This window comes from Pithys albifrons, chromosome 6 (genome assembly GCF_047495875.1).
Source record: "Pithys albifrons albifrons isolate INPA30051 chromosome 6, PitAlb_v1, whole genome shotgun sequence".
Classification (NCBI taxonomy): domain Eukaryota; kingdom Metazoa; phylum Chordata; class Aves; order Passeriformes; family Thamnophilidae; genus Pithys; species Pithys albifrons.
In genome coordinates this window covers 16,329,342-16,473,520 of record NC_092463.1, presented here as the reverse complement: position 1 = coordinate 16,473,520, position 144,179 = coordinate 16,329,342, and the positions used below count along the sequence as shown (strand labels likewise).

Below are 144,179 nucleotides of genomic sequence, written 5' to 3'. Positions count from 1 at the left end.
GTCTGAGCTATGGTGGCTACGTGAGTCACTGCTCCCCCAAAAAATCTCTATGGAACAAAATTCCAGGACTGAAGACAAGGTTACAGCTGCTGTCACAGGAATGAGCTTGCAACTCTGCCTGAGCAGAGAACTACAGGATTTCACTCTCCAAAGACACACAGGACGGGACATTCATCCGGGAGAGGACCAGGGTCAGAGAGAGTCACCCTTGTCATGGTATCGTATTAATTCCCTATCCTTCCTACTCCAAGAAAAAACTTCAGAAAAGGTCAAAAGAGCTACATGCATATTTGTATTTCAACACTGACTTTGCAGTTTCAGCAAAACTGCAAATGAGACAGGTTGGTTTTCAAATAAGATATTTCCTGACTCACATGTCTCCAAACACACCCCCATGCCCTGTTTTGATACTGTATCACAACATCTGCAACCAGTGAGACAAATAATCCTATTGTTTAATGCAGACCTAAATTAAAGCCAGGTCTTTGTTGGCCCATAGGCACCACTGCAATAGTCATGATTTATAAAAGCCATGTCTAATTGTCATTTTGTGCAAAGACTGGCACTGTCTGCTCCAAAGAGGCAAATTGAGAGTTTTACACCCCAGCATCTTTGTGAGGGTCTTATTTTTATCCATACTGTTTCTTGAAAAGGCATTTATGAAGCTTTGTAATTCACAGAAGTATCCAGGAAGACATACACTGATGAGAGAAAGAATATCATACACAGCAATCTTAAGAAATTAACGGCCCTGTTTTCCTTCACACACTCATCTTACTCTAAGTCTCTCCACTCAGATATCTCAAAGCAACTAAAATCATATTCCACTATATGGAATATTGCCTACATTAGGAAATAGAGGCAGAATTTGCTAAGGGACTTGCCTAAAGTGCCTGCACTAACTCACAAAGTGAGGCAACTCCACACTGCAATTTCAGTCCCATTACAGCCACCAAAATCTTTGGCAGAGGTCCCACAGGGACTGGATTTTCACCCAGGACTTCCCAACTCCCAGCCTTTAGCACTGTTAGGAATCACTGCCTCATCACTACATACCTGGGAGTCAAAGGGACTGTGCAGAGCCAACTCCATGGGCCAAAGCAGTACAAGCTCAAACCTGACAGCCATTCATTACATGTTAGTTACAGATTTCTAAATTTTAGTAACGTTTTCACTCACCCAGGAGACTTCTCCAAATGCAGAGCCTGCCTACACCTCTCCTAGACCCCTGGGATTCATCATCAAAAGAAAGCAGTCAAACCAGTCAGTAAAAGACTCTCTGAGACATGAGAATTTCTTCATTGTTCTCTCCTTGACTCACCAAGAGAAAAAACAAATCTAAATGCATTTTGAGTTGTTTGGCTTACTCTGTCTAATTTTTAAGAATAAGTATTTATTTATTTAATCTGCTTAATCCACATGGTAGAAACGTTCTGTAGTTTTGTCTTTCTTCCTTGCCCCAACAGATGTGTGTTTATTCTTCCTTCCCAATGAACCTGAAAGGCCCATGCTGTACCTTACTGACCAGCCTACTGATGCAGTATAAAGCATTGTGTCAAAATCATCCCTCCCTGCACTGGAACCTCTGCTTCATTCCTGCTGGACCATGTTGCTTCTGAGCTACCAAGGCATCACACAGAAGGATATCACCTACTGAGAAGGACCAGAGGAAGGATTCTGCCTGGGATTTGTTCTTCCACAGTCCTGCTATTTCTGGGTTTGAAACTGAGATTAATGTACTTATTTGGAAGATGCCACTTTGTGTGCTTAGCACACTCTGGTATAACACTGATACTAAGAAGTACCAGAATCTTTCCAAGATTTTAACCAGCAACCCCTCACCTTGAAGCATGTGCAAAGTATCTAACACAAGCCAAACTGGGGAGGGCTGGAGGGCTTCTACAGCATTATTTCCAAAAATGCACTGAAGGCAAGGCATGCTGCCATTCTCAGGAGAATGTACACTTTACTGAGGGCCTGGCAAGCATGTAAAAATAAACTTTCTTCTCCTAGTAGTAGAGAGCCAACTCTCCAACATCTCAACAAACCTGCTTGCTTTGGAAGCTTTCCAGTCACATCTTTCTGTATATGCTATTGGATATATATTTTATAAGCTCCTTTTCTCAGTTAGAACATTGCTGTTTCAATCTTATTCCATTAATACTTCATGTGAAAATAAACCTCTCCTTATTTCAAGAAAACAACAGTTCCCTGGCAACAAACAGTGGAAACTGTTGTCATTAGTATTTAACTTTGATTGAAGAATTAAAAAGTGTGGAGGGGACCCTCAATTCTCCTTTGGAGACTTCAAGAAAACCCATGGCCCAAAGAATAGTTTTCTTCTCCAAAGAGCAAGATTTCAAATATTTCAATTTCCAGAGAATTGGGGGAGAAAAGGAAAAACAAAACAGCAGCTAAAACCATTGTAACTACTACAATCAGTTGTTCCACCTTGGCAAACATGTTGTCCTCCATATCCCATTGCTATTAAAAAGTGTGCAGTTTGAAATACAATGACTAATGCCAATTTTATAGCCAACTGACTAGAACATCTTTCTAAGAGCTTTAGTGTTCAGTCGAACCAAAAATACGCACCAAAAATAGGAAATCTTCACTATTTTAGCATTAAAAAATGTGAGCAAGAGCTCTAGGAAAGCTTGGGCATGGATCAGCTTGAAACAGCTTTGCAGTCGCGAGAAATACGAAGGCTCCAAACTTTGTCACACAAAGACTGATCTGGCAATTTGTCAGAAGCCAAAGGGCTGCAGCTAATTATTCTGGTTTTGCATAGCTTGTGAAACAAAAATAAATCCATGCCCCCATCAGAGGAACTTGTGATGATTTCCACTTCACTGCACGTGTTTTCAATCTTACATTCTTCAAACTAAGCCAAACAGATTTTTTCCTGAAAAACAAGGTAGATGGAGATGTTCCCACTCTCTCTTGCCAGCCTACAAAGTCGCATGAAACTGGATACTTCACTGGCTAAAGGAAAACTGACAATTTTCAGTCCTAAATTTGGCCCTCCACTAATTTGGGGGACAGAGAGGATGGGAATTGAGCAACAGCTTTACCTTTTGGACACTACACAAAACCATCCTTTGCTAGATTTCATTATAGAAAATAGCTTTTTAATAGCAAATGTCTCACCATGAATCCACTGCATAACTCCATAGGCAGCCTTTCTCTTGAAACAGTGATGAAAGAATTCATTAAGAAATGCTTGAATTTAAGTGTTTTCTGGCAAGTCACCCCACTGCCAGTGCAATAGCTGCTCTGCCTCAGCCTTGCCAGCTACTGCCTGCCTAGCAACTGCCTGCAGGCCGTGGCAGATGGGCTTTGGTCATGTTTGCAACCTGTTCAGAGCATCTCCACCCTTCCTCTGGCCACCAGTTCAGGCCACTCCAGCTGAACAGGCAGCTGAGAAGGATGTAAAGAGCTGGTAAGAAAGGAGAAGCTACGTATGGGCACTGGAAGTGCAAGAGCATTACATTCAGAACACTTTAAATGCAGCCAGAAGATGAACCACAGATGAACTGGTGCTGTCTTTCACTGGAATAGAGACAGCAACACGAGGTCCGATGACCACCTTCAGTTGCTCTTCCCTTCCCTTCAGGGCCACACAACTGCATGAGCTCGTGGCTCCACACCCCTTCCAAGACAGCTGGAGCTGAAATTCCTGCTGCACAGGTTTACAGCACAGCTCCCAACCGCACCAGGTCTGGTACTGCAACAGGTTCCCAAGAGGAAATGGGACACATCCTTCAGTCTTCCCTCCTGCAAAACTGGAACAAGAGTGCTTCCTTACCTTATGGGGTATGCCACAATTAGCTTTAAGAAAGTAAAATAGAAGAATTTAATCTGTCTAGGTAGAGGACCATCCTAAATCCTCACTGTAGGAAGGAAACAGAAGTCACACAGGTGCGTGTTTGAAGATTTCCAAGACTTCTTTTAGTAGAAAATCCTTTCCTGCTCCTTTGGAAAAGAGTAATCTGATGTCTGTTCACAGAAGTCAGCACATACCAGTCCATCGTGCTTTGCCCTTCAGACATCAGTAACTAAACCTTACTTTCCAACTCACTAATTATTGCTGGAACACAAGACTATATTCAGAAAGATTCAGAATTTATATAAAGAAGCAATTAGGTATACATGCTGTGTATTCTTATGTTTTGATTTACTTGCCTATTGTCAGGTCCAAGAGCTGGTTTCTCTCTAACAGCATAGGTTCTTTAAAAGAGGAGAAGGGGGAAAAAAAATCAAAGAAATGCTGCTGCTTGACACAGGAAGACAGTATTCCCTCTGTCAAATAAACTCTGTCCACCAGCTTGGCACCAGGACCACCCTCCACCTAGAAGGAGGGTTAGTGGGATGGATCAGGCCATATGACTCAAGCAAAGGTTTCTAGTAATAAGGGATGAAAAAAGAGCCCATTTTGATACATTCCCCACTGGCTGAAGTGCATGCATCAAGATCTATGAAGCAACACACAAGTGATAAGCAAGGGATGATCACACACATCCACCCAGCCTGTTCTGGTATAGCAGCAGGCACCAGGGTTCAAGGTATGCCTGCAGGGCACAAATGCCCAGTAGAGGTTAGTCTGATATCTCAACCATGCTGTGATATTTGAGATCATAAACCATTTTTACAGGGACAAAGTCTTGTCTAGTTCCGTCCAAATATTTCCCAAAACACTCTTCCAATAAAGAAATACTTTCTAACAATTTTGCATCTATCTGATGGCTAGCCATTAAGCTACACAAACATTGGACAACTAAGAGGGAACCCATGGAACAAGGCAACTTTAATCCACAAGGTAAAATGGAATTTGCCCTCTGCTCACCTAACTGGTGCATTATTGAATTTATCTCACACAAGCCCCTTCCTGCTGAAATGTAAAGTGCAGGTGCAAAGCATATATAACAAATGTAGGCATTGGACTGTAACAGACTGGGGGATCATTCAAATAATAGTGTCCCCTCAACACTGACACAAATATAGGCCAGCTTCCTCCCTGTACTCCTGGTGAAGCTGTGCTTTGCCAAGACTGGTTTGTTTTTATCAATCTGGCAATGTCATTATCACAGCTAATGAAAGACGCTGGTCCTTCACTCCGAGCAACAGGAGGCACAAGCAAGGAAGATGGTGGTGTAGTGGTGAAAGGATAAATGCAGTCAGTGAAGTATTTGCACTTTGTCCTTCTAATACCATGCAGTTCTCAGACAACCACTCATACCTGAAAGCCCAACTCTGCATTTTAACCAGCAATGAGAATTTTTAAGCCTTTTCTGAGAGTGGATTCTTTAAAATAACATGGCCTGATTTTTCAATTTATTTCTTGTTGAGTGCTTTTCTCCTGCTCCCTGCTGGTGTTGAGAAGCACCTTTCACATGGATTTAAGAGCAACCTCAATTATCAGTGGCTGATGCATCATTTTTCTCCTTTCTCCCCTGTCCTCTCTACTGAGGCAGTTTCATCTCTGCTACCAAGGACCTCACTGACCACCTTACAGTTCAAAAAGAGCATTAGGTAAGTATCAGCAAGAGTGAAAACTATGGCATACAGCTCTTCTAGGTACACAAAATAAGCCAGAAGGAAAGAGCATGCTCCCTCTTCATCCTTTAGGGCTACAGTGCTCTATGTTACAGCTGGCACAGTAACGTAATCCTTGCCCAAGCTGACACCTTCCTTTAAGTAACATCATGTGTGAAATATGACCATTCAGACCTGGGAAAGAACAAAGGTAGCCAACACCCTGAACTGATCTGTAGATGGCCTGAACTTGAAGGCACTTGAGTATCATTTCTCTGCTCACTGAATTACAAGAACATTCCTTCTGCCACAGTTTTTTTTTCAAAGGGCAGCTCCTGTTTCTGTTAAGGCTGACTGCCTGTGAATGCAATTAACAGAGTAACTCACCTAATCAACTACCAGAGCTTATTAACTGACAGACATAAGAAAAGCCTATCCCCATTCCCACATACACCAGGGCACCTCTTAAACTAGATAGCACGTGGACTTAACACATGCTTCATAAAAAGAGAATCCTCTTTTTCCAAAAACAGTTATCTGTTACAGAGAACTGAGTGGAAAAGAAAGAAAAATCATTAAGCCCAGGTCATGTTGACATCTCAATGACAGCATTTAAAAACCAGTAAATTTTCCTTACAAGAAAAAAAAAAAGGTTTAACTCACCTGTACTACTTCTACTCCTCTTTTCCTGAAAAAAAAAAAGTAAAGATTAGCGTTGGAAACACAAGGAAAAAGTAAAAACAAAGTAATAAAAAAGGGTTGCTTCATACTACAATGCAAACAACAAAAATCTGCACTAATAAATAATCTGATTCAAATTCAGAAAGCAGTTGTTCAGTTTCATTCCCTGCCTAGGAAGCACTTTGGCAACTTCTGAATTGTGATCTCAGAAGTGACCCAAGATGCATACCAAGCAGCTGGGACTGATGGGGCTGCCAGGTGAGTGCAGGTAGGAAGTGGCTGATACTGGGGAAGGAGCATCTCAGTTTCAAATAGACCTAGTCTGCTTTTTATTTCCCATTTGCCCTCAGAATGTGCAAATTGCACCACAGCCCATCCCACATGCTTGACAGATCTTTTATTTTGATCCAAATATATGCGTATAAATGTCAGGGAGAAAGAACACAGCACTTTGCAGCCATTTATCCTCTTATTTACAACCTTGTTCTACCCTCATCATCTTGATACACAGGATGGGTTTCAGTGCAAAGACCTGTAGTCAGTCTGACTCCTGCAGAAGCAGAGTTCAAACACTTGGGGTTTGTCAGAAAGGTACAAGCCTCTGGCCATATGGAGAACAGTTCCAGTGATCCTGAATCACCAGGGATAACAGACTGGAGAGGCCTATTAATTATACAACAAAATGCTGAGAACTGCGAATTTGGGCAGATCTGTAGAGTTGTCTGCTCTGCTGGTATGAGAATTGAGATACAGGTACATCAGCCAGACAATGCTCAGTCACAACCTTTGACAAGTTATCAAGCAAAACAAACCATTTCTGGACTAGTCTTAAGAGCAGAACTGAATCCCTGGCACAATGCCCAGCCATCCCAGCATGCTCTCCTCCCAATATATGCAGGCTATTTAAATATGTTAGAACATTCTCCTCACTTTGAAGACAGGAAATTTAACTTCAAAATCAAAAGCCTGAGCAAGTACAAGACAGGAATCTTTCTTCCTTGTTCCCACTAGCCCTGTATGTGAAAACCAAAGACCCTTCTGGGGAGGTCAGAGAACAGGACCACCTAACTCTGCCCTCAATGCTTCTCTATCTAAGACCGTCTGTGTTGTTGTCCACAGTCACAAATGCTGCACACTGCTGAATACACAATGGCTCCCCCAGTTTTCCTCCCAGTACAGTAGTCCTTTCTTCTGGGAGGCCATTACAAAGATGCCCAAAGGGACAGGCGATCAATCAGCATCTATGACACAAATTGCTCCCTCTTCCACTTTACCAGTCTGGAGTTTCTCTGGCCTAGAAGCAGCATTCAATGCAGAGAGACAGGAGAGAGCTTGTTGCTGCTCAGCAAGGAAATTAAAAAGAAAATGAAACCAAGCACCTCTTGCAAAGAATTTCAAAGCCCTCTTGCAGATAACAGTGGCTGTTAAGTGGTGCGTGATTAATATATTGCCATTATGGTGTGGGAAGCTTGCTGCAGATCATCACCTGAGGCTGGCCAGATGCATTCCAACTGGGTGGTGAGAAAAAAAAAAGAATCTTGTAGAGAAATACTTAATAGTGAAATTGTTGAAACCATCATTTTCACAGAGATAAGTGAGTAAAATAAAAATGAGGTGGGGAATGCTGTTTTGTAAATTAGGGCTGCAGCCTACTCAGAAGTATTCTAAGTATTGTAAGCTAAAACTTAATATAACCAAACCAGCTACATTTTTCCTGTGTCTGCCCTGGAATAAACAGAACTCAGAACTGCCATTGAAATACACCAGGCTTCAGACAGGTCTGCTTCAGAGTCCCTGGAAAAACAGCTGATGACAAAAGCTGCATTTCTTATCATGGCTGCACACACAATGAATAATCTTTATTCTACTTTGAAGCAAAAAAAAACCCTTGTGAGCTGGGTGCCAAACCCACGTGAGAGAGAGTCACTCCAAAGGATTCTGTAATCACCCCAAAATGGACTTTCTGAAACCAACTGTACTGCCCCAGCAGAAGGGAAGAAGCCAGACCAGCACACAGGCAGAGAGAGAAGGGGTGCCTGCTCTTAAGTATGATGTCACACGTGCTTTAAAAGGTACAGGAAGGAGGAAGCAATTACCAAGGCTGGCTTGGTCTTCCCCTTTTTCATAGGGGGTCAGGATGTCCTTTTGGTTACCTGAAATATGAGAACTTTTTCTATTTAAACCCAGGGGACCAGAAACCATAGCAGCATGCATATTTTGAGCATCAGTTAATTTGGGAAAAAATCCTCTACCAAAATAGCATTACTTGAAAATAAGTTATTTTAAAACCTAGAAGTATCCAAACAACCAGGATGTCAAACAACCACGCACCTCAGTTCTGGCATTAGCTGATTCTCAGCCTGGAAGATTTCCTAAACCAGCCACTCCAGGCTTTCCAGCCAGGCAGTCACAGCTGCAGGCTCAGGGCAGCAAGACATCCCTTATGCAACCAAGCATGCAACACCATCTAACCACACTAACTGCCTTACATCACCTGCAAAAGGGCTTTGGGTCAGGCACAGAAAGAAAGCTCATCCTACACACAAGAAACTCTAGGACCTTCAGAAAAAGAGTAAACAGAGAGAACAAAGCAGACTGTGGGCCACAAGCAATTATTGCCCAACAAGGCGCTGCCTGTGCAGGACATTCAATGGAGACAAGACAGTTGCTGAAACAACTGCTTTGGGAGTCTCACAGACCCACGGACCAACCACCACTTCTTCCTATTGTGCTTTAGAAAGACAGTAAGAAAAGTCATCCTACAGACCTGGTGCATGTTCTTTTGGGCTGTTTCTTTAACAGAGAACAGTCAGGGCATGGCAGACAGGACAGGATGGGATGACTGTTTCACTTGGTGTACTGACCATCTGGGCGGTCCCGTGGTGTAATGGATAGCACTCTGGACTCTGAATCCCAAGGTCCTGAGTTCGAGACTCGGGGGGACCGTCCCCTGGCAGTTCAATGCCTCCCTGCCATCCCATCCCATCTCGGATGCTCAGCAGGGTCAGCCCCGGTTAGTACCGAGGACTTCACTGTCACCATCCAAGCTCGCTCGGCCGTGGCAAATGGACCTTAGGACTTAAACGGTGGGACCAGTTCTGTGCAGATGTGCTTCACCTAAAAAATCCCCTGCGCAGGCTGGAAGGGCACACCCACGTGGGGAGAGCCCTTCTCAAATCTTCGTTCACGAAGTTTTGCCATACATACTGACCACTCATCTTGTGTCCCTCATGGTCTTGTCCATGACCCTTCCTTCTTCCCATGTAATTTGAAACTGAGCCACTGCCTACCAGGAGAAGGGCTCTCATTCCCAGCTGGCCTGGCTGCCTCCTGACATTGGCAATGGCTATACAAAAGGCAACAGACTATACAAATCTCACAGCAAATCTCTCCTTCTAAGGAGAAAAGAAAGATTGTTATTAGCTGTATTTCCAAAGAGGCAACACAGCTATGTCAAAGAGAGACTGTGTCTGCCCACTTTCATTGAACAGATATTTGAAAAATGGTCAGTTCTAAACCATATTCCCAAAGGTCACTACTTATAAAATACATTTTGTTCCAAATATCCTCTAGACTGGGGTCTTGTACTCCAATCATCAGCCCAGAAAAAATAAATATTAGCAAATGCTAGAAAATCCTTCAGAAAAATGAGAAGGAAGGAAGGGAAAAAGTGAATGGGATAAAACTAAACACCTAACTTACAGTGAAGCTTCAGTGTCTTCAAATGCCATTGTATGCCTAAAGCTATGGAAACCTATACAGGACCAGCACAAATTACTGACTGGTCCATTGTGTGTTCCCTTCTTTCAGCTCTGCTGAATCACACACTGGCAAGATTGACAGGAAATCCAGAAACAAGTAACTGCTGCATTAGCCTGCAATACCAAATAAACCTAGGATCTTGTTATGGCTTACCAGCTCTATACCTGAAACCCGTGAACAGCTCTACTGGAAAGTGCAAGCCCCACCATATGCAACAGCAAATAAAATAATTAACATGCAAGTTGACTTCATGTTTAAATTGGAATGATGTGTGCATTTAGAGAAGAATTCAATATCAAGTTACTAAAAGGACATTAATTGGTGTCTTGAAATCAATGTTTTACCACAGCCTCAAACTATGTAGAATAGCTGGTTTCCGGGCTTGGGGTTTTTTAAAATCCAAAGTAAACAGTTTGGACTAATTCCCCACAGCATTGAGGACCTGAGCATTATACTGAATGACAGTTAAAAGAGAAAATGATGAGTGAGTTATATATCATAGTCATGGTTAAATTAAGCAACTTATCTTTGCTGCCTGCTCTGAGTGACAGACTGAAAAATGCCAAATGGAATTTAAAATTTCAAAAGGCAATCTTTGTATCTGTTTTAATACTGTAAGAAGTTATTAGTGCATGCAGTGAAGTTCATTTTCTCAGACATAAGAATGTTTCACTTCAAAAATTTCCCGAGTAAAGAAGTGGCAAATAATAATAATTTATTGCTTTGATAGAAAAAGAAAAAAAGCATTTTCACAGAAAAGCAATACATGGGCATCAAAGGGAGCTTTTTATAAATATTAATGCATCAGAGCAAAACCTGCAGCCACTAAGACTTTCTACCACACTGAATTATCAGACACAGAGAAAGGCACAGGGCAAGCAATACCTGCAAAGCATGAAAACCTGCCAGTACTGGCCAGCCACAACCTTCTTTCTCCTCCTGGCACAAAGGCAGGCTCAGCTCAATTAGCTTAGCTATTCCATCAGCAGAATACTCTGTATTTCTGTTATTAAATAACTGTGACAATCCTTGCTTCTATCCATTTTAATCACTGATGAGCTCCACCTTACTGTCTAACAGAGAAGAAACCAAGCGGCAACTCCACCACTGGGGTGCTCACTGTCCCAGGCCCCGGCGCGCAGCCACAGCCACCGGTGCACAGGGAGGGGAGTTACCTCAGGGCATCTGAGGCACAGCAAGACTCAGCTGGAACAGGGGGACTTCTAGTGGGTTGGCTTTTGGCACACAGATTATTAAGCAATTATTACCAATCTGTATCCAACTATGCTTACTCGTCAGCAAGCTTTAGCCCAGTAATCAGTATTTTGAAAAGATTCCTGACTGAAATGGATCGAAAGCTGGCATTTGGGGGAGGGAGTTCTCAGTTTGTCACCTATCACAGCTCCAAAGAAGGGAAATAGACTATACCTTTACAATCCAGTAGGAACAGATAACATAGTATTGGGGAGAAAACATCTCTCTTAAAACTCTAAGAGCTGAAAAAAACCCAAGACTTTGGGCTGCCTCAGAAGACCGCTCAAGTAGGATAAAACCTCACAGAGGGTAGCCATGTTCGTGCACTTCTTCCTTGTTTTTATTAACAGGGAATGGTCCCAGCAATAGAAGCCCTCATATATCTGACACTACAACAACGTAAGTGATTTTCACACCACCACCCCATTCACATGTGACATTTAGTAGAACCATCTGCTCTTCACCTCTTCAAAGCATTATACCATCCCATTTACAGTCATTAAAAATGATGCTTAAGAGTGCTGTATCAGAACAAAGTGCCCTGAAAGTGACTAGAAAATGAGAGGATCTTGGTAGAGCAGCAGCATCATGACTCTGGTATTCACCTGCAGTGCTATGAATTCCCACTAAAACAAGCATTCACCAGCATCTCACAGCAAAAATCCAGCCAGAAACCCACTAACCCCTTATCCCACAAGAGCAACAGCAAAGTTAAGCATCTACACTCAGAGTTCAAGCAGAAGGGAGGGAAAAGCCATGAAAGAAAAAAACCAGACACTGCAAGCAGTAACTAGAGGAAACAAATTGCCTATAGTCACTAAATATTAAGACAGAGTTTCCGTAATGGTTTAATGAAATATTATGGGGCTACTAATTTCAGCATTAAACAAACAGTGCAGAAATAAAATCTGTGTATCCCAAGTTATAAAATCCATGAAGTCAGTAAATACAAGCTCAAAAGGATCTGTTTTCTTTTTAAGCTAGGCATTTAAGATGGATCAGTGCTGCTGAGCTCTGCCAGAGTCTTTTCTTGGAACTAGTGACCCCAGGTTCTGAGAGCCCGTACTTGCTGCTTTCCCAGCAGGGACACAAAACCTTTACCCACAGTCTTTTGAGAGAAAAAAAACTGAAGAATAATCAGTGGGAAGAAAGAATGATTAACAGCTGCACAGAAAAATTATTAAAGGCAGTAAGTTATTAATCCTACCAGACGTTCAGAGATGTATTTAATACCTCATGACAATTACAAGCAATTGGGCAGGGTTCAACCTTCAGCCATAGGCTTACACCACCAGACATTATCAGATCCAGTTCCCAGCTATGGCAAACAGCCACACCACGTGATCTCTTTATAGCCTTATTAAAAACCAGCTTCAAACCAAGCTGTTTTGGCACTGTATCTTCCATTACAAGACATTAATTTCCCAAAGGTCGGAGTTGTTCAAATTTGCAGGCTAAATTGTTCCAGCATCATCCTTTGGCTTCAATAAACTGCTTGTTTCCCTGCAAGAGCACACACATCCTCTCTGGTCCCTGTTCCCTTTGTCTCCCCATGATTCCAGCCACCCAATGTTATAACGACCCTCTGCAAAAAGCAAATGCATGACCCATCCCTTTCAAAAGTCCAAGGTCACAAGGCACCAGTGATGACCGAAAGAGACCTGAGAAGAGGCAGCAGAATCACAGGGCAGATCAAGATAACATCCCTTCTCTACAGATAAGGTATTTATCTTATATATATAAAATTCTCACTGTAGAAGCTACTGGAGGCTTCAAGAAACATGACCATGGTGAGATGGTTCCTATGACTGAAGAATTGGAACGGGAGGATACCAGCTCTTTATGAAGGACAGGCTGGGGAGACAAGGAGAGGGTATCACCCTCAATGGTGTCAGTGACCAGCTGGAGTGCATGGAGCTCTGCCTGGGAATGGATTAGGAACTGACTGAGAGCTTACAGGCCAAGACTAAAGGGAGGGGAGGACAGGTGACATTACAGTGGTAGTCTGACACAGGCCCCCTGGACCAGGAAGACCAAGCAATGAGGCCCTGTACAGACAAGCAGGAGCAGCCTCCCATTCACAAGTCCTATTCCTCATGGGGGACTTCCCAGCAAGATCTCCATGGGGCAGAAACTTTACTAAGATATGGAAAATATGGAGGTCATTGGTAACAGCCAGAAAATTGCATCTGAAAAATTTGGTGGCTAAAGAAAGAGTAACTGAAACCACCAACCTGGATTTGTGCAAAGCATTTGATACTGTCCCACATGACATCTTTGTATCTAAACCTGAGATGTGTCTTGATGTTCTGAGAATGAGCTTCAGCTGCTCCATCCTCACTGGATGTGCAGCATTCAAAGTGATCTCAAAGACCACCAGGTCAGCAAGACGAGGCTCTGCTGGGCCCCAGGTTGGTTCTGCAGGTCTCCTGCACACCACAAGAGAAAACCAACACACATCTCCACTCTGCTAGAACCAAGGGGTATAGAGAAAAAAACATGCCTGTCAAGCCAGCTTTCATCTAGAAATGGCTTTTAATCCACTAACCCTTAAACCAAATGCTGTACACCCACTTTAGCTTTCCAAGACTTTGGCAAACAGCCTTGAATAAACCTTTTGGGAGTTTTTATAGAGGCCAGACACCCACTGAGACATGCATGAGAAATGTGTAATACACAAAATGGTTTTTCACTTCTTGGATCTCTAAAAGAGATTGGGCATTTTTTTGGCAGAAATTAGAGACGTATTTAAGTTCAGCAACTTGCCATGCAAAAATGAGTTTATTCATCTCCAGCCAAACTTCAAGTAAGATATATAGGTGTCTGGGGCTTTTTCCTTTGTGCAAAGCTTCATTATACAAACAAGAGAAACTTAACATGTCTGGTCCCTGAAGAAACCCATTTGCAACTCTTTTTTCCCCTCTCTATAAGGGGTTGGTCCTTATGTCTTGGCACTGTACTAGTCAGACACCGAGCCTCCCTCAAGTTTCATCACCTTTGAGAACACTTGTGATTTCTTGTCTCCTACAGTCACCAAGCGACCACTCTATGCATGCACAAAGAACATATTTTCATATTCATTTATGGAACCAAACACAGATTCATGGACATAACCAACAACAGGAGTCTATGCAGGGAAGTCACTGTGCCCAGATACAGACTCTGGTACAGATAGCAATCAGGTTAAAAAGACATCCATGTAAAGGTTTAGCTTAAAATAAGACATTCCTGGAAATACTTTCCCCTCAAACTCTGCATCAGTTTACATAATTCATCCAGTCAGTTCCTGCTTTATTTGCTCCCTTTGAGACACATTTCAAACTTCAGCCTCTACAAATGTAGCTGTTACTGTAAAGAGGACTGGCTGGTTAAGACTCAAATAAAAAGCTGGTTAAAAGCGGTTCAGGATCATCTGAAGCCGGATTTCACCTTTATTGCACTATGCAGCTCCCCCCAAAGACTGTATCAATCATGTAAATGGAAAACAGAGAAGCACTTGGAATCTAAAAAGTGCAATTCTGCAGCATAGTACTCTTATTTGAGAGGGAAAATATGTTCAGTAGAAAATACACAGTACAAATTAAAGAAATGTGAATTGGATTGCTTTTCTCCATTTGAACAGATGCAGACATCGATATCAATAATGGGGATTTCCTTCCCCTGCAACCAATTCTTCTGCTGTAGTTTACATCAACATAGATCAAAGACAAATGATTTTACTTTATTTGGAAGCCTCATTAGAGAGGCCTGCAACAAAGTGAAAGCTTGACTTCCAACAAGTGATGATCATACTGTTTGAAAATATTCCATTTATTGTCATGTGGCCAACTTCCCTGAGAAGCAACAGTGCAGGGTGTTTGACAGTGCTACAGTGAATTATCTTGGTGATCTACGCAAGATCCTGGAAATTAAATAAAATGTCTGCAACATGCAATATTTGAGCATGGTCCTACTTACAAGAAAAAATATCTAAATGGAGAGAGAGCAAGTTTTTGTTTTGGTTTTTGTTACAAAGCATACAGAATAATTCTAATAGACAATATGAACATGGGGGTGGAGATGAAAAATAGTAAATTTTAAAAAAACAACACACACACCCTAGGCAAAAAAAAGGTGAGGTATGAAAACAGAGGTTTCCATTATATCTTTGGGTAGGGTTCCAGTTTGCGAAGAAAATCCAACACATGGAACAAGGTACTTCTGCCAACCTCTTAATATTAAGGCAATATAGCTCATGAAGATTCACAGAAATACACCAAAAGCTTTGGGCAGGGATTGTATTGGGCAGGCACAGGATTTGTAAGCATAGGGTCAGCCAAGGTCAGAAAACTTGAAGCTGGGACAGAGAGTAGTCAGTGAGACAAAGTCACCACCATTTACCAAAGTTTTTGCACCTAAAAAGGGCAAAACAGTATCTTCAAGAAATTTCCATCCTTGCTGGGGCAAGTTCCCCATCCTGGTGGCTGGACCACTTCAGAGAAGCACATCTATGAGTGTGTTACAAATATATCTATTTTATCTGTGTAACATTACACAGACTTACATGGCTGTTAGAGAAAAACTACAGTTCTCCCCATTTCTTCCAGCCCACTGACTTAGTAGCATTTGCACAGGTCTGCCAGAACACCCATTTTCTTATCTGCTTCAGTGGATTGTTTACAGAGAAGGAAGAGGAAAAAACCCAATTCTTTGCTAAATAATAAAATTGCTGTCTGTTTTTTATCCAAGCTGTTAGACAAAACCTACATCCCTCTGTAAGGTAAAGTGAATGACAAAGACAGAAGTTCAACACAAATCCTGTTTGCTTGCTATAAATTTAGAGCATCCCATCTCTTTGAACCAGTAATTTTTTTCTGATTAGCCTCAGACTTTCTGCAGGCATCACTTTTGCTCAAGAGGTCCCCTTTAGAGCTGTCCCTTGGCCAACACCCTTGGCCTTGATGTCTCCCACACACCCAACCTTCCATGGCACATCTTGCTACTCCTCTCACACACACAGACACAAGGGTACACACACACAGGGCCCTCCAACTAATCCCACCCTTGTTTTTTTTCTTAGCCCAGACAGCAGCTGTTACACCCATCGTTTCCATCAGTGACTGAGCACATGCGTTTTAAGATGACAACCTTCCCAAATTTGGCCAGGGCATGAAGGAGCTGATACACAACCCCCAAAATGATGTTACATTTTCTAACCAGACTACACCCTAGCCCAGGTTTGGATCTCCTGGGAGGTCTCTGCAACACTGCATAACTGAGAGATCCAGACAACTCCTTGGGCCTCCTCGGATTTTCGAGAAGTTGCCTCCATAAGCTAAATCACACCACTGTACCAGAGCTCTGCTACTCATATCCTCATCCTCCCTCTCAGAAAAAGAGCCTAAGCCCAATAGTTCAGCTGCGTCTTTTACATTTGCTTCCCTTTATGGGCTTATCTAGATTCTCTGGCACCTGCCCCTCCCCATTACAACATTGGTGTGATCGCAAGTTGCTGATGAGTTTAAAAGATAACCTAAATTCCTCTTAAAGGAAAAAAGAAAAGCTAAATTTCTAATCTACCGAATTACCATTGTCCTTATCATCACTAAGGAGGCGGACATATGAACAGCTGATGCAGCTTTTGAGCGGGAGCTGGTGAGGCAGGCACAGTACCAGGTAGTTGTTTTCCTCTGGATCATATTTGTCCAGCTCCACCCTGAAACTCACTCTTCAATCCCAATAATTGGCAGTAACTAATTAGGAAGGAAACATGAAAGGAGTTTATTAAATGTTGATTACATGTTTGATTACACATGATCACAGAACGAATATCTCTCGGACAAGAGTACTCATTTTCTCTTGTTCATTTCTTTTGTTTGCAGACATAAGAGATAAGCACTGTGGAGATGCTGCTGTACCACACACTGGGATTTCAAGCCTGTAGGTGACTGCAGAACACAAGGTAGGGAGAAGCTGATGATTCCTCTGCTGTTTGAGGCTGCCTTCCACTTTGCTCATGGGATGCACACTGCACACTCCCCAAGTTCTCTCTTTAGGGCTTTCACATTTGACAGAGGAGCAGCTCAAAGACACTGCCACAGTTACATCACAGGTTAATTCAAGATACAATCAGCATAATGGAAAGGCACCTGTTACAACTTTTAAATTGCTGCAATTCCAAAAAATTGTGCAAGAAATTGAAGAATTGTTATACATAAGAAAAAATCTGAATTAAACAACAGCTCCAAATGATGTTGAAAATTCTGAATGACTGAGATCCTTGAACTGTATCTACTGAGTAATGTGACTTTTCTTCATCCCATTTGTTGTCACTCGTCAAGTAAGTTAATGAAAATGTTATACTATTAAAATTTGCAAACATACACATTTACCTCTCAATCTCTTAATAAATAAAAAATATTTGTTCAGAATATTTGCATGAATTCTTGTTTGTGAAGGCAAAAGAAAATCCTTGAACAACTGTCTGCTTTTACACTCCACTAGCCCATCTATCTGCAATGGCAGAATTTCTTATCCCAAGAAGTCTTTTTCCCTGGCATGTTTTCACAGCTCTCTGCACATCAGATCCCCGCAGTCAGCCGTGTTTCACAGCAAAGGAGGCTGCTCCACACCCAGCTTTACGTAACCCCCTAGCACACAGTTGCTCGGCCTTGCTGACTTCACTCTTGCACTGGGTGGGTATTATCTGCCTGCAGGAACTTACAGGGTTTCATGCTCGGTCAGCACACAGTTCAAGGTGCCAAACACACAGGCACCACCTTAAGGGCAGAAGCTAACCCAATTTAGCAAAAACACTCCTCTTCAAAATCATCCCAGTTGACCATAGTAATAAAGTTGTGATGGTTATAAAATGATAATCAAAACCTTGCAAAAGTTGCACTTGAAGAGACCACAAACCATCATTTTATCTGGATTACTCTCTTACATCTCAAAGAAATACTACATCACCCCTAACTATTTTCTCTACTTCCCAGATAGAAGTAAAAAATTGTGATGTTAGTAATTATTTTGCAAGAATAATCTGAACATCCTCCATCTGAATCCCAGCACCACCATCCACATTGTGCAAAAGAAGGCTTCCCTCAGTCCAGCCTGCATGTCTCCATATCACTGCCCCAAGGCAGACACCAGCCCAAGCATCTATCCCAGAGGCAGCTCCCAGACCTGAAATGCTGCAGCCCAGCCAGCACACTGTGCTCAGCACCACTAACAGCAGCCCACCAGTGACAGTGCAACAGCATCACAGTCAGCCTTGGCTGTGCCCAGGACAGTCTCTGCAGGCCTGGCTTCAAGAGAAGACCAGTTCCACTGTAAAGTACTAAAGTGAAATTTTTTTGAAGTAACTAAATGCACTGGCCTGCATATTGGTCAGACATAATACTTACAGTTCTAATACTAATTTCTGATGGTGTTTACAACAGCAGCCAAGTGCCCCAGGGCACTTCTGAACCACAGATCCTGTTTAAAGAGACACACTACAACTTCATTTATATCCCTGTCTGACTTCAGCATGTTCAGTCAGAAGTGACACTGGAAGGGTAAGAGAGCATTTCATTATGATTTTATTCCACTGTTTTCACATTGTGGTAGTCTCCTTAGAAAAACCCAAGCAAGGTCATGCCTAGACCTTTTTCTGAAGACTTTCACTAGTGAAGATTCTTTACTCACACCAGTAGCTTAAAAAAAACCCCAACAAACAATAAAAAACCTACAGATAAACAATTACCAAAATAAAAGAAAAAATGTAAATCTGCATTTTTGGCCATTTAAGGCTATAAACTGAAAAAGATTTAATAAGTTCTCATGTGAAAACAAAAGTTTAATATTGTTAAAAGTAGGAATAGCTCTTTTTCAAGTAGTTGTCTGTAAACTATGTCACTATAACTAAGGCCCTAACCCATAAAGTCTTGCATCCTACCTTACAGTAAACTGCTTATAGATGATTCTACAGATAACTTGTGTGCTAAACTTGTCATTAAACTTCTCTCTCTGCTCATACAAGAGAACTAGAGATAACAACGTCAGAGAGCAAGTTTCTTTTAATTTCTTTCTCAAAGTTTACCACTGCCTTGGCACTAGGCTTGCTCAAGATTTATTATCTAATGTCTCTACCCACCTACAGGCATACAGTTCTTGTGCTGCAATTTAAAGGCACCAAGCCAAATATCACTGGTCTTGTAACTTTCTAGTAGTGTGAGTAGGCAGGGCATGCTTATGCTGTCGAGTACCAAACACCTCCACTGATAATGAACATGCTTAGAGAACAGAGGTGACAGAAGCTGTGGATGAAGCTTGCCATTACAGACACTTCACACACACAGCAGAAGCTTGTATTTATTCCATAAAACCAGACAAAAAGGTTTTTTAAAGAGCTAAAGTTAGAAAGCGGTTTTTCAGTGGAGAGGTTTTCCCTGAATTGGGGTTTAAAACTGCAGCCTTTGAGAAAGACATACTGAGTCCCATCAATGCCTCAGTCAGGCCACATTTCAGGGACAGGAGGACAGCACTATGACCTCTGTCTCTCATGCTGTCCCTCAGTTTTACAGCTGATGCTCTTCACCTTCTCACCCACTTCCCTGCTTTCTCCCTTGGAACACCAAGGCTTCCACTACCTGCATCACACAGGCTCAGGCTCAACAGTTATCCCAGCCTCTTCTGCATCTCACTCCAAAGGGCCATCTATCCTATACTCCTTTTGTATTGTCATAAAAAAAACATAGAGAAGTGTGAGAGAGAGAGCAGAAAAGCAGTCACCAAAAAATCAACAGCATGGAAAATCTATGCGACACTGCCAATCTGAGCACAAAATATGAACAAACATAGTAAGGATCTCCTAAACATATTGTTTGGGAAGTCAGGAGCAGTACACAAGTAATCCAGAAAGTCATGGTAAAAGTAAGTCTCTCTCACACAAGGACAACTCAATAACATGAACTTCCTGCAGAAGGAATAGGAACAGTACCCCAAGCTTAAGTACATGCACAGCTCTTGCCTTGGATCAGGAAGGGTGCTTACAACAGCTCAGAGTGTCACACATCAGGAAGCCCACTCTGATCACCATATCCATTTTCTTTCCTAAATGTAGCTCACAACTGTTCATTTGAAAAGCAATCAGGAGAGAAGGTACAGGGCCTTGTAGTCTAGAAAACTTTCATTCTGGTTTGGGCATTCTATTCTTTCCCGTGAGACCACTCCTTGAAACCTTCACATACACAGAGATTAACTGACCACACAGTTCTGCAGACATGCTGTTTTCAGTGCTGTGGATGGCACAACTCATATAAACAGAGTTCACCTTCAAATACTGAGCTTCTGCTCACAAAGTAACTGCCTGCCTTGTTTTCATGGGGGAATGTTTAGATTTTACACTGCCCCACTTTCACTGCTAGGATGTGATCTGACCGGTGTTTCGGAGCTATATCCTCGATATAAACGAAGACCAGAACACTGCTGTGTGGCTTGCTGATCACTGGGAAGATAAACCATGTTTTTAACTCAAACATCATTTCAGAAAACACATCAAATGATCCTGTATTTCAGAAAATAACTATGCAGTTCTAACATCTCCTAGGAGATCCAAGCCTCAATTAGAGGAGAAAAAATAGTTTCTAGGTACAATAGCGAACAGCAGCTTCTTTTAGAAAAGCAGCCTGCAGACCATACCTGAACTTTTAATTTTTAAATAAGCATGACAAAACCAAGCTGTTACTCACTTCTGATACAACCCTCAGCCAGCCAATCATCTGAGTCTTTCAGATATTTAATACAAGGAAAATGGGGCAGAATAAACACAAAAGAGTACAGACTTCCTGAAGAGCTGGTCCAGTAAACAATCTGCAGATGTGAAAGAAAATGAATCACTTCTGAGAATTTTTTTTCCAGATCACAGCTAGATGGGCAAGTTATACAGCACCCTCACAGATAAACTGCTATAAAAATAAAAGACTCCTGCTTTGGGGGATTCTTTTTTCCCCAAAGTTCCTGTGTTAGATAATCCTCTCCATTAGCCGGTTTAGATTCATGCTCAAATTTATTTGTAGCTTCCAGAGTTTTCATTTTCCTGTGTTTCATCAGGTTTTGTGTGCACTTGGAAAACAGCAAACACTTGCTCTATGCAGAGGGTCACAGGAGCTTTCCTGGAACTCAGGCACCCCCAAAAGAAGTAGAGAAAAATGTAAGCAAGAAAACAACCCCTATCACTATCACTGTCCCTTCTGCACTGGATTGGTACACAGCCTCCTGGCTACTTCTCTTTTCAAACCAGAGCTTCATTTTCACCACGATTTAAAATTACCAAGTTAGGAAGGCCAGTGCAAGAAGATGAAATCTTAGCTCAGCAAAAACTGAGTCATTACTTACTCTGGATATGATGAACTGAAAACATTCATTAGCTGAAGAGGTCTGAAGGAGAACAGCAGCTGAGAGAGCTCAGCAACTGGGTCTGATGAACCTTCTATTAGAGAAATGACCAATAAGAAGCAGACAAATTTTAACAACTTGAATTTTGAACCACGTGTTGGAATAGCTAAATGCAAATTAAGAGCTGCTGACAAGTAACAAGATAAAGTAATAAACACATCAGCTCTGCTTTGAGACCTATGAGCTGTGCACAGTCAGTTCAGCCACTCAACAGCACTCTCACAGGTTTGCATTATTTCAGCATCTGACAGGCAGAAAAAGTATATTGGGAAATTCACTAATTTACTTAAGTTACAGTGAAGCCCACTACTGAGCCAAAAGGCAACCCTATCTTGGCTGCCAGGCCTTTTCCTGATTCAAGGGTCTTTTCTCTATTCTCTCTTGGATAGGAGAGCATTTCTTGACTTGGAAACTCCCTGTACAACCCCCACATCAGTGAATCCATGGAAGACATCAGGATTTAAACACATTTCAACTGTTTGCAGCTCATCTATATACACCTAAGACTACACTCATATTTCAAAGCTGTCTGGATGGTGTGCTTCAAAAATTCCTCACAGTCAAATTATACTTTTACAGGACAAAAGGAAAGTCAGCCCTCGGGTTTTTTTGGGGACTGGCCTTGCAGAAATGCCTCTGAGTTCCTGTAGGCATCCAACACCAACATCAGACATTTTGAATAAATAATTAAATTTCCTGAAGTGTGGAGAGGAGGGAAAAGGCCAGGGAAGAATTTTCACTTTTAAAGACACACAGAAATGAGAAAAACTTAACCCTTTAATAGTCTTTACTTCACCAAAAGGAGGTCAAGTTTTACTAAAACAGAACCTTCATCCCTGCTCTTACAGAAGGCTCTGACAATTATCCTCTCAAAGCAAAGGGGGTGCTGAAAACAGCCACACACAGACATTACTGTTTCAAAGACCAAAAAATATTAAATCAAAAAACATTCTCCAGCACAAACCTTCCTTTACTGTAATATTAGCAGCACTGCTAAGCTGCTCCATTCTGCCTGGATCAGCCCCAAACAACTGGCAATCTACTTCAATTTAATGGGAGAGTGAACCAGGAGATTTCACACAGACCTGTATATTTTCCAGAAACAAACATTTTGTGTTTCAGGTTACACTACCAGCAGCAAGTGTGCTAAAAATCTGTTCTTACAGGGAGCTTTCTCACCCACATATCAGTTGACATTAGAAAAGGTGACAGCAGCACTAACAGGAAACTCAAATACTATGCTTGGTCCTACAAAAACAAATTTGAAATTATTCCACCAGATACTTCCCTGGGCTGAGTAGGCATTTAGAGCACTTTCAATGGCATCAGCGTTGCATATTTTAATTACTACATACCACATTTTTTATTCTTGGCCATCAATTGTTGTTATCAAGCCATGACATCTTTTAAGTGCCTGCTCTCAGTAACTATGGTACAACACGGCAAGAACAAACCAGTGAAAGAAATCCATGTGGTGATCCCACGTTTGCCACCAAATCTGTGCCACTGGGAACAAAACCAATTTCCATTCCTGTCTCCCAGGCTTTCCATTAAATAAAAAAAAATATCTGAACACCAGGTATATCCAGTTCCCAAGGAATTCAACTACAGAGATTCTCAGCAGCTTCAGAGCTGGATTAGGCAAAAATGTGCAAACACGCACAGCTCTCACCAAGGTCATGGAAACTCAGAACCTTAAAAAGCAGGAGCTTTTGAGAATCTCAGCCTAATTCATATGCAAGGTTACTATTTTAGGAATAAGCACTTGTACAAAGAGCTTGGCAGCCCCCATATCATTAGTCTGTGGAACAAGATTTAGAGATCTTGATGTTACACATCAGAAAACAGCTTTGCTCCAGAAGAAATCTGTGGTAAAGCTGTCTTAGAATAAATTACTTTGTTTCCAAAGTCTTTGCCCAAGCTCCAAATGAAGCATTTTAATTGAAGTCTTCTAATGCAGTCAGTGCAATTTGGGGTGGAGGGCAGGGAAGAAACATGATTTTCCACAGTCCACTGGTACCAAAGCTGACAAGGAAAGTGACTTTAAAAACACACATTAGCTGTAGTAAATGTTCTAGCCATATTCTGTGGTTTCAGAAACACATTTTCCTGTTTGAACAAACTCCCCTATCTTGTTCTACAGAACTTTTTAAAATGACAAACAGGAGAAACTAGAAACAAGGGGAAAATCAGAGAAGTTAATATGTTAACAGCCACAGCATGTCAGACTGAAGGTCCAACCTACTCTGCCTCTGGCTGTTCTTTCTGTTCTATAGTCAAAGACACATAAAAGCATCCCAAAATACTGTTAGTGATTCTCTTGAAATCGGAGCTACACTTTCATTGTCACTGCAAAAATAGTAGAGGAAAACCTGCAAAAAGGAATGGGATTAGGCATTACATTTTAATAGATTATTCAACACAAAGGAGAGATCAAATCACAGCACAAAAATATTGTGCTAACCCCCATCCAAACAATACCCATTGTGAGCAAAGATGTAGCGCTTTGCTGATCAGGAAACTGCTGAACACAGGAGCACAAAAATGAGAAATTACTTTTTCTAGAAAAGCTGGAAGTTGGCACAGCACACCTGAAAGTGACAGTTTGCTGTAACCACAATTTTATGCTACGCACTTGAGCTTATTCTACTTACAGAAAAAAGATAAAACTCCTCAGTGACCCTGTGCCCTTTTCATTCAACCACTTCTGACTCCCCACAGCATCACTGTGGGCTCCAATCCCAGTTGACTCAGCTGAACATTAAAACACAGCAGCTGACCAGCATTGATCAAGTAAATTCTGCTCTCCAGAGACTTCTCAAGAAGACACGATCTATATAATAAAGATCCATGTGGTTTTATTACAATACCCAGAACCAATGATTACTTGTTTACATACTTCAAGGAAAAGATAGCCAAAGGAGGCTTTAAATTACTTTTAGACCAGACAATAGTAAGATCCACTGTTTGTCCTGAAAAAAAGCAAGTTCTGATACACAAGAATGCTCTACCTTGAGGTGCAATGCTATTTGAAAACAGACAATCCATCACTAGTGAGCAACAAGTGTGATGAAGATCAATGCCCCATACCATACATAAACAAGTAAAGCTACAGTCACATTGCACTAACAGACGAGTCAGAAGGGAAACCAGCTAGAAAGTTCTTGAAACAAAGCCCCAAACAACAGCAACTTAAACTTGGGGATGCTCTTGACCAAAGATTTCTAACCCTATAGAATTGTGGGAAGAAACAAAAACCAAAACCAAACAAATGCAAACCACCAAAATTCAAACCACAAATTCTCCCAGATGCTCGGAACTGAGGGCCTAAAGTAGCATTAGAAAGAAAAAGAAAACAGAGTTTCAACTCCCCATCTAGCAGCAAGACTGTACTTTCTATTCTAAGAGTGCTGAACTCCTGGTTCTATAAAGGCAACAAAAATGTCCAAAAAGACCTAATCTTCAAAATTCTCTGCAACCTGAATAAAGCCCCTGGACTTGGATCTATTCCTTCAGACAGAAGGAAAGGTTACACCGAAATGTCAAGCCACAAAGTCAAAATTAACCCCATCTAGTGCTTTTTCACCAGCAAATAGATCTCTTTTCCTCCTATAGCCCCAGCTTCCACTTGCAATCCATGCAACCAGAACAACTAAAGGCATAGCACAAATCATTTTTCTCCACAGATTAAACGAGCTTTAAAAGGTGGCAGTTTTGAAAAGAAAAGATTCTACTGAGGGACAAAGGGTGCTGTTCAATTCTATCATCACATACTTTTTCCACAGCGTGCAGTGCTCCAACCCAATACAACAGCAACAATACTTTCTTTTTACGCTTTCCCCTTTTCTGCTGGATACAGGGTGCAGGTCATCAACTAAAAATTTGGGGTTTTTCTACACTACCAGACTTTCATCAAAATAGTAGTCTTGCTTAGTTTCTTTTCATTTTCCTCCATCTTACACACACTTTTACAAGAGTTTTCCTTCAGTGCTTGAAAACTACCAGACTGACAGCTCCAGTGAATTAAGCTCCCTCTTTGTGGGCAAAACAAGAGCAGCACCACAGGCAACCTCAGAACAAACTCCCTCTATCCTTCTCTTCCCACCCCTCCAAGTAGCAAGTGTATCTGAATGCTGAGCTTCACACACAGCTCTATCATGCCATGGTGCGCTGCACAGAGTTTCTGATAACGTGGTTTATTCAGACTATCTCAGAGGACACTTATGTTAAAACCACACATGCTGGAAACACCATGAGTTGGCACATTATTGCCACGTACCTGTGCCAGGCAGCACAGCAATTCTAAAGCCATGAGGCTGTGCTGAGCACATGCACATCTGTGCTTAAAGACTGAGTGGCAAAGAAAATCCAACAGTGTGAAAGAATGTCGAGTTGAGCAACATAAAGTCATACTCGAGACTACAGAAAGGCCATGTTAATTCAAAAATTAACAGGAAGACCAGAAAAACTCTGTGTGCTCAATACCAGTCCAAAAGGCAGGTGCAGATCTTACTCAAAAATACTTTTGGCATAAATGCTAGAGAGACAGGCCGTCTCTTACTATTGCAGTGTTAATACAATGCTTCACTTTTTGAGTGTTCCTCTGCTATGTTCCCACTTAACCTGGTCAGGCAGCAAATGTGGATCTGGACACTCCTTTCTTCACTTAGAAGGGCTTTATAGCTTCCACAAAACCCTCCACTGTTGTTTGCAAGTTACAGATGATCAGGTACTAGATGAAACCAGAAGATGGCTCCTAAACTGTACCCAGCTTTTAATTCTTTCTCCTTCATCTGTAAGCTTTTTCATTTTTATAAGGAAAGTATTTTCTTTTTGGGGAAGAACTTTTGATCTCTGAATTTCAAGACATCTTGACCGAAATGATTTTTTTTTAATTAGTCAAGAGCTAGGGTGCTTTATATAAAAATAAGTAATATCTCTTCCTTTTCAGTTTTAAAAACCAAGCAAACAAAAAACCTCACAGCACAACAGCAGCAACTTTGTGTTCGCTTAGGCTTTTACTCTCAGAAAAAAACAGAGAATTGCCAACAAGTGCCAATAGCCTTCTTATGTTCCTAGGATGTCAGAAATGAGAGCGAGTTCAGAAATGCGTTACAAGGTTTATGTGGAGCAGATCCACCTGTGGGTATTGAACATGGTACCACAGACACAACTGGTGCCACTGCAGTTTCTAAACAGTGACTGACAGAAGGTAAGAGAGCCTGCCAAGGGGAAGGTGAGCACATTTGCTCTGTGCCTCATACTTTCTCTAAGCATCTGCTCCAACCATCACTGAGGTCCCAGCTGGCTGGAATCAGGTCTGTTTGGCTGCCCTCATGCTCTTCAGCTGGCCTGTTAACCAAACACCTCTGAGGAGTTGGAGCCTCTGCTGTGGAACATGCTGATGGATGTGTATGGCAGTAACCTCACTGCTACCCTCTGCTACCCTCCCACCCTTCCAACAGCAGCAAGGAGAGCCCATTCTGCCTGCACTGGTACCAGCCTCCAGTGACAGCAGGCAGAGGGGCTGGATCCTCAGCCTGTATATTCTCCTAAACTGAGATGAGATTTTGTAATCAAAGGAACAGCATGTCCCTGAACAAAGCAGCATCTACACACAGCTGTATGTCATGCAGATAGAGCTAAAGAACAACAGTTTTCAGTATTTACAATCATTTCTGTGGTTTGTTTTTCAACTGCTAGGAAATAAACACATTTCTCCTTGAGGCACACATATCCAGTCAGTTTAAGTGGTCACTGCTGGACTCACTGAAACATACCACATTGCTGAAGCAGGCGGAGTTTCATAGCCCACCTGTACAAATGATGACACTATTCATCCTCGTATGGAAAGCAGGCTGACAAGATAAGGAATAAGCCTCATCATCACACCAATTACCATTAAAGTAATTTCAGAGTGGCAGGGAGAAAGGACTGCAGCAGTGTCGCTGCTGATGGGGCAGGCGTGGCATTCCATAAGTGAACCTTTATGGTATCATTTCCTTCCAGCACCATTAATCACCCCAGACATCACTTGTACTATCAGCTATTAACCAGTTGTCCCCACCTCAACATGCAGATAACTTTATCAAGGTTAGGCAGCAAGTCATTACTAAGCACTACAACGGGCAGTGCCAAAGGTCTTGTTTCAAGAGAATCCTCTGCATTACTTCCTCCCAGTGCAACAAAACACATCACAGTATTATGTGTACCTCTCCAACAGCATCAGGGAGAAAAGCAAAAAAAGTACAAAGAGTCACCAGCACTTTAAATCACATCATTACAAAAAAGGACACATGTTGCTTGTGGCCAAAACCTTCAACTCAAACCAGGTCTCTTAAAGCACTGATTTTTAGCCCATATGTGCTCCTTGAGGGGGTACTCCTTCAATGTGCATGAATGTTTGTGGTGTGGTCTGATGAGGCAAACATGGGGATTCAGAATGACAGCCAGGAGCATCCCAGATTTATAAGGCAATATTTAGCATTTTGTCATTTGCTACAGACTTGTCTCATTCAATTATTTTTCTTTCTTTGCCAGCGGCACCACGGAGAATTCAGTTTCACAAGGCAGTGCCTCTGGACCCAGAGTGAACATGCAGAACAAATGTGTTACAGAAGGAAAGGACTGAAGAAGATGCCTTGTTGACAAGGAGGAAGAAAAGTCTGTGAAGAGTGTGATGAACAGCAAAAATAAGTCTGTTTTTGAGGAAGAAGAACCAACTTCAGATTCCTTCAAGCAAGCAAACTTGACTCAGCAGTACATGACAAGACACGTAAGTCTTCACTAACTGAGGGGAGAAGATTAAACAGCTTAATGTGAACTGAACCTGTTTCCAAGTTCTGTGCCTGGCTCTGCAAATAACTTTCCAAAAAGTGCCGCTAGATGTGGAAACATGATTTTCTCCACTCTACAGATCAGAGCCTTGAGAGCTCTCAGAGCAACCTCTCAATGAGCACACACCCTGCTGCCTGCATATGCAATAGCCTGGCTGTGGGAAAGAGCAGACTTCTGTTTTGGTTCCCAACTCACAAGAATTACTTGACAGAATTTGTATGATTGGCAATCACATCCCAGTCAAAACAGCCCAAGCACTGCAGCTGGGAGGAAACAGAACTACAAATAAGGGCATTCCTTTCAATGAAAATCAGTCATTTTGAAAGCCGTTCATAAAGCACATGGTTTTCCTTCAAAAATAGTTTCTCTCTGCAGACAGAGAGAATACGAGGCAGCATTTTTAGTATTTGGACAGTATGGAAGTATCAGCAGTTTCCTCCGTGATCATATAAAGCACATAACTCCTTCCGAGAAGAGTTAAATTCCACCAGTACAAAACAAACCATTGTTTCAAGGACTGAACACTGAAATAAAAATTTACAAAAAGGAAGATAACCAGACAAGAGAGGGTTTGTTCCACAACACGACGGCAGAGATGTGCCCATCCCAGGTGCTGATCTATTATCACGCTTATTTTAGTGTGTTCCACATGCACTGCTTCCTTCTTTCCTTGGAACATGTTCAAGAATGTCATCTCACCAAAAAGTGTCAATTGTTGACATGAATAGCACATTATCCAGCCAGTATCAGGAGATACACTGTCGACTGGTGATGCCCAGGTGCAGCACATTAAGGCAGAAGAAACAACTTTCTGTCATCTCTGACACCCATCTCAGTCTGAGCCTATGTATTCAAAAAAGCTGCACAAATTCAGTGTGTGCCTAGACTTCCCAAGTCACGACTCTTGAATTAGTGAAGGAACTTCAAGCTACTTAATGCACACAAAGAACAGTTTCTCAGGCACCTACTACACTATTACAGATTGGATGAAACCAGGGACACCACTGACCTCAGGAGAGGTGAACATCTCTGCCTTGAAACAGGACGACAGGCCCGTATCATTCCCACCATGTTTGTCTGAATTGGTTGTAGAATTCTCAAGCAACAAGTTGCACTGCCTATCTTAGACAATCACATTATCTTTTTCACCTATTTATCATCCCTCCTTCTTGGCACAACTGAAGGCCACTACTTTGGCCACTACTTTTTCTTCTACCTACAACAGAACTGGGCAATATGCTTGGTGGGGGTGAGAATGCTTGTGTTGTGGGGTTTTTTCCCACAAGCTTTTTACAGTGTCTGAAGATCCATCTCCAGCCTCTTATGTCGAACAGCACAGTACAATACACTGTATTTACAAAATGTCCAATCCTTCTCACTGCTCTCTTTTGGGCACTTCCCAGCTGATCCGCCTAATTCCTTGAAATGCCATGCCCCAGACCACAGGCAGTAGGTGAGGCTATTGCAGCAGCAGCCTTATCAGTGCTGTGCAGAATGGGGACATTCCCTCATGCGCCTTGCAGGCTGTTCCAACTTCCACACCCCAGGATGACATTCATTTGGGGGTTTCAGGGGCTTTTTTTGGGCAACATTGTCAATCTGTATTCAGTCTGTGATCTGAAAAAAGAATGCAGATCTTTCTCTGAAGAGCTGCCACCTGACCAGGCTTGTTATTGTTCCTTGCTGCATATCAGTTCCAACAGGTTGTGGTAAAGGGATGTTCCATAAGGAGGATGCAAACTTCCTGAACCTGAGGTAAATGATTGCTAGACCACAAAACAGAGTCACTATGAAAGGGTGATTGTTACTGTCGCTCCTGTTGTCGAGCAGCTGCACTCTGTGTTCCCATGAAATGGTTCTGCCAGCACAACACCGTCAGCTTTTTGTGAGAAGAATGCCTGCCAGTAAGTGTTCCCAGAGATTAAGAAAATGCACACATATCCCGTTCTTCTGGCATGCAAAGTCTTCTCCACATACGACTGGAAGAAGGAGCAGGGACCCAGAAATACAGTGAGCTATTCCTCCATGAAATACATGGCTTTTTGCTACTATCTTCAACACCTTTTCATGGCTAAGTGTAATTTCTACCATTGGGCTAGTTTGTAAGTCTTTGTTACAGAGTTGATGTCAAAGAAACATACCCACCCATCTGGCTCCAGTTACTTCTCATGATATAGTATTTCAGACTAGCACAAGCAACAATGGGAGCTATTGATCAACACACGTACATTTTATTTTTATGGCTTTTAAGCCTGTAAAAACTAACTGGCACAAGCCAGACATTTAACAAAAGTAGTATTTAGGGCTTTTTGTGGGGAATTGGGGTTAAAGAAAATCCCTTGAGTTCTTCCTGGAAAAAATATGTAATATACTTCATGCCTGCTATATAAAGAAACATATTAATTTAATACCCTCAAACCAGCATTATTCTTAAATCTGTCTTAAAACTCATGTTTAGGTTCTTGTGCACAGGCCATGGCACCCAAGAGACAGCAAATAAAGTTTAGAAAAGAAAAAGAGAACCATGCAGATCTACAGCACTGACGACACTGTTTATCATTTTATGGTAGATTTACTAAACAGAGTAGTTTCTCATATATGCTAAAATAAGGCTTAACTATGTATCACAAATGAAATGGGCAGAAGTTGAAGAACCAATTTAACTTAAAGAAAAAAAATTAAACAAGGCCAAGTCACACAGAAATTTAAATTTTGCATACTAATATTTTGGTAGGAAAAAAAAATCATTGGTTGCTATGCTCAGTAGATTAACCTGGTAGCAACTGCACAAAGTATCAAAACAGTTTCATCATAACTCAATGAAAAAAAGCAAAAACGAAACCAACCCACCACAGCGACCTGTCATAGCTAAATGGACTCCAGCACAGGTGACAGGTGTTTCTAAGAGGCATTACATACCCAAACTGCATAAAACGAAGACCTGCTGAACTAATGCAGGTCACAATTCAAGAACATGCTTTCAAGTTTCAAAACAGTCTTCACCACTGCACAGCATGTGGGAATCCAAACTGGACCAAGATGCCTTAGTCTCCCGTGTGTCAGCTGTGAATGCTATCAGTTTGTCATGGATGGTCTCCCAAGGAAAGAAGACGACAAATTGGCTTGCCCACTAAAAATCAAGACAATTGGGCTTTACTCCATTGAGGCGTAACTCAATTAACCCCACACACTTCCACTGTCTTTTGTGGGCAGAATTTGAGTTTTCCCAGAATTTCCATAATGTTATGAGAACCTCTTTCTCCAGATGGTCACTCTGCTTTTATGAAAAAAAACCAAACTCCATAGCACAGTAAAATCCATAAATAATCTGGACATTAGGATGTACAAACACAGTTCTTCTGTCAGTCAAATGCAGGATTTATCATTACGTGAATGACATCTTCAGGCAACTCTTCAACTCCTATCCTGTTTGTTTTCTACATGCCATAAAGAAGAAATTCTGACTCATTATGAATAGAGCTATGCAGAAAAGCTACCACATTACCATGCAAACTTACATGCTGCACATGTGAATGCTTTTGCCCAAAGTAACTGAGAAACAGTTTACCATTCAGAACTGGGTGAAGCGTATTTCACTTCACAGCGTTGTAACTTATTCATGTGGCCATGCTCTTACTGCCTCTCCACAGCTCCCTGAAGAGACCATAGTAACAGCTGACAAGCAAAACAACTACCAAAGAAATGGAGGCTTTTACAGAGCAAAGAGCCATTCGTAAATGGCTGCAGTTCCCTAACTGGTGCCAAACACAACACAACTCATTTTCAGGGTAGATATATGCATTTTTCTGTACTACCACTACCACTCCTCATACGGCATGAACAGGAGTCTTTTTATTCACAATGTCCACAGAGACCTGGCAGCACATCAATGCATATTTTACAAAATGATAATGTAGGCATCCAAGAGTCTTTACCACCATCTGACATCGACACAACATCGCTCTCATCTCTATAATGGAATGTGGCATCTCCATTTCCCTAACCGTGCATTAGTGCTCGTGCACCTGCACAGTGACAGCCATTCCAAGGTCAGTGTGATGAGCAGGGAACTGATTGGATTGAGAGTCTTTGCCAACTGCATAACCACTAAACCCAGCTTGAGACAGAGGATGAGTCCAAGCAGCTAGAGAAAGGAGAAACTGCTCCTTTCAGTAGTAGCAGCACGGGCACATGAGAGCATCAGAACTACAGATTTATATCACAGGCTGCTAAATTCTCAGTTAGGAGTGCCTAGAAACCTTGCCTTACTTTTTAGCAGAGCATAGATGTTCTCTATTTTGCCAGTAGCCAGGAAACTAAAGCTCTGAAACCATGCCATCACCTCGGTGGAGCAGAACACAAAAGCTGACAGGAAAGTCTACTTGAGATGCACAAACCAGACATTTGCACACTGCAGTCCCACAAGGGCCCTACCTGGGGAAATGCAGCCCCTCAGCAGATATGCTGGAATGCAGGTAAGATAAAGCATGGTGTCCTAACAGCTTTACTCAAAAGCAAAGGACAACTTGGCAGTAGCAACTTCTTAATAATGACTAATAAATCTACTGACAATATAAGAAGCCTGCACCACACAAAAGAGCTCAACCCCACTCAAAACTCAACTAGGAATGTCTTCATATCTGCAAGGCTGAGACAGAAACACTCCTCTCTCCACTGAAACTGTACTGAGGCACAGGAAGCAACATGTTCTTGCTCCAACAACAGCTTATGAAGCAGCCTATGAAGAAAGGAGTTGCTGGGCAGAACCAAAAACCACTTTGGGAAGCAGAGACCAGAACTGAGAATGCACCTCATCCCAAAGGAATGCCCCTGCCATGGTGCTTCAAACACAGTAAGGAGGATGACTAACCTGGCACTGTGGAGGGAGTTCACATTCCTCTCTATACACAGTGGTAGGTTCAGCCAGAGGACCACAGTGAGCTTGGCGTATCTTCAGGTTCAGCCTCCCCTGGGAGACACCAGCTGCAGGCTTGAAACCAGCTTCCCACTTGCCAGGCCAAGTGCTCTATCCTCCAAGTCAACTGCTCTCAAGGTACTATTCAGGGATCACTGATCCTCTGCAACAGGCCTGGGAAAACACACTGCCTTTTTGTTCACCACCCTGCTCAGAAGCCTGAAAGAAATGTAGAAGCATTGAGGGCTGCACTCAGCTCTAATTCAACACTTGGGAACCACTGGTCTTGGCTATAAATGTGGAGGTAGATACAAGCACAGGCACTGCCTTTCATCTCATTGGCTACATCTGGAAGGCAAAGTCAAGGCTGTTACACTCTACAAAGAACATAGCTCAGGTAGGATGTATCTAGTGTGTCACCGTGAGGACCAAACATACAGATGAGCTCAAAGGCCTTTGATACAAGGAAGATTCCCTTGTGGATATAAAGCTTAGGCAAAAGTCCCATGACACTGTGTTCAGGCAGGACAGTTGCCATGCCAGTCACACAGAAAGTTTCAAGATAGATACAAACATGAGGAAAGTATTTAAGGTTCCTGCCTAGTCTCTGTGGAGCAAAAAGCTGAAGGCCGGACTGCCTGTGCCCCAAACCTGCACTTTTAATGCTGGTCCAATCACACTGGCTCATACCTCATTTCAGTTCAGACAATCTAACCTAAAAGCTGGAGCCACTCTTAAGAGTGCAGTCCAGCACTTAGTTTATCTCACAGAGGAGGGTTCAAACAGATTTGAAATGTCTGTCCATGGATGCCAGTGCTTTGCACTAAAAGTGGCTGCCCTGGCAGACAGTAAAGAAATGAAGATCCTTACCCTAACGACATCCCTGATTTAAACCCAGCATGCTTCAGGAGTTCATTAGGAGGCTTCTCTTACTTTCCTGGACTATATAATTGCTTCATTACAAACCCATATAAACAAATCTGAACTTTGCAGTCATCTAGAAAGTATATCCCTAGGCAACAGGCAAATAAATTCCAAGTAACAGTCACCATAAAGTACATAGAGTAGACAGACACAGAGTCCACTCTAACACATGAATCACTGTACAGGAATGAGTACATTTGTCTTGCTTTGTACCATACACAAGATTTCTGGTAAAATGTATGTTGAGCTAGGCACCACTTCTTCTACAGCTAAAAAAAGCTTACAAGCACACAAGTAATCAAGTAGATGCTACGCTTAAAATACACAAAATCTTTGCCTAGAAGAATACAGCATTCTTCCAGTGTCAATGGAAGCTACTGGGAAGAAAAACGGAGCATACAAGATCTTCAGCAGCACAACTTGCTCCTGTGACTGCATTGATCCTTAAACCAAATGTTTAACTCCACTTTCACAGAAATGCTAATAATGCTTTAACAGTACCAAAGCATGTATGAACATACATCTCTGTTCAATGGCTATAAATACTATTACTCAAAGTGAACTTTGCCTGTACAGGATGAGATGGACTAATTTTCACCAAGCAATTAGTAAAGTGTAGCAAGAGACACACTTTGGGGTCAATTTTCACAGCACTATGAGGATCCAAAACTATTAATAAATTTATTCAGTATACAAAGAAATTGTAGATCTATATTATGTAACCCAAGCGTTCGGAATTGCTGAAGGACAGATATGAAGCAGAGCACCTAGACAGAAACAAGGACAACGGAGGGCAAAAAGTCACTTTTGGAGATTCCTAAGCATAACAATGGACAGCACATAATACTAAAAATGGAAAATAAATTACAACAAAGTTTTTAATGGATTTTCTGAGATTCCTTAGTTTCTGGGCATGAAAACTAGCCTACACTAAACGCCAAGGCCCTAAAAATTACATTTTTCTTATGCTTATTAGAGGTCATAATGTATTTTTGAGCGTCACGAAAACTAACCTAAAATCTCTATAGCAATGTCAAAACTTCACATTATTCATCCACAAGTATTTTGTTTGAAGAATCATGTGAAATTTAAAAAGACATTAAACCTTAACTTGTGGCCTTTTCTATACTGTAAAAACTTTGATAAATTTTGGTGAAGTTTGGCAGACAGGATAAAGAATGCGAAGTACAAAAGCTGATGTGAAAGCTTCTGCCACTTTCATGAAACAGTTTTCTGTTTCTTTTGCCTTCTTCATCTTTACAGACAGAAGCAAGTGCTGCCAGCAGAAATTTCACAGGGATAGGTGTTTTTAGCATGACATGCTTTAATAAAGTGCATTTGAAGTCCCATAAAATATATTCTCTAAAGTTTGAAAAGACTTCGAAGAAACGACCACATGGGTTATGCTGCATATATTTCAATTACCAAAAGTGCTCTAATATCCTTGTTACAAACTTACCACTAGAAAGAAATAGGTAAGAAAATACTGTTATTCAGTATCAGAAGCTGTAATGCATGTGTCACAAGACCTTGGACCCATATGGAGTTTAAACTCCCAATTAAATAATAAAATTGTGTAATATACTGCATAAATTATCCTCTAAGCTATTCAGATAAAGTCTAATTACAGCTTATCAAACTAACCTTTACCTCTGAGACTGCACAAAATAGACACAGATACACCACCTTCAGATGTTTCATTCATGTCTCAGGTGAATAAAAGCTTACTCAAGGGTTTGTACACACTAATTTTATGTGTTTTCACATAACATGAAAGAAAGTTACTCTCTGTCGTTTAAATCTTCCTAATAATAATTCGATTCGCAGAGATCCGGGAATACCCGAGCCCCTCGGGAAGCAGCGGGCAGAAATTTACGCGGGCGAGCGGGCGGGCAGTGACGCGGGGCTGTGCCGGGCCCTCGCACGCCCACGGGGACGCTGCACCGCCCCGGATCGGGTTTCCCGGGAGCGATCGGCAGCGCCCAGGTGAGCGGGCGGCAGGCGCGGTGTTCGGCGGGCGCTGCGGTCCCGGTGCCGGTCCCGGCGCCGGTCCCGGCGGGCAGAGCCGGCCCCGCACCGGCACACGCACCGAGCGCGGGGCGCCCGCGGGCAGCGCAGGCCACGGCCGAGCCCCGAGCGGCCCCAGCCCCATTCCGGGGCCGCCGCCTGCCCCGGCGCTTCCCCCGGCGCGGCGAGGGCCGTCTCCTTACCGGCACAGCTCGGCGAAGGCCTGGAAATTCAGCTTCCTGATCTTCTTCTCGCTCAGCCAGTATCCCACCCGCTTCCCCTTCAGGAAGGTCTGCATGGTGCCGCCCCGCGAGCAGGGGAGCAGCCCGGGGCGGCGGGGCAGCGCGGCCGCCGCTCGCACTCGGCGCCTGCCAAGCGACGGCTGCAAGAGAGGCAGAGAAAGGAGAATCAGCGGGTTCCCCGCGGCGGCCGCTGCCCACCGCCCGCCCCGCTGAGCCGCGCCAGGCGCAGCCCCGGCGGACGAGCAGCCCCGGCAGGCCGTGCCCCGCACCGGCGGGCAGCGAGAACCCGCTCCCCGAACCAACCCCGGGGCGCCCAGCGAGGAGACACGCCGCCACCACCACCACCACCGCCGCTGCCGCCGCTGCTGCTGCTGCCGCCGCTGCCCGCCCCGCTGCCCGCCCGCAGCGCCCGCCCGCACGGACCCGCCGCTCAGCTCGCCTCCGTGCCCGCTCGCCGCCGCTTCTGCTGCTGCTGCTGCTGCTGCTGCTGCTACTGCTGCGCGGCCGCGGTGGTGCTGCTGCAGCCGCTCAGCTCCCCATTTGCCCGCTATTCGCAGCCGCCTCCACTTCCTCCTCCTCCTCCGGCCCGTCCCCTCCGCTCTGCTCCCACCTCCAGCGCGGGGCGGGCACCGGGACTCTCCCGCCCGCCGCCGCACCGAGGGCCGCGCCCGCCCGCGGGCACCGCGCCCGCCGCGCCGCCGCCTTAAAGGCACAGCGCCCCTTCCCGGGGCCGGCCCGGGGACCCCGGGGCCGAACCGTGGGTGCGCCGTGTGGTTTTGGTCCAAGGAAGAATAGTTTATGTAGCTACTTACATTTCCTACTGGAGCTACTAGAAACGATTGTTCAGTACATTTTTCACACAAAAAGTGTTTCAAGCAAATAATGAGTTTTCACTGCAAAACCAAGTATCTTCCTTCTTCCAGCATTTGGAAAGTACCGGTAGGGATTAAACAGAAGTTTCAGTAACAGCTATTTCTTATGTAACTTTCTTTTGCAGGAGGCAAAAATGGAGGCAGGCAATGAAAGCGTGTACTCGCATTCTGATTTTTGAGTTGTGCTCTCCTGAATACAGAGGCAGCTGTTCTGTGCTTCATTTCAGAGGAAGAATCTTTCAGTCTGAATTACTATAGTATCTCATAGCACATGCATAATTTCCCCATCTTTGTTCCTCCCCTTGTGAAATGAGCATCATTTTAGCCCGAACATTTTAATCCGTAGCTCTGGGAACAGAAAGCATGACCTTTGCAAAACAATGTCCCTCCCAGCGGGGTTGGCAGTACCTGCAGCCCTGATCTCAGATGGAGATGGTGCTTCCATGATGATGCTTTCTGTGAACCGGGCCCGGAGCCCTCTACAGTGGGAGCTGCGCAGCGAGTTCTGCTGACTCACAGTGCAACAACAAATGCGGTGCAATAACTTCAGCTGAGTATCAGAAAAGTGGTAGAAGCATCCATGGAAAGGGAAGAAGGGTGAAAGCCTTAAGAAATATGAAAAGGGTCATTGACTTAGGCCATTTTGCATTCCTGTCATTATTCACAGGAACAGCGAAGTCACCCTGACCCAAGGGTATATTGGAAAGCAGGCAGAGAATGGAGCCACCTGCAAAAAGCTCATACCAATGGTTTTTGAAAACATATCTCATTGTACTTTTCTCTATGTGTGGTGGCTTTGAGAAACGTATACATTTATTTTTCTTCATCATCTTTTTTGCCACTCTGTTCTAACCTTTATTTTACAGAACAGTTTTTATTTTAAGCATATTCACACCTATGTGCACGGTTCATTAATGTATTTAGAATCAGTAACTGATATCATTATTCCTGCTGCAGAATATTTCACTCATATGTAAACACTTTATGCAAGTATGGCAATTTGGGGAAAATCTGTGATTCAAAAAGGCCCAAATAGTAGACTTTATCAAACTTTATCAAAATTATGTAAGGATTCTGAAGCAATTTTACTTAGGGTTCCTGTTATGAAGTGTTTCATTTTGCCAGTATTAGTGCTTTATTTCAGCTATCATTTCGCTGGACTTACTTTAGACTTTACTAAAATTTGCATCAGTATATTAAGCTCAAAATCTGTATTTCCATCAGAACGGAATATGAATGTATTGAAACATGAGATGATTGAAGACAACTTCCTAAACTACTTTTTTCTGAATTTTTCTTTAAGAAATGCCACAGCTTCAGACCAACCTAAAACACAGCCTGCAGAGACAGAAATATTTATGAACTTATTTCCAGGTATGGGAGAGCAGGTTTTCAGGGGTGTTGAGCATTCTTGTCTCCTGTGGAAATGAAAAACAGCACCATAAAGGAGGAATTTGCTTTGCTCCAAAATAGACAAATTTGAATTACATGTATCAGGATCCAGATTCAACCTTAGGAAGGAGAAGGCTGATAAATGGGTTCATTTTAAACTGCATTTTTTGAACCTTAACCCTTGAACAACTGCAGATCTGAGAAACCTATTTCATCTGGTGTGCCACTGTAGTGCATGTTGCTAAATAAATTACAATGCTCTGTTTACATTGCAGAGCTAGTTCAGGCAATGCCAAACCTGCGACCACACTACACCCCAGGGTAATGTTTACGCAATTCTTGATTTGGAGCAAGTTGACTATTCCTGTGACTTTCTGTGGCCCAGTGCTGAGAGCTGCAACTCATGAGCTGCTTCATGCTAATTAAAGGGGTGAGGGTTGATTAAGATCTTGAGCCCTCCAGCAATCAGAACTATCTTCCTTTTCATCTTAGCTTCAGCTACAGGTCAAAGCAGGTTTCCCTTGTTTAGCTGGAACCCCTCACACCTTGTCTTCTAACCCTTTCAGCAAATACAGGGGCTCAGACAAGGCTGGACACTTGCAATGTATCACAAGTTAGTGAAACTCCATGGAAGTTAATTTTAGGAAAAGATGAGGCATCTCCACTTAATGAGTTATTTAAATATTTTTTCTCAGTGAATGATTTTTTTCAGCTCCCGGCAGAAGTCATGATAGGATCTTTTGCAATGAGTGGAAAGAAAGTGGCAATGTGATTTTCACTGTCTGCAGTTTAAGCTTTTTACAATTTTTTTTTATTTTTTATTATTACAGGACAGATGTTACTCTACTGTGGATGGGCAGGAGGAAAGGCTGAGCCTTCCATAGCAGGACAGGTCTGCTCTTTCTTCAGTCAGTCAAACCGCCAAGTGAGATCATTGCTAACATGGCACTGATGGAATGAGGCTGCAGGTGGGATGGAGCGCAAGAAAAACCCTGCACGTGTAGCTTCTTGGCTTTGAGAGAGAGACTCAAAGAATAGTCCTAGTGCTGCACAGCATCTGGAACTTGTCATCTTGAGTGAGGCAGCTCGAGAGAAGTGCATGAGAAGCATGGTGGACTACCATTTCCTCAGGTCTCCGTTCTATCTACAGCAAATTCATCACTGCAAGATTCATTAAAAGGCCAGATAGGACTTCTCTTCCAAGTGATCTCTTAGAGGATGCGTGTGAGTGAAACCGGGCTTCTACAATTTATGGTTGGTTTTCACCTAACTTCTGGCAAAACATATTGTAACCTCAGCTATTGTCTGGAAACTTTTCTGAATGTGGTCTGGGCCAGCAGCTTTTAAATGATAAATCAGTGAAGGTTAGTACTGGGGGTGAAAGCTCATTTCTGATGTCTGAGTTCAAGCATATCATGACTAACCCTGGCAAGGGCCACTGCAGGGGACCGGTCTTGGAGGCTCCCAGGAGAGAGCCCCTCTAGCACTGCTCTGAAGGACCCACTGTCCACGGAGACAGCACAGGACAGGCCTTTTCAGCTGAAAATCCGACTGTCGTTGTACAGTCAGCTCAAGGAGCTGTCGCTGTTTAGAAATGCTGTTCCTCCAAAAACTGCCACTTGTTCTCACCTTCTGCCGCACCTTCCTTCACAACAGCCCAGGTGGCTGCATGTCAGCAGGATGGGGAGCCAGGAACTGAGCTAGACTAAAACAAAGTTGACAACAGTATTTTAGTCTTAACCCGAACAAATTCCTTAGTCTACATCACCATCCTTCTTCCTAACCCTTTATAGTGGCACAAGGCAGTGAAGAGACTGGAAGAAGGAAGCCAGGTAGAGAAAGCACCAAGCTGCCTCTTTTGGTGGCAAACCCACTTCACAGCAGCAGCAGGGATGGAGAAGGCATGGTTCACCCATGGGACTACTCCCTCACTCACCTGACAAGCTGTATAATTTATGCTTCAGTATTTTGATTTTATAAAGAAAAGAAAAATTAGTGAGCACTGGCTGATTCATCAGTATTTCTGAGATCTTTTAGAGAACAGGAGAAAGAATTCAGCCAGAGGGGTTCAAAAACCTTCCAAAAGAAGGTAACAATAATGTCTCATAGATGACCAGCCCTGTGTGGACCAATGCAGGACTGTTCAAGGATTCCTGAGCTCTCACCAGCCCCAGTGGGAAACTGTTTAGATTGCTGCCTGTTACACTGGGAGCACAGCAAGCTCTTCTGTTCCAGTCATGAAAATGGATAACTATGGGGTTTTTGAAACTGCAAGGAAACCACCTTTATGAGAAGGTACATCTTTCTGTACAGCTCAAAATTTTGGCTATCCTGAGCTTTGATGAACATACGTCCTGCAGGATAGTAAGAAAGGGTCTGACTGCCAAGTTTGCTTGCCTGTCATGTAGCACTTTGGGGACAGACTCCATATCAGCTCATAAGCCAAGGAAAGCATTTCATCAGTGAACAAAGAATTTAAAGCCACAAAAAACCCATGTGACCAAGATGCAAAAGATGGCAAAGTCCTGTACTGGTACAATTATGTCAGTAGGAGCAGATTTTTTACACTGAATTACTTTTGCTAGTCAAAACCCAAGTGTGGACACAGACAGCACTACATCTCTGTAGCTCTCTTCCCTTCTACTATGGCAGTAAGCTACATCAAAATAATGCTCCCACAAGCTCATTACAGACACATACACATAGAGAGCTTTAGTTCAGTGATTGCTTCAGTGCAGTTAAAATGATTCAAACTTTGTGTGCAAGGAAATCCTGAAAGATTGCTCTGGGAAGAACTTGGGGGACCTCACATTTCATTAGGTTTGGATTGAGACTTGGATAAGGATTAGGCTGCACTGAGGTTTGCTCTACCTACAGTTTCATGCTAACAGTTACTCTGGTTATAGAGGTTTGGGGCTTTCTAATCAGGTAGTTTGAAGTACCTATAATAATTCTGGGAGCTTCCAGCAAAATGAGCCATCTTTCCACAAAAAAAAAAAAGGCATATATTTTGCATTGCTATATTTTTTAACGTTGTAACTAGTTTTAAAATTATGAATGTAAATAAGACCAACATGGACATAAAACTCTTACATATAAAGTTCTATAAAGTGACCTGGACATATACGAATCTTATGACTACTAACCCATATTTTGCTGACTTACATCTATTTGATGTCTTACATCTAAGAACATATTGTTCCAGATGACCTAAAGAACACATCCTCATCCCAGTGGTCCTCCACATCCATGAGTTGTTTATGGCTACAGTGAACCTTTTAAACTGCTAAAACTGAGAAAACAGGAAAGATAGAAGTCCGGTGTGGGACACACCATCACTTGCACTTTCTTCTCATGCTTATGGCTCCAACCTTTTCCTGTTTTGTTTGAATGCTTCCTTAAGAGTTCCCTAACAGTTCACAGGCCATTGTGCTTGCTGATTCTGCATGGTCCCATTAGGAGACACTGGCTTTTTTGCTGTCTGTGAAGAGCAGCTTTTCAAAAGCTACCACAACTTATACACTTAGAAGTACAAAAAGAATAGATGCAGAAAAGCATTTCCAAAGTTCATGCCAGCACTATTCCAAAGCAGATTAACTGTAGCGTATTAAAGAAAACCAAACCAAACCAAACCAAACCCAAAACAAACAGATAAACCAAACCAAACCAACAAACCCAACCCCAAATCCATCTGACAGTCTCTCCAGCATATGAACATGTTGTAGAAGGACATATTTTTGCCTGTAATGCACTCACAGAGCAAACTCAAGCTTCATCAACAAGGTGTAGAAAAAGGTTTTGAAACAACCTTAATCCTAACCAAAATGCGCTTCCCCTGGACAGCCAAGAGATCCTTTGGACATGCCACAGCTATCCTAAAGTTAACTAAAGATGCTGCCAGGTGGGAAAGCCCTGCTATGAGTTTGGTGCTGTTCCTTTTGTGCTCAGAAACCTTTCAGACTTAGGCATCACTTGACTCCTACTTACTACTATTCCTTCCCGGAGGCAGGAATATAACCTGTCTTGCTCCACCTGTCATCCCTATCCTTGGCTCTTTCCCACTCTGGGTGCATTTCAAAACATTATCTGATCTCAGTACTCAATAACCAAAAGAGGCTTTTTTTTCCTTCTACCTCAGATGCCAATTTCATATCCAAAGATTAATTATACTGTACATCTCCTCCATGTTACCAACAGTCTCTATCCTGTAACATCCCATTTCTGCTTCCTACTACACGCAGCAGGAAGAAGGTCATGTAGAGAAGAATTGGAAATTCAGGAGACAAGTTACAGAAAACAGGAGATAGTCAGCTGTAGGGGAAAAGGGAAAAGGGGAAAAAAACAACTAAACCACCATCAGCAAAAAAGCTGGAATAATAAAATGAGCCCACAATTTGGTTATAGCTCTGAGCATTTACAAGATGTTCAGGCTTGTAAAGGGAGATAGACAGCTCATTCAGAATCACAAATTTTCAGACATTTCAAATTGCCTAGATCCTATAAGATACTTGCAGTTGAATGGATGATAAATTCCATTAATACTTGTAGTATCACTGTGCTATTAAACTTATTATCTCACATACTCAGTGCCTGTCAGTCTGAAAATAAAGGCTGAGCAATGGGGACCTCTGAATGCGGGACATGTTATAATCCCATAGAGTCATTATCGAGCTGCCTGGACAGGTCTTGCTTCCCAATCAAAGGGACACTTCCATAGTCAGGATCACTGCAAATATTTCTAGTGGTTCTGCGTGTCTCTGAACAGGCCACTTCTGTGCCTCATGCTAACATACCTCATACACAAGAGCAGTCTTCAGAGTTGAACATACAATGCCAATGCTTTGGGATTTTCCCTTCCCGCAGAGCTTCCAATGGGGAGAGGGACTGTTAGTGACTGAACCAATGAAAACTGCCTGCCTTGAGTCTCAGTTTTCTGGTGTGACCTCTAAAGAAAGCTTTTCATGTGGGTGAAAAGTTTGTCATAACCTGTGCCTATGAAGATTCCCATCGTTTGACAAGGGGAGAGCCCATATTGCACCTTTTCCCTTCACTGGGAGACAATTGCCATTACTCGAGTGCCAACATATATAGAGTTCAGTGTCTTAAAGAGGTCTATCCATCTATGTAATTTTTTTGAAATTGTGCAACAAATGCAGGTACATATACATATACATATACATATACATATACATATACATATACATATACATTTATTTATTTATTTATTTATTTATTTATTTATTTATTTATAAAACTATCTCAATAAATCAGATGGAGTGCAGGTTAGAAGAATGCCCTTTTTGAACCCTTAGCACTTTGTGTAGTGGTTGCTACTGCTCCACTTGTACAAAATCTCTGAAGTAGGACTCTTGTTCAACATGGGGGCCTGGCAGGAGAAATCAGAGAGGAACACCCTAAAACAGAGGAAAGAACCTGTGCCACCATTTAGACAGAGGAGGCCTCGGGACCAGCCAAGGAGCTGCCATAAAAGTGATTCAAGCAGTAGGCAAAGAAGAGGCCCTGTGGCAAAGGGCACTAGATATGGTGCTGAGGCAGACAAGCTCTCCAAAGAACACAGCTCCCTTGTGTTCACATTCAATGCTTGAGCAAAGCCTTCCTTGTACTGTCTTTTGATATTGTCAGATCAATAATAGCTTTGTATTGCCTGAAAGTTGCACTTTTGAAAGAAATTCAGTTGGGCACACAAGTCTCCCTAGTAGTACAATAGTCGTAATAATATACATTCTTAAATATATATGTCTTGTATGTCATGGGGCTTATATAAATTCTCTTTGTTCACTGTTCCTGTCCCACAATCCTGCTCTGCAACCCTGAATCCCTGATGAACAGGAAATTTTAGTACAGGCAGGCATGTTGTCTTTCAGAAAAGGTCAAAATAACTTGAAAGCCTTTCCTGTCTCTGTTCTTCAGCCTTCAGTAAAATGCTTTCCCTTATTTTCACATACAAAATGCAAAGCACACCAGCATTTCTAACACGTGGAAATCTTCAGAAATCTCCACCTTTATAATAATACCTCTGCAATTTTTTAAATCTCAAGCACATATACTGAAGTTATTCTGTATCTTCTTGAACTATAGAGTTCTCTACAGAATATTTTCATAAACCAGAAAAGTACAAGTTAGCCCAGGTGTCTTGAGGGTAAAGTTTTTAGGTGAGATTTTGGCAACTCTGCAATAACCCAAGAAGATGCCAAAGGGGACATATTGGACATATTCTGAAAAGGATGAGGCCTGGATTGGGGTGGGGGAGAATGAGATATAATAGGCATGGGGGATTTTGTCAAAAGATCTCACCTACTCAACTTTGAGAGAATTCAAACCCGAACTCTTCTTTGTTAATCATCTCCACTTGATATCAATGACAATAGCCCCAAAAGACTGGTTTCCCATCACTCCACACAGCTGAGGAAAGGAGAGCTTTCACTTTTCTACAGCAACAAAACTGTTGCTGACTAACACTGATGCTTTTTGGGGAGTCACATTTGTGCAGATTTCCAGAGAAGGGGCATCTACACCTTATTTTCTGCTGACTGACCAAGACTCTATGCGTTTTCACTGTGTGAAGCCACTCCAGAAAAGTGTCAGGCTGCCTGATTTTACTTTCATCCTCCACTTCCACAGTGCTTATCAAGCTAAAGATTTTCCACTGCTTCAGAGGCTGTTATGCCAGAGCACTTACAACTAGCACTCTAGAAATGTGCAACAACCCGAGAATTAACACTGTCTAGCTAGTGAAAAAAAGTGTCATAATGGAAGATGAAAAAAAATATAAAATATATATATAAATAAAATATATACATGAATTACATCATATTCTGGTTTTAATTGTCTCTCTTTTGTGTAATATAAGAAGATTGTTCTTTCGGGTTTGGGGCTTTTTTTTCCCTCTCTCCTCTTCTTGGTGGGGGGGGTGTGGATTCTCTCTCTGTGTTGGGCAGTTGGCATTTTGCCAGCTCAGCCTAACACACAGAGCATGATGTAGGCATTACTGCTTGAAATTTCATTTCATATAGGCAAGATAAGAGCAGCAGCTTACAAACTCTGCACAGTAAGGAACAAATATGTAATGACTTTCGTTTTAAAAATTTGCAAATCCTGCTTAATGTGCTTTTGTTAAATTAAATGCAAATACTCTCTAATAAATTATGTAAATTCTCTTTTTGAGAATAACCACCAATTGCTGTTAATGTCTCTGTTCAATTGCTTGAGTTATTGTGGGTCTCTGTGCTGATTTCTGGTACAGATTTTTATCATGGGCTTCAGGAAAAGGCAAATTCAAGTACAGGGCTAAGTGAGTTCTTAAAAGCTTCACAACCAGAGTGAGATGGCTTTTATCTTTCACTAAACAACAGGGCAATAACCGGAGCCCTCCACAGAGAAGAGAATGAAGATTTGCTTTCAGCTGATGAAATTTATATGAAAGCTGACCCTTCATGTTGGCCTCAGTTGGGCTGACAGCTCTTTGTGTGCCCCTGAATGAGTTAACGAGGTGCTCTCCAAGTCTGGCACTTGGATTACCGGTGAGGTACTTCTGTCATTCTGCCTTCCTCTGACAGTGATTTCCCATTGCCTCAGACAAGTCTGTTAATCATCCAAGCCTTGATTTTCCTTCTTTAGGGACCATGAAGGAATATTGAAGATACGAAAAAATGGGAGAACTGTATGGGGTTCTTGCTGTATCAGGCAGGCAGCTCCACAGGGAACTGAACCATCTAGTTGTATTACTAGAAGACCATAAGCTATCAGCTTTGGTTAGATAAAATAAATACCACAAGTAAATGGGACTGTGTAACAGTTCGAGGCACCAGTCACTCTCAAGTGCCCAGCACAATCCTTTCCATTATTTACATTAAAAACCTAAAGTGTGGGTTTCAAGGATAGGCAAAAGACAGGTAGAACAAGTCTGATAATAAAACCACATAAGATTATAGTTGAGGGGCAAATCAATGGTTTGTGTACAATTTCTTCAAATAATAAAATACTATGAAGTGATTAAACACTAGGTGATTGAAGCACTCTAGAGAATAGAAAATAATAAAGCTTTTGAGAACAGAATGAATTTATGTGATAGAAAAAAGAAGATATTGATACTTCCGTAGAAAAGTGAGGGTTCTGCTTTTTTATAATGTATGCAAACATTTCAGTGACTAAGAACCTATCAACCCTCCCACTGTATGGATGGATGTCTTATACAAATCCCTCTGACAGTACATTTTGGATGTGTTTGTTGGTCCCTGGGATACACTGAAGGGTCCCTTGAGCCTGAGCGGAGTCCCTGAATTGTGTCTGAGGGTCCCTTGGCCCAGCAGGGGATCCCTGGGAAGTGTTCGGGGATATATATAGTTTTACATAATTTATAAATTTTATTGTTTATTTTTATTTTATAGTTAATATATAAATAAAAATTTATATAAAATTATATAAAACTCTTCTTTTGTGGTGTCAGAGTGGGGGGTAGTTCAGTGCAGGGGGTGTGGCCTGGGTTGGGGGCTGAGGGGATATTGGAGTCTCAGGGGCTTATGGGCTGGTGAAGCCGTGAGGGGCTCTGAAGGGATTGTGTTGTGTCAGGGTCTGGGGGGATCATGGAGGGTCTGGGGGTGCTTTGCGGGGCTGGAGGGACTGGGGTGTGTCTTGGGGGATATTGGGGTCTGGGGGGCTTATGGGAGCCTGGGGGTACACAGGGATCTGAGGTCCCTGGATGGCTGGCTGGGGGATCTCTGGGATCTGTTTGGGGGTGCTAAGCTCTAACAGGACACAGGGAAGAGGTTCCTTAAAAAGACACACACATGCACACTTTTTTAAATGAAAGCTTAAATTCTGCACATCTTAAACAATATCCTGTTTACCTCCCTCTTGGTCCACGCAAAAAAGTTGGGATCCTTTGAATTTGGGAACAGGCCTAATCTGAATTGTGTTCTTTCAGTGTTTCTTTAGTAAAAGAAAGTTATGCTTCAGGAAGGTTTAAACATAGATATTCCCTGCTGCACACCCTCCACAGTCTAAAGCAAGATAGATACAGCCTGGAAACTGGGAATCTCAGAAGGGATAATAACTAAATCGCTGTAAAACCATTCTATGGTATTACTGACTTGCTCCACAGAAGGAGAGTTAATTAATGGGAATTAAAAAAGAAAAAAAGTGTGTCATCACAACCTCCTCTTGTGTCCACGAAGCTATCACTCCCTCAGGTGGTCAGATGTTTCTCTTGGAATATGTATATGGACAGAAGGAGGGACAGTGTGTATCTCTAATGAGCGACCCTCAGAGAGCATTTTTTTAAACTATTTTTTTCTGCTGATTGTCGAAAAGTAACTTTTTTAGGATAACTGACCAAGCCCAGCATTTTTGGCCTGCAGACCCCAGCTGTGAATCTGTTTTTCTTTTTAACACGCGTGATTTTCCAGTTAACTTGTTTACATGACCAAACATGTTGGCAGCTGCAAACTCAGCATGAAAATTCAGTAAGTGTTCCTTTCTGTCAGTATGAGAAGACTTTAGCTGAAATCATGGAAAAGCAGAATTCTCTTAGGAGTTTAATGGCAGCTTTGGAAGTGGATTGCATATAGGTATTTTTTGTGGATATTTAGTTAAAAACAAGAAACTGTAATGAATAATGGTTTTGCTGAAACGCAATCTGTAACTGAAAACTGCTTTGCCCAAAATTCTGCAGGACAGCTGTCTTTCCTTCAGGGTCAGTACAACGCTGGGTCCTGTTGCTGGAGCTGTGAGATCAATATCTGCATTGCTTCTGCATAAATTGTATTTGTCCTCTATTTAAATAAATGCCACAGAGAGAAATAGTCAGTCTTCTCTGCCCGTATTTTTTCAGTGTGTTTTGTCAGTTCCTGCTCAACTTTGAAGCCACTTCGTAATTGGCTGGAAACAGAAGGTAAAAGCAAAGATTTTGTCTCTTTCCTGATGGAATTGTTTTATCACAGACAATGAAGACATGAGGATTATAGTCAGTGGTAACTAATGAACAAAGAGAACCTGTGTAAGGAAGACTAAGAGTTCAGTCTAAAATGTCAAGGCCCTTCTTCATAAAAGACTCAGTTCTTTATAGGCACTTTGACAAAGGGTAGTAGTGTGTAAGTCTTTCTTTGGCAGATGTTTACTGTGGATGTTTGGGAGAATGAGAGCTATTTCGTTTGTAAACACGAAAAAGTTTGTTGGAAAGATGGTAAATATTTCTAGAACCAAGACCAAAGTATGGCTGGTATTCAGAGAACCTGGCTTACATGATTGCCTGAAGCTGAGCCCAGATGTGGCTGCTGCTAACAAAGGGTAGAAGAATTTCAGGAACTGAGAATTAAAGATTAAGGTAATTTAAGTTCCCAACATTTCAAAGTATGCAAATTAAGTCAAAGGAGAAAAAGATCACCATGGATTATACACAGCTCACTGAATATCTCTTCTTCTTGTGTTCAGTGTAGCCAAACGAAGCAAATACACTATTTCAATTCAGAAGGAGAAGAAATATAAAAATGGCAACAAATAGAAAAATATATGTTTCCAAATAAATGTGCTACACTCTATAAGAAAACAGTTGTTTCCAACAAAGAAGTTCAAAGAAAGACAACAGTACAAGCAAAATAATCACCCGAGAAAAAAAGGGAATCAGAAGATAGTAGCCTTACTTTCAGAAGAAACAAAAAATCTAAACGACAAAATAAGGATTCATGAAACATGAAATAAAACATATGAATTGAAGGAAATGATTGTTTTTGACTCACAGCAAATGATAAGAAACTGATCAAACCCACTTATTACACCACAACAGGATACTATGAAATTCACTGCAACCACATCTAACAAACAAAACAGCTACAAACTGCAAAAATACTGGGAATTCATGCACTCACTGATAAAAATTCATGAGTACTATAAACAATGTTCTGAGAAAACAAAAAAAAAAGGGCATTTTCTTTTCCCAATATGCCTCCTCAGCTTTTCAGATGTGTTACTTCAGATACACAGAAAAACCTTTCCCTTCTGTGTTTCTTTAAGAACACAGCACTAACTCTTCTTGCAACACAAAGGGGAATTTGCCCAGCTGGAGCTGAGCGCAGATGTCATGTGAGGCTTGGGCTTCCATGTATGTTTTCTTTCTCCGATCAAAGCAGTGGTTCTTCAGTTTGCTCTTCTGTGTCCCACCTTCCAAGCATGAGGGAGAGATGGGCCTTTACCAAGCCCTGGGCCTTTAGTCCATGCCTGACCTATGTGTTAGGAGTGAGGGTCTCCAGCTCAGCCATGATTGTGCCAAGCCACACTCACCTGCACCTGCAGTTACAGACTGACTTCACAGCTTGACCTCAGCCCTTTGCTGTCAGTATGGACCTACGTGGCAATCATTTGGTTATGTCTGACCCAAGTTCTGCTCATTGGACCTGACCTTAACCTGGGGACTGCCTTCCCAGCTTGACCTTGGACCTGCCTTGTTGCTTGCCTGATAATTTGTACTTCTGGCTGAACCTGGCATGCCCTGCTTGTTTTGCTCAGGTCCTGCCCTACCAGCTGTTGTTACCGTGCTTGGCTCCTGCCCTCTGTAGAGCAGCTCCCAGTGCTCTTCTGTCTTACCCACTATTTCTATAAAAATACACTGCCTGTCAAGGGAAACACCTTTTTTTAATGCTACAAAATCCCATTATTAATTCTCTGATCCTATTAATTATTATTTCCTTTGGATTCAACAAAGTTCTGCCTTCTCTGGTTTGCAAGCTGAATGTTACCCTTTTGAGTCTTACCAGGTACATGTTCTCATTTCTATATGCAGAGTGTGAGTTCTTTCCCACTAGTACTAGTCCTCATGAATTCTTTCCCCTTATTATTACCAGCCCTCATGACTGGACTTTAGCTTGAAACCCTCCTAAAGCTGAGAACAGCTGCTTCTTGTTTTACTGATTTTAGTATTATTCACTTCCCTCTCAAAGTGCTGCTGCTAAAACTAACCAATTAAACCCTCAGCTGAGTTATTTGCTATGCCCCTTCCTATACTATGCCAGAGGTTAAGCATAACACTGAATTTATGCAGATTGAGATCTAGCCCAAAGATATCACAAATCCCTTTGGCTGGTGTTATGTCTTAGCTTTCAAAGGCAGTTTGTTATAACAACTCCTCAATTTTTTTAGATGCTTCTCTTCATAACCATAATTTCAGGTCCATGCTTAACACAGAACAGAAGACCCATAGCTGGGTCTTTTAACCTATTCAGTTTGAAAGCAGGTTAATTTCTAAACCCTCATCCCTTTCTACATCCAATCTTTCAGAGAAAAGACAGGTTTCCTAAGTAGAAATAAGTCCCCCATTCCACTCCTTTTTCCTCAGAATATTAAGTGCAAATGCAGGCTTTACACAGCACACATATCCACTGCCAAGCCATATATTCACACAGTCACATATTGATTTGTACTGAAACCCTTCTCTTCAATATCTAGGTTGGTATTTTAAAGAAAATGGGCTCTATACAGCAACTATGTCATTTCCCATTATTACCTCTAACCTCAAGACAAGAAAATGCAATATAGCCATGCTCGAATAGTAGGTCTGTCAGCTCCACAAGAACTTTATTCCCTTCTAGGCCAACTGGGACCTCACTACCTGTAAGAATGGAAAGAATGGCATTTAGTCAAGAGAAGTGTCCCAGGGATAATTAGCTGTACATAGCTATTAATGTCTACATCTTTCAACAGAAGTACCCCAAGGAGTTATTCAAACTCCATGAAAGATAATGAAATCTTCCTTCTGCTGAACTCAAGCGCAAAACCTCTGCCCCCGGAATCGCTCAGGTCGGCTCTGCCCGTGGTGTCGGCGCCACCTTGTGTCACTTTCGGTCTTTAGGCCAACAAGCATTAAAGCACCAATGAAAAAAAAAAAAAGAGCATGGTTTAAGGTGTAGTTGCTCTGTGCCAAAGAATTTATATTTCTGCCTCTTGTGGGCTCTGGGCAGTGTCTCTTCTCCCTAAGGATACCTGCGGCTCTGTGCACCGAGTCATCAGCTGTCCTGAGTATCACCCAAAACACCAGCTCCTAACACTGTCCATCGAAACACCAAAGAGCAGGATAAGCCACCATAAATGTAACTTTGTAGCAGCCTTTACATGCTGCCCCACACGCACCTACTGCATCCCCCGCACGGCAGAACATCCTGTGTGTGTATTTATTTACACCCAAACAAACGAATGTCACTGCTTTAGCACCTTTAATTTTTTTATTGGGCATCCCTTCTTCAATTCTCTTTCATTCTTTTTTAACTACAGCTGGATGAATGTAAATTGTGGCCACTGGCTGCTTTCTCTGTGACAAACAGTGGTTATCTCATGGCTTCGGGAACACTCCGATTTAGTCACCAGTTTTAATTTCACACAACACTCTGCAGTCACCAAACTGACTGGCACAGCTCCTGAATTCAGGGAAACCCCTGCACTCACAAACTCCCGCAGCATCACTGTGGGACCGTGCACACTGAATGGCACACACCAGCCCCAATAATTTCTTTGCACAAATCAAATAACCTTTTGGCTTCATTACAGGATTTTCTGCAGTAGATCACAGAATCACAGAATGTGAAGGGGTTGGAATGAACCTTAAAGATTTCCCAGTCCCAACCTCCCTGCCGTGGGATATGTATGTATGTATGGCCAGACTTTGAGAACGCAGATTTTGGCAGGGCTCTCCCCAGTGCCCTTCCAGCCTGCGCAGGGGATTTTTTAGGTGAGGCACAGCGTGCACAGAACTGGCCTCACCGTTTAAGTCCCAAGGTCCATTTGCCACGGCCGAGCGAGCTTGGACAGTGACAGTGAAGTCCTCGGGACTGTCACAGCACCCGGTACTAACCGGGGCTGACCCTGCTGAGCATCCGAGATCTGACGGGATGGGATAGCAGGGAGGCATTGAACTGCCGGGGACGGTCCCCCCGAGCCTCGAGCTCAGGATCTTGGGATTCAGAGTCCAAAGTGCTCTCCTTTACACCACGGGACTGCCTTCGTGGGATAATAAGCGTGTAATATTTCCTAATAGGCAGTTAAATGCCACCCTGACGCCCGATCCCGTCAGATCTCAGAAGCTCAGCAGGGTCAGCCCCGGTCAGTACTTGGATGGCAGACCTGACAATACCGGGGGCTGTAGGTTCTACTCCTGAGGACTTCACTGTCACGGTCCAAGCTCGAGGAGTTAAACGGTGGGGCCAGTTCTGAGCACACTGTGCCTCACCTAAAAAATGCCTTGCGCAGGCTGGAAAGACACACCCGCGGGGGGAGAGCCCTTCCCAAATCTTTGTTTACGAAGCCGAGCCATGATTCCCTAATAATTTAACTCAATAAGCATGTCTGTGCATCAGCATACGCCGTTTCTAGGCACATGTGCGTCAGTTGTGTCACCCCGAGCCGCATTTGGCCCCTGCCCCCACGAGGGCTCCGCGCGCGCCGCCGCCATTTTGGGCGCCCCCCCTTCCGCAACCTCGGGGCGCGCGCCCGAACCAAGATGGCGGCGGGCCAAGGCGCCCGCCCCGGATGCGGCCGCGCGCGCGGGCCGGGCCGGAAGTGGCGGCGCGGCCGGCGGGGCGATGGCGGCGGGCGGGCAGCGGGGCGGGCCCGAACCACCCGCCGCCTCCCGGCCCCGCGCCGCGGGCTGAGGGGAGCGGGCCGCCCAACGCCGCCCTCCCGCTCCCTCCTTCTCCGCCGGAGGAAGGTAAGGGGCTGCCGGGGCGCGACCCGTGGCCGCGAGGCGCGGATTCGGCGGGAGGAGAGCGCCAGTACGGGTGAACGGAGCGATATCCTGGCGGGTGTCCCCCAAATCTTTGAGTTACAGCGGGGTCTGGACACAGGATACGAATGAGGGAGCTCCGGAGCGCCCCCTCCGCCTCCCTCGGTTAGCCCGGAGCTCAGTCTCCTCTTCTGGCCGCTGCTCAAGGGCAGGATCGAAACCCGCTCCTGTTTCCCTCTTAAATCTGCTGTTTCCATACTGTTTGTGCTTCCCGTATGCACATGCCTTCCGAAGATTTGTTTTCTTGGAAGGTGACAACTCGTGAGCCAGCTGGGAGTGCCGGCCCGGGGGAAGGAGCCGCTTTCGGGGGCTCTGCCCGGGCCACTCACAGCTCCTCACACACATTTTTGGGGTGTCCTACTAAACCTTGGAGTCCGTGTATCAAAGGGAAACGTGCAGCTGAGTTACGTGGAGGGATGAGCTACACAAGGAGTAGCAATCGCAGACATAACTAATGGCATTCTCGGGTGTTTACTGTTCTCTCTCAGGTGTTTGCTGTTCCTGTGTGTTTGATTCTTTTATCCACCACGAATGCAGGAGGGCGAGAGCCAGAACAATTTCTCCAGGGCTACCCTGACCAGATTCTGTCAGGTCAGGATTAAGGATATCCTTCACTTACGTAAAACCAGGAAGTCTTCCATGATTGCTAACCAAATAGTCTGTCTCAGAAGGGGTGACTTAGAAAGGTGTAGTGATTGTTTTATCACTTAGGGTAAATTCTCTCATGCTTCAATGAATCATTATTGTTCTGTATGCATAATTTATTTTTGAATGCACATTTCTGCCTAGTATTTTAAGGCCTAATATGTTCTCTTAAAACAGCACTGCATAGGTGGATTTCACCCCTCTCTTAAAAAATGTAGGACAAGTATAAGCTCAACAGTCCAAAAAAGCATGTTTGTTAGGAGAACCCTAATCAGCTGCACTGGAGCAGTGGTTTTCCCTTCCCTGTGCAAGGGCTGGTTTGAGGGAAAGAGGTGATGACTTCACTTGTGTGGAGGTACTTCAGCTGGAGTGTTTGTGACTGGTTTGAAGAGCGTTTCCAGTCACCCAGACCCCTGCTGCCAGCTGGAGATGTGAAGCAGCTAAAAATTGAGCCCAGTAGTATCTCTGGTGCTCCAGCAATTTGTGCTTTTCCTGGAAAGTGCCAGTTGAGTGGTGTCTGGTTTGTTCTGCACCAAGGCACTGAGAAGTACAGGTGTGCAGCTCCCTTCCCATGGAAGGGCTGTGCCAGTTGTTTGCACTGGGACATGCTTACAATACCTTCATGTGTGCAAATACATACCTTTAGTACATATCTTCTAATGTTCAAATTGAAAACATGCTTTTATATGGTTCATGGATGGGCACTCAGCTAGAGCTTAACACAGCTGATGTTGCTATGCTGCAAACAAGCAATGACACTCCTGTTACTGGCTGTACAGCAGCATGTTTGTCTTGCAGATGTCCAAGAACTTTCCAAACTTTACATATTTATAGAGAGTTTTGTGTTATCCCACCTGCCATCTAGAGACCCTGAAGGCAAATGGGGTAAGTAGCCTATCCAATTGATGACTTCTGTTGTGTTCACTCAGTCCTTGGCATTAGCTGGGTCCGTCCTGTGAGCCAGCAGACCCCAGAGTAGCCAGAGCCATTGCTGGGGCTTTGTGTGTTGTTACCTGTTGCTGGCAGAGCAGTGTCATTTTCTATGATGTGGAGAGAACTCGGGTCTTCAGCAATTGATGTGTGTGCTGTTTTAACTAATGTGCAATGAAAAGTTACAGAAAGTTAACACCAGAGTTCATCTGTGTGTCCTCTTTCTCCAAGTGTACTGAGTGTGATGTCACCTCTTGCTGCAGGTGCAGAGCATGGAGAATGATGAACTTCCGCCAGAGGATGGGCTGGATTGGAGTGGGGCTCTACTTGCTGGCAAGCGCTGCGGCTTTTTATTACGTCTTTGAAATCAACGAGACTTACAACAAACTGGCACTGGAGCACATTCAGCAGCACCCCAAGGAACCACAGGAAGGAACCACATGGACGCACTCCTTAAAAGTACGACTGCTATCCTTGCCTTTTTGGCTGTGGACTATAATATTTTTAATACCATACTTACAGATGTTCTTGTTTCTCTATTCCTGTACAAGAGCTGACCCCAAAACTGTTGGGTACTGCATCATTCCTATCTGCTTGGCTGTTATTTGCAATCGCCATCAAACATTTGTGAAGGCCTCTAATCAGATCAGTAGATTACAACTGATTGACACTTGAGCTCAAGTTGTAGCTTCTTTTGCTGTTTTGAAGCGATTGCATATGCCTGATCTAATCACAAGACTGAAGTTCTGAGTGAAGGCCAGAAAGAGCCTTTTCTTTCAGAGTGATGAGCAATGAAGAGAGTGACTGTTTTCTATTTAAAAAAGTAACTACAAAGTTTTTTTAATTATGGATCTATCAAGTGGCCAGAGTGGGAGAGCCCTGTGTGACATGTGATGGAAGGATTTCTTATTTTGCCTTAATGATGCAAAATTGCAACACTCCATCTGAAACATCCTGTCGGGAAACAAGTTTCTGCTCTGCAACTTTACTCCTCTGTGCAAAAAAGTCATTTCTTATGTTTTCCCTTGGAGTAAAATCAGTGAAAAGATACTTCTTTTGTGGTAAATGTCAAAAGAAAAAAATGAGAACATGATTATAAAAGCTGTACTTTACGTAATTCTTTGCTTTTTCCTTTTTTTTTCTAACTAATATCTACATCAGTGCTGGTTTTTATTGAATTTTTAAAAAATAAGTTTAGATAAAAACAGGAAGCAAAGAATAAACTTCGTGCAAACCTTTAAGGGGAAAAAGTACTGTTTTTCCTGTGGTAGCTACTGGTTTTTTTCAGTGACCTCAGCAGTACCACACTGTAGTGGGTGGGCAGTGAGGAGTGGCATAGGCCTGGGGCTTGGTGCTTTAAACTATTTCCCTATAATGTCAAAAGCAGCTTATGCTGGAATTGGCCCGTAGTCTGCACAAAAATTCGTGTGTGTGTCCTTTTATCATCTCATTTGATATAATTACAAGTTTTTGAAATTTATGGCCATTCTGATTTCACTGCAGACATGATGCAAAACCATGCTCTGGGACCACTGATATATTAGGAAGAGCTTTGATTCTGGGAAAATTAACTGGTACCAGGTTGAGGGGTGCTATGAACAGGTTATAAGACAGATAAACATGTTTCTTCTAGAAATTCAAAAGAAGTAAGATACCTTCTCATTGTTTCAATGAATGCAAATTTCTTCAGTCACATTGAAATTCCACTGGGATTTCTTGCCGTAGTTTCCACCTCTATTTTCAGTGCTATTTTGGCACAGCATTTAAGTCTGACTGCTGTATTGTGTGCTTTAAGACTGAATGTGTTCTTTCCTCTTGTCCCTTTTTGTTTATTCTTAGAATAACTAAGTTTTTGACCTGGCCATGAGAGAAGTAACTTCAGAAATATGAAAACAGTGTAAAGTACACTCTCCAGAAGCAGTAGGCCCCAAAGAATTACCAGCTAAACTCCTCAATTATAATTCCAACTGTATGTGATTGTCCATATCTAATCATGACAAATGATGATCCATGTCTGACTGCATTAGGAAATCCTGGAGCATATCAGCTGTATCTCACTTTGGAAAGAGAACACTATTTTGAGTGTTGCTGTGTTTAAGCACAGCAGTTACAACACCCTAAACTTTCTGCTTGCATTTGGACGTATTTTGAGACACTGGTTTCAATTGTCAGCATCTGTGTTTGCACCTGAAAACAATGTAGCCTTTGCAAGAAGGTTTTGAGTTCTAAGTGCAATATGAGAAGGAAGGAGCTGCCATCTTAGTGTGCTGGGTAAATTATAAACTCTGATGAGTATCTTTGGAATCAGAACTTTTAAGTTGTGTTGTTTCCCAACTTTTAAAATCACCATGCTATTTATCTATAAAATAAAAACTTTTCAAAGTTTATAAACAGAAGTCTGTTAATGCAGATGCATTTCAATGGCTTTTCTTTTTTTGTTTTCTTTTTTTGCATATGCTTGTTGCCAGATAGCAGCACTGGCTGGCTGCTGCTGTAGCTTGCTCTCCTGTCCTTTCCTCAGGGTGTGGGTTCCCTTCAGCTTTTTTGTTGTGCTTTAATGCTCTATGCCCTTGTTTGTAGCATCAAGTTTTGGGATTTTGTTGTGCTTTTATGCTCATGCCCTTGTTTGTAGTATCAAGTTTTGGGACTGGCTGGATGAAACTGAATCCCTTTGTCGTTTCTGTACCTTTGTGCAACACGGAGATGCCTCTGGCCGGCCTGTTTTAACTTGATGCTGCAGTTTTAAACTGTCCACATGGAATTACTCACAGAGCAGCAACATATGAGGAAGCATCAAAAATAGAAAATCATAGGAAGAACTGCCTAAGTTTCTGTTGTGCAAGCATGTGACCTTTAGCAAATTCCTGGGCATGCCTGGTGGGATGAGCCAAAGCTGCCTGAATGTGGAGCATGTGCTGTGCACAGCAGGACTGACAGAATGGAGGTTTGTGTCTGTAGACTTTTCCATCAGAAGCCTGGTTTTGGATTACAGCTGTTGACAATCATAAACTTTACAACTGATTACAGAAAGACACACAATCTAATTCAAGCAGTGCTGTGTAAAGATTTGAGCTTTAAGTGGAAAGCAGCAGTGGAGAGAATTAAACTGTCAACACAGCGTATTTGGAATACTAGACAACAGGAGTAGGAAGAGAGCAAAGTTAGCTCTGCTGATGCTTCCAGTGTATTTGGCACCAGGGGAACATCAAGAAGTCTTAACCGACAGAGTAAGTAAAGGAAAGACTATAAAAATTAATGATAAATTGGTTTGTACTGTAGTCTTTTAAAAAAAGAAGTAGCGAAATCACTTTTAAGCTTCATTATTCTGAAGATTTGTAGGTACTGTCAAGGCTAAGTAGTTCTGAGTTGCAAAAGAGAACTGCTTGTAACACAAATTGACATAATCTACAAGTTTGGGTTAATCAAGCTCAAAGAAGTTTTACAACCTTTTTAAAGACTACAATACTTCTCAATTGTTCTTGATCATAAGTGGCAGATAATGGCACAAATCTGTTTCTAAGGCAGTGGCATTTATCTAGGATAAGATTAGTTTATGCTAGAACTTGCTTATACAAATCTGTTTAGTTCTTTTTACTGACTAGGCAGCAAAGATGAATTGCTGCAACCTCGACTTAGGGGTGGGAAAGCTGTTGTTACTTGTACTCTGACTCTCATACATTGACTGAAAATGAGTTACCTCCAACCTGATCTTGAAGAGCTTCCTACAGCAGGAGCTGTAATAATAGAGGCAGTAATGAAGTCCTCAGAAGATTGCTAAACTCCACCAGCTTAGTAATCATTTACAGCTTTAGCCTTCTGCCAACAAAGTGAGTACCTGTACCACAAGGGTGATTAATATTCTTCTGTGTGCCACCTACCCTGGATTTCTTTTATTACATTTGTGTCACAAGATAAAGCATCATCAGACTGCTTGAACATCACTTGGGCAGTCTCAGTTTCTTTAGGTGCTCGACCTTCACCTGACAGTGCCTTCCCAGCTCAGGAAAGTGTCTGTCACAGGTTTGTTTGTGTAAGTTCTACTGAGCCTGTTCTTCCTACCGTGGGGGAGCAGGTCTAATGAAGGGCATAACATCAGGCTGCAGCCCTTCAAACTTGGGACAGAAGTAAGTCACAATAGAATGTGTTCCTTATGACACATTTCTTCCACCAGCAAAGTAGTACTGCAAGCTTGTTTTTTAATTAAAAATATGAGTGACTTATCCTTGGAACAAAACTTCCCAGTTTGTGCAGGGTACCTATTAACTTCCCTTATTTTCTCTTGCCTGGTGTATTGTCTTCTTAAAGTAATGTGCTCTAGTTTATTATGCTGTGTCTAAAAAAATGCTGCTTTTATGTGGCAGTCTCTGAGAACCTGTTTTCTATATATGACCTAATGCATGAAAGCAGTTTAATAATCTTATTACGTAGTTAAATTTTAAGAACTGACTTATCTTGTCTCTCCTTAAAGCTGACCCTATGGTGCAGGTTTCTTCTGGGAAGAAAGAACATGCTCCAGCCATAAGAAGCATAAGAAGGTACTTCTGCTCAAGTCAGTCCTTAAAGCCCATGACCAGTCCATTTGGTAGTGGTTGTGCCCAAAACCACTGTTCAGTCGTTTATACCCCCGAGTGCTAACCTAGTAACACATATTAAGCCCCATGATGTCCTGCCAGATCACTGTGCATTCTACAGAAAATATGATATTTGTACTGGCTTGTGCATAAATGAACTTTACAATGAGTGGGAATCACACAAGGGCTGCAATGGGTGAGTTGCATTGACACCGTTTAATGAAACTGATGACAGTGGATCTTTCTCCTAGGAACAGTCTTGCACTTTTAGACAATGCCCTAATTATTGGACAAAATGGGATTGCCCCATTTCCCTCTCAGAACTATCTGAGTGCCTAATAAATCTCACACTTGTGATTTTAAACTTTTTAAATACGGAAGACTACAACTGTTAGATTCCTCAGTGAACTTAGCCTCAGAGTTGTTCAAACCAGCAAATTCAGTATTTCAAAGCAGTAACAATAGAATATGTCATATAATCTGTTTTTGTGAAGATGTATTTTGATATTTTTGCTGTTCTGTTTTGTAACTAGTAGAAGTAGTTAGAATCATAGAATCGTTGGGTTGGACAAGACCTCCAAGATCATCGAGTCCAACCCTTGGTCCAACTCCAGTCCCTTTACCAGATCATGGCACTCAGTGCCACGGCCAATCTGCGTTTAAAAATCTCCAGGGATGGTGAATCCACCCCCTCTCTGGGCAGCCCATTCCAATGCCTGATTACTCTCTCTGTAAAGAATTTTTTTCTGATATCCAACTTAAATTTCCCCTGGCAGAGCTTAAGCCCATGCCCCCTTGTCCTATTGCTGAGTGCCTAGTTGATTCTTGTCTAAATACTACCAAGAGTTAAGTATCACTTAATTTCTTAAATACAAACATACCAGCATCCTTCCCTTTTATTTTAGTAAGGAAATCCATTGAGCCCCTCCTCAGGCTAGTAAGACCAAGTTCTGTTAGTAAGACATATCAGCTGCAGCAAACAGTGCAGGTGTGAACTGAGCTTGTTCTGTGTCAGCCTGACATTCGGTTAGGTACAGAGGCACTGCATCCCTCCGAGATGAAGAGTGTGCCATCTCTCTTCCCTCAAAGTTCCCTCCCCTGCCTGCAGTGCAGGGGCCACAGTTAATTTAGGGGCTCCACAGGAGGGGTTCAAAACTCAGCTGGAGGGTAGGTCCTAAAACAGATTTGTAAGGTGGGAAACCACATCACACTGAAGCTCCCTGTGCTCCGTAACCTGTTGATTTAGGGCACTTCAGTCCAAAGCAAACTTACAGTTTAGAATTACATAAGGTCCCATGAAACTGCAGTGCCCTTTTCATCACATGAAAGATTTTGTGGCTACAATAAGGACTAGAAAAGATTTCTTTGAAGGCAGAAACTTGAGTGGTTGTTTTTGACCCACTGTTCATTGGTATCTTCTGGAGCTCAGATGCAGCATGTTCCTGTGTCCAGGCCAACAGAAAAAAGAAGTATTTCATTTTTGGAGTGTTACCTGCATTTACTGCTGTGCTAGTAAAATTAGGGTTTGTTGTGTTAGACCAGAGGTTTTCAGGCCATGACGTGCCAGTGAACTGTTTACAGTTTATATGTAAAGGCCACAAATTCTTTCCTAAGGTTAAATGAAAAGCAACATTTAACCTTTGGCAAGAATTTTTCAGCCTTCCCACAGTTTGCACCATTGCTGGAGTGTTTAGTCTGGAGGACATCAGGAACAAGATAAAAAAAGGGAAAAATGCTGCTCTCAGATGTAGCTGTACAACAAGTTTCCAAAGCTGCAGAACAGAACTTATTAATGAGGTCATCACTTTAGCACAGGTCATATCAAAGAGCCCTTCTGGTGTATTTATCAGGCTGGGGTTTTGTACTAAATGTTGCCTTTTGCATTTTGATAAGCCCCTTCCTGCAATAAATTATCTACCCTAGAACACTTGAAGCATTTTATCATTTTAAGATTTTGTGGCTTGACAAGAGATCAGAATTGGTTTGTGTAATTTTCTCTCACCCTAGGTCCTCAGCAACTAAACTTCCCTAGTCTTCTGAGTTGGTCTTTTCTTCTCAGTTATGTCAGAGTCTTATCTGCCAACAAATTTTTTAGAATAAGAGTACATAAAGATGTCAATGATACATTTCTGACTTCATTTCTGACTCTCCTCCTCCCCCCATTTCAAATGAATGAACAGTTTTGTCCTCATAAAAATGGTTCATTTATTCCCATACTTTGTCCTCCATATACAAGTCCCAAGATTTGCTCAGTTTCCATAATACATAAGCAATCCATGCCAGCAGAACACAGGAAAATAAACCCCCTAAATGCTTTTCCCACTATTAAGTCAGGCAGTTAATTTCTGCAAGTCTCTAGGGTCTGGCTAACAAGAGTTTTACACCTGTTCACTGAAGAACGCACCAAACAAAAATCAGGAATTAAAGTAACATGTGGGAAGCACTGACAACTTTCTGTGACCCTAATGACATTCTGCATGCTGCATTACTGTGAAAAAAGATCACACCACCTTAGCAGAGATTGGGTTCTGCTGGTTCATACAGCCCAGGACTGTTACACCTAATGTACTCACAGGTGTTGCTTATTTCTATTTTCTCCCCCTCTAAAATAACCCGTGTAGATCTACTACATTTCCCCTAGTTTATGTCTAGATTTGGGTTTAGAAAGCATCTCAAAAACTCACTCTGCTCTTCTTTTTTCTTATTCTTAGGTAATACTGAGAGTTCTGCATAGGCAGAATATTAAGCTATGATGTTCCTTTTACTTGACTTAGCTACCAAATAAGCTTAAAAATCAACCTGGATAAAAGGCAGTGATGGAAGAAAGTGTATAAAGATTGAATGTTCCATGAAAAAGGAGGAAGGAAAAAGCTGTTTGTAAAAAAAAGGCTTAGTACAAACAGTGGTTTTTGAATTGTGGAGTATTATCAAAGTCACACTGGCTTGTTGCTTTCCTGGCTGATACGAAACCTGAGTTTTTGAAACCAAGATTCCCAAGACTTTCAATCCACTTTGTCTAACTTCTTCCAGGAAAATACTTGATTGATGGGTGACTAAACCTTTTAGATAGGCAGAAATAATCTTCCATTGTAGGACTGTACAGGAATGGACAGTGTCCTGCACATGCTTTTTAATTTCGATACTATCATTGCCTTGCTTTCTCTACATACAAATAGAAGTCGGCTTGTGCTTTTTTAAGATCATATTTTACAAAATAAGTATTTCCAGATTTTACTGCTTTATTTTAAAAGCTTAACTCACATGAAGAAATATTGACTTGGAAGAAGTCAATAAAAAAAATGCAGCGATCCGAAGAGCTCTGAGGAAAGTTTTGTATTTGCGACTAGTTTGCTAAAACCTGTTCCCAGCGTACCAGGCACAACCGTGACCCACACGCCGCTCACGCCCCGGCGCATCCTTTCCATGAGGCTTCCGTATCAGTGTCGGGATGGGCATTCCGCTCTTAAAGGCGGAGCAGCAGCGCCGCAGGAGCCGGCGCGGCCCCGGGCCCGGGCCCCTCACAGTCGGTACGGGGTGTGCAGAGGCACCCCCAGCCCCCGCACGGTCCTCACGGCTGCTGCACCTTCGTGCGCTTCGGGGGCGGGTCATCGCCGCCCGCCGCCGTGTCCACGTTGTTTTCATCTTCGCCTTCATCCTCTTCGTCGTCCTGCTCCTCCTCCTCCTCCTCCTCGCCGTCCTCCCCGCCACTACCTGCCGGGGTGAGCGGCGGGTGAGCGGCGGGCGGTGCCCCGAGCCCGGCGGAGCGCCCCGGCCAAGCCACCCCCGCCACTCACCACGCCGGGCGCCGCCCGCCGCCTCCCGCTCCTCCTGCACCAGCGGCGCCAGCAGCTCCACCACGCGCTCCTGCAGCTCGGACAGGGCGCGCCGCAGCCCTCGCAGCTGCGCGGCCTCGCCTCGCTCCGCCGCCGGGCACGGCACCCTCACGGCCCGTGTCCGCCCGTCGCGGCCCCGCAGCTCCGCCACCAGCTCCGCCATGGCCGCGCCCGCCCCGCCGCCGGCACCGCCCCCGCCCCCGGTCACGTGCGCCGCGCGCCATTCCGCTTCCGCCGTGGCGCCCCCTGGCGCCGCCGCGGCCCCCGCGCTTCCCGCCGCCCGCTCGGCCCGCGCGGCGCCGCCATGGAGGCGGCGGCTGCGGCTGCGGAGGGCGGCGAACCGGGCGGCGGCGGCGGCGACGAGCCCGTGGTGTCCCTGGCCGAGGTGCTGGCGGAGAACGAGGAGCTGGAGAAGGAGGCGCGGGCCGTGCTGGGGGGCAGCGACCACGAGCGCTGCAGCTACGCACAGGTGGGGGCGGGGCCGCGGGCGCGGGCGCTGGGGCGGGGCCGGGGGGCAGAGGGGCGGGGACAGACGGACAGAGGAGCGGGGACAGACGGACAGAGGGGCGGGGACAGACGGACAGAGGGGCGGGGACAGAGGGGCGGGGACAGACGGACAGAGGGGCGGGGACAGAGGGGCGGGGACAGACGGACAGAGGGGCGGGGACAGATGAACAGAGGGGCGGGGACAGATGAACAGAGGGGCGGGGACAGATGAACAGAGGGGCGGGGACAGATGAACAGAGGGGCGGGGACAGACGGACAGAGGGGCGGGGATAGAGGGATAGAGAGGCGGGGCCTGGAGGGACAGAGGGGAGGGGCGGGACCAGGATAACCAGGGGGCGGGGCAAGAGGGGAGGGGCATGGATGGACGGAGAGGCGGGGCCAGGGAGGACAGAGGGGTGGGGCTAGAGGGAGAGGGGGCGGGGCAGAGGGGCGGGACCGGGAGGGGCAGAGGGGCAGAGGGGAGGGTCCGCCCCGCCCTGTTCCCCTCAGCCGCGGCCGGTCGGTGTCTCCGCAGGGCGCGGTGAAGCGCCAGGCCTTGTACGCCTGCAGCACCTGCACGCCGCCCGGTGCGGAGCCGGCGGGGATCTGCCTGGCCTGCAGCTACGAGTGCCACGGCACCCACCGCCTCTTCGAGCTCTACACCAAGAGGTACAGCCGGCCCGGGGCCCAGCGTGCTCCCTCCCCCTCAGCCCCGGCGGGCCCGCTGGTGGCACCCTCACGGCTCCAAATAACCTCCCGCGAGTTGTTAAGAACACAAAACACAAGGTGTTCGCACTTAATAAACTCCTCCGAAATGCTATGTTTTTCTTTCTAGGAATTTCCGCTGTGACTGTGGGAATAGCAAGTTCAAAAATCTGCAGTGCAAGTTACTCCCGGTAAGTTCAGGCATGTTCCAGACGTTCAGAGTTAAAATAACACTCCTAGGAGGTCAGTGCCTCAGCCGGACTGACTCACATGACGCCTCCATCCTTCCCAGCAAGATGGAAAAGGTGGGAGTGTTACAGCAGGAGATAAAATTGTTGAGGGACCAGAGGGAAATGTTGGGAGGAGAGGGAAGGTTTGGTCCTTGTCATCTATGAACGCAGCAATTCTGCATCCTGTCTCAGCACACTGCCAGCCACGGGTTGAGGTGTCTGCACTGATACATCTCCTCAGTTTTAAGCTGGTTTTTGTGCTGCCATTTTGCAGTTGCGTTAAGGAAATTTAAGGCTGAGCAGCTGCCAAAGGGACAGTTCCCTCTCCTTTATGGTGGCATTAGTGCCCTAATATTTTTTGATATGTCATCAGCAGAGCCTACTGATAGGATAGTTATTTACTGTATTAAGGTGCTTGTGCTTTCATACTTGGTGGGCATTTTGAAGTTGTCTGGTAGCTGATAAGTGAAGCAGTGATGGGATGCTGCTTGGCTTGGCTTGGCTTGGCTGCAGTGCTGCTCCCAGGATAACAACAGTCCAAATGCAGAAACAGACAGTGGGTTTGTGCATGTCCATTTTGTTCTGAGAGAATTGGGACGGATCCAGAGCTAGTCAGCCGAGCCACAGTGCAGTGATCCCCACAGAGACACGTGTGACAAGTTTAACATGTTACTGTTTCTCACCTGAGTCAGTGAAATGGATCAAGTGGTTGTTCCTTCTGCATCAGTCGATTGCAAAATCATTTGTACAGGTTAACTGAACTTCAGTATTTCTCCATTAATCTGTCCTGACACCACAGTTGCCATTTGTTACAAAGGTGTGCAGACTGTTTTTCCTCTTTGCTTTTGAACTTTAGCGTTCCTCACATGCCCTGTCTGCTGCTCACTGAATAGCACAGGTGTCTGGATAATATCTTTTCTTTTGGATAGTCAGGCTGATGAATATAATGATCAGTTTTAGCAATTAAAGTGGAACAGAAATTGGGGTTTCCAGATTGTACATATTTTCTGTCTTTTGTTTTTCACTGCATTGTCTATTGAGACATTTTTTCCTTTCCTCCTAGGAGAAGAGCAAGGTGAATTCAGGAAATAAATATAATGACAATTTCTACGGATTATACTGTACTTGTAAAAGACCTTATCCTGATCCTGAAGATGAGGTAAGAAATACAAAACAGAGTAGCAATCATATATCAATGGTAGTCATGCAAGATATTGTGTAAAGGGTGATCAGTGAACTGCTTGGTAAGGAAGGTCTCACTTTAAGGAATCGTATGTTCCATATTGGTTGTCATGTGCTGTATAAAGTAATTACTTCATCTCTTTTTTAATGGTAAAATATGTATATACTTTAAAAGCAGATGAGGAGGACAAACCATCATTTGGACAAAGTGGTGTTGCAGTTCTCTGCTTTCCCCTCTTTGGAATTGCAGAGTTCCCTTAGGGGATGGGATTCTCATCTTGAGAAATGTGTGAGTGCAGAAAAAGTGCATTGCACGTGTTACGAGAGCCCAGAACCTGCTTCCTGGTGCCTGTGACAGTGCTCTGACAAGGCTTCTGGGTGGGGAGAGTCTGTCCTGTAGCACTGGCTATGGCTTTCCTTTATGGTAGCCAGAACACTTTGTTTGAAGTACTAAACTACTTGTTTGTAGTCACAGAAGTCAGATGTTTTAAAGAATATGGAAGACACGAGTCTTTAATATACAAACAAAAGTATTTTATAAGCTCATTTCTCTGAAATCCAGAGATACCTAAACATTTCTGGAGAAATCATTAATAATTGTTTTATAACAAAGCATTTTGTACTGTGCTGCATTGTGACCAGTTAAGTTCAGATTCTGGCATTCCTATACCGTCCTGGTGATAGCCTGAGTATCAGTATCTTCTGCTGAGCTGCTGGTTTATTTATCATTTCTGTTTACAGGAAGATACCAGCACTGTATTAACTTTTATCAGCTCTTTGTGTGAGAAAGTCATGCCCTGCTGAGAAAACTGGTTTAGTATTAATAATTGGGAATTTCTACAGCCACGATAGTATGACAAATGACATGTGCTGTTGAACCTGAGGAAAGCAAAACTCACTAATGAAGCACCGACTCTTTATTAATCCCTGGGCCATGGTGAAGAGGGAAATGCAGTTCAGTCAAGCAGACTTTATATAATACTGCAGTTTGAGGCTTGTGAAAGATTCTGGAGGTTGCTGTTAATAATATGACTGTTCATCTAGATTCCAGATGAGATGATCCAATGCATAGTTTGTGAAGACTGGTTCCATGGAAGGGTAAGGAATCTATAAATAGCAGAATTGCCATTTGCACAGAAATGAGTTAGTGTTGGTTATTCTTGGTTATTCTTACTTGGGAAGTTTGCTGTAGTTCCCAGAAGAGATTATTACATGACTTGTAAGGTATTTGCCTTCATCCTATGCAAAGGAACGTTGAAAGTCTAATCTTGCACTGCTGTGTAGTTCAAAAACAATAGGAAGAGCCCTACATTTTTTAAGGTTACCACTGCGGAGTAAAGTAATAAGTTTATAATGATCTTTTTAATTGGCAAACTCAAATCAGTACAGTCAGTGAGGAAAAGATTCTTACTGAGGCACATCATTATCAATTACCTGAATAGTTCTCTGTTCAAAAGAATGCCTTTTAAACTTTTATTCATTTAAGTAGCAAGGAACAGACCGTGCTGTTCGTTCCTGATTTTGAACTTTGTAGAAATGTTTAAAAGCAATGCAAGTGAGTGCTCTACTTAATGACTAAGCAGTAGGAATTCAGCCTCTTGTGCCTTGAAGGACACGAGTGAATTTCACGTTTGAACTTGCAAGATCAAAGACTATAAAGAGATGATTTGCTTCAGTTAGTGTTCTGTAGATAAACTGTTGGATTCTTTTGTTTAAGAATGTGAATGAGGAGTGTTGTGCTGCACACTGTGAGCTCTGCAGGAATGGTTTTTAAAAGGAAGCCACTAAGTGCTTTTGATTGCACTGATATTTCTCACCAGCTTGTGGAGAGTTTTGGGACCTAATTCTCAAGTTTAGTATGTGATCAATATGAAGACTTTACAATCTCTTACATGTAAGAAAGGAATCATAAGAAGTTATTTAAGAGTTGAAAAGTGCAGCATGCAAGAGGTATGTGCTATGTTTAGGTCAGTTTAGCAGAATATTATTTAGAAATGAGATTTCTCGTTAGGTAGAAGGCATAAAAGGGTGGAGATGAACAGAATTATTTGAGTTTTTCCATGGAATTTTCAGCTCTTTTCAGTCTTCAGATTGTTCTAATAATCATTGTAGAAAGTTAGCAAGAGGATTTGCTTGTGCTGAAAATGTGATGGCAGCTAATGTTTTCCTTCCTCTAAACCTGAAGTTGAGTCTGTTAATTTGCAGCAGATGCTTCACTACTGTGTGCTTGTTTCTTTCTGGCAGCATCTTGGTGCAGTTCCCCCTGAAAGTGGAGACTTCCATGAAATGGTGTGCCAGGCCTGCATGAGTCATTGCCATTTCCTGTGGGCCTATGCATCGCAGTTAGCAGGTAAAGAAAATTAAGAGATCTGAGCCAATATTTTCTTAGCATGTTTTCTTTCCTAAATCTTAATTCTGTGGTGCTCACTTTTATTTGTTTTATTGAAAATGTGCTAGGACAGAACGAATGAAGATTGAATACTTGGCTCAAGGAACTTAATTTCTGAACTGGATCAAAGAACTGAAGAGCCATCCTAAGGGAAGCAGTGAGGAAAACAGCTCTTCCAGAGGCTCTTAGTTTAGCAAAGAGTGAACAATAGAGTGACCTGAAATTAATATGTTAAACCTTAATCTGAGTAGAACTGGGGCTGTGCTCAGGACACACAATCCCTGCGGTCACACCAGGCCTCTCTCGGCTCTGTGGACTGCAGGATCAAGAGGATAGATGACTTGATTTCTGTGGAAAGAGCTGGTTTCATGTAGTTTCCAAAACACTGCTTGTATCAACTGGTGATTGATCTTCTACATGCCAGAAGTTTCAGTCGTATTTTTGAGAAGGCCAAGTTTGACTACCTGGAGTTCTTTTCCTTCCAACATAGACATAGTACAGAATGGGGGGTTTATTTGTTTTTTCCACCCTCTAACCACCTATGCCATGGGTCACATACTTGAAATGACATAAAAATTAAAACTTGTTTTAAGTAAGGAGGTGGTTAATGTAGTTAATCTGTGATGGAGTTTTTGAGGTGTGTGCCTGGAGAAAATGACACAGCAAAAAAGCAAATGACAGCTACTGAAACTGTGTTAGCTCACAAGGGGTGTCAGGAAGACAGATATCTTAGTACAGAGCTATCTCAAACTGTGATACCCTCTTCCCTTTCCTAGGGCTTAGATTTTGGGAAGCAGTGTTTTAGAACAGAGTATGAAAGGTGAAGGAGACTATAGTGAAAGAAAGAAGTTTCTTTCTGTACCTATGTCACGGTGTGTTTGGACAGCTGTAGCATGTCCAGGACCCTGCAGTGTCCTTTCCAGTCTCCCCGAGGGGCTCTCCAACACTGCACTGTGAAGCAGAGCAAACACCTGTCTGGCACAGCATTTTCACTTCTGTGGGTATGTGTATTCCAGTTCCTCCTTTGACCAAAGTGAACTCCCTTGAAGATGAAGGGATTCTCCTGAAGGTTGAGGAAAGTGAAGAGCAGAAAAAAGAAATTAAAAAAGAAAGTGGGGTGGAACACCAAGACACGAAGGAGCAAAAGCAAACAGAACAGTTTAACGAACCATCCACCAGCTCTGGGTCTGCCTGTCCCCAGGTAAAATGTGCTTTTTTTTGTGACCTGTACATCTTCATATTGCTGACAGGTGAGGTGGGGCCCACCTCACTCTGCACGGGCTCAGGGAGGGGCTGAATGTGTTCAGTCAGTTCCTGTGTTCCCCTTCAGTCACTGACACTTCAGATGTGCAGTCTCTGGAGCACAGGCTGTGAACAGGGTGTGATGTCTGTTTGCGGATAGGTCAGATCCGTCCCTCCTTGCCAGCCACGTGGCCTGGTCACAGAAGTGACCTCTGTTTTTTCTTATACAGGGATTGTAGCTGCACTTGCATGATGGTCCAGCTCTGAGTTCTTACTTATGGCTATTGTAGTAAATTTCTACAGAAATTTCAGGGAGAAATTGATAAAACCACATCAGAATCCTGATGTGGATGGTAATACAGGTTGTTTATAAAACAGATATGTGTGAGACAAAAGAAAAATCTTGCCTAAGTAAATGGACATGCCAGAAGGAATGGGGTATCTTTGAAGTGATGTTACAGGGTGCTGAACACTCTCATTTGAATTCAGGTAGTTACCAAGAATGAGGAGCCAGTCTGCAAGCTGAAAGAGCTCCAAAGCAAGCCATTTTTAAAGAAGGATACTGCCACCTTTTGGCCATCGAACTGGAGAAGCAAATTATGCACCTGTGAAGACTGTTTGGTATGTATGCTCCCTTCACTGCTATCACTGATGTGGAAGAGGGAGGGAGGAGCTCCCAGACAGTCTTTGAAGAGCTTTAGGTAAAATCCATGTAATACTCTTACTCTGCTTATAAACACTGGAAACTCCTTTATCCCACAGAAACAAACAGTACACTGAGTCCTATGGAATTAATATAGCATGAAGGGGCTTCTAAACATTTGTATTTTCTTGGTTGCTTAAATCCAGTATTGCTTGCAAGTTTTTATGGGGAAGTGTTGGAAATGGTGGATATAAATTACTTGATTATTGATGTTATTGATGTTACTGATTATTGATGTGATCTTGAACAAAAAAAGGATTGGAGGAGAGCATCTCCATCTGAGAAGTTTTGTCACATAGAAGTAAATTTTGCTTTATTCTTCAGAAAATGTATTCAGAACTTGAAGTCCAGTTCCTGACAGATGAATGTGACACTGTCTTGGCTTATGAAAATAAAGGTACCAGTGACCAAGAGACAGAGAGAAGAGATCCTTTAATGGACACCCTTAACAGCATGAACAGAGTCCAGCAAGTGGAGCTCATCTGTGGTAAATAGAACTTCATTTTTAGAATCTGCCTTAACACTTTAACTGAAGAGTTTCCCACAATAGATTTAGTCCTGCAGTGTAGCGTCAAACTATTTTTGAAGTAACAACTGACAGGTTGCACACCTCAGGATTACACTGGAGAAGTTGGTCCTCTCTGGCCCATTGTTTACAACTTAAACTTTCAGTGAGACATTAGATGGTGTGGGAACCTTCACCATGTTTAACATCTTAGGTACTGTATTGACAGTAATTTCTTTAACATGTATTATTTAACATTAATTTGCACCTATGCTGTCTGACTTACTTATCTTAACCCCGTTCTGCTGTTGGGCAGTCTCCTGTCTGGGGAGTGCCAGGCAGGTGTCAAAGGTGACAAAGCAGAGCTGAGGTCTGTTATACCTGGAGCTATTTTCCTCTTCCAGTGAGGGCTTTGTGGTCTGGCAGGAACAGTTGCCCAACCCCAGTTACAGGCGAGGTCTTTCCACCATGACCCACACTTGTTTTTGCAGTGCAAAGCTGGGAGCAGGGGCAGATTTTAATTAGTTCTGCTGATTAACTCACTGAACTCTATGCATTTCTGTGAAATCAACACAAACAAATACTCACACTGCATTGTCTCATAAATTATTAGGCTTCTCATGTTTACTCAGACTTAGCTTTTTTATTTTCATTATTTCTAATCCAGTTCAAACTTAGATTTGTTTAAAGTAAACCTAATGAATGACAAGAAGAACAAATTGTCTCTTTGAGTCAGCATTAAACTAAAACTGGGTATCTTACTGGTTTCTTTTTCCCTTGGCCTTTGCTTTGCCATCCAGAATACAATGATTTAAAGACGGAACTGACGGACTATCTCAGGAGGTTTGCAGATGAGGGAACGGTAAGGTTCAAGTCCCAGAATTTGTTTGCCAGAAAATGTTTTTTAAAGAATTGTTGAGGGCTGGGTGCTGAATACTGTGATGTGCTGTAATATTTTTTTAGCAGTTGTATTTCCTTAATCACATTGCTGAGAGGTGATGACGATTATACAGAAATCTGTCTGCAAAGTACTGAGAGCAGTTCTTATATGTCAGTGAAATTTCTGTTGCTCTAGGAAAAGTATTCAGGGAAAAAAAGCTCTTAAATGAAAAGCACTTCTGTTTTTTCTTAGATTGAATTTAAACCCTTAAAAGAATAAGGACCAAATATGATTGTCAGTCTTGTCAGTTGTTTTCCTGCAGGAATTTGCATGCTATTATTAACATTTGCATCTTGGTGGCTGGTTTGCTGTATTGCCATTCTTAGTTACATTGGAATGAGCCTGAAGTGAGCTACTGAAAATCTTGATTTGCATTAAATTTTCTGATAAAAGCAAGCGGTCAAAGCCATTAAAGGGCCATTGGAAGCTTTGCTTCAAGTGTTCTGCCTTAGGGGAACTCGTTCCCCGGTTTGTATTCTCTATAATAGAATTTGGGCAATAATTGTCTCCTTTGGGTGCAACAGCAAAGCTGTGTCAAAGAAACATCAGGACATTTGCTTTGCTGTGCTTTGTGTATTATGTGGGGATAAAACAGGATCCTTAATTGAGCTCTTGCACTGCACCACAACTTGGGTTTCATACTCTTGTAGGTGGTTAAGAGAGAAGACATTCAGCACTTCTTCGAAGAGTTTCAGTCACGGAAAAGGCGACGGACTAACCGGATGCAGTACTACTGTAGTTAGACTGAGGGTTTGGGCCTGAAAGGACAACTGGGAAAACAATATTCACTGGCAAACAGAAGAAGCGTCTTCAGTATTTGGCTTCTCATCAAAATCCAGCTGTCCAGGAAACATCTTCATTTTGTCTCATACTTTATTTGTAGTGACTAAAACATGTTCTTAACAAGTTCTTACCATTGCAATTAGAGGGGTTTTGATACTGATTGACTTTGCATTCCCACAACAGCCAGCCTTGTCTCCAGGGAGAGTGGGCTTGTTCCCAGAATGGTGTGTCACTGTTTGTTCCCTTTAGCCTCCTGTCAGTGCCTCGAGCTGTGCTAACCCCACGTGGGGTCTGCCTGCCCTGCCCTCCCCCTGCAGTGCAGGAACACGCTCCGTGCTTTCAAGCTCTGTCTCATCCTGTGGGGTGCAGCAATTCTGGTGAGGGAGGGCTCCCTGCACCAGGCAGTGTCTGTCCCTGCCCAGGGCCCATGGCTCTCTGCACCAGGCTGTGTCTGTCCCTGCACCAGGCAGTGTGTCTGTCCCTGCACAGTGCTCGTGGCTCCTGCAGCTGGGGTGGGCACAGTGGTGGCTGTGGGTGACCCACAGGCTCTGCCAGGGCAGCCAAGCTGTGCGGGGCTGCTGCTCACCCAGCGCTGGGGAAGTGCTCCCTGGGCAGGTCAGAAGGGGGGCATCAGAGGTTGGGCTTGATATTCTTATCAGGTTTTCTAAATTTAAAAACTTGTTTCTAATGTTGTACAGTGACATTTTACATGAAAAAAATTTAATTCACTCATTAAAATATAAACAAGATCTAGGAGGAGGTACTAAATTACAAACTAAGCATGGGGCTTTTGTTACAGGACTTGTGATGTGCTTTGATTTCAAAAACTAGCCTACAGTAAATTATTCTACTTAGAAATGTTGCTGAAAACACTGCAGCATCCTGGTATTTTGCTACAATATGAAATATGGTCTTTTTATAACCACTGTGATAAGCATGGGACAGGAGATGTTTGACTGACTTTTAAGACTCTACACTTAGCTGCAATTAAGAATTTTTGTAATTTTGGAGCCTAATGTAGTCTTTAGTTTTCTTTATCCACAGCCCCCAAAACATACATTAAAGTTCTAGTTTTTGAGGATTTCTATACCGTGGGGTACTATTCTGCTTCTATGCTCATGATTTTTGAGAACAAAGACCTCTATCATTCGCACTATTAACTGTTTCTGACCATTTTATTTACAAAAACTAGTTGTAGAAGCTCAGTTCATCTGTTCCATAGAATTATGAAATATGCCGAGTTAGATGGGACCCATCAAGGATCATTGAGTCCAACTCCTGGCCCTGCACAGGACACCGCAAGAATCCCACCATGTGCCTGAAAGCATTGTCCAAATGCTTCTTGAACTCTGTCAGGCTTGAGGCTGTGACCACTGTCCTGGGGCACCCGTTCCTGTGCTCAACCACCCTGACACGCAACCTGAACCTGCCCTGACTCAGCTTCAGGCCATTGCCTCAGTCCTGTTACTGGTCACCACAGAGCAGAGATCAGTGCCTGTCCCTCCTCTTTGCCTCACAGGGAAGCTGTAACTGCAATGAGGTCTCCCCTCAGTCTCCTCCAGGCTGAACAGACCAAGTGACCTCAGCTGCTCCTCACACAGTTTTACCCCAGGGCCCTTCACCATCCTCCTGGCCCTTTGGACACCCCAATAGTTTAATATCTTTCTTATACTGTGGCACCCCAAACTGCACACAACATTCCAGGTGAGGCCACCCCTGTGCAGAGCAGAGCGGGACAATCCCCTCCCTCGACCAGCTGGCGATGCTGTGCCTGATGCCCCCCAGGACAGAGTTGGCCCTCCTGGCTGCCAGGGCACTGCTGACTCACATTCAACTTGCCATCAAACAGAATCCTCAGGTCCCTTTCTTGGTTGCTTTTCAATTTTTAAATTTTAACTCCAGGTATTGTACATGCTTTTTTTTTTGGTAGCAACTGTTACAGGAGTTGTAACTGCACATCTAACTACAATATAAAAAAAATTAAAGAGCTGTTCAATCTGTACTGTCTTGTTTTTCTCAGTGCTGCTATGGCCTTTTGTTTGCATCCAAGATCCTGGCAGGCACAGGGAGCCCAGTGCTGACCTGCTAGCTGTGCCACCAGGATACATCGTGGGGGCTGAGTCAAGCCCGGGATTCCTAGAACTTTGCCTCCACCTGACCCAGGTGTGAAACGTCCTGCCATCAAATACAGTTTAGAGCAAGAGAAAGAAGCAGGATGGGTGATATTTGCACTGAAAGGGTAGGGGAGAGGCTGCCCAGGGGCAACGTGTCCCTGGGTTCCAGCTGAGCTCAGAGCACCCTGAACCGAACACCTCCCTTTTCCAAGCTGTGCTGTCCTAACACAGTAAATAAACAGCAAAAGGCCCCAGGGCACATGGAAATGCTGCAGCGAGGCCCAGCCCTAGCGCTGCTGTGCTCGAGAAAGGACAGCAGTAGTGTAAGGAGTGGGGAGTTTAAATGCAGGAAGTCTTTTGATTTATGTAATTTTGTATCAATGTAATTTCCACAGAAAGGAATTACTGTGGCTCTGGTTGCACAGAGGGGGTCAGCACTGACCATGAGCAATGTCCATTCTTGGTACAGGCCCACACTGCAGTCTTGATGCAGGTGTCACCTGAAGGGACGCAGCCCCAACAATCCCCCTTTCCAAAGCCTAAAGGCTCCCCCCAACAAAGGGGCATCGGCAGCCCCTCTCCTGTAACTGCAGTGGCTTAGAACCACTGTTGCTAAGTGAACTGAAAGCCTGAACCTGAATACATTAGATTTGTCTGATTTAGGAAACTCCTAAGACTCATCTTCCTGGGCATGAGTGAAGGTGTCAGCAGTTAACATTCAGGATGATACAGGCTCTCTCTCCACACCCATCTCTGCTCTGTATCAGGGTGTAACTCAGTATTTTGCTCTTGAGCATCAAAGCAGCTGGATGACACTTCTGAACTTCATCATTGCTTTGAAGCAGTGAGAGACTTGTTTCTGTGAATGAGATGTAATGAATAGTCAGCCAATGCAGCAAGATTGCAACTTGGGAGTGCTGGTACTGACACACTTCCCACAGCCCCAGCTCTGAGCAGCCCTATGGCCTTTCCCAGGGAATGGCCTCAGTCAGTTTGGCTCTAGCCAGAACTCACAGAACTCTTTTACTGAAATGCTTTTACTTTTTAATGACTGCCTGATCAGTGCCACTAATTTTGAATCCCTCTTTTTACACTGATTTATGTCATGTCTTTGATGTTCAAAGCATTATTGTGCACTTTCATTCCCCAGCAGGAACAAACCTTGTCAGTTTGAGGAGCCTTTACAGTTAGAGGGCTCCTTTCTGTCTGCATTGCTCCACTCCTTTCCCCGGCCCTCGGGCGCTGCAGGCCTGGGGTGAGCAGGGCCAGGCAGCGGGTGCTGCCACTCTCAGCTCAGGGAAGCAGCCACACAAGCACATTCTATACAAGCCATTTATTTGAAATGCCAACTATACCTAGGATAAAGTCAGTGTTACATGCTTCTCAGCAACAGTAGAAAAATAGAACCAGTGAAAACCTTTTTACAACTGTAATGGTACTCAAAAGAGAAATGTATTGTTTTACAATGCATCACACAAGACTAGAATTCAAGTTTGGAGGTACCTAAATAAAAATACTATTTTGTTTTAAAAAACACTATGTACAATTGAAGCGTAAACAAGTTTTACAAAGTACTGGTTATGCAGGTTGTAGAAAAAACACTTGCATAGGACATGAAGTCAGTTTAAGAAAGTTTTCTGAGCCTTTAGCATTGAAGGCACTTGACTTTATACCAGTAACAACACAAGGACAAGGAACAAATCCATAACACTGCCAAAGGCAGGGCTGCCTTCTGGCAGTACAGATAATTACAGAAACCCCAAGTGCGGTTTTACATGTTTCCCTCAGCTGTTCCCTGCACCCAACAGGGCTCAGCACCATCTCCATCATAGAAGCATAGAATTATTAGAAGAACAAACAGTGCCTCAATGAGCTTTAGTGTTCTTTCAAAAAAAAACCCAAAACAAACAAACAAAAACCCCAAAACAAAAAACTCAACCAAAACAAACAAACCAAAAACCCAAACTAAACCAACCCCCAACCCCCCACCAAATCCAGACCAAAGAAACCCCTAAGACAAACATTTGGGACATTCCAGGACCAAATCCCAAGGCTTACAAGTACAAGTGGCCACAGCCTTAAATTTCGTAAGTGAAACTCCTTAAGAACAGGAAAAATACAACAAGAAACTGCCAATCAACACAGCAGTTACTAATACACAACCACAGTAATTCCATGGAACAACAAAACATTTCAAGGGAAAAATGTGTTTCAGGAATTAAGTTATTCATCCATATATTCAGGAAAAGAGGAAGGATAGTTGGGGAATAGGGAGTAAGTTTTTGCATGTTGCTCACTAAACGCAAGTCTGAGCTCTCATGTTAATAGAACCAGGAGCACAAGTCTCCCTCATTCAAGAAAATATCATGTTTATACCTCTGTCCAAGCAAAATGCTCAGTAATCTGTTATCTCCACCAAATTTATAGGAGGAAAAGGTGTCCATTTCCAGCCTAATCAGAAAGTGCTTCATGTAAACAAGGAGCTTCTGCACCGAAGTTTCAGGAGACAGAGAACAAGTAGCAGTTAGCACATGTGTGTTGTGCGAGTGAGATGGAGTATGAACACTGGCTTCTGACTAATGCTTCCATGAAAAGATGGTCTCTCCCCTCCCTCTGCACATCCAAATAACGAAATCCTACACTGGAGTAAAATAATACAGTTCCAGTAATTCAACAAATCTTTTTCCATTTCAAATCAGCTGCCATATTCTTCCCAACTCAAAATATACAAGTGAAAACACAGATTGTCTACATGGCCTGATTGTCTTTGTGGCCTCAGGACTTGTCTTTCATTCTGCACCTACTTTTAAACACTTTATTCTTTTTTGAATACTGCTCTAAAACACAGACATGTCCTCCCCAGAGGCATTTCTCACCAACTTAATCCAAAGTCAAAGCATTTAATGATTTTGATTAAACTATAAAGTCAAAGCTTCTCATCTTCATCAGCCACAACCCCTAAAATTTCAAACCTAAAGTTACATCTGTTGATCTCAGCTGCACGCTGACCAGGTACACAGAGCCACATCAAACTGTGATAACTAAAATAGTTTTTCTCAGGTACATCTATCAGTTTTAGGTAAAAATAAGTTATTCAGAATAATCGTCTTCTGAGGATAACTCTAACCTATCAGTAATTAAGCTGCCAACACACATGTGATGCCAGTGCAGGCAGTTTCAGCATTCTTGTGTGTGATGAAATTTAATGCTTCTGGCGAGGATGAGACCCTCGTGTGCGGTTAGAGCTGTGCGGTCAGACAGCCCGTGCTCAGATCCTCATATAGCACCCAATGCCCCTCAGCCCCACCCGCAGCAGCACTGCCCCCCTCACACCTTGCACTGAACCATGTTCTACTTGGCAGTCCCACGGAAATCCCACACATGGGTGATAAAGCCAGGACCACCAAGTGCCTTGACTGCAGGCAAAAAACAGATTAAAAAGGCTGAAAGAGGAAAAAAAAAAAAGAAAAAGATTTGCCCTCACGCACAAGACACATCACCTGTGCAGCTGAGTTTCTGCTCCAATCCTACCCCACACTCTCTATGGCTGCATCTCAAAAGAAGCATCCACAGACCTTCCACAAAAACAGGAGTTCTATAGATGTGTATGCAGAAGACACGGCTTACGTTAATGAAACACACTAGGTAAGAATTGGCCATCAACTAAAACCACCAGTACAGCTGCAGCAAGATTTCTGTTAAAATAGTATTAAGCATTTTGAGCTGCAGCAATCAACTCAACCTAACCTTAAAAAAGTCCTTAGGTCACACCTGGGACTAAAGTGTTCTACTACAGGGAAATTTATTATAGAAACTGCATTTAAAATCCCCCAAACAGGCCTTTACTAGAAATCACTACACTGCAGTGGCATCAGATCCCTACCCTGAATGCAATGAATCTGTTAAAACTGCACAGTATTAAGGATGCACTTCATAATTGTAACTGTTCCCCCTGGTCCACTGCTGAACCCCACCCCAGTGGGAGCCAGCCCAGATCACCACCATTCCCTCCTCACATCCTGTTAACAAAGGAATCTCATTTCTGTGCTTTCAAAAAGCAAAGTCAGGAAATGGAGGCATAATTTAAGTGCTAAATCTTCACACAAGTCATGATGCTGAAGCAGTGACTCTTCACTTGGGCTCTGCTCACAGAACAGCTGCAATTACGGAGGCAGCAAGACATGAGATCAGGTAAGGAACACTGAACAATGTCATCAAGAGTGAAGCCCTTTGTAACCATAGGCAGGAGAAAGCAAGGCAATGGACAGTCACCTCGGCACCTTTGGGGAGAGGGAACCCTCCCACGTGTTCAGGCAACAACAAAGGTACATGCCTTGTCTTCCTGATACTCCACAAGGCAGCAGGAATCCGCAAACCTGGTCTCCACCTACCCCATGTATGAGCAGCTGGAAGAACAAGTAATTACTATCAATTTTACAGTATTTCTAGGTTTATTTCTGCATGGGCAAATCAACAATTCTAGTCTGTCTAGTAAGTGCTTCCAGATGATCATGGGAGTTCTCCATGGGCACAGCTGAACCAGAAGCAAACAGACTCAAATTGTTATATTCCAGTGAATTTTGCTAGAATTTGGACTCCTAAATTTCCTTCTAAACTCTTAAAATCCCAAATATAATTCTTGAAGTGGGATAAGACCAGCTGCCAGAACTTTTCAAACAAAACATTAGACTGGATTCTTGCTGTAGTCGTAAAAATCAGGAAGATTTCAGACAAAAAAAAAAGCTAACTAAAAATGTAGGTTTTTTGATGTGCTGTTCTTTGGAATTCCTATAATTAAAAAATAAACATGTTGTTACTATCTCATAAGAAAATACATTTCATAATGTGCAACCCAATGCACACAGGGAATCGGCATGTGAAAGGGTAAATGCAAAAGTATGAAAATACAGTCCTTTAAATGTGACATTAAAGTTTAACATATTAGTACAAAACTAATACACTAAAATAGATGTACAGGTGCAAAAGGCTACCAGATTGTAGGAAAAAAGGTACCAGCTTTTTTTTTTTTTTTTTTGGAAAAGGCTTAATTAAATATGCTCAAAAAAACCTCCCACAAAATAAAACCAGAAGCAGCATTAAAACCAAATAGATAACATGCTGTCTCTAATAAAGCAATGTATGTACAAAAGAAGAGAGCAAAGCTGAATTTTTCTGCTGGCATGAAGGAATTTGTCTGACGGAAGTCAGGTCAAAAGTTGCAAGGAATGGGATGTTTACAACTCTTAGGCACAGAGAAATAGTGGAGGTTGCTTTCATAGGGCAGATTTTTTGTACAGGAAGTCTGGTTTGTTTGGAGACCTCCTTCCTCTGCTCACTGCATCTTCCCTTTCCAAATCTGCATTTCTCTGCGCTCCATGTTCTAAAGGCTCATCATCTGCCAGTCTCCTGCTGGGTCTCTCTTCTGGCATTTCAGAGGTGTATGCAGAGAGCGAAGGTCTGTTGGAGGTGAGCCCATAGGTTAAATCCGTTTCCATTTTTGCTCTTCCCCTGACATGAACAGGGCCATTCCCAGCATTTTCCTGGTTAGCCAGTGCCAAGTCCAGGCGCTGGGGAGGTTGTTCTAAGACATCGAGGTGTATTGGCTCATTCTTCTGCCTGTGTTGGTGCCCATCTTGCGAGAGCAGGTATTCCCTCCGAGAGTCCTCTTGCTTTTTAGGAGATATCTGGGAAGGTAGATAGGCTGACTTTAAGCCACTTGGTGATGCCTTATTGTGGCTATACAAATCTGGGCCAAAATAAATGCCTTGTGAAGGCAAAGGGCTGTGCCTGTTGGGTGCTGGAGTAGAGGGTCTGCATGCAGCATTAGAGAAGTCATAGAAGTCAGGATATTCCTGTGGATTTTCTCGAGCATCTATTTTTTGCTCTATTGCATGTTTTTTCCGAGCAGTAGGCATGTGTCTGTTCTGAATACATGAAATGTGCTGGGGTGCGCCAGGCCCCACCTCTGTTACTGCCTGGCTTAGCTCTGTGTCCACTGTGAGCTCTGGTAATCTTCTGTCTTTTAAAGACATTGCTGACACACCCATGGCGATATCTGGCATCAGTTCATTTAGCAAGGGCTGAGTACACTAGAAAAAAAAAGAAATTAGAAATAAAGATAGATACAAACTGTATATAGGACTGTTCTTGTAATTCAAAATGGCATTTTCTTAATCTCTAGCCAACCTCAGCCTGCAAGTGTTCTGCACTGTTTAAGAACATACTTTTATCCACCAAGCTTCATCTTCCTGCTTCTTCCCTTCATGAAGCTGTTGTGCCATAACAATAGCTCCTTTTAAATGTGACTTGCCTTGAGAACGCAGTAAAGGACACTGTACTGTTAAACTTCTTAAAGGCAGGCCTGCTGTAAGCCACTTGCAATTATCAAACTAAACAAGGTACTCTGTGCAGAACTTACCAAATGGTTTGTTACAGCACAGAGTTATAGTGCAAGAGAGCTACAAAACGCAAATGTCATCACTATAGATGCAACCCTTCTGCTTGCATTCCTTATTTTAGAGTAAGTTAACTGCAGGCACGTGTGTGTGTGTGTGTGTGTGTGTGTGTGTGTGTGTGTGTGTGTGTGTCTGCCCATCTGTCTGTACCTGTGTGCACAACAACCTCAGGGCTTGGGGGAGCATCAGTGATGGTGCTCACTGGATCCACCAAGTGCATGGAAGTTGTTGCCTGGCATTTTTCTCACGTACTCCTAAGCTTGTCTCAATGCAGAACAGCTCATATTTCAGCCTTCCAGAGAGGAGAGTTAAAATTTCTACTTGAATTTATTTATAATGAAAGGAATTTTACTAATCATTGATTACTAATAACTCGCAAACTGCAGAAAGAATATAGCACAAAAATATCCCCCATATTAAGCCTATGTTCTTCCTTGCAGTATTTATGGAAACATTCCAGCAGAAATATTTCTAATGTGAGAAAGATGACTGTACGGTTTCCCTAGGGAAGACAGTATTGATCAAATGAGAGACATGACAAAACCCATCCTGAATAAACAATGGCAAATATTTCTAACGTGAAGTTAAATATTTTAACCAAAAATATAAAAAGAAGTGCAATGTATTTAAGACAACAGCTAAAGAGAAAAAAATAAAATCCATGTTTCTTTCAGAACTCAAGCATAAAATCTGCATCTACTGTGCAGGTTTTCAGTGTGACACAATTATGTAGTGACAGCTTTGTGAAGTACAGGAAATGCTAAATAAAGAATCTGGTAATTTATTTTTGCTCTCAAAAAACTATGTCTTTATGCAGTATCTTATATTTCATTGTTTTCATTGCATCGTCTTGTAGTTAAGCAACTATAAAATGATTGCTTTTAAATGTTATAACAAACCCCTTTGTATTGGCAATCACCAACTTCTGCTTTCCTATTTCTTTTCAAATATTTCACAGCTGCAAAGCATTCACCTTCTTCACACATGTATACAGAGAACCTGTTCAGACTACTTACCTGTGAATAGCCAATACCATCACTACGTCTACCTGTGAATTACAGCATGCAGGCCACAACTGAAGTTGGCTCATGCTTTGTTTCAGTGTAGAGCAAACCACACTTGCCACATGAGGAGTGGCTGAGAGCACTTGGTCTGTTCAGCTTGGAGAAGAGGGGACTGAGGGGAGACCCCTTTGCTTTCTACAACTTCCTTGTGATGGGAAGCAGAGGGGCAGGTACCAATCTCTTCTCTCTGGTGACCAGGGACAGGACCAGAGGAAAAAGTATGAAGCCAAGTTAGGAGAGATTAAGGCTGGGTATTAGGAAAGGTTCTTCACCCAGAGACTGTGCACTGGAATGGACTCCCCAGGGAAATGGTCTTTTGTACAGGCACATGTACAGGTGTGATTCTTGGGGCTGTCCTATGCAAGGTCAGGAGCTGGACTTCTGATGATCCTGTGGGTTCCTTACAACTCAGGGTATTCTATGATTCTATAATCTCAGGAGATTCATGCGTGCCACCAGCCCCTCTGAAAATGCTCCTGCTCCTGGAACATTCATTCTCCCAGAGACTGAGATGCCTTTGGAACGAAGAACACTGACAACTAGTTTAGTAGAAAAATATTCTCCTAACCAACAAAGATGCTCTTTTATTTAACAAAGCAAACTTACTTCATCATAAGAATTCCCTCCAGCTCCTTCTCTAAGGTACTTTAAGAGGCCAGAGATAGGGATAAGAGGAGAAATCACAATACTTACTACTTGTTTCTCAGCTGCCATCACTGCTGCTGCTGCTGCCACTGTTTGTCGCCCCAGACCCGTGGTATTAGTGCAGTCAGGAGGTGCTGCCTTAACACCAGGCAAATAGATGGACGGTGCAGCTTTGGGGGCAGTGCGGGAGTGGAACAGTGTGTGGTTACACGGGTAAGAGAAGGAACGTGAGGGATGTTGACTTGGCATCCTTTGTTTCCAGCCCACTTTGAACTGGTTATGAATAGGAGTTGCTGGTGGGTGGTATGGAGGTGGAGGAGGGGGCAATGGTGGATGGAAGGCCACAAAAGAGTCCAGTTCTGTAAACATGGTTTCTGCAGTGGGCGTGCTGTTAACACGACATCGTCCAGACTGTCTCATTGTCAGGAGTGGGCTTTCGTCCCCAAATCGCTCATCAGGAAAGAATTTGTGAGGATTCTGCAAATGAAAAAACCCAGCATGTAGCAAGACAAAGTAGGAAGGCATTTAGCAAAAATCTCCTGAACTAACACTCTTTGAACTAGGAATGGGCTAGCACTGTAACTGCCTGGTTGTGCTACCTACAACCTCATCAGTGCTCAAGGTGACTACAGCTACCACAGAATACAGATTTATTAAAGCATTATATTCACTGTGTAAGTTGACCAACAAATGCATTTTTAAAAGCAGTGTATAAACACAAGTGGGATTTCCAGTCTTCCCACTCCTCATATATACCATCCAGACCTACAGTATTAGTTACCACTTTTTCTCCTCACTGATTCAAGAACAAATAATAATCTAGATTTCAAGTTATGGTTCCACTGTTCTTGTCAACTTCCTCAGATTTTTTTTGTCCCCAAAATCAGTGTCCATAAGAGCACTAAGTGGCAATGACTCTTGAGGGAAGTATTTATCCATTGCATTTACACCTTAAAAATATCATGTCTGTGAAGTGCAACTTGTGTCTGCACCTGGACAGTTACGCAGGCATTTCAAAGCACTTGTGCACCTGCACGTGCACACAGAGACTACTCCTATTGCAGCTACACAATCAAGTCGATTTGTGGTCTCACACAGCAAGTTTTCATACCTGCAGAAGTTCAGCAGCTGCATCGGAAAGCCCAAATTCCCGCAGCACACGGATCTGAATCTCGTAACTGACTGTGGCGCCCTCTCCACAGTTCAGGGCGTACGCTCTCTGCACCTGCTCTGTGTGGCGCAGCTCCTGCAGACGCTTGATCATCTCTTTCACAACCAGGAGACTGGGAACTGTAAGGATAACAGAGAATGGGGTAGTGGTAATAGAGAGTCCTGTCTGAATGGGAACACAGCAAGTTTGTTTACAATTCTGAAGGCAAAATCAAGCATCAGGCTGGGCTTGGTTTTTTTATTTTTTTTTAAGAAACATTCTGCCACGAACTGTTCAACTCACACATGCTCTATGGAGCATCATTAAGCCACATGGGTTAACACACATCATACAAATGGTAAAAGCATACATCACTTTTCCAGCTTCTGCTAGAATGAGCCACAAATAGAGCTTTTTTTTGTAAACCCCTTGTGATGCAGGAATTCCATGATTTGAGGTGGGGGCAGGATATATTAAATGACAACTGAATGTTCCCTCATGAATTGTACAGGCCAAGAATTTACTGATTTTTTTGGCATACACTTCATACCTCCAATGCAATTCTATAATCACAAGATCATAACACGAGCATGCAACGAGAGAAAGTGCATTTTACAAAAGTTACACAAACTGTAAGCCAACAAAAACCTGTTAAAATTACGTTGTTTTATGTAGCCATACTGAAATAGTTTTAAAAAAAACTTTCAAAAAGACGATTGTGCGTAATTTGGGATATTTATCCTGTTGCAAAACGTTCTCATGCCACTTCTTACTGCTGTTTGACAATGAATGATGTTTCTCTGTGTTGTTTCTGTTCTCATGAATATGTGCATCTCACAGAGAAGACAAATCCAGATACGTAAGTCCTAGCATCTGATCCTTTCCCAGCTTTACAAGTGCTTATATTGCCGTGACCAGATGTCCGTAATGAAAGCTCATAAAAATTAAACAGATCATACAGCAAGAGCAGTTTAAAAAGACATCTGCATTACAGAGAAGGAGAAAACCCAACACCACACAACTACACTAGTCCTTATTTCACAAAGTTTACATTGGTCTATGAAGGATAAGTAGTGCACGATATTCCCGCATCAATGGAGTTCCTGTACTGGTAGGGGGAAAGAACCCATTCTAACCAGGCTTCAAGGCTTGGAAATAAGTCCTCCATGCTACCCTCCACACATTTAAACTCTCCTGAAAAATCATGGTTTAGCAGCCAGATGTGTGTAAACCCAGCATTTTGCTCATACGGAAAAAAATTTAAGAAGTCTGAAGCAGTTCTCCAAACTAGTAGGCATAAAAATTATGTGAAGTTTTTCATTAAAAAGTGCTATCTGCTCAAACCAAGGTTTGTTTCCAGTTTTTTTTCACTATTATTCAGGTGAAACACATGGAAGAAAGATTATGAACATAAAAAGTACAATTCTCTCATTTGCAGCATTTCTAATTCAAACCGATACTGGAAAATATGTAAGGAAATTCAACCATTTGCAGAACCTGGTCTGAAACTAGAACAGGCTTCAGCACAGGCTGAACTCACTCTATAACAGTGCTGCAAAGAGCTCTAAGACATGCTGCCAGCAGCACTTACGCGAATTTTGTCCTCAGGCAGTGGGTATAAGGAGATGCCAGGGACAGATGGAGAACAGCCGAGCTGTACAGAACCCCCTGTTCTGAGTCCAGCCCAAGGGGCACGGAAAAGATGCTGCCCAGCTCTCCCTCCCGGCAGTTCCTGTGCTCCATCTATGCCTTACAATGTATTCCTGTACAAGTGATATATTTGGTACACGCTTTAATCCCCTCAAATTAAGTGGGTTCCATCTGCCCACCCTAGCAAAGAGTCATTGGCAAAACAATCAATTCTGCTTAATTACAGAACGAAGCAAAGCAGACAGTTACCAGGACACAATTCCTGTGCTCTAACTATTGGCCAGGCTCACAGCTCATATCTGTGCTCAAATCAAAGGACTGGCAATAACTCCTACCTATTAAATTGTACAGAACCAAACTGCAGTGGCGTTTCAGATTGGTAAAGATGTCTCATGCCTGACAACAGAGCCAGTATTATTCAGAACATGAGAACTTTTGCAAAATATTGGAGACCTCTGAGGATCTGTAGCCTTTCTCAACATCTTTGGAAACTAAGATTAAGCACAGTGTTATCAAAGTCATATCTTATAATGAAATATTTTATATTCAGTTCACGGTGAGTATATTTACACTTTTCTGTAGAGGATAGGGGCAAGTCCAAGTACTGTAATGTACTGCTGAGATGCCACAGCTGTGAGTTTCTAGACAAACAATTAGTACTTTTATCAAATTTATCAAACACGTTTTCAGAAAGTCTTTGTAGGCTTTACCAAGTCTCCTCCCAATCACAAGAAGCAAACAGACTAAAACCATTCCCCTAAGTTTCCTAGAAAACTTTTAACCAGTGTTTCAAATCTTCTAACACCTCACATTCTCTTGCAGCTATTTGAATTCATTATTTTTGTCCTGGCTTTAACACCTGTAACAATAGCCTATCTACTTCCTTTCAACATGGTTGACTGAAGGGAGACATAATTGATACACAAGAAGTTTACAAAGCAGGGAATCAGGAGTGGTGGAGGGAGGAAGACGCCTGTTTCCTTGGTGCTCTTAATTGCTTTTCTAGACTTCCAAAATGAACCATATCTACTGAAGAGTGATACTTCAATCTAAAAACTGATGCCAAAAGTTTATAACAACTGTATAAACTCACGGACTAACAATGAATTAAAATTACTAACTGCACAGAAATGCCATCTACCACAGGACATTTCCAAGCTGCTCATGATTGAAAAGCACACAGAATTTTACAAGGAATTATTTGCTTTCTCTGCTATGCTTTCCTATGCACTCACTTCCAATGACTGCTAGAATAAAGATACTAGGCTAGACAGACAAATCCTTGACCTGACCCACTATGGCCATTTAAAGGGCTACACACGATGCTCCATTACCTCATGTTTTGTGGCACACTTGTTTTTGTATTTTAGCACGATGATTGCTCCTTATGGAATCATAGTGTTGACTTTGAGGCTGCTTTCAACAGAGATTCCCTCAGCCACCCCACATGCACGCAGCTGGCTACACCTGCATAAGCACAGTGTTTCCCACTTTCCTCACTGAATTTAAATTAAATCTTAGTCATTTAGCTATCTAATCCTGCCCTCCAAAACATTCACTGACCCTTACAACTTGTCATCAGTTCCAAGTTTTACCAGTGTATTCTCTATGTACACTGAGTATTAATGGGACAGGGGTAAGTGAGGAAGAGCTTTGGGAATCCCACCAGATACATTCTGCCAGTCTGACACCGAAAGATCAAATGCATATATGACAAAATATATTTAGTGTATGTTTTCCTGGCTTCACTACAGGGAATGTTACATTAAGTATCCTGAAGTCAAGTGAGGTCATAACTACTTGTCTATAAAAATATACTCTACCACACAAAGAATGAAGTTGCTTGACTTCAAAGCTGAAGTAGATTTTGTAAACTGAAATAGGTATGTTTTGATATTGAGTGCCTACTTCAAATATTTTTCCAGCACACTGAGTTAAGCTGAGTTCCCAATAAGTTATGTTCCTTGGCTTTTATTTTTTAACAGAAATCAGTATTTTGCTATTTTCCAGCCTCCTGAATCTTACACACCTTGTTCAACTCCTTGTTCTACAGTGTTGTAGAAAATTGAGAATCCTGTAGAAAACTCTGAGGACAAAGAGCCAGGCTGCTGCAAGTGTTGTACAGTCCAAGGTTTTCAGATCGTTTTTGAACTAGTTACTAGGCCATGCAACACCAGTTAACATCTTCAGAACAGACCAAAGCAAAGGGACTACTACTGATGCAGCACTAGTCTCTGAGGATACCATACGTTCAATAACTGATCTTCACTCCCCCCAGGCCCAAGCCCCCAGCCCTCACAGGAGATCAATCGGCATTGGAAGCAATCAGCAGCCTTACCTGGGATCTCATTGGCTATGACTGAGGGAGGACTGGTCTGGTTAGTGCTGACTTGCTGGTGAGTAATCATATGGCAGCACTGTGGCACCGCGTTGTTCACCATGTAGAGGGTGTCTGGCACGTTGGACATTCGGACCATCCGCAACCGAACGAGATCCGTCTGTTCCACCATCATCTCATCCAGCACTGACTGCAACGACAGCCACCAGAGCTCTCATGAAGGCACTGCACACACACACAGCCCCACCTGCTGCAAGCACAGTCCTGAGGACACAAGTCTAGCAATGGCTACATCAAAGTAACTTTTCCAGGTCACAGTACTTGGCTTTTCCTCAGCATTTTCTATTCCATTTTCCAGTTATAGTCGAGTTTCAGACCTAAGAGCAGGCAGGAGAATAAAGTTTGGGAAGGCTGCTTTGTTTATTTTGTATCTGCCAGATTAGAAGTACCTTCTCAAGGCCAGACCTTTTGGACTTTGTTTCAGGCAATTACTGCCTGTGGGTCTCAACTCTCTGTGCCACCGAGTGAAGGCACAAGTCTGAAAATGAAACATGTGCCCCTCAGACATCTTAAAGAATAGGAAGGGATTTATGCCTACACTTTTGAGATTCTGATTCAATGTTAAATTGATTTATTTCAAAATATGGGAGGCTACCAGGGGACTAAAAAAAGTAATCACTCACAATTTTTAGCATTTTGTAATACTCCTCTCCTATTCAGAGTTTAAACAAAGTTACCAGGGACTAAGCATAAGAGTCTCCCCTGTAAGGTTAAACAGCCAAAAATGCTTTCAAAAACATTAACAGCACAGTATGAAACTAACAGAAACAAGTAGGCATCCTGATGGGGGTGGGAGGTTGGGGGTGTTTAAGAATGCATCTTTTACTTTAGAAAACTAGTAAAGCACACCTATACCATATACCTGAAAACTGAGTCAAAAGCTTTTATTATGCGTTCTCTAACATTTTTTTAGTTTTATCAATCAAAGATATAAAGATAATATTTTAACCAGCTAGTCTTCCTTTGCTGTTTAGTGCCACTTGGTGTTCTCTAACCTTTGTGCCCAAAATGCAAACTAGTTTTATTTCTTCCTCCCCTCAAAGAAGACGCCAACAACTCATACGCTTACAAAACATTTTCTTTTTTAGGCACTGGGCAAAAGCTCTGAATTCACCAGGGCAGTGGTCAGAGTCTGCAGGTGATGTGGATGTACACAGTTTCACCTAATCCCCTTGTTCTGCAGTCACCTGCACTGCTGGGGCTCACAGGCTCTCAAGTTAAGTCAGAGCTACCTTAAGTGGTGGAATTAGGCAGTGACACTTCTGTCACACAGAACGTGGCATGTTCCTGCCCCACACGGCATCATCTCCACTCTGTGACCAAACGTCACCATGAGAGATGATACAAGATCTTCAGTCTGACAGTGCTCATGCAAGAGATCAAACAGGGGAGCTACTGCCTGAGAGGGACACACAAAGGACTTCACTCAAATTGGACACAAAATATTTACTCCATATTGCACAGATCACAAGATTTTTGGGTATGTTCTGATTCAGACAAGAAGATGAAACATCAGAGTCCTCTGCTGAGTGGAATAGCAGTTCTCTACCCAGCTCTGGTGGGAGCTGGGGAGCCTGAAAGACCTGGCACCAAAGTTGCTGACTAGCTGCAAACTGGGACTCTCAGGCTCTCACCTTGCCATCCGCCTGCCGGGAGGGCTGCCGAGGAGCTGGGCCGGCAAACTGGCTGGAAACCAGGGAGGTTTCCCTCAGAACGCTGCTTTGTTTCCGGTGGAATTTCATCAAGATCTGTCTCGCAAACATTTCAATTTCGACAAAAAAAAATTTTGTTGAAATTTTTCTGACCAGTCCTAGAGACTTGAGCCTGATGATCAATCTTGTAAGTCTTGTTAAATTGAAAATGTTAGTATTTTAGGCCAGTACAAGTAAAAAGACAAAACATACCAAAATCTTTCCCTGTTTACAGAACCCCCTGATGACTCCAATTTGACAACACTCGAGTGTTGTTGATGACTATTACCTTAGCCTCCTCCACATATGGCGAGAACAGTCTTGGCCGCACATATATTCCAGCATTTTTTTGCCGCAGCCAGGCATTTGACTTTCCACCTTCTGATGTTGGCAGCATGTCTGAAGGAGGAGTACTAATCAGGCCTCTCTTCATCTTTAAGAATCAAGAAAGAGGTTTACGGGTTTTTAAATATAAATATGGTAAAAACTTTCAACAAATGCATTTTTACACTGAATTCTTACACCACTGATTTAGCTTTCTAATAGATTTAAAGAATAGGTAATTTAATCAGAAAAAGTGAGTTACACATGAATTACTCTCAATGATAACATTTTAGAAGTAAGTCCTTAAAACAAACAAGCAAAACCAACACCCACTAAAGCAAAAAAACCCACACATGAACACTGCAGCACCTGAAGTACAAAGAACCCAGAGATGGTATCTGTACAAGACTACTGACTTACTGCATCACTCAGTACTTCACTGTTCATGGGTAAGATGTGCTCGATGCGGACAAAAGGTAAAAGTGGAGACAGGATCTCCCTCAGCTCCTCAATGTCAAGATCTCGCCTCTTCACACCTCTTTTATTCACACTGTGAGCAGTACCACTGAGTAAATTAGGCTCTGTGGGAAGAAACGAGCAGTGCTAAGTTTACATCAAAAAGCTTAAATAGGATAGTGGGAGTTAGAGGGCTCACAGAAAGTTATAGAAAAGGAAAGAAAATTTCCATTTTAAATCAAGAGTGCTCCTCAGCACTGTTCCACAAAACTAACAACTGGATGTGGCACTTAGTGCTATGATCTAGCTGACAAGGTGGCAATCAGTCAAAGGTTGGACTCGACCTTGGACTTCTATTCCAACCTAGATGATTCTGTGATTTTATTTCATGCCTTAAAATCTGATACGAAGCATCCATGAATACAGGTTCAGTTTGTATGAGCACGGGTGACTGGCACAGCTGCCAGTTTCAAAGTGTAAGCCAGGTAGAAAATAAAAACAGTGTTCGGGGTAAAACTTGTGAAGCCCTATCAAAAGCTACACTATGAAAACATTTGCACCTCCCTGCTAGCAGTTTCCCCAGGGATTCCCTTCTGTAGCTCCTCTCCCTTTCCCCAGTTTTCAAAGACTTCTTTTCTACAAATTAAGGCCTGAAGAATCCACTGGGATACATTATTCTAGCCTCCTTGTGTAGGCAGGCTCAGTAACAAGCGTGCCAAGCTCATTCAAACTGCTCTCACAGTCACAGGACACCTATTTGTGCCAGGAGTGGGTACCTTCCTAAAGACTGCAAGATGCAACATGCAACACACTCAGGTCACTCTCCCTCCCCAGTTCACTGCCTTCACATGTATTTTAGGTATTGTGTCCAACCTGAATTCCACTAACTTCACTCCTTTAGCAAACCTGTCAAACATACTCATACTCCTCAGGTTCTGGCAGCTCGAGTTTTGGCCACAGCTCATTAACAACCTCTGAATGCTTTGCAGCCCCACGTATTCAGAGGTGCAAACTCAGGAGTGTCACTGAGGAATTCAGACAAAATCACTAGACTAAATTTGGCCCTAATCTGACAGACCTTGACATAGCTCTTATTTCTGCTCTTGCTTATCATGTTATCTGATGATCCCAGGAAAGAGAAGTGGGCTGTTTACTTAATGAATGCCACGGAGCAGGAAGCTACGCAGTTATTCCAAGGGAGCAGCTTCTATCCCAGACCGGGTCTGTTAATGTTTAACTGGCTCCATTAACTTCCAATGTGCCCTTAGACAAACACTTAAAAAATATTGTTTTGAAAATAGGTTAATATTTACTCAGACCACCATAAGCACACCTTTTAACTGACTTTTTGTTGCATTTCATAAAATAGGTCCATGACAAAGCAGTTGTATTGCAAGCAGTAACAGGATTTCAAAAACACGGACAGTCCTCCAAAGGCAGCAGTCACACTACACAGACAGGTTCTTCCCTTTCTGTTCCTCTTGTTGTACTATGTGATTGCTACTTTGTAGTCTGAACGAATTACAAGCTATTTGCATTTCTTATTTGGGAAATACCACTGTAGCAACAATGTGCATCTAGGCCCATAAAAAGCCATTTACATCTACTTCAGGGAAAAAACCGGTGCCATTTTTGGTTTGTTTCTCAGCACCACAGATTTTTCTAGTAAAACATAAACTGAAGTGAAAGGTTGACACTAAGTAAACTCAGAATAAGACTACTTTGAGAAGCCTGCATAAGCACAGAAAAGTAAAAGGTACTGCAGGATTTAATTTGATGAATTAATTACAAGCACAATAATTTTGAGAGAACAGGAAACCAACCAGACTTAAGACCAGACAATCATAGAGGCTGAAAGGACCTCCAGAAGTTTGGTTCAGTTACAACACCCACCCTCTTCCCACACCTACCCAGGCAGAGAACAGCACATTGCCCCTTTACTATATCCAGCTGGGATATGAATACCTCCAAGGATGGAGATCCCATAACTACTCTGGGCAAGCTGTTACAGTGTCTGACCATCTTCAGATTCTTCTCTATAAACAGAATTTCTTGTATTTCAGAAATGCCTTTCACATTGTTCCAGGTGCCAAGAGAAGAGTGTAGCTCTATTTTCTTTGCTTCCTTCTATTAGGTATTATAGATTTTGCTAATATTCGCCCCAAAGCCTTTCCTTCTTCAGGCTAAACAATCCCATACCCCTCAGAATGCCTGTGTTCTCATTTTTTAGAGAACAAAAACTTCTAAGAAACAGGTGCATTTGTTTAGTACTGACTATACTATGAACAAAGTAATAACATCTCCTTAAATTACAGATTACCCACAAAGTTGAACTTCCATAAGTTTTGGGTTATTTGGTTTAGTACTGTGTGGCTTAAAGGATCCTCACCTCGATCTGCTATTCTCTTCATCAACTGGTGTTCTCCCCATTTAATCAGGTATTTAAGAATATCTTGTTCACTTGCCTGGTAGAAAGAGAAAGTCAGCAATCTGCACATGCTTAGTTTAATGTCATACACACAAAAAACCAGTCACATACACAGGTCTTTTACAGCTCTAAAGAAACTCAACTGTACCAAAGCACGAATTAGTTGCACTTTATGATCTGCCTAGCACTATCTCCTACTATTTTAAGGTAATACTACTCATATACCATCACCATAATTTCTAGATTCATGTCACTTGTTGAATCTTTAGGAACAGTAATGAAGTTTTCTAAAGAAGGATAAATTTTATTTACCATGAAAGGTTACAAGTATTAAATTTGAATTACTGAATTTAATTAAAAGGGGCAGTTCTACCTCTGGGTGTTTGGATCTTTTGTTTAACTTAGCCAAATTTAGCATCTGCACAGCCTGGAAAGTTATGAAAATAATCAACCCAACTAAATTATAATCTATGTGAAGAGAAAGATTTTCAGTAATACCATAAATAAAACAACTTCGCTTTGCTCATACCTATGTAAAGTGCTAACCACTCAACCTTCTTACAGGAAAAAATTATGTACTGAAAAGTTAAATTTATCTGTGTAATTTCTTAACAGCTAGGGTAAGAAATGTAGTCATAACATATATCCTCACAGAAGATCAACAGTACTGTTAACTGTAATTTCTGAAATGTTTAAAGTAAACACAACTTTACCAAAAAAAACAGTTTAAATAAGCTCTAAGACTTTATCCTTTGAAAAAGGTAAGATTGAGTGGACTCAATTTTTGAAAAATCCTTTGAAAAAATCCTAAAAAGAAATCTTTTAAAAAAATCTTTAGGCTACAAAAGGCTGGTTGTCATTATAAAGATATCTCCCCTGAAGAGAAATGGTAGCAAAAATCCAGAAACTTTCTATCTGTCAGTATGATTTTCTCTCCCTAAAAACACACCATTACTGAAGGAAAGGCATAAAAAAATTGCAATGCTTGTCAGAAAATGTATTTTTCTTCTTCTCTCAAAAAATCAATTAAGTTTTCTGAATGATTACTAGTTTATTAGCTCACACTGACTCAAATTAGTATGTATGTTGTTGCAGCAAAACTACTACCATCACATAATTTTATAAAAAGCTCTTAAACATGCAAGGCAAATGATAGGTTCAGAAATGTCTTGTTTAAAATAATTTCCATCCATTTATAAACTATTATTAGACTTCTAAGTGATAGCATATACCACGTTTGGGTTGTGTTACAAGCCAAGAAGAAAACAGTTTTCTTAATCACTACTTCAATTTCATATTTAATGTATTACAAAAGGAGTGCTTAGTGTATACAAATCCACTGTCACGTGCAATTTAAAATCAGCTACTGCCACACGTTTCTAGTCATGGTATACCATGTTCTCCCTCAAGCAGGACCAGCTGTATTCTGCATTGCAGGTTACCTGTAAATAGTCAGACTGAATAGCTGTGAGCAGGTGGTCCTTGCTGAGCTCATAGAAGACCTCTGAAGTCATGACCTGGGTAAACTCCTCACAGAGGAAATGCAGCGCTTGACGATGTACCCACTTGGAACCGTATGGCTGAGAGCTCCACTTCAGAATGGCAATTAAGGTGTCTAGGGAGATGCTCTCAGCAATAATATCTTCACAGCCTGGGAAACAAAGGCAAAAATCAATGATGTTGTTATAGAGGCACTTTGATCCTGCAGGAATCAAATATGGCTAAATCTTTGATCTAAAAGGTGACATGACTCCCAATGAGAGCAAAAACAGAAGTGCCCTACAGATCAAGGTTGAAAACAGAGTTAAATTCTGACTAAAAGTACAATAATTTTAATAGTGGTTTATTCCAACTATACAGTTATTTGCCTTTTAAAGGCACAAGAAGCAACATGTCTGCTGGCATACCCAACTAGAACCTCCTCTAGTTATGTGACTGTTTAACACATTTTAACCTTGCAAATTTGAATTTGAGTTGCTGTTGTTTGCAGCAGATTCACAGAAACCTATGAACTGTAACAAGGGTGGGATTTTCATCTGTATCCCCTTGCACATGGACTCTCCCGAGGCAGACCATGTGGAAGAGCAGAAACAAGCTGTGACAGTGCTGGCACTCAGCTGCTCGGCACAGGGTGAGGGCAGCAAAGCACCATTTTCTGACTGGCAGAGAAAGCAGGAAGCAGCAGCTGCTGCTCCAGGCCACCACGCTGGGCCTCGGTACCCAGCAAGGCACAGAGGATGTCAGGACACGGAGCACCTCTGACAGGGAAGCAGAAGGGAAGTATTCATCATGCAGACTCATGGCAAACCTGCTACAGTTTCTCTGTACCCACTGCTACATTAAGATTTACTCTTTCACAGCGTACACTTCTTCTGAAGAGGAGACGGGATAGTTAAAACTCCTGAAGGGAGATAGAGGAGATTTGGAAGAAATGAGGGGAGATATTCTGTGGGAAGGCTTACAACATGGGTATTTGGGGTTACTGAGCTAAGGCAGATGGTACCAGGATGTTGATAACTTGAAGTCTCCAACAGCACTTTGTTAATTTCCTTTACATCTGGTTTAGTACAAAAATAGCAATTTACAGAAAAAAATCCTATTCTAGAATTATACATTCCAGTCTCAACCCACTACAGCCACAAAATTACAGCTGTGCTTATGCCCATGAGAGGTCCCCAGACAGTCCAGAGCTGCATGCTTACACTGCAATTTTACTTTTTATACATCATTATTTTCCTCTCAGTTTCAAGGATATTTAAAAACTTAACTTTGTTGTTTAGAGATCTGTATCTCATTACTGAGCTCTTGGACCAAGCTAAGTAAGAAAGTGTTTAGCACAGTAATCTCAATGTTTGTCAAAGACACAGATGGCTCTCCTGAGGCTACATACTTTTACACTGGTTGAACACAGGTAAGACACCGTAGCAACAATTACTTGAATTAAAAGAAAAATACTACTTTTTTACATAAGTCACCATACAGAATACACAGCATTTGCTCCATTTCCATTGCACCTAATAATGTGAAGGATATGTTATTCAGGAGTAAGAAGTAACAAGTGAACAAGCTACTTCAAGTAGGAGGGAATCTGCCAAAGAAGCAACTATTCAGGAGCAAAGTATTTTGCACCTTAAACAGCAAGGTACAGAAGAAGGTACTAGAAAACAATGGTCTAAACATGAGTGGTTATAGATTTACCTGTCCTATTAGAAACATATATTTGTACCTAATACTATAAAAATCCCAACATGGTAATTTTAAGAACAATATTTTGCCCTTAAAATTTACTAAACTCGTTCAGGAATATGTCTGCATGTATACACAGTTTTGGAAACATGCTTTATTTAATTTCTAAAGCAACTTGTGAGAACAACATCTGTCCCCGCAACAATAATAAAATTTACACCAGTTCATATTTAAACCAAAATTTCTTCAACAGGCAGCTGGATGATTTGTTTTTCACATGCCTGATTCACCTGAGAGAAGAAAGACCATGTATCAATGCAGCCCCTGACAGAAGGGCTAGAAAAAGCACACACATTTCTGAACAATGCAGTACATACAGCACTAGGCTGTGCATCCCCAGACAGACTCTTCATTTGCTTTTGACTAAGGGGTGAGTGTCAAGCCATGTTTCAACACACCTACTTTGTCCCTTATCATTACTGAAGTAACAGGCCCCTCTCAGAGCTACCTATTTCTATTAGGTTTCATATTATCACTACTACTGGTAGTAAGAACAGATGCTCTGTTACAGATGTTTACCTCTAAGCTGCATGACACACGTCAGCCTAATGTGAGGAGTGAACAGGCAGCACAGACAGGCTGGAGGCACTTGAATCATCACCCCAGTCACCATGGCACAGATAAAGAGCAGAGGATGAGAACTGCTCTGAAATGCAAATACACTCCATGGGTTGAGACACAGGTTAGAGAAACTGCCCCCTCCAGATGTGGGAATTTCCCTGATTCCCAAAGGATAAAAAGTCTGAAGTCTCAAGAAGAATCTGAGAAAAAGCATTGAACAACAAAACAACTAAACCACCTAAAAGCCAACCCATCATCAAAAAAGCTCAAAATACTTCAGCATATGTCAAACATTAGTAAAGGAAGTTTGAGGCTTTCCACTTCAGGATTCATTTTTACTTAAATAATTTAAGGCATCACTCCCATTGTATTTAACTTTGTCACATGAGTCCCTCTCATCTTCCCTTCTGGGGCTCAAGAAAGGCAAAGGTTAAATTAGCAACAAAACCGGCATGGTGAATGAACGCCAACTGTGACTAGCTGCAATTTGTTTGAAAGAGCAGTTTTACTCCCATAAGAAAGACAGTTGTTTAAAACAATTCTTTAGGGTCATCTGCACACTGCACTAAGCCTTGTCCTGCCAAATCCTAACGCAATTCCATCCTGCTGTTTGCATGCAAGCTGCCTTCAGCAGAGGAGTGCATCCCCCTGAACTCGAGAGACCCCACCAAGGACTGCTCCATTTCAAAGGCAGGATGTAAAGCCACTCCTGAAATCAGTCCCAGGAAACTCAAACTGCAAGAGCAGAGACTTATCTCAAAGAGAATGCCATTCCTAGTATTTCATCTGACATTTATTTTTGAAAAAGTATCTGTCCCACAAGGAGAGAAAACTGTATTTCCATGAGAAATGCAGTTCCAAAGATCTGAGCAATGCTGATTTATAGAAACAGTGCACTGACTCAGTCTCAATTCTCCTGTTAAGTTCAATTATTGCACAACTACCAATGATATGACAACATCAGGTGAAAAGCTCATTAAGAATGACTAGCAAATGAAACAGTCTTTTTAGCAAGCAATTTTTGCAATGGGTCAGGAGTGCAGGATTAGTAAAAGTATTTCTTCTGAAGCAAACATGAAGCAATAATGAAAGTGTTTTCTGAACATCTAAATAACCTGGGGTAACCCAATTCTAGCTATGGAAGGAATCCAATTTCTCCTCTTCTTTGGCAAAAGGTTTTTCTGCTTTAACAATCAGACACTTGGCAAAAAAAGTAGTCATCTAATAGCCACAAGTTCTTCAAAGTGGAATAGAGCATTTTTCTCCTATGAATACTATTTTTTTTAACATTCAGGCAGCAACAGCCTTCCCAAGATCCACTGTAGTGTCCTAAAGTGTCCCACAAGCTTCTGTGACCATTAGTATCTCTCAGAGATTCAACTCGGACTCTAAAAAAATGAAAGATAACTATCACATTTTGGACAAGTTAGGCTATTCCATGCACTCCTTTTGCTGGATACCTGCCTACAAACAAGTCCCTTCTTCCACAATTCTCTCTCAAATGCAGTTTCGCAGCCCTTCCAGACAGAAACAGCTTGAGCCCATGTTTAGCATTCTAGCTAGTAGCTTGGGATCAAGACAGTTGACAGACCTACTAAAAACAAATTAGGTGACTTCAACAATCAGCAGAAGTGGCATTAAATGAAGTTTTTACTAAAAAATTGTTAGCTTAATTTAATTCATTCTGTGGTGAAGACTTTCCCCCTAAACTTGTGCAAACCAGTGGAGCCAAGGAAAAAAAAAGTAGTAAGAATTCATCTTAACACTGAACTGGAATCTAGAAGTTATTCAATGTTTTCTTAAGTTTGTCACATTAGAAGAGACCATTCCAGAAATCACACTTTTTGAATTTGCTGGCGTGTAGAGAATGGTTCAGACACATGGCCTGTAGCTAGTCTGGACTGCAACATGTTTGGAAGATCCAGAGATGCTTGTCTCTCACATCCACAAGCAGCCTTGCTGCTCTAACCAAGCTTCTCACAGGAAGAGAAAGGAAAAAAGGAAGACATTTGTTCAGCTTCTTTCCCACGTCTTGCAGATCCAAAGCTGCAAAGCTGCCCTGTACTTGCCAAGGAGTCCTTAGAGGGCAGCCCAGGCTCACAAGGCTGTGGAAGCAGTCATGGAAGTTAAGCCCCTTGTACAGTATTATTAAAATAGTGTCATCTTCTTACACTCCATACCTCCTCCTCTTCCGCCAGGTGGTGCTTGGGTGGCCACTCACTAAGCTAGTCAACTAATTTCCATCCATCCTGCTTCCAGCAACATCAGATGCCCAACAGCAAACAAACTCTACAGCCAAGGGAACTACTGCAGGAGGAAGGGCAGCAGTACTAAACAATCTGTGGCAGACTCAAGTGACCCCTCATATAGTTGAGACACATGGCAATTGGAATTTAGGTTCTCCACAGCAGTACAAAAGCAGCCAGAGCAAGCCGTAAGACTTACACAGTGCAAACAGGAATTACACCTTTTTAACTGGTTATCACGTAATCAGCAACTCCAACAATGTCTACTTTCCTGTAGCTCTGTTGAGAAAAAGGGATCTTATTCAACTTCCACCTTCTGGTTGCAGGGACTTTCCTGATCTATTAATATTTATTGCCTCCTGGCAGCACTGCATTCTCTGTCTTCAAGGAATGCCACAAGTTCCTAGCTCTTCCAAGTTTCAGTGCTTTTCCTTTCTGTCTCCTCCTGAAATAGTTTTTAAAAAACCCCCTTAAAGCAGATTAAGTTAATTGATAACTGATGCCAAGCCTGTAATTTGCAGGCACACTATTTCCCACATTTTCGAACTCTGACATGTTCTGGTTACATGAAGGTATAAAACTATGACAATGTTTTGCAGAAAAGAAAAAAAGACCCAAGTAGCACTGGAGATAAAGGGCTCAATGGGCCATAGTGGTCAGAGTCTGCAGAAGTCTATGGCCAACTTCAGTATGTTTTTTGAGCTATTTTTAATTCCTTTGCTGATTTTTCCAAGCGCAAAAACTTAAAACATTCATGTACTCCCATCCTTGAAAGGCTGAATTCAAAGTACATCTATTATGGAACTGTTAATGTGTATAGTATTGTATTTTGCTTTATTCAAATACAAAGCCAATGACTTCACAGCACTTCAGATTAACTGTTGAAGCAAAAATACAATAGTCTGAAGGTGAGGTCAGGCAGCATCCTGTGTTACGCTAATCCCCCGTTCTCACTGAAAACTCATTGTGTTGAATCCAATGCAACAATTACTCAGCTACGTGAAAAAATAAATTAGGGAGCAGACAAAAACTACACAACTTGCATTATTTAAAAATATTTTCACTTATGACACAGCTGTTTTAAAGCTGTTAAACATTCTAAGATATTGACAGCTGGATTTTTTAAGTTTAGCCAGAAATGTAAGGTAATCACTGCATGTTTAAAGCACTAGATATTGGTGGCACAAACTCTCTAAGGTTTTCTCTCCTGAAGGAGTTTACTCTTCTGCTCCTGCAATATGCAAAAATGCACGAATTTAGGAAGTCTGAAATGTGCACCCACATCTGTATGCAAATCTGCATCTTTGGCTTCTTGCAGCCATTCAGGTGATGATGGTCCTGCGCTGGCTTCAGCATTCCTGAAGTAGCACATGCAGCAGCAGGAGGAGGAGGCAGCAAACCTGATCCAGCTTACACAGAAAACAATCATGGGTCAGCAACAAAGCTACCAACTTAAACAGAACGAACTAGAGGGAAACACTTCACATGTGAACAAGGAAGACCTGAGGGAGAAACAGCTGATGTTTAGAGGGGCAGCACCAACCATTACTGGCCAGTATTTGAGCCACATACTGCCTAGAACTTGGTAGCTGAAAAAAACCCCTGGAAACAGTGACCAGATCTGTATCTCTGCAAACTATGACACTGCACACAAATTTTATGGTCCCAGTTGCACAACATAGTCGAATTCTTTACCCTTGCATATAAGCTTGGAATGCAATTGCTGTGCTGGAAGATCCTTTCTATTTGCTGCTTTCTGCAGTCTTCATAGCATAAAACCCAAGCAGTAAGTTTGGGCTTGAGTACTAGTGAATCACTGCAAGGAGATAAGAGGTCAGATGAGCTTCTACAGGTACACTGGTGATAAAATGAAGACAAGGAACAACATGAGCTCTCTTCAAAAGGGAACAGAAGACCTGGTTACCCAGAATGTGAAGGAGGCTGAGCTACCCAACCACTTGTACCTCAGTCTTCACCAGCAAGTACTCCAGACACACCACCTGAATCACAGGAGGCAAAAGCAGGGACTGGAAGAATGAAGAACTGCCCACTGTAGAAGATCAGGTTCAAGACCATCTAAGAAACCTGAAGATGCACATGTCCATGGGACCCGATGAAATGCATCCACAGATCCTGAGGGAATTAGTGGAGGAAGTGGTTAAGCCACTATTCATCATATTTAAGAAGTTATGGCAGTCCAGTGAAATTCCCATAGACTGGAAAAGGGGAAACATAACCCTCATTTTTAAAAAGGGAAAAAAAGGAAAACCAGGTAATTACAGGCCAGTCAGTGTCACTTCTGTGCACAGCAAGGTCATGGAGCACATGCTCCTGGAAAGGAGGACATCAGACTGTGCACTGCAGTCGACATGCAGGAGGTGGAAAGGGATACCAACCAGAGTGACTGTGACAGGTTTAAGAGGTGAGCCTGTACAAACCTCATCAAGTTCAACAAGGCCAAGTGCCAGGTCCTATAAGCAGGCTGGGGCAATCCCAAGCACAAATAAAGGCTGGGTGGAGAATGGATTCAGGGCAGCCCAGAGGAGAAGGATTTGGGGTGTTGGTGGATGAGAAGCTTGAATGACCTGGCAATGTGCACTCACAGCCCAGAAGGCCAACTGTGTCCTGCGCCACATCAAAAGGAGTGGGGCAAGCAGGTCAAGGGACAGGATTCTCCCCTCTGCTCCACTCTTGAGACCATACCTGGAGTGCTGTGTCCAGCCCTGGTGTTCCCCAGCATAAGGAGGACACAGACGTGTTGGAGCAGGTTGAGAGGAAGGCCATGAAGATGATCAGGGGGCTGAAGCACCTCTCCTATGAACACTGTGATGGCTGAGTTGGGGTTGTTCAGCCTGGCAAAGAGAATGCTCTAGGGAGACATCAGAGCACCTTCCAGTACCTAAAGGAGCAAGAAAGCTGGAGAGAGACAACTTAAAAGGACATTAGGGATAAGAACAAAGGAAAATGGCTTTAAACTAAAAAAGAGGCAAGGCTTAGATCAGCTATTAGGAAGAAATTTCTTACTGTGAGAGTGGTGAGGCACTGGAATGGGTTGCTCATAGAAGTTTGTTGATGCCTTAACCCTGGAAATGTTCAAATCCAGGCTGGATGGAGCTTTAAGCAACCTAGTCTAGTGGAAGGTGTCCAGGCCCATGGTAGGGGGGCTGGAACAAAATGACCTTTAAGGTCCCTTCCAACTCAAACCATTCTTTGAGTCTATGATTAACATTAATATACACTTAATCTTGCCCCATTTATTTCATAGTTATAAGTGTCAGACTAGTTCCTCTGAGCACGTGTATGTAATACTGCTACCATGGGATTCCTGGCATTTTAGTATTTCAGTCCTCCTGAGATCAAGAGGACTTTTGATGTCAGGCAATATCTGCTTCTAGATCAAAGGCTGTGCTATTGAATATGGCTTTAAAATAAATTCTCTAAGTTCTTATACTTGTCAAGAGTAAACTCAAAACCTAAAAATACAAGCAAAGCAAAAAGTCTGAAATAGAGTTATTTTTTGTCAATTTTACTTTAGAAAACTTTTTGGAATCAGCAGGCAGAAAAGATTCCTAGCAAAACTATTTCATAATGTCCCAGTATCCAAATGCATGTAAAAGAAAAACAAACTGTACCACCACCTCAGTGAGACTATTCCTGACAGTGGGCAACAGGGCCAAAATGAGCAGAGGATTCACATATTTAATACAGCTATCTAATAAAATTAAGATGCCTGAAGTTAAATGTCCCTGCAAAAGCAGCAAGACCAGAAGCAAGGGTTATTTTAACAGCATGTGATGAACAGGACTAGGGAACTGATCTGGTTTTAATAACATTGCTATAGAAGAGGAAGGAGCAAGTGATTTTTAAACTCGATCTTTATGAGTCAGTGTGTTAAAATTCACACCAGCAGATCTGACAGAGAGCAGCAAGGCAGCACGAAGACAAAAGCTGGAGCAGAGCGCAGAATCAGGCAGGCAGAGCACAGAAATATTCCATTAAAGGATGTACTCAGACTTCCTGGAGAGGGCTCTAATCCTCACAGCCTCTGTGAAAGCAGTGAAGAGCTTCCCTTTTTGACAGTTAACAACCACCACAGAACCCGAAGAGCAGTCTCTGTTAGGTACAAACGGGTTTCAGTATGATCAGCTCTCCTGACCAGATATGCTTGCTGATTAGTTCTCTTTGTTCAAATTAAGTTTGTTCAAAGATCCATTTCAGTTTCTCTTGGAAAATAAGTGACAATGCTCAGCTGAAACAAATCAAGATGAAGGCTGAACAAATTTTAAATACAGCTGTCCTGCTTTACTTGGACAGTAAAGATTCATAGCACATGCCCATACTATCATTGACTTCATCATAGGGAAACTATCTATTAAATCACAACAGTCAAAAAAAAAGGGTATCACTGTGTTAGGAATGGGAAAATTTCCATGGAAATTGTCAAAGTTGAATCATCTGCTGAAAGTGAATAAAAATTACAACATCTGGATACTTAGAAAGGTCCCTGAAGACAAATCAAACTAAAATCTGTTGAAAATAAAAACAGTTGATCAGAAGCTTTAAAATACATCAACTTCACTTGACACTCAGGTAAAAACACCCAGCCAAAACCCAGTAAAAGTGAGCAAAATGATCTGGAAAGCGTACCCAGACTTTAATATATAATGAGCACAAAATATTTTCCAGGAAACCAGGGAGACAAGCTTTAACAAGTTTGCAATTGGCTAGCATGAGTGAACTGAAACAGAAAACTTGAGCCGGGGGTGTGGAAATCTAGAGAAGAAACTTAAGCCATTAGCTACTGCAAAAGCCAGCTGATGGGATCAGTCAGCACTTGCACAGAACTGGACATCTGCTGCACCACAGAATGGAAAAACACTGTCAAAGGGCCAAGCTTAGAGACTTCACGAGAACTGCCTGCTCAGTGGTCTCCAGGGCAATGCTGCCTCTTGCAGCCTCACTCTTCATAATGTCTACAGGTCAGATGTTTGAGTGACAGCTTCCAGCACAGAAGTCTGCTAGCTATGAAATCAGGGAAGGGGAGGGATACTATTGAAACAAAGAACTCTCATCTACCTACCTTATGTTAAGTATTATAATCAGTGAGGACAAGGTGCTACAATTAAGTGCAGAAACAAGAATGGTGCAAAAGTGATCTCATTCAAGTGCAGGCATATAGTTTTCCCTGATCAAATTAGCTTCCTTTTAATTTTGATTATAAGATTATACCAGAAAAATTCTTCCGTGTCTGCACAGTACCTGTGACCTAAACATGAACTCTGCAAATTAAGTATGAAACCATTAAATTCTGACTTCACTGGCATATAGAGATCTTCTAGAGAGTGCTTACTACTTTCTCTTGTAGCTAGGGAATGCAGAACCAATTTGTAAAACCCTAATTAGTTCAACTTAATGTCTAGAATTTCAGTATCTGAAGGGGTGCCAAATTTATATTTGCGAGTATTTGATAATACAATAGATTTCAATTCTTGCTTAATTTTACTGCATTTCTCCTCCATGTGTAAAAACTGCCCCACCTCTCAACCTCACCATGTTTGTGGTCAGAAACAGACTTACTGGGGAAAGAAGAATACCTTTGTAGGTCACTACATTCCTCTGCCTCTGCTCAGTGACCACCCCCAAAACACCGCAGGCAACTCTGGTTCATCCAGAGGGCCAGCAGGACTGAGCCTGCTCTGGTGCACTCTCTGGTTCCAGCCACCCAAGTGTGCTGCTGAGGTGCTGCAAGCCCAGAGCAGCTCCTGCTGCTGCCCTTCTTTTTACTCTCCTAGAGGTAGTGCTGGGGGAAAAGCTCCAGGGAAAAGTTAAGATCTTGTTACCACTGACTCATACAACATATATTCCAGAGCAGCACCATTCCGGGGTGCATTACTGAAAAGAGTGTCGGCTTAGGACAGGCTGATCCAAACATGCTCAACTTAATGTGAGCAGAAATAATGAAACGCAGCATTAAATAAAACATCATCTCTGTTTTCCAGCACTTACTAACACAAAAAATTAAAAGCCATTTTTCTATCTATACGTTTACCTAAGTTTCTCTTCAAAGTTCTCTGTCATTGCTAATCTGCTTAGATGTAACTGACACTGTTCCATCAGGGCATGTCCAGATCACAGTTGTTCCAGTTCAGATTTTCAGTCTGAGGGAAAGAATCGTACCCTGTTCATTTATGAAACAGTGCATAATTATTCAGTGACTTACTGAGGGTTTTGTATACAGTTAAATTCCTTCATTAGTATCCCGATCACGTTAAATCATTTAGCACTTGTATATGTGCATGCACCAAAATTGAGAAACTTTATACTCCTATCACCTTTTCAATTTCAACCCATTTTCCTTTCTTGCCTTCAGCTCACCTACTGAGTTGTTCTCAAGTACTATTAACTTGTGAATAACACACAGACATGAACTTCATACCATAGTTCAACTACTGTAACACTTCTTGCCCCTTTTGCATTCCATTCAACATTAAGTTTCTAGGTGTACTCAGAGGGAAACAACAAGAAAGATCCAGAGAGCCCATAGAGGGTACAAAGCAGTGCTACGAAGATGATCCAAGTGCTGGAGAATACAGCCCGTGAGGCAAGACTGCAGAGGTTAGGTCTGTTCTCCCTGGAGGAGAGAAGGTTTAAGGGGACCTTATCACAGTATTCCAGTACCCAAAGGTAGCGCAGATATAAAGACAGAGGTTCTCTCTTCACAAGGAGACACATGAAGAGAGCAAGAGGCAACAGGCACAAGTTGCACTGGGAGACACCTCAATACAAGATGTTTTTTGCAATGAGAACAATCATTTACTGGGACAAACTCCCCAGAGACACAGTGTAGTCCCCATCACTGGAGGTTTTCAAGATGTGATTGGACAAAATGCTAGATACTCTCACCTAGACTTCCTTTCTCACACTAAGTTGGACAGCATCTTTTGAGGCCCCTGCCAACCAGGGCTGCTCTATGACTCAGTGATTCTGAGCCTAAGAACAGCCCAATGGCATCCTGTAGCAGGTTACCTCAGAAAACACTTCACCTCTGATTTCTGCCAGTTCTACTGCAGTACAGTTATTTCAACTTTCAGCATAATCTGAAAATCAGTTTTCTAATGACAAGCCCTGCATGAGGTACAGTAGTTTTATTAGTTTCCCATATCTTTATCACTCTCACTTTCATGCAACTATTAGGAGACCCCATTACGTGTATGATCTTTTTCCACAATGCTTATACCTTCTCTTTCCATCTACCCCTTAAGAAGTTTCCTATTTTACTGAAATCTACTTCATAGTTTATAAGGTTTTAATCTTGTCAGACCTAATTTGACAACTAAAAGTTACAGATGTACAGATCTACTCTAAAAAGTTACTGTTGTTAAAAAAATTAAACAAGCTTAAACAAATCATCTTGCTGATATATCAGTGAGTTCCATTCTCCCTTTCTCAGCTCAAAAGTAAAATTCTCATTCCCCACCAGAAGGCCTGAAGCAATTCCCATACCCCATTATGTAGAACATGGCCACTAAATAGTTCAAACACCAGTGGATGAAATTGCAGGTAAAGCACCTGCCACCACAAGAGGCATCATTAGTACACCAATCAGTGCTCTGACCCCTCAGAGACTGCAATAACCCTGGCCAGACTTCTTGTGCAGGGGGCTGTATGTGATCCATTATTCTCAAGGATCACTCAAATCTTGAAGTAACAAAACTTTTAAACTTTATGTGTGAAAACACTGACTGTCCCTGCCTTATTAAAGACCTGGGATAGTGTAATTAAGCTGTTTAAATTTACATTCCAACAGCAAGAATGAAGGGCTGGTATACCCCCTTTGATGTAAACTACAGAAATAATCATTCAATTTTACAGCCTTGTTGACATATTGGTACATGTAGAAAGTAGATATGGATCAGATACCAAGACCAGGTATATATATATATTTGACATAAACAGCATGCTTCAGCAATGTCTCATACAACTAAAAGCTCTTACATGACATTTCTTCCATCCCCAGAAAACAGATGCATTATTGGCAACCTACAGATGGAAAACAAATTCCTTTTCTAAAAGAACTGTCAGCCACTGATAGCTGACAATAGGCATACTCACTGCAAAAGAGACAAAAATTGTTCTAGTAAGGTCGTATGTTCTACAGCAAGGACCATGTTACATACCTTGTGCAAGCATATTAAACTCCAAGAAGAGTGCTATGTGATAAAGCTCCATAGCTTCTTCAGCCCTAGTCATGTTTAGTTTTCCTGCTACAAGAGCCTGAACTTCACTTAAACTGCCCACTGAAGGACTGGAGTGCAAAACCGAGAGGTCCACCACATCTGTGTACATACAGTTCAAAATGACCTTAGCATATTTTTTTGGTATGATTGATTCATCCAATATAATTCTGGTTGGAGTTCGTAGAGTTCGGTCTGTGATTTCTTCACCAGTTCGTATCCTCCTCTGCAGCAAGTGACGAAAAAATGGAGACCGCGATGAAATAACAGCTTTGTGAGCTCTGAGCTCTTCATCTAGACAGTTCTGACTTCCACCAAAAGTTTCAACTAAGTCAGAGTTGGATGAAAAGCTAAGAACCACATCATAGTAGCACATGTAATCAAACAGCGCGCGCATGTCGACATCTAAGGAATTGGGTGTTCCAAACTCTTCACTAAGCTGAACGAGAATATCAACATTTTGGAATCTTGAATCCTCCATTCCAAACTCGCCTGTATAAAGGTAGTGTAACAAAGCAGAAAACATCGGCATATCTATGCCAGCTGTGTTAATATCCATTATTATTTCTGCCCCATACTCTGGTGAGGAAGAAAGCAGCGTCTTGAAGAATGGACACCTTGCTGCCAGTATCGCTCGATGCACAGGAAAACAAGTTTCTTGAAATATTAAGTCTACATCAGTACAGTATTTGTACTGATACAGTTCAGCCATGTCTTTTTGTAGCGTCCTGGCTTCTGGCCTTGCCAAATTAGCTTGCAGATAAAGTTCCTTTAAGGCTGATGTTCCTTCGTATTCTTCTACCAATGCATTGACATCTCTGACATCCCAGCCCGAGAGCAGCTCGCGCATCTGCTTGGCGTGATCAGCAGACCGGCTCGACTTCCGACGCTTAATGAACTTCTTTTTGAGGGTGGCAAGGCCAGAGGTTTTCTTTTTCTTGTCTTGAGGCTTCTCATGGCCGTGGTCAAGGCTATACAGCTTTGATTCACAGCCATAACCTTGATGAGAATAGGATGATGTCCCTGAAAGCAAAAAGGAAAATTTAACACATTTATTCTTTAAATTTGAAAGAAAGGTCCAGAACACCTAAATACTCATCAATGTCTCTGCAAGTTACACAGTTTTTCCTTCTCCTCTCATCAGAAGCCTTTTCTGACTGAAGCCTTTTCTGTCCATTAAGAACAAACACCCTTTGTTTGTCCTACTTCTTTTTCAGGGTTATTTTCTAATTTCAGCTTATTTACAGAACTCAACATTTTAAGCCAGATGGTGAAGAACCTTAGACATGACAACAAAAGAAGAAAGCACATAAACCCAACTCCTACTTCCAGACTCAAGAAGAAAATAGAAGAAAACATTTGCAAATGGCACACAGCTCAGTAAGAACAACAGCTTCATCTGAAATAATTTGTCCATTTCTTGTCAGGCACAGTTAACAAGTTTCCATTAGTACAGTTGTGTATCTTTACTACTTGTTGCCTTTCTTCTATTTTTAAGCTCAAAGCACATCCAACATGCAGTGTTCTATCTACAAGTTGTTCTATCATTGCACTCTCACAGTTCCACTTCTTTCAGGTAGATTTGTTGTGAGTTTGTTTTGTTATGCTACTTTGACAGCGATGATGTGGGCCAGCCTGTCAAAACACAGTGCTTTTAATTACCACATTATTTCTAATAAGTATTTCTTGAACTTTGAGAGACACTGGAGTAATTCAAGGTTGTCTTTGAGAGCATGGCAACTGCAGTGACCCAAGATTTCTGTAAATTTTTTTACTGTTTAAGCCTCAATAACTCTAAGTAAACTCATACAGTGGCTTTTATGCCCAGCTAATTAAAACTCCCACAAACCATGCAACACAGTGGTTTTGTCATTCATCTATTAGTGAAAACTTTGGGAAGGAACTTTGCTTTATTTGAGGAAAGACATCTAAGCCACATTAAAATTTGCCTGATCATGCAACATGTTATTAATCACATTGAAGTTTCAAGACATGAAAAAATATCCATTTAAATGAAAGGAACAGCAGTAACTCAAGATAACTTCAACAAAGAAGTTGTGCTGCAAAATTCACCATAAAAATTCCTTCCACATGCTATACTAGATATGACAATGGAAAAGGAGAGATTCAGCCTCCTGCTGATAGAGACAAGTCTAGAATTTCTGCTTCATTTAAAGAGTTTTAATTACATTTCACAATAAAAGTATAACTACACTTTGGTCACTCTATAATGACAGATTCTGCTCCAAGAGAATATTCCAGCTCATTTCTACTTGAAGGATTTTGGATTCTAAAGGCAAATTTGAGTATGCAGAACATTCTCTTACACTCTGCTAAAGTAAAACTAGGGCACCACAAGTTTCCATTTCATTCTGCCCTGAAGGCTGCTCTGAGGTATTACTTGCACATGAATCACCACCAATACTAAACACCACTCAAACCTTTGTGAACCTTGAGCTACTTATAAGATTTAGCTTTGGAGGAACTGCAAACAGTGCTATTACCCTTATAAATACATAAAACACTGCTACAAGTGCACCCCCACACAACAGCTTTGTCAGAGGCAGGAGGAGAGAAGCATCCTCGGCAGAGCCTCTCTGGGTTTGCAACAGCTGGTGGGTCCACATCCCTCAAAGAAAGAATCTGGAAGGGAACCTTTCTGACCTGCTTGTATTCCTTCATAAGGCAGCAGCTTTAGAAGCAGGGAAAAGAAATTATTCCCCACTTCTACACTAAAAGGTAGGAATCTATTAAATGCTGTTCAAAAGCAATAGCTACTTCATGCCCCCAGACCATACCTAGCCTTGAACAGGTAAATATTTACAGAAAGAGACGACTACCAAGAGAAACTAGTTGGGCACTTGACAATGAAAAATGGGATCTGTTTAGTCCTTTGCATGCACACACATTTTAAAATCTAATTATAGAGCTTTGGTTAAAAACAAACATCTTGAACAGAAGTACCGCCCTAGAAAATGGTGTGAAATCCTCCTCCTTAATGCTGTAGACAAAACAGCAAGGAAAGGACGGTTAATCTTTTGCTAAAAGAAAAGTATTGTTGTTACAGTAAGCTCACTACATGACTTTTACTGGTTTATCTTCTCTTCATAAACTGTAAGCAAGTTCAGCATGAAGTCAACTAACAGTGAGAGCTCATACTACAAAATCACTGTGATTTGCCAGATCAGGTCTCAACTTTTAGTATTCATCCCACATTTACAGTGCGATATGGCACAAAGCTTTAATGGTAAACCAGCATGGCTAAAACAAACCCATAGGCCTAAATCCAGTTTCCAGGAATAAGGCAACTAATACAAATCATGCAGCTGTTGTAACAATCCCCCAGTTCTACTCTGGGACAGTAAATGGGTCTAATGCCATCTACATAAAAAACATCCCACACTATGATACAAAATACCCACAAAAACAAAACGCCCAAACCTTTTAAAGTTGATATAACATTAAAACATCATTATTCTGACAAGTGATGAAAACCTCACTATCAATTTTAGGATACATCTATTTTCTACAGAGACAGCTGCACAAACCAACCATCCAAGCAAAAGTCAAAATGAGGAAGAGCCAAGCATCACAAAACAGGAAGAAGAGATGTACATGTGTGATGCAGATAGCACACTCATGGAACCCCATAATACCACAAGATTTCAGCAAGAATTTCACCCAGACCACTCATCTGCCTTGCCTAAGATGAGCCAAGAACATGCTTTTAGGCCTTCCTCAGAAAGATTCTCAACTACAATTTTCCATAGGCAATGTGGGTCAGTAAATTCATTGTGACATACTACATAAAGGGTTTCTATTTTGAGTTTAATAATGAAGAGTATCAACTAAACCTTCCACATACCATGTAGAAAGTTTCTGGGGAATTTAATGAAGGCTTTGGAAATCTTTCCTCTTCAAATCTGCTCAAAACGTGTTTCAGCATGCAGATCTGCCTGTTTCCAGGCCTGTAAGGGTTTCTCTTCACTCAATATAGCGGCAGATTAAAAACCACCCTGACATGCAAGAAAAACATTTTAGCTGTGATTTTTACAAAGGGTGCATGTGAAGTGGGGCAGATGATTATTGCTAACTATGATACACTGAAAACACATAAGTCCTTGAGGGGAACTTTGCAGCACAGACATCCATGATGTCAGTACTCAAAGTTCTTCCCTGAGATGCTGTAACCCCACACCTGAACTTTTTTCCCCAGAGCACAGATCCTTAAATGTAGAGTTTGTGGCTTGTCCTCTACACAGCTCTGAATAAGGAGTGCCACAAAAGCTGAGACAAAAGAGAAAATTTACAAAGCAAGTCAGTTTTACCTCTGCTAAAGATATCATTGTGCTTTCAATGGTGATTAAAACAGAAGTAACACTGAATATCAATAACTACTTATTCAGTGTTGCAAGCTGAAGCATAAAGGAGAAAAGAATTTATAAACTATTGATGTTATTTACTGCTAAGATCATTCTTCAGGCTGTCAGGGTTGTGTGGTGGGTTTTTTTAGGAATATTTATCTTCTCAAAAACTGCCTTCTTTTAGATTCATAACAGAACTGTTTATTATTTATAGTGTGACAGTACTTAGATCTCCACTGAAGTCTTTTTGTAGTAGACTGAAAAACAGATAAAGGTAATGCCTGCCCCAGTTATGACTGGAATAAGAAAGTAATTTCTTAAGGGCACTGCAGCTCATGTTTCTAGTTAAGCAATGTCCTTGCTTGTAAATAATACTGTTAGGACGATAAGTACCCCCATTCCCTGGAATTTTAAAGGCACAGGGAAAGGAAGAAAAACTGTCTACAACACTGTTTGTTACTTTAACAGGTTTATTATCAGAGACATCCCTTCTAGCAATAAGGAAGTAATTCCCTTGAACACAATGCCAGTACTACAAATCAAGAGTTTTATACACTGTAGCACAGATTCACAGAAAATCTGAAGATGAAGAATAGAAAATGGTAACAGAAAGCAACTGCTCCTGAACTGGGAAAACCAGCATGCATGGTTTAAGTATAAAAAAACCTCCACTTATTTTATTTAAGTAACCTGGCAACTGTTTACTAGCAAATGGCAGATCAACTCACTGCATACATAGGCCAAACAGATGGACAATACCAAATTTCATGCACGATTGAGCTTGAATGGATTCAAACTGGTGACCTAGAAAATAAACGCTCTACACAACACTTCTGCAAGCAAATCAAATCCACTGCATACACAACCTAGCAAGTAATTTATTTAAGTGATAACTGAAAAGAGTTACCTATGAATGTCTGTTGTGCCTGTGAGTTTCCCCCTACCCTTGGGGAACACGAGTGAGGGTAGTTAGATGCATTAGCACCCATTTTCTTCAGTCACTCAGGCATTCCGCCTGCTGGCTCTTCAGTGCATAATCCCATAATCCTTTATAAATCTTCAATTCCAGGTCCAGCATTCTGTTCCTCCATTTCTGAAGAACAAAAACACCAATTAGGTACTTCATTATTCGTTTGTCAGTAGGCATTCAGTGATTCAGATAAAATAAACTAAACTTCCAACACATTTCGTAAAATAAAACCTCAAACACTTCCACAATGGTTTAAAATACTGCAAATAAAAAACTAAGATCAAAAGCACTTCTTTCCATGCAATAACCTGTAATTTTTCAAACCATTCATAAATCAAAATGATAAATTGTAACATAGAACAGGATGGCTATCAAAATTTAGCTAAGAAATCTTCAAGCAGAAGTCAGTCTCGACTAGATATACTCCTTTGACTATACCCAGACAGCCTTCTCATACTTATGCACATTTTTCATGTTTAAATATATATTCCCACAATGTTAAAAAACCCCAGAGTGAATTATGCTGCTTGAGAAAGCAAAATAAGCCAATCCCATTGGAGGTTATACCATTAACACTGCTATCAGCTGTATTTTTATTTCGTAACAGTCACGTAGTTCTCCTTCAGTATCCCTTTTCAAATATAGGCTTGGAAAGACCTAGCAGTAGGTCTATAATACTAAAAAATAAGGCACTTAAATATTCCTTGAACATTTTATTTGACATTCAAAAACACTTTAGGAAGTCAATTCTGAGGTAATTTGAACAAGGATTCATTGCTAAACATACAACAAGCACATTCTAATTTACTCCTACGCTGGCAGTGTTAAAATACTAATACTGCAAAATGAAAGTTGACATGTGAAGAAGTGTCACTGTCAACTGAATATGTGTGCCCCTTTCCAAAACACAAACATGCAGGTAAGGCGAGTGATAAGGATGCACTAAGATGTTCTTAGACTCCACTGAATATTGTGAACATGTAGATTAATTCTACTGTGTTGCCACAGGTGTACCTGTATTTGCTCTATGCTCCCAAATGTATCTCCTTTCTTGGTACATCTCTGGCATGTCAAATTGTTCAAGAAAACAACATGCACAGGCATGTGTTTCAGGGAAGCTGCAGCACTGTTCTTTCTCCTCTCCCTGCTTTAATATTCTCTATTTCTGGCATAAGGAGTTTGGGAGAGGGCATTTGCCTGTGATCCTGGGGAGGTAAGACACGATTCTCAGTGGGGAGGCACACCTGGCCTCTCTTAGGGCAGATCCTGGGGAGCAGAAAGTGAGGGACAGTCCAGGAAGTAAATGGCTGCAAATTGCTGTGGGGACAGAAGTGAAAGGAACAAAAGCCCCAGGATTTGAGGGTTGTCTACACAAGAAGGAAGAGTAGGGAAGGGTTGAAAACCTGGCTTACAGATGTGGTTATTCACACAAAGGTGAAACACAGACACAGGACTGAAAGAGTAGTGAGAGTGAAGGATTTCCAACTACCTGATGCGTTAGACCAAAAAAAAAAATCACACCTTTTGGCATTTATGGTCTATGAGGTTAGATGTTTTCAAAAAGCAGCCACAGCACGCCACACTGGACATGATGTACAGGCAGAATTGCTGCTCTGGAGTGTGCGTGGCCCAGCTCGGCCTCACACATCTGCAGCCTGCTGGTCACCAGTGCAATTTCTCTAAGGCAGGAAACGGCCATAACAACACCACCCTACAGGCTTGTAAATGAGCAAGGGGGAGCTCCCATGCCTGCCCTCCCTAGTGAGGTGCCCAAGTCACCTCAGTCACACACAATTTTGAACTTATCTCCATGCAGACTCAAGGAAACAGAGATAAAATACATCCTACATGAATAGGAGCCTACTCAGAATGAAGACAGAACCAAAGCACGTGCAAAATGGGCAGCATCACACCAGCAAACACCAGCAACCCATCTCTGCAAACATAAGCTTCAATTCAGTCTTAGCCAATGAATGTACTCATTTTCTTCCTTGTACAGAATTAAGCCACCTATTTTAAGATAAGTGAATCATATGGATACAGACCTTTTCTTCATACATGAAAAACTCCAATGACTGAAGAAAAAACACTTCGAAAATAATCTCATTAAAACAGTGACACTCCAAGTGATTTGTGTACCCATCCAGAATATGTTGCTTAAGTGTGGTGTCAATTTCCAGATGGAATTAGTTCCATGCAGGACACACTTGTGGAGGAAGAGTCACCTTTCAGTTTGAATGACAACTCTCACAAATAAAGGCCAGCAACCTGAGCAGATATGCCAACAACTTTCCTTTTCTCAGCTAAAATTGGATTTAGTCCATTGTACTTGAGTCCTGGAATAATGTCACTTATTCCACTTTCCTCTTCTGCATTCAGCTGTGGTGTGATAACTTGTCTTTTAGATGTCTACTAATAGTTCTCAGTTTATCCTGATACGTGAAAAAGTCCAGGAGCTTAGTAAAAGAGGGAAGGGGGGAAAAAAGGTGTTGGCCCTTTTTTTTTTCTTAATCCCTAACCAAGGCTCAGGTTTGAACTTAGTACCTTCCGCCTCCTTCCACCTACCAACAAGTACGGCCCTAAAGATGGAAGGAATGCGACTGAGGAACACATACAACTGGTCCAACACCGTTAGCAGGCAATGCTTGAATTTGTACACCAGGATGTACATTAACTGAAAAAGGAACATCATAAAAGGTTCTTCAAATACATAATACAGAAAATAATTTGATGCAGAGGCTTCCCATAACAACATTGTAGCACATCGTGCAGAATGAATTCCCTCACTAAATTTAAAATCTGTAACATCCACACACTGCTTGGCCGTGCATGTGCAGGCTGATTTCTTGAGAGTATTTTGCAGCTTGAATTCAAGTGTGTTGCAATTTGTAACAGTGTACTGAGCCCCACACCTGATCACAGCTTCAGTTCCACTATGTCCTTAACCTCATGTATCAACCGAAAGTAAAATGCTCCTATTTTTAATAAATCACTAAATTTTATATGATAATATTGTATAACTAAGCCATGTTGTGTTTCCCAAACAATTTAAGCTGGCACCAGTGAAGAATTCAGTCCTGAAGGAAGCCCTGCCTTCCTCTCTTCATTCTCACATCCACCTTTCCTGCTTTGTTTGTTCTGTCCCAAATATATTGTGAACCAGATAAACTGACCCACATTAAAGCCAGCCCAAACAAAATCTTCAAATAGTATCATTCACCTAATTTGTTTGTTATGGCATCACATGAATACTTGCACTAGCACAGGTGGAAAAAGAAAACATAAAAACAAGCTACTTCAGTAGGATTGCATCTTTTGACAGCAAAATATACTTGAAACACTGGTGGATTTAGCAGGTTTTTTTTAATTTGGTTTGTTTTGCTTATGTTCATTTCAGCCTCTACACCAAACCTTCCCTATCTGAACAGAAGCCAGACCAGCACATAACACACTGAGCTTATTACAAATGTCAATACATTTCAGCTACTGCAAAAATGCCAAGTCAAGAATGCTGCCTCCCCATGGTGTAAGACAGCTGTAAAAGGAATGAACATAAAAATGAAGAAATAACTTCAAATCACAAACAATTAGATCTTTAGCTGCAAAAGGAAAGGTAAGTTTCATCTTTCCTTGCAGAAGTTAGTTATCCTGCATACCAAAAGCTTCCCTGTTTCAGCTTATCTGAAGAATTTTTTAAATCACATTTTAGTCTCAGAATACAGTCAGGGAATTTTGGTTGTCTTAAAAACTACCACCAGATGAACATTTTCTTGCCTTTTTATTAAAAGCTTGCATGCATCCAAGCAAGCATTATCAAAACAAAATTAAATTCAACATCTGCTGACCCACTGAAACAGGACCTCTTGTTGAGAGTGGTGACGCACACACAGAGATGTGTTTCTGCACACACACAGGTACACAGGAAAGAAGTAAAACGATGCCAAAGCTTGTTTAAAAAAGCCTGTACTGCAGAAGGAGTATATGAAGTGTGCCATATGAAACCAGGAATCTTTAGAAGCTAAAATTACCATTCCAAACCCCAAAAAGCACAGAAGTGAGTTTCAGACTATACTGACACTCTGAATAGAATTTAAAATAATCACAAATCTAGTTAAAAGTTTCAGCATATGAAATAGGTTTCTCAGTCTTCTCAATACTTGTCACATTAAACTTAACATCCTAAGAACCTAAGAAGACTGGCAGCTGAGGTATCTGAGCTGACAGCCAGGAATTCCTGGATTGGGAATTTTGATTTAACAAGAAGTCTGTGTACAGAATGGACTTTGGGTAACAGTGACACTTTGTTTATAGTCATCACTCAATATAAACATTTAATAAAATTTCCCATAGTCCACTGGAATTCAATTAATATAAAGGGCAAGGTGGGGAGTGCTACAACATGTTTTACAACCAAAATCATTTGGCTTTTCCCCTGTAAAATTTTAAAACCTTTTTGTATTTCTTTTGGAGTTGCTGCCACAGGATTATGAAATAGTGTAATACTGAAACCAAAGTAGGAAATTATATTGAGTACTTGCACATACTTGTACCAAAATGGTATTGCAGGTTTTCATTTTACTTAACACATTTTAAATTTACTATGAGCAAACGACAACACAACCATCACAACCACACCTTATTCATGTCTGCCTAGATTTCTCTAGACCAAAAATGCTGTTCTATTTTACCCCAACAGTTCCCTTCAAGTAACAGGGAAGTAAAACTGTAATGTAAGATGAGATTACAAGATCCAGCAATAAACTGCCACATTGGGATTGGGGGTGTGTGGGGGTGTATGTGTGTATTTAAAAGAAGAAAAAAAAACCTTTTAAAAGTGCCAACCCCAGTAAGGAAACACATCAACTAAATTTTAGCAAGGACAAGCCTATTTCTACCAAGATTAGAGAAAGAACTTGTGAGAGCTGACCCCTTCTATCACCCCCTGGTACATCCCATCAGCTTCCCGTACTATCTTGATCCTGCCTCCAACAGAGCCCTGAGCCATCACAGAGATCCAGAACAATTCCATGCTCAGACAGTTTCACAGTTCCCACCCACTGAGTCTCCAGAGCCAGCGAGGCAATGCTGATTGTTACACTGTATCCCTTCAGCAATTACAGCCAGGAACATCCAAAGGGCCAAGCACTTACAAACGAACACAAAGTTGCTTGTGGCAGGAGAGCCAACTGTTTGTTCGGAGTGCATTTTGTATCTACCTCATTTTCCCACTATGCTACAGGAAAGTGGTTCTCCAAGGAAGAAGACCTGACAAGACCTGAGTATTACCGTGTCCTGACCTTCCTCTTTTGCCATGAATGAAGCACTCAGGAGAGGCACTGGCACACTCAGACTGTGCCGAGGTCAGTCTCTGATATCAGAATGTAAACACCAAAGGACTGAATCAGTACAGGAGAGGCATCCAATAGAAACTGTGTAATTGAGAAGTAATTCATTGTCCAAAGGAAACAATTGAAACTGAAGAATCAGCTGATTATATAGTCTGACACGTGCAAATCCATGCAAAGCCTATTTTGACTCGTTTTTAGAATCCAGTCAAGAAATCAATCCTTATCATTGCAAATGAACTGGATGATACAATAGTAAGATGCAGCTGCTACAGCTGAAATGTTCTGGTTTGGATTAGTTCTGCACAAAACCAAGGAATGGATAATGTTCTTCACGACCTGGGCTAATGAATCCATATTATTTCATGATTGGAAAGAAAGAAAATCCAGTAAGCAAAATACCAGAACTTAAGCAACATCAGCAGTTACAGGCTCAAGAGGGCAAGAAAAAGCAGATAAAACGAGATTACAAAAGTGACTGCATTGCTTAGTGCTGTGCTGAGAATCACGTGTTCCACCTACCACAAAGAACCCTTTCTTAAAGTTAAGGATGAAATTTACAGGACTTTCTCTTTTGTGAAGCATTTACTTCTCCAGTAACAAGTTCTTTCAAAGTAGATGTGGCAAAACCACCACAGTAGTCCTGGCTTTGGCTGAGAATCACAGGACTGAGTTTCAAGGGGGAAAACTCACCAACAAAAAACCCGTACTGATTTTCAACATATTCTCTGAGGAATCAGAGTGAAAGTTAAAAGAACTACACTCCGATAGCGTGCAAATGTGTGTAGTCTTGAAGACAAGTACACTTCAGAAAGTAAAAACATTAAGAAGCATTATATCAGTTGAAAAAACACAGAACACACAGGAAAAGACCCTCTTTTCTGTGCTGTCTTTGCAAATAGTGTTCAAAGCAGGATTTCTGATGATCAGCAAAGCAACTCAGGGTATGACTGAACATGTCACAACCTAGAAGTAATTAAATAATGTCATCAATAGGGAGTGACGGTTCAAATCACTAACACAGCAGTGTGAAGGCAGGGGATGACATCAACATATTTTTATTCCTCTAAATAAAAAAAGTTTCAGCACCTAAAAACTCCAAACACACAAAGCACACAGACCAACTGAATTACAGCAGTACAATCCCGCTCAGAACAAGCAGTTCCTTCCCAGTAACTTCATTGTTTTCACATACTGGCAAACAAATTTTGATCTCTGTACACCAGTGATCCTTCCATCCTGGTCACAAAAACACACTAATTTACTTAATTCTACTCTGATTGATAACATTCACAGGAAAAACTTGACTAACATTCCTGAAGATGAACTCAAAATGCTTCTTTCAGCCAAATTAGCAAGAACTCATTCATTGCCCTCTAGGATTCTCTTGGAGTAAAATGACAGCATTTTTTTCTTCAATGACCTTCCATTTGTCACAAGTCAACTCTGAAGGAACATTATCTGATGAAGACGCAAAATGTCATTAAATCTACTTTGTAAGAAAATCAGAGAAATTTTATCCACCAAATCTTTATCAATATCACTGAACGAGTTATTAGGTATGAACATGTCTTTTTACGTGGAAATGAGGATAATTAATTTTACTCAATCTGGAACAATAGCAGCATACAATGACACATTTTGAGGATAATAAGTGTGTTTCTAAAGGCCTCTTCTGAGCGAAAAATCACCCACACGCTTTTAAGAACAGCCAATACTCTTTTGCTTATATACATGAACACATCACTTGGTTAAGACAGAAAAAGGAACCTCCAAATTACACAACAAAAGGGTCAGTCTCCTGTCTTTTCTTTCTATCAAAGTTCAGGCCAACACTTGATTGCCTTGTCAGGCACTGATCTAACTTAGGGAAATTGCAGTTAAATTCTGCTTCAGGTAACACTCTGGTAAGACCACTGCCTTCCTCAGTGTGTCTCCAGACACTGCCTGTCTTTTATTGCAGCAACATCATCAGTCAGCTGCTCCTTTACATCCCATGGAAAAGTCAGAAGTGAAGTAAAAGTAACAACTTTCTACATCAAGCTGTCCCACCTTTATACAGCTTATTTCATGGGCTTCCTATTCAAATACCCCTTATCTGTCAGCAGGATTGGTGCTTTATATGAAACAGGGCAGGCAGACTTTCCTGTCTACAGTCTTCCGCACTCATGGGATTTTATTCTATTTGGTCTGAGAGTGCCCCCCAAAATCCCTTTCTCATTAAGAAAGAGGGTTCCACCTCTTGCTCAAGCTGTGATCCAACCACAATATGACATGTTGTTTTCAATTAACACGTCTACTAAGATGGGGAAATCTTGGCTCAAACTCCAACCATACAGAAGATCCATACACCCTACGGTTTCCTTGTACTGCAGACATTCTCCCTTTTCTCCAGGCTCAATTATTTCACAGAAAGCCATTCACTCTGAACGAGGCCAAGGGAGCTTCCTGTACACAGCAGTGCTTGTAAATTCACTGCAGTCACATTCACCACACTGCCTCTAAGAGCAGCGTGCTTAAGAATGAGACAATCTGAGACACTCTGCTCTGTACCTACATTAAGTAAGCAGCACCTACCCTATGACTTACTATTTTCAATTTATCTTCAAAGAAGCATCCTTTGGATCACTCAGCTTTAGTTCTATTAATTTCCACAGCCTTAGTCATCTCTGGTGATGACACTGCTTGAGGTTTTCACAATAGCTCCAATATCCCAACATCAAAGCAAAGTCTTGGACCCACATACTGATCAGTCTTCCCATACGGGTGACCTCTGTTCATAAATCAGTTTAAAAATTACCTCTATCTTAATTTGGCTGCAATCCTCCTGCCAGTCAGCCACTGCATCAGTAACAACATCTTGGGGTATTTCCATTGCTTGGAACATCATTCCTCATTACTACAGTGTTTCCACACAACCCTATTCCTTTAAGTATCAGCTTCCAAGGTGCTTGATGACTATACGCAGTGGAACACTTCACATCTCATCTACTTCCACTGAAAAACCTCTGCCTGTGGCTAAAAAAAGCTATTACCAATACTGCCATATATTCAAAACGATTTTCTTTACACTCCATGCCTTAATACACCACCATTCTTTTTGTTCTGTACACCTCTCCATGGATCCTTTTGCCCTCACACAACAGCACATTTCCCCCTTTCCTCTTTGATGTAACAAAAGTTCGAAGTTTCATTTGCCAGCATCATCTCTTACACTTTTAACACTAATGAGTTCATCTATTTACAGCAGAAAAACTGGAAGGTAGAACATGGAAAGGCACGGTAAAGAACTCAAGAGGCAACCTAGTCTAGTTATTTCATAAGATGCATCAGGAATTCTATTAAAAACCACCAATTTTCCTCATTCAGGAAAACACTGTCACAGATATAAAACTGACTCGTTACAGATACAGTTCAAATAATTTCAACAATAAGTCACAAGCCATGACAAGTCTTGGATCCAACCAAAACACAGTTCCAATCTGGATTCAAAATGCTTTATTTGGTGTACACAAAACCAAGTTGGTTCACCAACACTGTGGTTCCATGCACATTTGTTCAGCACCAGTGCTCACCACAGCTCCCCCATTGTGTCAGCAACAAAACAAGGATACTCTCTTCTCCAGGACTTTTTCTCTCCAGTATAGTTAGCTTACTGCACCAGTTCACAAAATGACCCAAGGAATCCAAAAGGATGTCACCAAAGGAGGAAGGGCAGCAAGAGAAGGTTACTTGCTCCCCATAATCAAATGCACTGTGCAGTTTTACTAATACTCAGTTGGCACAGTCTTCATAAAATTAACATTCCCAGTCCCACACACTCATTCCTACAGTAGAGCTGTCCTCTTTCATTGTAACAGATGTTTGGGAAGCCTTATAAGTCCTCACTGCACTATGTTTTGTTTTCAGCTGATCCCTTGCTGTGGCTGCAGCAGTCACTTCCCTGAAGTACAACATTGCCTCCATCCTCCTTCAGCCACTTTCAATGAAAACATCTCAGTGTCAGTGGACAGCTGTAAGACCACTCTTGCAACACACTGCTTCTCCTCCACAGCTCTTAAAAAATTAACAGTGGGAAAAATCATCTGCAAAGCAAGGCCGGTCTTAGCAGAAAAAGGCCACTGAGGCAGCATTAACCACCACTAGGATTCACCATGGCAGTGCTCACTGTATCCACCTAGCTGACTGCTGCTGCTTCTTTGGCCTGTACTTAATTTGCTCTCTATTTGTGCACTTTGTTCCTCCCTTCAACTAGGCCTTGGCTAACAACCCTTCAGATAGCAGCCATCACTACTAACGAGGTCCATGGGGGTTGCTGCTTTTTTGAAGGCTTGGGAGATTTAAATTTGCAGGACCAGAATATATGTATCAAAGTATTAGTCATATAGGGAAAAATAGAACACCAGGCCTACGTGCATTTTAACGTACTGCCCTCAATGTAGTGAATTTACCCTCTGATGGGGAGAAGCAAACTGTGCATGCAGGGCTCGCTGCCTGCCAGCTCTTCACAGGACAGCAGCATGACCTGACACTGCCACTGAAGTTAAGCTAACGGGGAACTGCACTCACCCTGTTGCTCCATCCAGCCAAGAGGTTTTCTTGCTTCCCCTCACACTACAAATAGAGATTATATGATCACAGAACAAGTCATTTCCGACGGCAGATCCATCACCCCACTGCTGGAGCAGGTGACAGACAGGGAAAGGGAGTTCTTGCAGGTTGGTCTGACAGGCAGCTACAGGTGGAACAGGAACCTACAGCTGTCAATATGAAGAGAGCAGACTCTTCCTTTTAACTGCCTCACAACTCCACAAAACTATACCCTTCTATTCATCCTCTCTGGGGCTGCTCAGTCTCAGCCAGTCGTTCTGGTCTGGCCCCAGGCATATCAGCACAGTCAGCCCTTGCAGGCACTGCACCTGAGGCTTCAGTTTCAATGCTGACACTTCACCTTTTCCCTCTTCTCCTCACATCCACAGTCACTCCCGAGTCTATTCTGCTCACTGAAGCAGGGAGCAATACAAAATCAAATTGTAAAACTCACTGCACATGGTATTTGTACAACAATTGCCTTATTCAAGAGCTTGTAACCTGGTTATGGACTGGTGCCTCCCTGAGCAAGTCTGAAATTTCTGGTCAAATCCACACACCATTTTCCTTATATTTAGACACTTTTAACACAAAATCCCCAACAACTAGCACGATGATCTTATACCTGTTCATATAAATTATTTATATCTGTATATAGTAAGATTTTAACAGTTACTTAAAAGGTTGCACATTTGAAAGACTTTTACTTTGGCTGGACTCTTCTATAAGGCCAATTTAAATTCATTAACTTCAGCAGAAAATTTTAAGAGCCATACTGACTTCACCAACTACCATTTATATCAGAACATCTGATGCCAAGAAATCTTTCTATGCTGTACCCTTCAAGGATTGAACACATTTTGAAGATGGGTATTTCAGTGCATGCACATGAGAGCATGTCCAGTAGCAAAACACACCAGTATTGCAATGCCTCCGCTCAAGGAAACTTCAGATACTTCCACAAACTACCACAACCCTCAAAAGTTACACCAGTAACTTCAGCTTTAATAGTTACATTCATTAATACCTACACTTTGATTCCATGCAAGTGTAGCGAGAAATAATGCTCACAAACTCTGAGGTGTGTCCTGCCCAAAACTATAGAAATTCATTCCAAATGAAACAGAAAACATACTTTCTCAATGATAAAAACAATCAATTAAGGAAGGAAAGGCTTAGTCAGAAAACCACACATAGTCTGCAATTAAGTTGGAGCTTTGTTTACATTTTCCCCTTGGCAAGAAAAGGAAGTTATGTCTTCCAGATTTCCTGCAACAAGCTCTGCATTTCCAAAGCTTTTTTTTTTGTCCTGTAACATGAACATGCAAGTTTTACAGAACAGTCAAGAGAGCATCACACATGTTAACATAACATGTTGTTCCCAAAAACAGAGGCACCAATCATGTACACATTTAATGTGATTAATTCAGCAGTATCTGCACATACCTCATGTATGCAGACTTTTAAAGGCTGCACAGTCAGAAGAGTTTAAGGGGTCGTTTTCTGTTTAACTAAGAAAATCTGCCCTTTGAGCAGACTGTTGATACACCTTAACTCTGCCTTCTCCCCCCACAAGATCTGAAGCTTTTCAGCTGCCCCAAAATGTTTAAAAATAGATTTTTCAAAGAAACCAAAGAAAATTTTTAGAAGGAAAGCAAAGGTCTGTTGTATTGCACTAATTAGAGGAGATACTTCATTAAGGGAATCAACCCATTGCTCTAAACGTAATTTTAGATCAAATTTTGTTTATCTTTCTCTCTTATCCACAATTGTCCTTGATACTACTATTCCTTCACATTCAGAACAAGGGCAAAATGCAGAAAAAGGAATACTTTGCCAGCCTGCACTGTACTTCTCAAATCTCCTTTGAGTCTTTCATTATTTGAGAAGTTCATCAACATACAGGAAAAAAAAACACCAAAACTTTGGGGGTTGGGTGTGTTTTGGTTGCAATCTTCCTTCCCTCTCTACCTAGACGATCATTCCCACTCAACTCTCCATTCATACTCAATGAGCAGGAACAGTTTTTATCTGGATCTGTTTTCAGATCAGTTTTCAGAATGACAAAAATAAAAGGTTCATTTTAACAACAAAACAAGTTAATCTTGTAAATGTGGGGGAGAAAGGGCAAGTTCCATTTCCTTCCAAACTTAAAACAAGGATGAAACTCCAGACTCACAAGGTGTTTAAATGAAAACACCCTGATTATTCCTGAAGATTGGTAGTGCCCTAATACAACTAAGCTTTGATGCAGCTGAAACCCAGACACAAAATGTGACATTTTCCAATTTAACTCTTCAGAAAAAATAAGTTGGTAGCTAAAAATAAGTGAGCGGAGAAGGGAAGAAGGAGAAAGTAAAGTAGATGGTGGTGGGGAAATACCTCGATTGGCACAAATCTGTTAATCCAAATAGGAAATTTTGAGTCAATAATTAACTGAGAAATTATGCAGTAACAAAACTACTTCAGATATTCTCAGCAGAAAAACCCAAATGACTTGAGAAACTTAGAGCAAGGCAAGGCAAGACAAGACAATTATTTTACTTAAAGTGGAAAAGCCCCAAGTAGTTTGAACAGACATTCTGGAAAGTTTGTTTTAAGATTATACTTCTGATTAACAACATTTTCAGTAGCCTTGTAATTTAAGCTTGAAAACCAACCTCAAACAGTAATTGCCCAGGTTACAGCATCAAAGACTGTGGTTAAAAGCAGTTAAAGACAAGCAGCTTTGATTCAGTGCAGAAATGCATAAGAGTCACTTTACCAGGGCTTACCAAGTCTTCAGGCTTTTGTCTAGAACTACAAAATACTATTAGATGGGGGAATCTTACACTGTATGAGAACCTTACTATGTTATAAGGGTATTTTGGAATTTCAAGTCCAAATGCATATTTTCCAGAAATGCCTAAAGGTGTTAAACCCTACAGGGATTTTAATGACCAAATAAAAAGGAGGTACTTTCTGATGCAAATAATGTATCTTTTTATTAAAAAAAAAAAAAAACAAACCCAAACTAGTCTCTTAGATATTAACTTTGGCTATTAAAAAAACCCCAAACCCAAAAAAACAACAACAAAAATCCACCCAAAACAGAAAAGTCAGCCAAGCTGGAATTTGAGGTAGTAAACACACATTTTAACCCAAAATTAAATAAGCTAATACCCCAAATCACTCATGAAAATAAACTGCAGAGGTGATGGGGACACTTGATACATTGGGAGGGTGGGGAGACTCAGGCCTGGGGCAGAAGCAGGTCCTGGTTGCTCTTACACACATTCCTTCGTAGAAGTGATGGTATTTACACCCAACTCTCCAGTAACAACTGTTGCCTCTAAGGAGTTGAAAAGCACTGACACAGTTCAGATCATCAGCAAGGCCATCACTACACTGGGGAACTGTGCATTTTGTCAACTCAACATCCTTCTACCTTGTTAGTCTCCGAAGCAGAATAAACAACCGATTTCAAAAACTTCTAAGAAGTACCTCATTACATCCTGACAAAGGTATTTTCAACTTAAAACGTCAGCAGAAGCTGTCAGGGGAGCTGCAGCCACAACTAGAATTACTTTAGAGAAATCAATGAACCTATTAGCATCATCTCCTCCTCCTGCATTCTAGACACTGTGTATATATTTCACTTCATCTCTCAAGATACCAGAAACTGAGATGCACAGCACAGCATGAGCCACCGTACAGGACACAGGATTTTATTCCCATGCTTGATTAGTCTGTGATTCACTCGAATTTTTTTAAATGGGAAATACAAAATTCCACTGTGTATCTGCCTACACTCCTCCCTTCAAGATTAGACCTTCTGGTCATTCAGGCAAGTATCACAAGCAGCTTCAGAGATGGTTAATCTTCGTTGTATTTTAAGAAACGGGTATCTGGGTACATAAGAGGAAATGTCTAAATGTCCTCAGATGTAAAAAGTACTTCAGCACAACCTCATCTGAAACACTACAGAATTTATGCAGATGGGCACTATAATTATCCCAGCAGGAGGAAGGCTTTAAATAAGACATTTTCCTAGAAGAAGTAAAAAATCCCCCAAACCACAGCAAACTCAGTTCCTCAGTTCCAACAGCCAGAGAACAACTTCCTCCCAACCTTTACATCAAGAGTCATCATGAGAACAAAGCTAAAGTAGAAGATCAAAAGAGATCAAAGAATAAGAGAGCACCAGTCCACGAGATACTGTCTTGTTGCATTCTGATTGTATTGTTATGTTAGAATGCCTTTTAATCAGCTCTCAGGCAGCATTTCCAATATTGGGGTCAGGAGAAAAAAAGTATGAAAAGGAACTTTTGTCACTCACATTGATTATTTTTAAAGCAATTAGAACAACCTATCCTGAAGTGATTTATATACATCACTGCAGAACAAAGATCTGGGCTAGCAGGTTATAAGCAAAGTAGCACTTCAGAGTCTCACTAACACAACATGATCTACCTGGTCACTCCAAAAATACTTCAATTTGCATATAAATAGGTGTAATTTTACTAATGTTGGATGCCTTCACTGGACACTGCTATTCTTGCTCATTAACTAGCTTGATCTCTCTAAAGTACTTCCCACTAGATAACACTGAAGATCTGAAGTGATGCCAGGAAAAGGAGATTTATCTCAAAGACTGTAAGTTACCATTCTGAAATAATACTGTATCAAAGAGGACAAAGTAGAAATAAAAAGGCTCTTTAACAATATGAAGAATCACAGTAAAAGCAGCACCAGAAAGAGATTCTTTAAAAGACATTTTAAAAAATTAAATTCTACCCTCTACAATTTACTATAGTGGATTGGAAACAGGAAATGATACGTAAGCAAAGATGAATACAAAAAATACAGTCTTTCTAATACAGGAAGAACCGAACATAAAATGATGTTTTAATGCCATCCACAATGCACAGTATGACAACTGAATTCAGACAAAACTTGAGGACAAAGGTAGAATAGGGTTTACAAAATGATCAGTCATTTGCACAGATAACTGCTTGCATTAGAATATCAAGTTTGAAAAACAAAGCAAAATCTCTAGAAGATAATTCTGAAACATAGAAACTGACTTTGGAAGATGTTGTCCTCAAACAGTACATCTCCACATTTACTGGAAGTTTCTTCTTCTTAATCAGCTTTTGCCATTGAACTTTTTCTTGCATGTTTAACACTCAAACATTTGAATAACCAGTTTAAACCCCGTGATTATAGAAAATCCCCAACAGGCTGAACACGTCTGCAAGGCCACCAGGTGCTAAAATACACACTCAGTAATGTTTGGTGTAAACTTGAACAACACTTACACCCAATGGAGCAAACAAATCAAATTTAAATTTAACTAAGTATATAGTTAGGTATGTACTTGAATCCAACACATTTCAGGCAATGCAGTTTCACCCCCTGATCCCCTTTACCTCCCTGACCTTGCCCCTACGCTGTGCTAGCAAACACTTTCATAGCAATGGGATGACCCAACGAGGGACCTGATATGAAGTTATTTTGTGCTTTAGTGGTTTATTTTTCAGACAGATCAATTTCCTGCAATGTTTCAGAGTGAAGCCTTGCAAACAGCTCTGCCAACGCAGCTGAGGGGGACTGTGCAGAAACTAAGAAAAAGCAGCTGTGGACTGAAACTGTTAAAGCCAATTTTGCCACTCAGCATCTACCAAGAACCTCAAAGGCATCCCTATTGTAGCTTTCCCCTGCCAGTGGGATGGGGAAGACAATCAGAAGAAAAGAAAGAACACAGTAAAACTCGTGGGTTGAGATAAGAACAGTTTAATAACTGAAATAAAATAAAAGATTCATATTATTATAATAATGGCAATGAAAAGGCAGACAACAAAAAGAGAGGGAAATAAAATCCAAGAGGCACAACTGATGCACAATACAATTGCTCACCACCAGCTGGCTGGTGCCCAGCTCATCCCCCAGCAGTGACTGGCCCCTCCTGGCCAGTTGCCCCCAGTTTATATTCCAGGTGTGACGTGCTACAGTTTGGAATATCCCTCTGACCGTTTGGATCAACTGTCCTGGCTGTGCTCTCTCTAAGCTTTTTGTGCAGCTCCATCCACACTGACAGAGCACAGGAAACTGGAAAGTCCTTGATTTAGGGCAAGTACTGCTCAGCAACAACCCAACCCTCAGTGTGTTATCCACATTACTCTCACACTAAATCCAAAGAACAGTAGTGTACCAGCTACTAGGAAAAAAATTAACTATTCCAGCTGAAACACGGGCAATGTGTAAACAACTCTACCAATACAACAGAGGGAACTGTGCGGAAACAGGAAAAAGCAGCTGGACTGAAAGCTTGAAAGCCACTTGTACCATTAAGAATCTATCAAGAACCTCACAGGCATCCTTATTAAGCCGGAAAGTATCTGTCATAGTCCCAAGGACAGAAAAAAAGGGGACTTCAGGTCCCCTTCAGTTTCAGGTGAACCTCTGACATGATCTGGTCTCTTTGCTTGAACACTGGAAACTAAAATACCACAGTCAGAGAAAATGAAAGCAAAATGCTACAATTTTACAGAATTTCAGACATCAAGCTATGCAATAAGTGCTGCATATGCCATCAGTGATATTCAGCTCCTTTCTATTCATTTTCCTTCTTGCCCATTTCTACTCTCCCAGTTTTCACTGGTTTTGCACAAAACATGCATCACTACAGTTGGTATCTTTCTTGGGAGCTGTGCAGGACAACTGGATTGGTAACAAATGCAAGACTAGCAACAAACATGGCATCTACAGCCCATTCTTCTTATAGTTCAGGCATACTGGTAAGCCAACATATCAAAGAGCATTCTAAAAATCTGCAAAATCTTTTGTCCAAAGATTTAAAGATGTATTGACAAGATTTATTCTTCAAAGAACATGGGAAATGAAACAGAGCAGTAACTGGACTCACTGGAAGCGCATCTAACACTCACATCTGAACTTAGATTCCCTGTCCCCACTGCAGGTGGAATAAAGTTTCTGCACCAGGATTCCAGTGTATGAAAAGCATAACAAAATAGTAAAAGCCTACGATCTGATAACAGAAGTCATGTAAATATGCTAAGAAAAAACAATCAAACAGAAAATGCAGAGTTAATACGCAAACTCACAGTTCTCTATCAAGATTTTCTTTAATATCATTAAGAACACAGTTACTTCTTAAATGCAATCTCACAATTCAATTACAGATCTTTCAACTGATTAATGTGAACATGTAGTCCATGTGAAATATCAATAGGATATTTTGATTCATCTTACTTTTTGTCTCAGAAAGGCAGCCAGCCACAACCATCTTCCTCATCACTGTGCACCACACATGGAAATACATCCCCCTTTCCTTGCCTGTGGTCTGATAGATCAAGAAAAAATGAGCACCAGGGTGGCAGGAGGGGCAGGGCTAATGTCCCACCTGCTCCTTTGGCCATGTGCAGGACCCCAAGACACCATAACATCAATGCATCCTGGAAAACAGGACAGAGGAAGACACTGTCCCAGCCCAGAATTCATCTCCTACAAGCCTCAGGGTTAACTGTCATCAGTGACAGCAGCAAACCTGACATCATGCACACAGTAACTTGAAAGGCCACTTTCAAAATTAAGACTAGATATTTTGTTGTTAATTCATCAAGCTCTGGCAGTCCCAATGAATTAAATTCAAAGAGCTGCCTGCAAAGGCAGAACATTCTACTCTAATTTAACCGGGAGCAACATACCTTCACAACACAAAGTTTTGAGCTTCTCAGACAAGCTTGCAAACCAAGAGGGGGGAAGAAATTAAAAACCACTATGACAAGTCCATACAAGTCTTCCAGGAGAGCTTATAAAAATAATTCTGTTCTTTCATGTATGACTCTTTGCAAATCAGTCCATGCCAGCTATAAGCATTACACCACCACTGTATCTATGACTCAGCAAGGGAATCTGGACATATGAAGAAAATCCACTTACTAATGTAAGAGGCAAGGATTTAAAACAGCAACAATTACAACAATGGCACAGTAAATGAACCAAGATGACTTGGGTCTGTGCTCCTTGTATGTTTAAGCAGATAAATTAAATTAGAATGTCAAACCCATTTATACATTGGCTAAGTTTGAAAGCAAGTAAAACAATGCTTAGTGCAGCTGAGCTGAAATACAAAGGGTTCAATAGCTGTTTTCATCTCCAGTGAACAAAAACAAACACTGGCTGTACATTTGACACAAACCACTGAGCTCTACTTCCAAGATTACCTGCATGCAGCCCAACTGTGCAAGTGTAACTTTAGATCAGAATTTTTAAAAGTGAGCAATCGGCAGCTTGGTGTTGTAATTTAAGATACAAGCTGGATTGCCTAAGACATTTGTTACATATTTACATGTAAGCACAAAGAGACAGTAATGTTTATGGAACATTATTTGCTGCAGCAAAGTAGCAAGTCTTAAATGGCTCAATTATCTGCTCCATCAACTAGGCCTAGTTAGAAGTAAGTTATTCTAAGAAGGGAGAAGACATCAAAAGCTGTATCTTCTCAATACATTATCTTCATCCAGATATTCTACAAAATGAGCACTCAGATCTTGCCGTGTAAACACTATGGTCCAGAGAGTCTCTATGTTACTAAAAGACTTCTCTTCCACATCCTCAAAAATCCTTTCTACATAATTAATTTTGTAATATTGGCAGCAGACTCTTAGTCAACAGGGGGAGGAGGAAGAAATATTTTCATTGATTTCTTACATAAAAGGTTCAAACAGAAAAGGATCTAAGAAGAAATTCCCCTCCCTGCACATCCCTGTATAAAGAGGGATAGTAATACAGAAGCAGGATGAAACATTTGAAACAATAAAGAAGAACCTTAAAGGACTCACCCCACACCTTAACATCTTTCAAAGAAGGTAAAGCTTTAACTCTTCAAGTTCTCAGTGCCTCAAAAACAGTTCTGAGCATTACAAATTTTGTATCTGAGTTTCTGTTTTTATTTTCTCCACTTATGAAAACAGAGCATGAAATATGTGGTAAAACCAGAGGTGATCACATCCCAGTGGTATATCTGTCAAACACTTCAGATTTCCATATGATGTGACATTGCTTTGGAGCAAAGCCTCGAGTGATGCTACATCGCCTAAGCTAAATTTTCACACAAATTACCTATCATTGTATCAACACGTGCTTGATTATCTTAGAATCGTATTTTATGTTAGCACTCGACATGTGTGTCATCTTCCACCCAACGGCCTCCAATGGGATGGCGGGGGAGAGCAAGTAGGAACACGAACCGACAGGAAAGCACTTATCCCACTGGCAGCAGGAATATTCCAGAGGCACAGGCGAGCAGATCACCTACAAAGCCCTCCCTCCAAGTTTGATCAGAGACACCGCGGTGCCACCTGTGGGGAGCGGGACAAACCCGTACACACCGCGGGGCAGCAGCACCACAGGGCCACGGGAGCTGTCACGGGCCGGGCTCCCCGGCGGCCACCGGGGCCGGACACGGGCGGAGCTCCGCGCTGCGGGAACAGGAGCCCCGCACGGGCTGCCGCGGGGCAGGGCTCCGGGACAGGGCTCCGGCCGCGGGACAGGGCTCCGGCCGTGGCCGCCTGGGGATCGGGGAGCGGGACGAGGGCGGGGACGGCGCGGCGAGACCCGACAGCACGGTCGGGCAGCGCCGAGGCCGCCGCCGGCGCTCCTCACCGAGAAGCCTGCGGGCCGGGAGCGGCACGGGGCGCAGGGTTGCTCCCCGCGGGGGACGGCCCCGCGGAGCTGCGGGCTGGGAGCGGCGCGGCGGGACGAGCCGCCCGCAGCCGGCCCGGCGGGGCGCGCTCCGAGCCCCGCCGCGGGGACATCGACGGTCTCGCCCCCTCCCCTCCGCCGCCGTGACACCGAGCCCGCGGTGCCTCACCTCCGGCAGCCGCTCGCCGCCGCCATCCTCCCGCTCAGCGCCGCCCGCTCCTGCCCGGCCCCGCTCCGGCCGCCGCCATTTTGCTCCCGAGCCCCGGGCTCGGCCGGGCAGCGCGAGCACGCACAGCGCCTGCGCGGCCGCTGAGCTGCGGCGCGCGGGACACGTGGTCCGCGAGGAGGGGGCGGGGCCTGCAGGGACCGGTGGGCGGGGCCGAAACCCCGCGGTAGCCCCGGGACCCTTCAGTGCTGCCCCTCAGGGCTCTCTCTGGTGCTCTCCATCCGGGCTGCCCCCCAGGGCTGCCCCTCAGGGCTCTCTCTGGTGCTCTCCATCCGGGCTGCCCCCCAGGGCTGCCCCTCAGGGCTCTCTCTGGTGCTCTCCATCCGGGCTGCCCCCCAGGGCTGCCCCTCAGGGCTCTCTCTGGTGCTCTCCATCCGGGCTGCCCCCCAGGGCTGCCCCTCAGGGCTCTCTCTGGTGCTCTCCATCCGGGCTGCCCCCCAGGGCTGCCCCTCAGGGCTCTCTCTGGTGCTCCCCCTCCGTGCTCCTCCTCCGTGCTCCCCCTGCACGGCCTCTCTGGGCCGTGGAGGCAGCCGAGCTGGGTGTGTCCTCCCCTGTCGCGCTGCCGCTCCCGCACCACGTGCCCAGCGTGGCACATCTCGCAGGCTCCTTACCGTGCTCAGATGCAGAGGTGTCTGCAGTCTAAGTTGTGTGTCAGCGCATGTTCTTTGTCCTTGAGACTTAAGCTGCTTACACTAAGCATGTGTCTGTCTCCGTGCTTTGCCGAACTACTGTAAGCAGGTTACAGGCAGGACACTGATTCCAGTTTTGTTGTTCATGCAAAGAATATGTACTGCTCACCTGGAAATAAACTCCCACCACCTTCTCCACTTCTAATCACCTCTCTCAGCATCAAAAACTAGTATTCAACACACCTAGATGAAGGTATGTGCCGGCTGTTCCCACCATTGCTGGTACTGCTCCTGCTACACTTTCTTGAAAGAAAGGTGCATGTGGATATGGCCAGGGTCAGCCACCATATCTGTAAGATCACTGTTTCCTAAATCAGAGAGAGTGACCAAAAATCCAAAATAGTCAAGGTTCTGTTAGAACAATGAAACCACTTAAGTAAACAGAATTACTTGAGCCCTCTAAAAGAACAAAGCACCATGGATCTATACAGGAGAAGGTCTGAGGAATGAGTTACATGCACAGTCCAAAAATCTGATGAAGTCACATGGCAGAAAATATTTAGCAAGCTGAAAGCCACATCTGTGATCATTCTTGGTTGGTAAAGGCAACCTATGACCGATTACATTCCCTCCTGATTATGCTGACAGTCCATTTCTGGAGGGAAGCCATCCTCCCACTTGGCATGGTGCTGTCCTCCATCTCTGTAATTAACTCGCCTGAATGCAGCAGAACTCCCTAACTACCGCTTGGCATAGCATCCCATAGTGCTGAGCAGCTTACCAAGAGGCTAGGGAACAAACAACCCCTAATGTATATGTGCCCATGCTGCAGACTTTCCTTACTTGTTTCAGCCAAAAAATGGAGGAGAAACACAATTGGGCTCATGGACATCACCATGTGCCCCTTGGGGGTTTAACCATCTATCTTATTTATGTGGTCTCAAGTATTATAGTGTATGAGAGAATAACAACCTTTGACTTCCATATCTGCACAGTACCAGAATAAGATGAGGAAATTTTTATCATTATAGTTTAATTGATGAAGTTCACACTGTCAGGTTTAAGCTTGTATCTGTTCAAGGGAGGCTATGACTATACCCTCTAAGGGTGATGTCTTTGCAAGCTGTTGTTGCTATTATGAGGAGAGCTCATAAAACTGACTGGCAGACAGAGCTCAGCCTCTTTGAGCTATTGCTTGCTACAGCCTTTCCATCTTCTATTTATGTCTCTTTTCCTGAGCCTGCCCTAACCAGCTTTCCATTCCCTGCTGTTAGGAACCATGGTATGGAATACCACAAACAGCCTGGTTTTATTTTACCCTGGTTTTATGTGGTATTATGGTAAATATGTTCATAATGCCTGCCTGGGCATATAAATAAAATAAAATATTAAATATTTTTAACTCATTGATCTGTATCTCACTCGGGTCCTTATAGACACTGCAACTTCATTTGTCTGAGCCACCAAAGTCAAGCAACCGACACAAACCTATAGGGAACAAAACTGCAGTAGTTTTAAAGCATATGGATTTTTTATTTTAAATGTATCTGTTAGGAGAAATGGTTGCAGATGAAGTTCTTATATATGAACAATGTGACTCCCAGCCTCCCTAAATCATTCATTGTTACAATTTTAGCAATGGCTTGCTGAAAGCAGCACAGAAATGAGAACCAGTTGAAGTTAAATCAGTAGGATTCAGGTCACAGAGCTTTTAGACTAAGGGGCAATAATATACCAGCTTGGTTTTCAGGTGACAGGCACCAATTAGGAATTTGTTCCCAAAGCTCTGTAGGTAGGTAAAAAATCCATTAAATTCTTCAGCAAACCTGGCTCATAATCTTACAGGTAGTGAAAATGGCAAGAAAAGGAAAATAAGTCTTATGGGCTGAATGTCTGGTTTGTTAGTGGTCTTTTTTAATATTCTGATACAATTAACTATAATGCAGTCAAAATGGATGGTTGGATTGAAGTCACAAGATCTTGCTCTGCAATAGTCATCCTTTCAGTAGCTTAAATAAAACTTCTTTCTTATGACTCAGAGACAAACAGTGTGTTGGGTAACAACTTCAGCAGACATCTGGCAAGTTGGAAGTGAGGAAGGCTACCACATGCTTTCTTTTGCGTTAGAGTTTTTAAACCTTAGAGGTCACTCCTTGAGTGCAGAGCACTGTCATTGTCTTAGAGGATTGTGTGTTCTCGTGGGCTAGACAGCTGGGACACCAAAATTAAGCTGACTAGGTCCTTCTGGCACCTGGGACATTGGTGCAGAAGACAGGTTATAAAACACTGAGGTACAACCCTTGCTGCGGAGGAGTGGGAAATGGAAGCTAATTGCATTTAAATGTAGGTAATATGTTTTCTGAGATGAGAGGATAGGAGATTCACACTGTCTGACAAACACCCCCAGAGCATGTGCACACACATCACTTCCCTGATCACTTAATTATAATCCTCACCCACCTTCTCAGAAATATATTCATGTTCCATTTTTATCAGGATTGAGATATGTTTGGTTTGATCGATTTAAAAGAATCTCTTGATGTCCTAATGAGCAAAATCTAAATATTGTAAAACATCCTCTCCTCTTTAGAACAAACAATGTGCAGGATGAGATACTGTCTGAGCCACACAATAGTTTGCAGTAGCTGATTAATACTTTATTCAAGTTTTTGCAGGGACTTCTTTAAAATGCTTATGAATGATGATCACTGTGCATACACATTGCATTTTATCTCTAAATTCGAGTGTTAGTAGGAAAAATTGATTATATGCCACCACTTATTAAAAATAAAACCAACTCAAATGTCTATTGTAATTCATTTACCCTTCATTTGCACTAGGAAGCTCAAGCTTTGAAATACCCTTTTGATGATATTTACTGGAGTTTATTGAAGAGAGAATACACTTGGGAAAAAGCCCAAACAGTTCACTTCCATTGCTTCAGTTTGTGTCCATGATTCATTTCTTAGACTTTTGGATGTTTCTTTTGATTTTCATTCCAAATGTGTACTGTTTGTTACTATACATGATGCATTTGTATTGCTGTGTTGTACAGAGGGCCTAATCAAACCCGAGGTCTTGCTGTGCTGGACGGTTTGCCAAATTCAGATTACAGTACATGCTCTAGAGAATTTATCAATTAACTGGAAAGTGTGATCATGCAAGGTACCTCCTGCAAACCAGTTAGAAAACCAGACGTGTGTAATTTTCTGTGAGAGCTGGGATCACACCTCATGTTGCAGAAGGTACCTAGACAGAAATAATGTCAGCTGAATTAGTTAGAGAATGTGATTGTGTTTTGCCATAAACAACACCTTTTTATTCATGACCATTTGAAGCATGACTTTCTAGCACTACGGCTCAAATCCTTAAAGTCTAATTCATCTTGGGTTTTATTGTTGTTGTTTGTTTTGAATGTATGTATTTCAGTTCAATTTCATTGCACTCAAGGCAGTAAATCATGGCTAAAGAAGAGCTTAGAATACTTTAGAGTATAATTTGTTTATTGGTAACTGATCCACAATAACTGAATCCTCAAGGGCTGAAAAATAGATTTGAATGATGCTTATTATGCTAAACAGGCTTCATTTATATCATCGATACTGATGAGATTCTGCAAATATATAGATCTGGACTATTAGTAGCTCTTTAATGTTATTCTTTTTCTGTTGCCTTTCATACTATCTGAGTTTTTCTCACTATCTAAACCTACTTTAAAATTTTGTAGAAGAAGGTTATTTGGCATACTCACATACCCATTGCTCATTATATATCACCCAAGAGACCCCCAAAGAATAGACTGAATTGATACTCAAGCCACAGTAACTGGCTTTCTATAATCAGTGATGATAGACTAAGAGATGTGCTGCCTTGTGTGAAACAGGTGCTGTGCAAGCACACCAATGACAGCAGTGCTCTTTCTGATTGTTCCTTCAATCACCAGATCTTCATACAGAGAGGAAGAAAGCCCTGTGTTCCAGCAAGAGAGCTGAGGAAGAAGGGAGGTGAGGGTGAAGGATTTTGTTTGCTGCCAGCAGGAGAGAAAGGCAGCTGTGATGGGGACTGCCATGCAACTGGTTGCTGTGGGATCTCTGCCTGTTCTGTGATGAAGCAAATTCCCCACCAGCACATGCTGGGGAAAGGTGAAGGGCACAGAGCCACCGTGTGCTTCTGGGGAACCTGGGGACTTGGTGAGGTGAAACTGTTGTATCCAGCAGGAACAAAGAGCAAACTTACTATGAAGGAGGTGTAAAATAGGCCCTGCCCCAAGCAGGTGGCAGAAGATACATGTATTTCAGGGGCCTTTGAAGAAGCTGGAGGAAAAGAAATGGCACTAGACCCCCTTGTTAAAATGGGGAGGTCAGGAGTCAGATAGGGGTCTGCCTGCGGAACAATCTGGCACCTCAAGAAATGAAGACAGGGTTGGTGGTTATCCATGCCGGGAGGTTAAACCTTAAAAAACTATGAGCCTGTGAAGTCCACAGGCTGACCATGCTGGGCAGCCCATGACCATTACATATAGACAAACCTACACTGGGAGGCACAAAATTAATTATTTTGCTTGTGTGACCTTTATGTAGCTAACTTCTGCGCACGCACAGGGAAAGTGTCTCACTCTGATCACCACAGCATACCCTGAAAGGAATGTTACTTCATTGTAAATCAAATTTCATTTGGATTAACCTTTAGTTGAGTCCTTAAAGGGGGGTTGTTTTGTGTACATGAAGGGGTTGTTTGTTGTTACTGTTGCTACAGTGTTGCTGATGCTCTTGGTGAGGTATAATCACTCACCCTGCGGCTGCATTCCTTAGTAAATGCTCTTTGTAATTTGTCAGTGGAGAGAAAGATGCCAAAACCAAACCGCTGATGATGATGGCAATTGCTTGCCTTAGCTGTGTAAGCCTGCACTGCTGGTCTTTTCCTATCACTTAGTGCTTTATCAACTGATCCTATTCTGCATGCAATGTGAACAATATAAGATGTTTGTGGAAAGAATGGTTATTCAATACATTGATCCCTCCTCACAGCTCACTATGTCACTAAGCCTACTTTGCCGCACACTTCGACCTGCTTTAAATGCAGACTTGATAGCTCCCTACAGCCCTTTCTGTGGCATCTGAGTGCTTCACAAACACTAATGAATTTTCAAAAAGCAGTTGTTATATCCACCCTGTAGATTACAAAGTGAGACACAGAATTATTCTGCTTTTGTGGAACCTCACTTAAGGCACCCGGGCCCTTATGGGCACCTGCAGTACTGCAGCACCTGCCGTGCTCAGTGTCTGTCCCATTCAGTCCAGTTGCAGCTGTGAGTCTGCCCTCTTGCAAACTTGACACCAAGAATTCAAGTCAAGCACTCTGAAAATGAAAAGCAAACTTCTAGCCACAGCTTATGAAAAGTTTAAGTAATAACTGATTACTACATTGTTAATCTTTGGTGGAGCCAAAGTTGGATTCCTAGGAGAGCACGTAGCTGTGAGACAGTCCATCCTCTGCCTGACATTTCTTGTCTCATGCCATCTGTGCCTTCCAAGTTCTGCAGCATGCTGAGCAAAGGTCAACGTATGGGCAACACTATTTTTTTTAAATGTGCATCTCTGATTTATACCCAAAATAGGTCCATCCTATAAATTATCTATCTGGTTAGATGCTGCTGTGACCCACTTGGATCTGAATCTTGTAAAGCGTAGTTAGTGATGTTAAAATAGTTATCCATTGGAACCTAGATAGGTTTTGATTACATGGCATCAGCTGAATTCACAGCACTGACTGGAATTTGTCTATGTATGGGTAAACTAATTAACTGGTTGGGAAGTTCATGCTACAAAGATGATGGTAATTGATTAGTGGGAGGTACAAGAATTGTTCATAGAATTATAGAACCGTAAGAAAAGGACCCTTAAGATCATCGAGTCCATCCATTAACCCAGTACTGCCAAGTCCACCACTAAACCATATTCCTAAGCACCACAGCTACACATCTTTCAAATCCCTCCAATGATGGTGACCCCACCACTGCCCTGGACAGCCTATTCCAATGCTTGATGACCATTTCAGTGAAGAAATTTGCACACAGAATCACATGGAGCATCATTTAGGTTGAAAAAGACGTATAAGATCATAGAGTTCAACCCTTGACTGATCACTACCCTGTCAACATAGCATTGAGTGCCATGTCTAGTTGCTTCTGGAACACCTCCAGGGATGGTGACTCCACCACCACCCTAGGCAGTCAGTTCCAATGCTTAACAAGCCTCTCTCTGCAGAAATTCTTCCTGAAATATGCTGAACTGGAAGGGATCCACACAGATCATCAAAGCTCAACCCTTGGCCCCACACAGAACAGTCCTGAGAATCACACCATGTACCTCAGAGTTGTCCAAATGCTTCTTGAACTCTGGCAGACTTGGGACTGTAACCACTTCCCTGGTTCTGTGTATTTAAGTTGCTGAACTGGTGATCCTTCTGAGATGTTGCTTGAGCAACGCTGGACAAATCTTGTAATGTTACTACTGTGACTTGCTGCATTGCCTTAACAAAGAAACCTGGATGATGAAGCTTTTATCAAGCTGAGTAGTGTCTGGACAAGACTGAGTATGGTTTCTGAAAGAGGTATTGTTTCTGAAAGGGCTGGAAACAAATTGAAGCAATCAATCAGTGTCAGAGAAAGAGCAATGGAGATGTTGTTAGACATATTCAGATGCTAGAAGTTTTCCAAGTGCCATGTGAAAGCAACAGGCAGAGTAGTCAGTGGTCAGAGGAGGAGAAAATTTTGAAAGAAGTAGTCAACATGATGAAGGTCTAACCTCCCTGAAGAAAGCTGAGCGCTTTAATGGATTGCTCTCAATCAGCAAAAATTACTTAGTGTCAAATCTAAATATTCTTTACTGCAATTTAAGTTCACTACTTTTTGTTCTGTCAACAACAGACATGGAAAACAGGTGATCTCTTAGTCTTTGCAACTACCTTTATTGGACAAGTCTGGAAGACAGTCACCTGCTTCCTCACTTCTCTATTTAGACTAAACAGTTCAAACTTCTTCAGCTTTTGCCTGTGGATATTTTGTGGTTCTTGGTCATTCTCTTAAAACTTCTTTGTTGTCTTTGTGATTAGTGCACATATTTCTTGAAGTCCAGGTCCCAGACTGGAAGTGAAGTTGCAGCACAGGTTTTAGCACTAGCATGGGCTATAGGGGACCTCACAGACAATGCTTTTGGGTGTATCTCCCAATACGAATATCTTTTTCTCCAGCAATGTAATGCTGACCAAGGTCTATCTTGTCACTTAGTGCATCTCTGACATTGTCCTCTGTGTAATGAGAAAGCCAATATTTTGTCCTCTTGTATTACATGGTATCAGTTATACTGAGTGCAGAATATTCTCCCTTTTTTATTTGCTTAAATTTTATCTTGTTTATGCTGAATTGCCTGTGGCTGAGACAAATCAGCTTCATTACACACATCTCCAGTTTTTCCTCCACTTTGGGTTATGCTGCAGCTGTGCCATTCATGTTTTACTAAGGAAGTACAAATTTTCTGAAACTCCTTTTCATCTTGGGTGTATTTTCCTTAGGATCTGTGCTTCACTGAATTTCATAGAAAGCAGAGTTTATGGTCTATTTTACTGTCCTTCCTCACTCTCCTCACAGAAAATGAGGAACACTGTTACTTCATAGTCTTGGCTACCTTTCCTCTCAACATTCTCAACGACTTTTTCTCTACTGCTTACCATCAAATGGAAAGTGAGCTCCCTTCTACCTGTATTCATTACCAGATGCCTTCCAGGAGTTTTCTGGAAAGTGTGTTTGTCTATTTTTTTTTCTTTTTTTTTGCTTAATACATGTGCAGATACCAAATCTCCATGATGTAAAATCTGGATCTTTGTCTGATTATACTACCTGACCTCAAAAAGCCTTGTCGCATCCTGCCCTGTTTAGCGTTTTGGTGACACCATCCTTTTGCGTTTCCTTCTTCATCATTATGGATATATTAATGTTACAGTAACATGGATTATCCCACTCTCAGCTGTGCAAATTCAGTAGTAACCAGTTTATTGTATTAAAGATTCCCAGCATTTCTTGTTTATTTCCTGTGCTTCTTGGGTTAATAAACAAATACCTGAAATGTTCAGGGAATTGACTAACTGTCCTTCATGACCTTCTTATGACCATTATGAATACAAAGGAAAAAACCCACTTCCTGCTTCTTGACAAGGTGGAATGAACATCTATCCAGGAATTTGTAGAACAGTGTTCCAGAGAACCCAGGTTCTCCTGCTGCTACCATTTTGGCAGACAAATGCTCTTTTCCAAGAGCTCTCTCTCACTGTCTTGCCCTTAATTCATAACTGGAAGAAGAAAAAAGAGTACAAGCTGAATTCTCTGCTGCCTCACCCTCACTCTTTGCACCTTGCAATTATTACTGGTCCCTTCGGGTTCTCTTCTAGCAGTATCTTTATCACTCACTATGGATGAAAAGCATGAGGAAATAATCACTGAACTGGTGAGGCGTCCTCATTTCTTTCCAGCAGCTTGAGTACCTGCTTCTTGGCACATCAGGACAGAGTGTTGTGGGGTTCTGCCCAGTTCAGGAGAGGTCTCCTCCATGGAGTTTGTGTGTCTCAGGTCTTTTGGAGAATGTGACTTTGCTTCATTCATCCTCAATGCTAAATCCTTGCTTGCTGCCTGGATCCTGGCTCTTTGACTTAAAAAGAAGATGCCTTCTTGCCAGAGCAGCTTATTTAGCCCCAACTGATGATGGTTCTATAGACTACTTCAGCTTGCCAGCTTCACTTTCCTGCATCCTCACCTTAATAAAGGGTTGGAAACATAAATAATTAGAAGCTTCTGTCCTGGGGTAGTCTCAGACTATGCATGAAGACCCAAATCCTGGAAAGGAAGGAGCTATGAAGCACTGATTGAGGATTTTTTGTCTTTTTATACTGAGATGCAGGAGACACCAGTGTTGGCTGTATCACAGCTGGGACAGACCTGTTTTACTGATGGCACTAGGAGGATCTGCAAATCCACACCAAGCCACAAAGCATTTCAGAGATAAATGAAATGTTATTATTTAAGAACTAGCAGTTAATGAAGACCTATGACTCCTATTGTGAGATCTGAGATGACATTAAGAGTGCTGCAGTTTCCTGTTAGGAGAAGAAATGGAGGAAAAATGCATGGAAAACCACACAAATACTGGCAGTCAGATTCTGATGAGTCTTTCAAACATGAAGGTAGGATCTGAGGAGGTCATATGTGAACTTTTATATGTTGTAGTGCGTTCCTATTATTTTCATGGGATAACTGCTGGAGATGAGGCAAAACCGAGGACTAGAATTTGCTGTACCAGCCTGCCATATATATAGAATGTGTAGTACACATATATCCCATGCAAAGCATCAAAGCATTTGATCTAGCAGAATGAGTTACAGCAATTATCTGAATGAGATGGTTGCCTTGGAAGACCCTTTTAAATAGTAGTAGGTTTAAGCTATGTCAGACGTAGTTCTATGTTGACTGACAATTCAAGGGATTTTGGATGCAGAGTACAGGTACAGACCCTAACAGAAAAAGTCAACCCTGAAAGCATAAACTGAAACTGATAGCACATCACAGTGGTTTAAATTAATAATGTGCTGAAAATCTAGTTATGCTTATATTTAAAGCTTTTGACTCTGCCTCCCTTTTGGCCTTTGAACTTAACATTCATTGCACAATGATCTTTGTTTTCTCCTAAGCACTTTCATCCTCTGCCTCACGCCATCCTGTGTACATGGGAGGAGATCTGTGCAAAAGATTTTTTCCAAATCCCTCCTTAAAATTAATTTCTGCTATGAATCTTATGAGCAATGATATGCTGCAATTCCTTGCTGTGCTGCATATGGTGTTCGTTTCGTTACTCCTCACTTTTCCCATTTACTTTTGACTCATTTTTACATTTACTTTTGACTCAGGCTCTACCTTTTCAAAATAAAGGAGCCTAATGTGCCAGAAGATGTTGTCCTGGTAAGACCAATTTTGTTTCTGGAGACTTTTGCAGCTGTCTGGGGATGTCAAAGCAGAAGCTGCCTGTGAAAGTGGTCTCAGGGTAAAGATAGGCCCTGAGGCTTTCTTGGGACAGTGACTCCACCAATTCCTGCTATGATATAGCAGAACAAAATTTAAAAATTTTCCTCCTTGGTGTCTGATTCTTTCTGTACTTCACTTTCTAAAGAGTTGTTTTATTTGACCTGTTTAGACTATAGCATAGTGCAGTAGTTTGTATGTTGTTATATGGATAGCATATAGCCTTGTGGCATAACACTTACAGACAGTCCATATCCTGCTGAAGTAAACCTGTGCTCTGGACAGACAAATCCAGGATTAGGCACTGTAAGCAACCCTTAGAGCAGTGGAGCTAATGAAGCTGAGCTGTTACATCCAGACAGTGCTGGTTGGGGATATTAACCTGACTCCAAGAGTAGTAGAGATATTTAACAAGGTGTTGAGCATTTCTTTGCTACATGCCAGAGACATGCCCTTAGATTCCAACAAACAGTATTCACTTTCAGTCTGTAATTCTCAGTAAGAAAACTTAGGAGATAAAATGAGTGATGCAGGCAGAAGACAAAAGATGTCAAAGACCACCTACTGAAACAAATGACCTTGCTTTGCATGGCACCCAGGATTGCAGCATCCTCCACAGTTGAGCATGGAATTACTTTGTGATGCCTACCCATAACAGAACAAAAAGCCAAAAGGTCATGTGGTCCTGAGACCTGATAAAAAAGAAATGATACTTGTGGTGATTTTAAAAGTAGGCAGAGTGCGTTTATCCAAATTGGGTGAGTGGGGGTGCTGACTGCTTGCTTTTGCAAACCTCCAGCTGATCACAATCAGCCATTGGTATTAGTTTTGTGTCTTGTCCAAAATCCGTAGG

At 42.2% G+C, this 144,179-nt stretch overlaps 4 protein-coding genes and 1 long non-coding RNA gene across 10 annotated transcripts in view; 3 read left to right on the top strand and 2 right to left on the bottom strand.

Moving 5' to 3' along the window:
- The window catches only part of ITPK1 (inositol-tetrakisphosphate 1-kinase), a 142,849-nt gene extending 105,765 nt beyond the window's left edge, over positions 1–37,084 (bottom strand). Inside the window, exons 1-3 of one of the 2 annotated variants that reach the window (XM_071557635.1) lie at positions 37,000–37,084; positions 36,538–36,716; positions 6,199–6,223 (exon numbers count right to left, since the gene is read on the bottom strand). In XM_071557635.1, the coding sequence (XP_071413736.1) occupies positions 6,199–6,223; positions 36,538–36,632 (120 nt within the window). In that variant the 5' untranslated portion in view covers positions 36,633–36,716; positions 37,000–37,084. Of the gene's footprint in view, positions 1–6,198; positions 6,224–36,537; positions 36,717–36,879; positions 36,911–36,999 lie in introns of those variants that run through there. The other variant, XM_071557636.1, reaches the window with a different exon arrangement.
- On the top strand, positions 36,285–40,471 carry LOC139672902 (uncharacterized). Its single transcript, XR_011698006.1, has 3 exons — positions 36,285–36,313; positions 38,752–38,822; positions 39,671–40,471. It is a non-coding gene; the product is annotated as an uncharacterized lncRNA (long non-coding RNA).
- A 12,927-nt stretch (positions 40,472–53,398) lies between these two features.
- Positions 53,399–56,314, top strand: LYSET (lysosomal enzyme trafficking factor). Of its 4 annotated transcripts, XM_071557630.1 has the most exons (4): positions 53,399–53,547; positions 54,111–54,213; positions 55,066–55,152; positions 55,461–56,314. In XM_071557630.1, exons 3-4 carry the CDS (start codon positions 55,148–55,150, stop codon positions 55,870–55,872), a joined length of 417 nt encoding a protein of 138 aa, XP_071413731.1. In that variant the 5' UTR covers positions 53,399–53,547; positions 54,111–54,213; positions 55,066–55,147; the 3' UTR covers positions 55,873–56,314. The 4 variants fall into 4 exon arrangements, with proteins under 4 accessions (XP_071413731.1, XP_071413732.1, XP_071413734.1 ...); XM_071557631.1 differs by lacking the exon at positions 54,111–54,213; XM_071557633.1 differs by lacking the exon at positions 55,066–55,152.
- Positions 56,315–63,823: 7,509 nt separating this feature from the next.
- UBR7 (ubiquitin protein ligase E3 component n-recognin 7) lies at positions 63,824–74,768 on the top strand. The gene is made up of 11 exons (XM_071557629.1): positions 63,824–64,070; positions 64,623–64,756; positions 64,923–64,983; positions 66,086–66,181; positions 67,249–67,302; positions 68,449–68,554; positions 69,610–69,794; positions 70,325–70,456; positions 70,863–71,025; positions 71,844–71,905; positions 72,634–74,768. Exons 1-11 carry the CDS (start codon positions 63,906–63,908, stop codon positions 72,724–72,726), a joined length of 1,251 nt encoding a protein of 416 aa, XP_071413730.1. The 5' UTR covers positions 63,824–63,905; the 3' UTR covers positions 72,727–74,768.
- Positions 74,769–76,198: 1,430 nt separating this feature from the next.
- Positions 76,199–132,695, bottom strand: BTBD7 (BTB domain containing 7). 2 transcript variants are annotated; one of them, XM_071557627.1, is made up of 12 exons: positions 132,575–132,695; positions 112,700–112,885; positions 107,372–108,451; positions 94,584–94,792; positions 93,103–93,178; positions 90,678–90,838; positions 90,223–90,366; positions 89,877–89,990; positions 88,183–88,372; positions 84,156–84,334; positions 83,093–83,521; positions 76,199–80,969 (listed from the first exon to the last, which is right to left on the bottom strand). In XM_071557627.1, the coding sequence occupies exons 2-12, from the start codon at positions 112,779–112,781 to the stop codon at positions 80,154–80,156; spliced, it is 3,480 nt and encodes a 1,159-aa protein (XP_071413728.1). In that variant the 5' UTR covers positions 112,782–112,885; positions 132,575–132,695; the 3' UTR covers positions 76,199–80,153. The 2 variants fall into 2 exon arrangements, with proteins under 2 accessions (XP_071413728.1, XP_071413729.1); XM_071557628.1 differs by lacking the exon at positions 89,877–89,990.
- Between the last annotated feature and the right edge of the window lie 11,484 nt (positions 132,696–144,179).

Coding starts and splice junctions, on each gene's coding strand:
- UBR7 (XM_071557629.1), top strand. CDS start 63,906: ATGGAGGCGGCGGCTGCGGCTGCGGAGGGCGGCGAACCGGGCGGCGGC. Junction 68,555..69,609: donor CTATGCATCGCAGTTAGCAG/GTAAAGAAAATT, acceptor TGTGTATTCCAG/TTCCTCCTTTGACCAAAGTG. Junction 71,026..71,843: donor GCAAGTGGAGCTCATCTGTG/GTAAATAGAACT, acceptor TTTGCCATCCAG/AATACAATGATTTAAAGACG.
- BTBD7 (XM_071557627.1), bottom strand. CDS start 112,781: ATGGGTGCTAATGCATCTAACTACCCTCACTCGTGTTCCCCAAGGGTA. Junction 89,991..90,222: donor CATATGTGGAGGAGGCTAAG/GTAATAGTCATC, acceptor TTTGCGAGACAG/ATCTTGATGAAATTCCACCG. Junction 88,373..89,876: donor CCCGGCAGGCGGATGGCAAG/GTGAGAGCCTGA, acceptor CTGTCGTTGCAG/TCAGTGCTGGATGAGATGAT.